This window comes from Lithobates pipiens, unplaced genomic scaffold, assembly GCF_037356315.1.
Source record: "Lithobates pipiens isolate NorthernLeopardFrog02 unplaced genomic scaffold, aLitPip1_a1.2 Scaffold_19, whole genome shotgun sequence".
NCBI classification, from domain to species: domain Eukaryota; kingdom Metazoa; phylum Chordata; class Amphibia; order Anura; family Ranidae; genus Lithobates; species Lithobates pipiens.
In genome coordinates this window covers 170,322,052-170,429,900 of record NW_027507764.1, presented here as the reverse complement: position 1 = coordinate 170,429,900, position 107,849 = coordinate 170,322,052, and the positions used below count along the sequence as shown (strand labels likewise).

Here is a 107,849-nt window from a genome sequence, read left to right as displayed (position 1 = left end):
TTATTTTTTGCGCTATAAATGAAAAAAGACCGAAAATTTTGAAAAAAACACACATTTTTCTTTGTTTCTGTGATAAAATTATGCAAATGATTTATTTTTCTTCATAAATTTTGGCCATAATTTATACTGCTACATATCTTTGGTAAAAATAACCCAAATTAGTGGATATTATTTGGTCTTTGTGAAAGTTAGAGAGTCTACAACCTGTGGTGCGAATCATAAAAAATTGATCACATCTGATGTACTTGTTTCTTGCGACCCGAACAAGCCAGGAAAGTACAAATACCCCCCAAATGACCCCTTTTTGGAAAGTAGACATTCCAAGGTATTTAGTAAGAGGCATGGTGAGGTTTTTGGTGTTGTCATTTTTTCCCACAATTCTTTGCAAAATGAAGATTTTTTTGTTTTTTATTTTTTTTCCCCACAAAATTGTTATTGTAATAGGTTATTTCTCTCACATGGCATGTGTATACCACAAATGACACCCCAAATTAAATTCTGCTACTCCTGAGTATTACGATACCACATGTGTGGGACTTTTTCACAGCCTGGACACTTAGAGAGGCCCAACATGCAATGAGCGCCATCACATGTTCTAAGAGCATAAATTACACATCTAAATTGTTGACTACCTATTACACTTTTGAAGGCCCTGGAGCACCAGGACAATGACACGCGACACTGACGTGGCACTGATACATGGCACTGATGGCACGTGACACTGACGACAGATGGCACTAATACGTGGCACTGATGACACTTGACACCGATGACAGATGGAACTAATCTGTGGCACTGATGACACGTGACACTGATGTGGCACTGATGACAGATGGCACTAATACGTGGCACTGATGACAGATGGCACTAATACGTGGCACTGATGACACCTGACACTGATGACAGATGGCACTGGGGACAAGTGTGTGTGTGTGTACACTCACTGTCACAGTCACAGACGCTGCAGCTGCAGCACGGAAGCTCCCCCTCCTCACACGCTGTCTCTGTGTGAGGAGGGGAGCCAGTGATGAGAGATGCTCTCATATGTTTACATATGAGATCACCTCCCATTGGATAGCCCAATCGAGTGCTAAATGGCCGCTGTGATTGGCCATTTAGCACGATCTGTGATTGGCTGTGTGCTAGGGACACGGCCAACACAGAACTTCCCCGATGCGTGCCCGCGGCAGCTCGCATTAGGGTAGTAAACAGGAGGACGTCCAGGGACGGCCTTCCGGCAGTTAGCGTCCGCTCTGTAGCCATCTTTTGGCTATAGAGTGGGCGCAAAGTGGTTAAACAGCCTGCCATTCTAGGCATTGGGTATTTTAGAGATGTGGTTACAAAGACCTTCCTATTACAGTACATTCTATTAGTATAACCTTCCTTTATGAGGACTGGGGACAGCTTGTGGCCCTCTAGCTATTGCAGAGCTACAGTGCCTTGAAAAATATTCATACCCCTTGAAATTTTCCACATATTCATGTTACCACAAAAACATAAATGTATTTTATTGTGATTTTATGTGATAGACCAACAGAGTGGTAAGTGGCACATACTGTATTTATTGGCGTATAACACTCACTTTTTCACCATGAAAATCGGGCGCAAATAGCATGTGCATGTTATACGCCAATACAAAAATTAAAGTTTTTTTCCTGAAACTTCCCTCTTAAAATGAATGTGCGTGTTATACGCCTGTGCGTGTTATACACCGATAAATACGGTAACTGTGAAGTGGAAGGAAATGATAAACAGTTTTCAAATTTTTTTTACAAATAAATATCTGAAAAGTGTGGCATGCATTTGTATTCAGCCCCCTTTACTCTGATACCCCTAACTAAAATCTAGTGGAACCAATTGCCTTCAGAAGTCACCTAATTAGTAAATAGAGTCCACCTGTGTGTAATTTCATTTTAGTATAAATGCAGCTGTTCTGTGAAGGGTTTGTTAGAAAACTTTAGTGAACAAACAGCATCATGAAAGCAAAGGAACACACCAGACAGTTCAGGGATAAAGTTGTGGAGAAGTTTAAAGCAGGGTTAGGTTATAAAAAAAATATCCTAAGCTTTGAACATCTCACGGAGCACTGTTCAATCCATCATCCGAAAATGGAAAGAGTATGGCACAACTGCAAACCTACCAAGACATGGCCACCCACCTAAACTGACAGGCCGGGCAAGGAGAGCATTAATCAATGAAGAGGCCCATGGCAACTACGGAGAAGCTGCAGAGATCCACAGCTCATGTGGGAGAATCTGTCCACAGGACAACTATTAGTGGAGCACTCCACAAATCTGGCCTTTTTGGAAGAGCGGCAAGAAGAAAGAAATTGTTGAAAGAAAGCCATGGGAAGTCCCATTTGCAGTTGCGAGAAGCCATGTGGGGGACACAGCAAACATGTGGAAGAAGGTGCTCTGGTCCGATGAGACCAAAATTGAACTTTTTGGCTAAAAACAAAACGCTATGTGTGGTGGAAAACTAACATTGCACATCACCCTGAACACACCATACCCACCGTGCAACATGGTGGTGGCAGCATCATGTTGTGGGGATGCTTTTCTTCAGCAGGGACAGGGAAGCTGGTCAGAGTTGATGGGAAGATGGTTGGAGCCAAATACAGGGCAATGTTAGACAAAACCTGTAATGCCCTGTACACATGACCGCTGATACCGTCTTGTGTACACACGATCACACCAAAGTCCAATCATCAAGAACGCGGTGACGTACAGCGTGTACGATGGGACTAGAAAAAGGAAGTTAAATAGCCAGTAGCCAATAGCTTCCGTCTCGTGCTTTCTTCAGAGCATGCGTCATTTTTGGTCCGTCGGAACAGCATTTGCCGATAGTAACGAGGGGTTTCCCTGATAGGAATTGGTTCCGTCGGAAATATTTAGAACATGTTCCATTTCTAGGTCTGTCAGAATTTTCGATGTAAAAAGTCCGATGGGGCATACACACGATCGGAATATATGATGAAAAGCTCCCGTCTGACTTTTTCTGTCGGACATTACGCTCCTGTGTATGCGGCATTAGAGTCTGCAAAAGGCTTGAGACTGGGGCGGAGGTTCACCTTCCAGAAGGACAACAACCCTAAACATACAGCCAGAGCTACAATGGAATGGTTTAGATCAAAGCATATTCATGTGTTAGAATGGCCCAATTAAAGTCCAGACCTCAATCCAATTGTGAATCTGTGGCAAGACTTGAAAATTGCTGTTCACAGACACTCTTCATCCAATCTGACAGAGCTTGAGCTATTTTTCAAAGAAGAATGGGCAAAATTTTCACTCTCTAGATGTGCAGAGCTGGTAGAGACATACCCAAAAAGACTTGCAGCTGTAATTGCAGCGAAAGGTACTTCTACAAAGTATTGACACAGGGGGGCTGAATACAAATGCACGCCACACTTTTCACATATTTATTTGTAAAAAATGTTGAAAAACATTCATTATTTTCCTTCCACTTCACAATTATGTGCGACTTTGTGTTGGTCTATCACATAAAATCAGTTTTTGGTTGTACCATGACAAAATGTGGAAAATTTCAAGGGGTATGAATACTTTTTCAAGACACTGTACAAGTCCAATCATGCCTCTCTGTTTGGGAGTCATGCTTGTAACTGTCAGCAGCTTGCAATGCTGCATGGGACTTGTAGTTCTGCAACAGCTGAAGGGCCTCAGGTTGAGCACCCATGCTTTATAATGACTGGGAACATGTTTCCCTCCTAGCAATGTTTTACTTTTGATGGGAAATTTGTTAAGTTGTCTCTACCCACTATAGATGCTCCAGTGCCCTGCCTTAATGAACAGACCACCAAACAGGTTAATTATATTTTTTGCCTTTAAAGCGGAGGTCCACCCTAAAATGGACCTCCGCTCATCTGATCCCTCCCCCCCTCCGGCGCCACAATCGGCACCTTTCAGGGGGGAGGGGGGTGCAGTTACCTGGATAATCCAGGTAACTGCACCCACTTCCGGGCTAGCTGTCTGCGGAACGAGCGTAGGTTACGCCCCCGTTCCGCAATGCCCCGCCCCCTTCAGCAAGTGCCCCGCTGCCTGCTGGGAAACACACAGCTCCCAGAGGCAGCGGGGACCGTCCGGATTGCGCCGCGCGGCTCGCGCATGCGCAGTAGGGAACCGGGAAATGAAGCCGAAAGGCTCCATTTCCTGATTCCCATACCCAAGATGGCGGCGGGACCCGGCAGCCGAGCGAGCGATCGGCTTCGGGTGCCGACATCGCGGGCGCGCTGGACAGGTAAGTGTCACTATTTAAAAGTCAGCAGCTGCAGTATTTGTAGCTGCTGGCTTTTAAAAAAAAAAAAAAAAAACGCGGAGTCCCGGTGGACTCCCGCTTTAAAGTGGTTATAAACTTTAGACATGTAATATTAACAAATCTTTTCTCTCCACAGTGTGTACTCAATTGAGAGCATGAAGTGTAATTTCTGTCTGCTGGTTCGTTCCTCTGCTATCAACATGAATTACTTCTGACAAGTTTTCCTGACACCAAGCAAAAAACGTGATGGGGAGTCTCCAGCTGATTGACAGCCTCAGCTCTGTTCCTGTGTGAAGGTGGGTGTGTCCCTTTCCTCCAATCAGCTCTCAGAGGTCTCCTCGATGAGCTCAGCAGAGTGTAACTTCAGCTCTCCACCCCCTTTTTTCCAACTGCTCAGACAAGCTTTATAAATTTGGCACTTTGATTGGCTGTAAAGAAGACCGCAGATATACAGGTACAATGTATGTAGGAGGATTTGTTTAATCTCTGTGTATACTGAGGCTAGTCACTTCATTTGGCATATGTAAGAGTTTACAACCACTTTAAGGATTTTGCTGACTTGATATCAGTTAGGTTATATTCTAAGGTCTTAGTTTGAGCTATCTGCTGTAACTGTCCAACCCTTACTGACCCTTACTGACGGTGCCTCAAATTTGTGCATCTATGTTAGAGTGAATTAACTCTAACATTGAAACTCTTCCTCTTATTTATTGTACTTATTTTTCTTAAAGTGTTACTAAACCCACAACAGTAAAATCGGTCTGCATATCCAGTAAAGCATGCTTGTTATACTCACTGTGGAACAGGGCTGGTGCTACCATTAGGCGAACTAGGCAGCCACCTGGGGCACACTGCTGCCTACGGCGCAGCCAGGACTGCTGGTTTCCTTATTCTCCTGCTGAGAGCTTGTCAGTTCCTAGTTCTCTGTAGTCCAGGATGTGAAGGCCTCTTCAGCTTCACTCACACAAACACACAGAGACTGGTGTATTCTGCCTTCACTTCCTGGGCCATTTGTCACAGTTTACCAAAAGGGAGGAGCGAGGGAAGTGTGGGAATCTCTTCCTAATAACAAGGGGGGCCATCCCACCCCAGGGCAGGGAACACTTGACAGGTTACCACACTGCTTATACACACATACTTCGTCCTCCTGCCTCTACTCGACTCTCACTTGAGCCCCGGGCCAGCACAACACACAGGCAGCCACTGGCCCCTGCCCATCACCACACGGGAACGCCGACCCCTGCTATTGATTGGCCATGGGACAACAAGCACACGACTCCATGATTTGCTGCTCTGATGGGCTGCTTATTGCTGATATAGGATTCCATGCAACGTGCCTGCCTCAGCTCTCTCCTTATTTTTTAGGGCAGACCTGAGAAGCTGGCACTAACAGCCAACACAGTTAGTAAAGTTCTGGCACCTGTCCCACTGGCTCCCCCACCTGTCACACTGGCCTCCGACCTATCACACTCTCCCCCACCTGTCACACTGTCCCCCACCTGTCACCCCCCCCCCCCCCCCCCCACTTATCACACTCCTCCCCACACCTGTCACACTGCTGGATTTGGATATTTGCTGGATAGGGATGCCTCCTTGCTGGATTTGGCTGCCTTTGTTATATTGGGTTGTCTCTTTGCTGGATTGGGCTTTCTCTTTGGATTGGGCTGTCTCTTTCCTGGATTTGGCTGACTCTGTTATATGGGAATGTCTCCTTGCTGGATTTGGCTGCCTTTGTTATATGGGGTTGTCTCTTTGCTGGATTTGGCTGACTCTGTTATATGGGAATGTCTCCTTGCTGGATTTGGCTGCCTTTGTTATATGGGATTGTCTCTTTGCTGGATTGGACTGTCTCTTTGTTATATGAGGTTGTCTCTTTGCTGGATTTGGCTGTCTCTTTGGTATATGTGAATGTTTCTTTGCTGGATTGGGCTGTTTTTTTTTTAGCTGGATTGGCCTGTCTTTGGCATCTTATTGCAGGTATTTTTGAAAATTGAAAATAAACTTAGCAGTTTAATATTTAGATGTTTTAATATTTTCTACTGTTTCTAAAATGGTACGTTTTCATTTTATTGTGTGGGGGAGGGGGGAGGGGTCCAAGTAGCTGGTCATGCCTAGGGTGCAAAATAAAAATAGTCTAGCACCAGCCCTGTTGTAGAACATAATGGGTAATCCTCTGCCTTGTGTAAAAAGGCTGTTTTACCCCATATTCTCTGATCCTCCCATTCTTCCACTGCCCCCAAACAGAGTCTGCACATGCTCAGTTTGGTGTGTGTTGCTAGAAGGTTTTTTTTTTTCTTGGGAGGTTGCATGTGATCGGCGCAGGGCCAATCAGCACTGTCCAGAGGGTCGGGGGTCATGCAGCTTCAAAGGACAGTCAGAGGCAAATGACAACTCCTCCTCCTATAACCAGATATAGTAAATGCAGGGCCCTGGGTTTAGTAAAACTAAGTACTTATAGGTGATTTCCTAACCTTAGCTAACCCTAGCTACTCTACAGTGAATCCTGCCCTTTACATGGCCAGGTTTTTTCATTCCTAGGTTATAGTGTGAATATCTCATTACACAACCACTTTTAGCTGTGAACTGGAAGGACTCCTTTTCTTCCTGTTCCTATTGTCTTTGTTCACCAATTGGTGTTACAATCCATCCCATATCCTTTATACAGGTCTTGTTGATCACCTTTCCATTTAAGGCTGGGTTCACACTGGAGAACGCAGCAGCTCACAGCAGGAGTCTGGTGCATCTCCTTTCACCATTTCAGGTCCAATTTTAGCCCCTGAACTCAGACCTGAAATGGACCAAAAGTTGCACAGGACTCCTGTGCAATACGCTGCGGAAATGTGTGAACCGACTCCATAGAGCCGGTTTCACATTGCTTCATTGGTATGATGGTCCCAGGCAGTGGCGTAACTTGAACCTTCAGGGCTCCGATGCAAGAAACCATGGAGCCCCCCCCCCCCCCCCCCACCCGACCTCCGGATAGGGCTCTTTTCTCCGAGCCTGATGGTGGAACACCAGGGCTCGGTCACAAGTGGGTGGCTGCATATAAAGGAACTGATTTCTCCATTTCCCCCTGCTACTCCTCCTCTCCCACCCACAGGCATTCAGCAGCTACAGGAGGAAAATGGAGAGATGGGTTTCTCTATGTCGGTGTTTCACAATCTTTTTCCAGTCAGGACACCCTTGAAGTACACACCTAGGTGAATGGGGCTGCACTGCAACCCCCCTGCAACTGTGTGCATTGCATGTAGTTGCAGCATAGTGATGATGCATTTAAGGGGTTAAAACAGGTGGTCAGTAGGCAACATATTACCTCTCTACCAGCTGTCAAATGCCTCTGAAAAGCGATCTGAGCATGGATCGCTTTTCGGAGAAACAGCATTTTACATAAAATGTGCATACATACATGTAAACACACACATATATAAACTCACTTATACTATACTATCTATATATACAGTATATATACACAGTATATATATATATATATATATATATATATATATATACATACATACACACACACACATATATATAAAAACATACATATACACATATACACACACATATATATATATATATATATATATATATATATATATATATATATATATATATATATATATATGCACATATGCACGCACATATAAACCAGTGGCAGCTGGTGCTCAAAATTTTTAGGGGGGAGCAAGCAAACTGAAAAAAAACAAAAAAACATCAATTACAGCCACTATGCCCATCAATTGCAGCCACTGTACCATCAAACGCCACCACTGTGCCATCAAATGTCACCACTGTGCACATCAAATGCTGCTGGTGTGCACATCAAATGCCGCCACTGTGCCCATCAAATGCCACCACTGTGCACATCAAATGCCGCCACTGTGCACATCAAATGCCGCCACTGTGCACATCAAATGCCGCCACTGTGCACATCAGATGCTGCAAATGTGCACATCAAATGCTGCCACTGTGAATCCCCACTGACGCTCGCCGTCTGCCCGCCACTTACCCTGTCTTGGTGGGACAGCAGGTGACGGCCATGAACGGGGTCCTCCATGCATCTCCTGCCATCCTCTACTCCTGATAGACATCCAATAGCTGCGCCTATCGTTTCAGCCAATCAGGTGATGGGTAACAGACCAGCACACCTGATTGGTGGAGAGGCAGTTCAGCGTTAGGAAAGTGAATATTAATTCACTTTTCTAACACACCTAGGTGGACTGTGAGCGTCAAGCATGGCGCTTGCAGTTCACCTATTTTGAAGCCTATTAGAGCCTATGGCTCTAATCAGGTGATTCAACCCCCCCCCCCACCCGACGCTCTAATTCAGGCGCATGGCACCCCAAAAGAGACCAGACACCTAAATATGGGGGTGGCAGCGGTGGCCATGGATAGATTCATGTTATTCTATGCATAAATCTATCCATTGGTCATAGAGGGTGTGGTTGAAAAAAAAGGGCGGCACCCGTGCGCCCTTTTGGATGCACCACCAATGATAAACACATGCACATTCACATATGCATACATGCACACACACATGCATACATACATATATGAACACACACACACACATACAAGCATGCACACACACATACATGCATGCTCACACACACGCGCACACACACATGCATGCTCACACACACGCGCACACACACATGCATGCACACACACACACGCAAAAAAAAAAAGGGAGACATTTACCTTGGCTCTTCCTGCTGGGTACTGCACTGTAGGGGGAGACAAAGAGCACACACTGTGCTTTCATTTAGCCTAATGTGAGGAGCTCCCCGCACAGTGCCGATTTCAGTTCGGGTGATGATCGGGGAGCTCCTCTTAGCCTCCCCCCTATCGAAGAGTACAGGGGGGCCTCAAGGGCCCCCTGCAGCAAGGGGCCCGGTCACCATGGCGATCTTGGCGACCCCTATAATTCTGCCACTGGTCCCAGGTACCAATCACATAGTAAATAAGTGTCATGAATGGCCATTAATGATTCATTATTTACTAATGTGACAATGTGATTGGTCACAGTGATCACATGGTGTACAAGGCTAATCACAGAAGCCCCTGTACCAAGTGGTAGACATAACAGTTAAAATGATTGATGTTACAGTGATCATCACTATAACAAGTAATCACAGTGTAAAAAAATAAATAAAATAATACTCACCTTCCCACAGTAGTACAGTGATACTATGGTGACATTGCACTACTCTGGTGACAATTAAAAAAATTGTGAATAAAAAAAAAAAAAAGAAGAAAACTGTAGGAAAATATAAATGTGTGCCGCTACATGCAAACAGCAGCAGGCGCTGTCAGCCCGCCATTAATTTAAATGAAATGACTTGCCTCATATACAGTCCCCATGAGCACTGTTACTTGTTTATTCTTACTTTACACCAGTGACAGCTAGGACGGAAAGTCAGAATAAGTGCACTCTCGCAGGAGTTGACGCTGTCCCTTGCTCACATATCTGCACATGACCAGTGTGCGCTCTCTCACCCCTCACAACAGAGCTAAGAGGAGAGGGGAATAGAGAATGTACATGTGTGCAGATTTCTGGATCAGGGTGAACACTTGTTCCTGTGATGATAGGGCACACTCATCAGACCCTTCATTCATTTTGTGCTTGGACTACAGGTGTACAGTTTAACTGCATGCCAACCTTATACTGTACATGATCCTGCATTTCCAGGTCTGGTGTTTGCACGTGTGCCTCCGGCTACCCACTCCTGCTGTAATTGGACACAGCAGGAGCCAATCAGTGGGTCCAGCAGACATGATGTCCGCCAGGACCCGCCAATCATTCTGGACACAGGCAGAACGGTGGTCTGCCTATATAAACAAGGCAGATTGCCATTCTGTTAGAAGGGAAGGTTGTGATCCTGCATTCTTGCAAAGCAGGAACACGGATCTCTGCTTTCCCATACTACAAGCATCCCACACAGTGTACACAAGCACAGGTTAGGCACACAGTTAACCCCTTGATCGCACCGATGTTAACCCCTTCCCTACCAGTGTCATTAGTACAGTGACAGTACATATTTTTAGCACTGATCATTGTATTAGTGTCACTGGTCCACCCAAAAAAAGTGTCACTTAGTGTCCAAATTTGTCCACCGAAATGTCGCAGTCCCGCTATACAGTGAAGGAAAAAACCCACTGACAAAGAAATGATCAGTCTATAACAGCTGTTTTCAACCAGGGTGCCTTGAGGTTTCTTCAGGGGTGCCTTGGAAAAATGCCTAAAAATTGCCCAAAAAATTATACAGGCCAGCAGGTGGATGAAGGCTGCCTTTTAGTTACACAAAGCCACAGGTTTTTATTGTGCATCATTTCAACCTTCAAACCCCCCCCCCCCCCCATTGGCTTTGATTGACAGCAGCAGGAGCCAATGGCTGCACTGCTATCAATCTATCCAATCAGGACACAAGACACCGGCCAGAGCTGGTGTGCTCGTTCCTCTTGCGCAAATTTCAGGGCTCAGGTAAGTATAAGGGGGCTCAGGGGCGCTGCTGCATTAAAAAATGTTTTCCATCTTAATGCATAGAAAGCATTAAAGGTAAAAAATGGTGAGGGTTTACAACCCCTTTAACCACTTACGGATCGCCCGCCGCAGATTTACGTTGGTACTTTGAAGAGGAATATCGTTGTTATGGCAGCAGCTGGCTGCCATAACCCCGGTATCCTCTTCTTCAGGGGGTGGTCTGCTTTCAGATATAAGTGGTCTCTGTGACGGATTGGCACAAGATCACTTTTATTGGTGGTGGGAGGGGGGCCTCCCGCTGCGCTCTGGTGCCCTCCGCTGCTTACCGGAGCCGTACCGTACTGGATCCTTCTCCTGGCTTGACGTGGAGACGAGTGAGGGGAAAATGGCCCCCACCTGTCTCTATATCATTGCAGGGCAGAAGCGATGTCAAAACATCACTTCAACTTATAGCTCTTAAAGAGAAATTTTTTATTTTTTCGTTTTTATTTTTATTGCATTTTAGTGTAAATATGAGACCTGGTTTTTTTTTTCACCCTTGATCTCATATTTAAGAGGTCCTGTCATGCTTTTTTTTTATGACAAGGGATGTTTACATTCCTTGTAATAGGAATAAAAGTGACACAATTATTTTTATTTTTTTAAAGAAAAGTGTAAAATTAAAAAGGTAAAATAAATAGTTTTTTAAACCTGCCCCATCCCGCCAAGCTTACATGCAGAAGCGAACGCATACGTGAGTAGCACCTGCATATTCAAACCACACACGTGAGGTATCGCCACGATCGGTAGAGCAAGAGCAATAATTCTAGCCCTAGACCTCCTCTGTAACTTAAAACATACAACCTGTAGAATTTTTTAAACGTCGCCTATGGAGATTTTTAGGGGAAAAAGTTTGTTGCCATTCCACGAGCAGGCACAATTTTGAAGTGTGACATGTTGGGTATCAATATACTCAGCATAATATTATCTTTCACAATATAAAAAAAAAATTGTGCTAACTTTACTGTTGTCTTATTTGTAAGCTTGCAAGACTGCTGCGCAAATATGGTGTGACAGAAAGTATTGCAACGACCGCCATTTTATGCTCTAGGCTAGGGTGTTAGAATCTAGGACACACATTTAACCTCTTGATCGCCCACCAGTGTTAATCCCTTCCCTGCCAGTGACATATATACAGTAATCAGTGGCTATCTATAGCACTGATCACTGTATAAATGTCAGTGGTCCCAAAAAAAAAAGTGTCCGATTTGTCCGCCACAATTTCGCAGTCCCCATAAAACTAGAAAAAATTGCAGATTACTAGTAAGAAAAAATAAATGAATAATAAAAATGCCATAAATATATCCCCTATTTTGTAGATGCTATAACTTTTGAGAAAACCAATAAATATACTCATATTGGGATTTTTTTTTACCAAAAATATGTAGAATACATGTCGGCCTCAAAAGGTATTTTTTTTTTTGGGGGGGGGATATTTATTATAGCAAAAAGTTAAAAAAAAAAAAAATTTTTATTCAGAATTGTCACTTTTTTTGTTTATAGCGCAAAATATAAAAACCACAGAGGTGATCAAATACCACCAAAAGAAAGCTCTATTTGTATGTATGAAAAAAAGGATGTCAATTTTGTTTGGGTACAGCATTGCACGACCACGCAATTGTCAGTTAAAACGACGCAGTGCTGTATCGGAGAAAATGGCCTGGTCATTAAGGGGGCAGATCCTTCCGGGGCTGAAGTGGTTAATGCATCCTATGCATTAAGATGAAAAACCTTCTGTGCTGCAGCAGCCTCCCAGAGACCCCCTTTTTCTTACCTGAACCTTATCATTCCAGCGTCGAGTATGAGCCCAGCAGCTGCTCTCTCAGGTTCTCATTAGATCTGCTGTCTGATCTGCTGATCTGCTCGTTAGATTAGTCCTGCTGTCTGCGCCAATGGACACAGCAGCAGGATTGGCAGGAGTGCCCCCATGGAAAGCATCTCTCCGTAGGGGCAGTCAATGAAGAGGAGGGGCCAGGAGCGCCGCCGGGGGACCCCATAAAAGGAGGACCGGGGACGCTCTGTGCAAAACCTTTGCACAGAGCAGGTAAGTATAACATGTTTTTTTTAAACAAGATTTTAAATCACTTTAAGGCCACTCCAGGACCTTAACCACTTGACCACTGGGCACTTAAACACCCTTAATAACCAGACCAATTTTCAGCTTTCGGTGCTCTCACATTTTGAATGACAATTACTCAGTCATGCAACACTGGACCTATATGAAATTTTTTTCCTTTTTTTCACACAAATGGAGCTTTCTTTTGGTGGTATTTAATCACCGCTCGGTTTTTTATTTTTTGTGCTATAAAAGAAAAAATACAGAAAATTCTGTAAAAAAATGAATTTTTCTTTGTTTCTGTTATGAAATTTAGCAGATTAGTAATTTTTTCTTCATAAATTTTGGCCAAAATTTATACTACTACATATCTTTGGTAAAAATAAGTACAAATTGGTGGATATTATTTGGTTTTTGTGAAAGTTATAGAGTCCACAAGCTATGGTGCCAATATCTGAAAATTGATCACACCTGAAGTACTGACGGCCTATTTCAATTCTTGAGACCCTAACATGCCAGAAAAGTACAAATACCCCCCAAATGACCCCTTTTTGGAAAGAAGACATTCCAAGGTATTTAGTAAGAGGCATGATGAGTTTTTTAAAGTTTTTTCCCACAATTCTTTGCAAAATTAAGATTTGTTTTACTTTTTTTTTTTCACAAAATTGTCATATTATCAGTTTATTTCTCACACACAGCATATGCATACCACAAATTACACCCCAAAACACATTCTGCTATTACTCCCGAGTACGGCGATACCACATGTGTGAGACTTTTACACAGTGTGGCCACATACAGAGGCCTAACATGCAGGGAGCACCATCAGGCGTTCTGGAGCACCCAGGACAATTCTGACATTTCTCTCCTACATGTAAAAATCATTTATTTGCTAGAAAATTACATAGAATCCCAAAACATTATATATGTTTTTTTAGCAAACACCCTAGAGAATACAACGGTGGTCGTTGCAACTTTTTATCTCGCACTGTATTTGCGCAGCAATTTTTTTTGCGAGCAAAGTTTTGTGCTTAAAAAAAAAAAAAACACAGTAAAGTTAGCCCAATTTTTGCATAATGTGAAAGATGAAGTTACGCTGAGTAAATAGATACCTAACATGTCACTCTTCAAAATTGCACACGCTCGTGGAATGGCGCCAAACGTCGCTACTTAAAAATCCCCATAGACGACGATTTAATTTTTTTTTACTGGTTATATGTTTTGCGTTACAGAGGAGGTCTAGGGCTAGAATTATTGCTCTCACTCTAACGTTCGCAGCGATACCTCACATGTGTGGTTTGAACACCGTTTTCATATGTGGGCGGGATTTACGTATGCGTTCGCTTCTGCATGCGAGCACATGGGGGACAGGGGCGCTTTAAAAACATTTTTTTTTTTATTGTTCATTTTACTTTATTTATTTTAGTTTGACATTTTTTTCCCCAAAAATTAATTTTTTGATCACTTTTATTCCTATTACAAGGAATGTAAACATCCCTTGTAATAGGAATGTGGCATGACAGGTCCTCTTTACAGTGAGATATGGGGTCAATAAGACCCCACATCTCACCTCTAAGCTGGGAAGCCTGAAAAAAAAAAAAAAAAAAAAAAAAGATTCTGGCTTTGATCATATTGGCGAGTCGATAGAAGCACCGGAGGGCGGCGGGGGGGGGGGATGTCTATGGCTGGGTATTGCAGGGTATCACCAACTATGGCTGGGTATGGCTGGGTATCTCCGAGTATGGCTGGGTATCTCAGAGTATGGCGTTGCAGAGTATTGCGTTGCAGAGCATTGCAGGATATTGGCGGGTGTTGCAGAGCATTGCAGAGTGTTGCAGGGTATTGGCGGGTGTTGCAGAGCATTGCAGAGTGTTGCAGGGTATTGGCGGGTGTTGCAGAGCATTGCAGAGTGTTGCAGGGTATTGGCGGGTGTTGCAGGGTATTGTTAAGGCCCATACACACTATCAGACTTTTTGACAACAAACATGCAAATTAGCTGTTTTGGAGCAACATCCGACTGTGTGTACGCTCCATCGGACAAACTTTTTTGGTTTTCATCAGACTTTTGTTGGCTGTGCGAACGGACAAACTTTCTGGCAACAAAAGTCCGATGGAGCAAAGTCTGATCGTGTGTACAGAAAACCATAGGACTTTTGTACAAAGTACAAACAGGCATGCTCAGAACCAATGCAAAAGATCAGACAACAATACAGAAGTTAACCAAAGGTGGTGGTAAAGAGCAGAAAAACCACGTGGTTTGGTGAAAGTTGGCTGAAAAAGTCCTGCTGTGTGTATGCAATACAAGTTCAGGGCCGACGCCCTTTGTACAAAAATCCAAGGGAAAGTTTGTACAAAGTCCTATCGTGTGTATGAGGCTGTAGGTGTTGCAGAGCATTGCAGAGTGTTGCAGGGTATTGGCGGGTGTTGCAGGGTATTGGCGGGTGTTGCAGAGCATTGCAGAGTGTTGTAGGGTATTGGCGGGTGTTGAAGAGCATTGCAGGGTGTTGCAGAGTGTTGCAGGGTATTGGCGGGTGTTGCAGAGCATTGCAGGGTGTTGCAGAGCATTGCAGAGTGTTGCAGGGTATTGGCGGGTGTTGCAGGGTATTGGCGGGTGTTGCAGAGCATTGCAGGGTATTGCAGAGTGTTGCAGAGTAATGCAGAGTATTGCAGAGTAATGCAGGGTATTGCAGAGTAATGCAGAGTATTGGCAGGGAATTAAGGGGTTAAATTTCGGTGAGCAGCGATGTGGGCACTGCAGATGCAGCCCACATCGCTGCTGACACCGATCTCTTCCCCCTCCGCTGTAGCGATCGGTACAGAGAGGGGGAGGGAGGAACCGGCGTCATAACATGACGCCGGTTTGTTTACAAGTGATCACTCCGTCATTTGACGGAGCGATCACGTGGTAAACGACCGCGATGAGCGGTCGTTTATCGTGATGCGCCGGGTCCTGTGGACCCGGCGGTCACGGATGCTCTCGAGTGCGCGCCCCCTGGGGAATTCTGTGAGGACGTCATATGACGGCTTCCCCGAGTTAAACAACCGCCCTGTAGCCGTCATTCGGCTATGGGCCGGTTGTTAAGTGGTTAATGTGCTTCTTCTTGAGCCACTCCTTTGTTGCCTTGGCCGTGTGTTTTGGGTCATTGTCATGCTGGAATACCCATCCATGACCCATTTTCAATGCCCTGGCTGAGGGAAGGAGGTCCTCACCCAAGATTTGATGGTACATGGCCCCATCCATCATCCCTTTGATACGGTGAAGATGTCCTGTCCCCTTTGCAGAAAAACACCCCCAAAGCATAATGTTTCCACTTCCATGTTTGACGATGGGGATGGTGTTCTTGGGGGTCATACAATATGAAAACATTCAGGATGTGGGCCCAATCTACTGACCTATTCTTTCTTCAATTCTTGGGGTCATAGGCACCATTCCTTCTCCTCCAAACACATTGAGTTGATGCCAAAGAGCTTCTCCTCTGAATCATTCAGATGTTCATTAGCAAACTTCAGACAGGCCTTTACATGTGCTTTCTTGAGCAGGGGGACCTTGCAGGAGCTGCAGGATTTCAGTCCTTCACTGCGTAGTGTATTACCAATTGTTTTCTTGGTGACTATGGTCCCAGCTGCCTTCAGATCATTGACAAGATTCTCCTGTGTAGTTGTGGGCTCATTCCTCACTGTTCTTATTATCATTGAAACTCCAGGAGGTGAGATCTTGCATGGAGCCCCAGGTCGAAGGAGATTGACAGTTATTTTGTATTTCTTCCATTTGCAAATAATCGCACCAACTGTTGTCCCCCTCTCACCAAGCTGCTGAAAACTGCCTCAGTGTGAAAGGGGTCTAAGAGCCCGTTCACACAGGGGCAACTCAGGATCTGACTTCAGGTCGCCCCTAGTTGCCTCAAGTCACGCTACATGTAAAAATCAATGTAAGTGAATGAGAGCTGTCTTAATGCACACTACTGAAGTCGCTCCGACTTCAGAAAAGGTTCCTGTACTACTTCTATCCGACTTCTAGGTGACTGGTACCCATTGATTTCAATGGAAGTCGCCTCCAAGTCGGCTCTCCATCTATATTGAGGCGACTCTCACAGAATAATCAGCTCTCGAGAGGGAAAAATCCGGCGTGGGTTCCCACTCCGGGAGCATACCAAGCCCTTATGGATTTTAAGGGTAACCCCCTTTTTTTCCCGAAAAAATGGCGTGGGGGTCCCCCACCCCAAAGCACCTTGTCCCTATGTTGATGAGGACAAGGGCCTCTTCCCGACAACCCTGGCCGTTGGTTGTCAGGGTCTGCGGGTGGGGGCTTATCGGAATCCGGGAGCCCCCTTTAATAAGGGGGCCCCCAGATCCTGGCCCCCCACCCTATGTGAATGAGTAAGGGCCCGGTCTCCTCCACCCTCTGTCCTTCTTCCCTCTTCTTCCGATGTTGACACGGCGCTGTCTTGCGCTGTACTGGCTTGTGCAACGTTGCGCGGCAACTTATATACGTATAGGGCGTGGGCACTGGGTGATGTCACATGGTGACCCCGCCCCCTTATGATGTCACAGTCCCAGCATGCTCCGGGACATGACGTCATAAAGGGGCGGGGTCACTGTGTGACATCACCCGGTGACCACACCCTATACCCATATAAGTCGCTGTGCACGTTGCACAAGCCAGTACAGCGGTAGACAGCGCTGTGTCAATATCGGAAGAAAGAAGAGGGAAGAACAAAGAAGAAAAAAGGACAGAGGGCGGAGGAGACCGGGCCCCTCCGCTAGTAAAAGAGCACCAAGAAGACAGTGGAGGAGCCCGGGAGAAAACGCCGGAGAGCGGGAGAAGAGGCCGGACACCGGGAGAAGAGGCCGAACAGAGGGGAGAAGTCGGAAGAAGACCCCCCGACGTCAGAAGACCACCGGAGCTGATTAATAAATTACTTTTAAAACTTGTGTTGTGTTTTTTATTGACACTTTTTCCCCAGGTGAATGGGTAGGGGTACGATGTACCCCTTACTCATTTACATAGGAGGGGTGGGCCGGGATCTGGGGGCCCCCTTATTAAAGGAGGCTCCTGGATTCCGATAAGCCCCGCGCCCGCAGACCCCGACAACCAACCGTCAGGGTTGTCAGGAAGAGGCCCTTGTCCTCATCAACATGGGGACAAGGTGCTTTGGAGTGGGGGGGCCGCAGGGTGCCCCCCTTCCCCAAAGCATCAACCCCCCATGTTGAGGGCACTTGGCCTGGTATGGTCCGGGGGGGGGGGGGGGCGCTCGCTCGTCTCCACCCCCTTCCTGACCGGCCAGGCTTCGTGCTCGGATAAGGGTCTCGGACCTCCATGCCGTTTTTTCAGCGTAGGGGGGTTCCCCTTAAAATCCATACCAGACCTAAGGGCCTGGTATGCTCCCGGGGGGGGGAACCCATGCCGTTTTTTTTTTTATTTGGCGTGGAGTTCCCCCTTGACAGCTCATTCTCTGATTGGCCACGGCCAAAGTCGCCTGGCCTGGGGCGACTTAAAGTCGTGTTGTAAGTCGCCCCAAGTCGTGTTGACAAGTCGTGTCCAAGTTCCCTACAAAAGTTGTGTTGGAAGTCGTGTTGCACCTGTGTGAACTGGCTCTAAGAGAATGCTCCTATCCTAGTTTCAGCTCATTACCTGTATAGAAGACACCTGGAAGCCAGAAATCTTGCTGATTGATCAAATACTTATTTCACTTGTTCTGACTCACTTTTCTAATAAACCTACCATTGAAATTATAGACTGATCATTTCTATGTCAGTGGGAAAACATACAAAATCAGCAGGGGATCAAATATTTTTTCCTTCCCTGTAAGTCGCAGGCTGCCGCCGTAACTAGTAAAAAAAACATAAATAAATAAATTTCATAAATCTATCCCATAGTTTGTAGACGCAATACATTTTATGTGAACCAATCAATATATGCTTATTGGGATTTTTTTTTAACCAAAAATATGTAACAGAATACATATTGGCCTAAATTGATGAAGAATTATTTTTTTCCCAATGGATATGTTTTATAGCAGAAAGTAAGAAATATTGTTTTTTCTTTTCAAAATTGTTGGTCTTTTTTGTTTATAGCAGAGGTGATCAAATACCACCAAAAGAAAGCTATATTTGTAGGAAAAAAGGACATATGTTTTATTTGGGTACAGCGTCGCAATTGTCAGTTAAATTAATGCAGTTCCGCATCGAAAAAAAACTTCCCTGGTCAATTGAAGCGTATGCCTGGTACACATAGTTACATAGTTATTAAGGTTGAATAAACACACCAGTCCATCCAGTTCAACCTGAGTGTCTACAATTGTCCCTATCCCTGTACATTGTATCTCATTAAGATACTTATCTATTATATTATTTATTTAACCAGTTCCCTACTGCTGTATAGTAAAATGACGGCAGTAGGAACCCTTCCTTCCTCCGGGTGGGACGTCCTCGGCCTCCTGGCATTGTGGAGAGCGTGCCGCATCACTGGGGACCCGATGCCCAGCGGCCGCGATGTCCACCGGGCACCCGCGATTGCTCAGTCACAGAGCAGGGATGTGGATCTGTGTGTGTAAACACACAGATCCATGTTCTGTCAAGGGAGAGAACGGATTGTGTACAGAGGAACACCAATCAGTCTCCTCCCCTCATCAGTCCCTTCCCCCTACAGTTAGAATCACTCCTTAGGACACACATTTATCCCCTGCAGCGCCCCCTAGTGTTAACCCCCTTCCCTGCCAGTCACATTTATACAATAATCAGTGCATTTCAAAAAAGTGTCAAAAGCGTCTCCCGCAATGTCACAGTCACGATAAAAAAAATATCACAGATCGCTGCCATTAGTAGTAAAGAAAAAAAAAGAATTAATAATAAAAATTACAAATCTATCCCCTATTTTGTAGACGCTATAACTTTTGCGCAAACCAATCAATATACACTTATTGGGATTTTTTTTTACCAAAAATATGTAACAATACATATCGGCCTAAACTGAGAAAAAACTTTTTTTTTTTTGCTTAAAAATTGGATATTTATTATAGCAAAACGTCATAAATATTGTGTTTTTTTTTCAAAATTGTCGCTCTTTTTTTGTTCATAGCGCAAAAAATAAAAAATGCAGAGGTGATCAAATACCACCAAAAGAAAGCTCTATTTGTGGGGAAAAAAATCTATCAAAATTAAATTTGGATATGTCGCATGACCGCGCAATTGTCATTCAGAGTGCAACAGCGCTAAAAAGCTGAAAATTGGCGTGGGCAGGAAGGGGGTGAAAACGCGATGCATAGTAGTCCATTATGCTTTGCCTTTGCAGGGAATGAAAGAGGAAGTAAACTCATCATTATACTTCCTCTTTAACGCCAATAAGATAACCATTGTGAGAGCATGGAAAACCCCAGCACTTAGCTTTGAAGCTGTTAAAAATCACATGAATTAAATAATGGTCAATGAAAAACTGACATCATTTACTTCTGATACTCATGATAAATTTCTCAGGATATGGCAACCCTGGATAACATACAATCAGCCCTCTAGGTTTAACAGCCAACTTCTTTCAATTTGATGGTGCGTGGGCGCGGCTACCGAGGACCCCTCCTCTTTCCCCCTCTCCTGCTCTTCACTTTTTTCTGTATTCCCTCCCTGTGGGCACTCTCACCCACAGTCTGCAGTCTATCTATTCTTTTCTTTGCAAATCTTTTCTGGAGACTCCCGTTTCGTGGAGTCGACATACAGACGATGGTTACAACAAAATGAGATATTTGAAATAATGCCGACACACTCGGGGGAGAAAAATTTCATTTATTTTATTTTATGTTTCTTTTATATGTCTATTTGGCAGCAAAGTCTAGAATGCATGTGTCTCCACATTAACATTCCTGATGGAAATCCGAGTTATGTCGCCCTCCACATGGCATTTTTTTAGGGCACAACCAAATCCACGTTGTGATGTTTTGTTTATATTGGGCTTTTTGCCACCCTCATTGTTCTGTGGAGCACTATAATACCTATGTATCATCCCGCTTGCGGGATATCTTCTTCCTTCTTATGTTTGATGTATCCATCGCATGACTGTTCTAATATGTTATGACTGATTCTCAATAAAATATTTGTAAAAGAAAATTAAGAGGTTACTAAAGTTACAAAAATTCGGAAGTGATGTCATGTGTTGTATTTTCGGACAACAGCTGTACTGATTAAATGAAAATCGTAGAATCTGGTATCGTATGAGGAAAAGTTTTGTGCTTGTCCCATCAGATAATTTTGTATCAATTGTCGTAATCGCCACTAGAGAGCTACGTACTAACAATCAGATTATGGGCTGATCACTTCGAAAGCTGTATTTTTCATATGATTTTCTGATTGTGTGTATGGGCCAATCTTTTCTGCACCCGCCTCTGTTTTTTTCCCGGGGGCCTCTATGCCCATAGGCGTGCGCAAGGGGTGTGCCAGGTGTGCTTGGGCACACCCTAATCCTGGAGTTGGCAACCCATCAATTGTGGGCAGGTGACAGGTAAGCCTCGATCCTTACTTGCCGACCCCCAGAACCTGGACAGGCTATTTGGCTGGAGTGGAAATTAAGGGACCGCTCTGTATATTCTTCTGCAGCAGTCGAAAGGTGGCTTCTCCTCCTCTTGCCGATATTCAGCTGCCATGGGAAGAAAATACAGGGGATTGGTACCAATGTATGCCACCCCTCTTGTCCCAGTTCCTTTTCTTTCTGCTACCCAGTTCCCTGTGTGCTCACCTGCTCCCCCCCCCCCCCATTGTTTTAGGATGATGAATGGGGAGGAGGCTGGTTAATATGTCACAAAAGCATATGTGTTGGAGCTTTGAGGTGCATACCCTAATGCAATAGGCTGTGCACACCTATGCCTATAAGACCCCTTTTACACTGCCAGCATTTTTCAGGCGCTACAGCGCTAAGCCCGGGTTCACACTATAACTGGCGGAACGCACAGGGGTGCTGTGCGTCCTTGTTTCCCGTTTCAGGGACGAATCAGGGCCAATTCTATGCCTGAATTCGGCCCTGAAACGGAGCCAAAGACGCACACGTTTTTTTCTGCAGTGCGCTCTGCAGCCGCCCCAGAGATACGTGAACCGGCTCCATAGAGAGCCAGTCATATTCACCTACTATGCGAATTAGATGCAGGGAAACGCACATCTAATTTGCATAGGTGTGAACGGGGGGCTAAAAATATGGCCTGTATAGCACCTGAAAAAAGCTGCTCCATGCACTCCAGTGTGAAAGCCCGCTGGCAGGGTGTCACAAAAAGTCCTGCCAGCAGCTTCTTTGGAGCGGTGAACTCACGGCTCATCCACATTGAAATCAATGGAGCAGCACTGTGATACCCGGTGGCGTTTTGTGGGCGGATTTAACCCCTTTTCAGACGCTTTTTTTTTACCGCCAACGCCCCCCACGGCTGGGTGTGAAAGCCATCTAAATGTTATTATAATGGTGAACTAACCCCATAGAGGGGTCAATGTAACAGACCATAGAGGGCCCAGTGAGAGGTGAATGAAGGGCAGTCGGGGCCATGTCATGCTCAGCATTTCTAGTAGAAGGCGGCTCTGAGGGAATGTTGTACAGGCCCCCCCATCATGACAGCTGGAAACCGCCGCACTTTCACTTTCGCTTTCCAGCGACTCCATTTTAGCAGTGACCGAGCTGAGGAGAAGGAGGAAGTGCTGAGAACACAAAGAAAATTACCCCCATATCGAGGAGCGGCCATAGTAGAGCAAAGACTTATCGTGTGAGGAGCTACTGACAGTCACCATGACCGACCCGGCATACCAGGCGACCACTGAGCCCCTGAACAAGGAGCCTAAGGAGTGGTGCTCCATACAGATCGTCCTCAAAGCGTGTCAGCTGGTGAGTGCAGGGAGACGGGGTGTCGTTTGGCGGGTATCGCCGTCTTCCCGGGCGGGCGCTGTGCTCACAGATAGGGGGGGAGAGGAGGTATGACCCGAGTCCCCTCACACTGAGGAGAACACACCAAGACTGCACGGCGGGCATGGCAACCAATCAGCTTCTACTTTTTATTTTTCAAAGTTTAACTGCACAAGCTGAAGTTAGAAGTTGATTGGTTACTACGTATGTTGTTGCCCCAGTTCTAGTACATTCCCTGCACTGTGCTCAGTGGCGGGAGGAGAGAGCTCTGTATACATTAGTCCTTGTATTAGGTGTTTACAGTATATACTGACCATCCATAACATCATGTCCACTGACAGGTAAAGTTACAATACTACATGGAAGTGGGTGCAATATATTTGGCAGCCAGTAAATACTTTGTCCCCAAAGATGATGTGTAAAAAGCAGAATTGGTCAAGTGTAAAGCCTCCGACATGCTACTAGTTTTTTGTGTTGAACGAAAAAAAGAAAAAAGTTGACAGCTTAGTTTGGAGCAGCTGTGCTAACAATCTGATGTTAGTACAGCAATCTCCCCTGCTGTTCTGACAGGGAGACAGGCCCCCTGCCCTGGCACAACACTCCAGTCAGCACTCTCACCCTTCCAGGAACAGGTCGGCAGACCTTCAGTCATGACCCTTTGGGTCCTTTCACATGGGCGAACCCTGCTTTGCTCAGCGGGGAATCGCACCGCTGATCGCTGCCGAGCACGCTGACAACAGCTTCGTCTCCCCTCACTGTTCAGAGTGGAGGTTGGCAGAGTCCTGCTCTACTCTATGGGGAAATCGGGAGAGAACGGACCACCTGTCCTCACCTGATCTTATCCTCCAGACAGATGGAAAATCGGGTCACCATCCGTCTGACTTTGGCAGACAGGATCGGATTGGAGAGCGGCGGATGTCAGCGAAAATGTCACCACTGACATCCGCCGCTCCATAGGGGTGAATGGAGGGTCCGTCTGAAAAACTGACAGGCGGACCTGATCAGACCACCCATGTGAAAGGACTCTTTGTTAGAAGCTGACCGCTTTGAATGACTTTGACAAGGGGCAAATTGTAATGGCTGTGTTAGAGCAGCTCCAAAACTGCATTCTTATGGGACATTCCCAGTCTGCCATGGCCATTACTAGGAATGGACTCAGGCGTGTTCGGGATCCCACCTGCCCGATCCCACCAGGAAGCCGACACTGCACATGCATAATCCCAGACAGTGAGACATTTCCCGACCCGCAGCTGCACAGATCAGGAAATGTCTCAGTGCTTGTGATTGGCGGTGTGTGGTGTCTGCTTCCTGGTAGGATCCCGAACACGCCCAAGCCCATCACTAGTCATGACCGAACAAAAGTGGTGTAAGGAAGGAAATTTAGCGATAGGTACATGGGCTGCCAAGTGTCATTGATGCACATAGGGAGTGAAGGCTGGCCTGTGTAGTTCGATCCAATAGAAGCTTGTGCTACTGTAGCTAAAATGTTGGAATAGTTCATGCTGGTCATGTTAGAAAGGTGTCAGAGCACACAGATCATCGCAGTTTGTTGTATATAGGGCTGTGTAGCCACAGACCGGTCAGGGAACCCATGCCGACCTGTGGCCACAGCCAAACGTGCCTACAATGGATACCTGACCATCAGAACTAGGCCAAAGAGCAATGGAAGAAGGTGGCATGGGCTGATTAATTCAAGAATGGTTTGAGGAATGCAGCAATGAGTTTGAGGCATTGACTTGGCATTCTAATTCTCAATCTTTCTGACATGCCACAAATCTTCAGAGCTCTACTGGCGTCCACGCCTCAACAGCTCAGGGCTGTTTGAGGCAAAAGGAGGACCTATTTAATATTGGGGGAGCGGTCATAAAGTTATGACTGACTGGTGTATGTATAGCCTAAACTTCTTTTAAAGAAGATCTACCCAAAAGGAGAAGTTCCACTTTAAGGCCTCCTCTTCACCAATTGGCACTTTTTCTTTTGATGGGGCGGGTGGAGTGGGTACCTGGCTTTGACAGGCAGCTGCTTCCACTTCCGCTTGGATTACCTAGGCGATCTGAGTGGAACTTCTTTCTCCCTCCTTCTCCGCAGTCTTGTGGGACACCTCACAGGTCCCAGAAGACTACGGGACCATTCAGAGAGCGCAGCTTGCACCTGGCTGTGAAGCCACAAGCTGTCATAGCCGGGTACCCACAGTTGAGATGACAGAAGAACGAGGGAAAGAATGGCTCAGGTGAGGACATCGCTGGATCCTGGTACAGGTGAGTGCCTGTTTATTAAAAGTTAACAGCTACAGTTTTTGTAACCGCAGACTTTTTGTAAACACAACAATGACTGGAGCTCCTCTTTAGGTTTTGGATAGAATAGTCACATGGTGGGCAATCATTTGTCTGGATCCTGATGCCACCAAAAGGCCCAACATAATATTCAATGAATGTAACATCTACAGAGATTGTAATCATGCAACAGGAGCTGATCACAGACTACAGGCATTTTATAATAGCATTGCATTGGTGGCTGCAGGCATGCTGTGCTTGTCATGTTACATCTAAAGGTTGATTTACTTAAGACAAATAGGCTGTTAACTCCCCCCCCCCCCCCCCCCAATTTTCCTTGCACATGATCGGGTGGTCTTTGAAAAATGGTTTTTAGTGAGCTAAGTGAAGATTCCATTATAAAATCAAATCTACAATGTTCAGTATATGAGATTAGAGATGTGCTACAGGTATGGCTGGACATTGGATATATGCTGCAGAAGACATTGAGAGATTGGGGCAATTTTATAAGAATCTAGTGGTGTAGTAAAGGCTTCTTAAAATAGAAGGGATTTGCTGTGATTTGGATGACTCCACACACTATCCTGAATTGAGGAAAAACTCCTCTTACATGTGATGGAATGAGACATGTGAATAGCTTTTGTGTTAGGAAGGCTTTACTGTGCTATGCACTGATTCGATTAAGGGCTTTTGGATTGCTTTAGTCCCTTCTCGCTAGGGATGAGCGTAGGTGTGTTCAGATCCTAGTCCAAACCCATGTTACCGAGCCTGCCAGTAAGCTGTCCTTGTACTAGGCCAATGCTCTGTGGCTGAGGCATTCCCTGACCAGCAGCCACACGTCTAAATGCCCCTTGTGTATATATGCTGTTCTGGGGTGGTGATTGGCTCAGTACAGTAATCGTTTCCAGACGGGCCCGCTCACGTGGGATCGGACTAGGACCTGAACACACTCAAGCTTATTCCTACTTCCCATAGTAACCTGTACGGGTGGCAGGTGTGGCACAGTAGTTCAATCCCCTAATAATCCCCCTATGGATTGAAACACAGGCATGCGGGAGGCTGTAAAAATATGTTGTGCTACATTTTAAGTACAGACATAAGTAAAGTAGTGTGAAAAAAAATTAAGCCAGTTAACGCCTTGACCATTATTTTAAATTGTCACGAAACACAAGTGGGAAAAAAAACTATGTTCAGTACCCTCATTAACTAGTACAGCACTTTGGACATAGGTAGCATGTCCAAAGAGGTTGAGCACAAGCTGATGGGCACAATAGCAGGCATCAGCTTATGCTTGTGTTCCTCAGCCACTTCTTGGCTGTAAAGTGAAAGTGATCTGGTGTCTAAAGCTCTGAACACTTTTACAGTGCGGTCCCCGCCCCCACAAGTAACAGCTCTTTTAAAAGGGAAGTATGGGTTGTTTCCCCCCCCCCCTCCTTTTTATACTTACCTAAGGGGATGTAGCATGGGACCGATCCTGTATCTGTCTCCCCCGGCATCTCTACACTGAGAACCAAGACATCAAACATGGCCGATGGCTCAGTTCTCACAGATCCCGAGAGGAGAGCTGCTGATTGACAGTCAGCAGCTCTCCTCTCTGCTTCTCCACGTTCACTGGAGTGCTGAGCTGTGGAGGGGTGGGCATCGGCCATCAAGTCTCTCAGCGGCTTGCTGAGAGGCTGAGTCAGGCATCAGTCCAGGCATCTGGTGGATCCAGACTTCATTGTCATGATGACGTGGTGCCTGGACTGATTCCAGTGATGTCAGCAGAGAGCCGACTTCAGATCCACTCTCGCTGAAAACGGGTCACAGGAGTGCAAAACGGTTTGCACTCCTGTGACCCTTAGGAGAAACCTGGTCAAACAAGCTCAGGCTAGACTTCTCTCTTAAGTCCGGGTTCACACTTATGTGCATTGGATGCGGATTTCCTCCACATCCAATTCGCATGACAGAAGAGTATGACCGGCTCTCAATGGAGCCGGTTCACACATCCCCGGGGGCGACTACAGAGCACACTGCAGAAGGGCCCTGTGTGTCCTTTGGCTCAGTTTAAGGGGAGAGCTGGACCAAATTTTTCCCTAAATTCGGACTTGAACCGGAGCAAAAAACGCACAGGACCCTTCTGCAGTGTGCTCCTTGCATCCTGTGCATTTTTGGCTCCATTTCAAGTCTGAATTCAGGCAAAAATTCAACCTAATTCTCCCCTGAAACTGAGAACAGGGATGCACCGGACCCCTGCTCCGAGCCGCTCCGCAAATAGTGTGAACCCAGCCATAAGTGTCGCTAAACGCACGTACCCCCATTAACTAGTTCAGCTCCTTGAACCTACATAGTATGACCAAAGTGCGAAGGGTTAAGTATAAGCTGAATGCTTGTGTTCATCAGCCCATTCCTGACTGTTATATGAATGTGATCCGGCAGCTATATAGCCATTAATCACTTTCACAGCATGGTCCGCGTGGGAGAAACAGGTACTTGAATGTTTTTTACCTTGACTTTAGAACCACTTTAAAGTGCTTATGGAGATTTTTGGGTACCTTTTTTGTTTTTTACGATACCACGGGCGCACCCAATTATAAGACTTGGCATGTCTGGTATCTTTTTACTCACGTCAACCCCATATTTTATATTATACCAAAGAATTGGGTATTATATTATGTTTGTGTGCAATCATTTTATTTATTTTTTCCGGAAAATGCGTTTGATAGACAGTTAAGAAATTGCAACTACTATAGTTTTATTCTGCAAGGCCTCTACTTTCTGAAAATATATAGTATTTGGGGGGAGTAATTTTTGGCCAAAAGCACGTGTGCAAAAAAAGCTCTAGAGCCGAAGTGGTTAATAGACACATGGCCCTGTATAATGGTGTCATCACATAGCACCAACAGGTTCTGTTCACTTTACATGGTCCCACTGTAGCCACCCTCCTCCTAAGATAAATTACAGTAACACGTGCCAATGTGTCAGGCCTTGGTATGTAAAAGAACAGAGAAAACGGCCATTCATAAAAAGGCCAAAAACACATCACTGCCCAGGCTTTGGAGTAACTGTTGAAAGATTTATGACATGTAGAGTCGTGAATTATTGTAATAGATGCTGGTCCTCGATATCCATTGCTTGAAGTAGGTACTCACAGTAAACAAAGAAGGGCGCATGCATGGGTGCAACAATAGGCAGGGTTTGTAGTTTCAGTCGGGTGGTGCAGATAGCAGTAACGTACGAGCACTACTGTCACCCCAACTGGAAAAGAAGGAAAAGGATCCTCCATCAGGTGTGGAGAGATTTATCACACACAAAACGGAATGTGAGATCTGTTTGCACAAAGCATTAGCAGTGCTTTGTATTTTAATCTTGATTGAGACTTTTATTCTGCAAGGAGTGTTTTTAGTGACACTTTACCTGAAATAAAATACTTTTTAAAAAAAATGATATGGACATGAACCTATCACCAGGGCCATGTTCTCCTAGAAGCCTTTCCTCCTGGCAGCATCGTTTTGGGGGAAAAAAAACGCCCGGCGCTTGTAAAAGTGTCCAACACTTTTACAAGCGTTTAGGTGCTTTTACATTCTTCAAGCTCTTGGGCATTAATTGATTTCATTGGCCATAATCAATGACCTTCTGAGCGCTCTGTGGACCCTGTACATAGGACGGGGGCACGCACAGACTTCTGCTCCAGTCTCGGTAGCTCCGGACCTCACACTCAGTGGAGGAGGATAGGAGAACCTATTCCATGAAAGCAGGACACACCAACCTACCTGGTGAACAGAAGCCATCTTGTTATAGAGGCCTTTTTATCTGCTTTATCTGGTGAGTGGGAACCCAGGAGGGGAGCACAGGAAGTCACCGAATTCTGTTCACAACTCCTTTCAGATTTAATGAACTTCATGTGCAGATATTATGCAAATAAATCAGATCAAATAAAGTCACCAGCAACACATGTTTATGTGTTATCATTTTTAAATTTGATGAACTTTGTTTTGCACATACTGTATGCACTTTATTTGTGCTAGATTGAGACTTAGCACTTTAATTGGTTGTATGTAAGACACTATATTGTTGTATATATGTTTATGTACGAACATAAACATAGTAGTAGGTTAGGTGCAGCGCTGAGTTTTAAACCTTTTTTTCACTCTTTTTGGGGGTACTTACCTTTTACTACAGCAGCCGCCTTAAGATATATACATAATTTTTCGTTTATAGTTTTATTTCCACAGAGCGGGTGCATAATTCTAATTTTTATATTATACAGTTTACTTTTTTCTCTTTTTTTTTTTTACCTTTTATTACAGTATCATAAAATGACACTTCATTGAAGTCTATGCAGTGCGATGACATGTGTTACGTAAAAATGCAGCATGTCTGCTCTTTTATGCACCGCAGCCCATCCCAACGTAGCATTATGGGCTAAACAGGATAGACCAGTGGCCTCCGAACTGCGGCCCGGAGGGGCCAGATGTGGGCTTGTCTTTATCTGGCCCTCGCGGCCACTATTCCACCAACTGACACAATGATGGAACACCATTCCCCCTACTGGGGTGTGAGAAGGTGGAAGCGCTTACCCACCTGTATTCATTCCCCCTGGCACTATTCCTAAAATCGGAACCAAAGATGGGAATGCTGGGGCATTTTCTTCTCCCAGTGGCCACAGCCTGACCTCCCTAAAGCCTGAAGGACAGTAAACCGGCCCCTTGTTTAGAAAATTTGAAGACCCCTGGGATAGACGGAAAACAAGCATTTTGTATGTGCCTGTGTTGAGGCTATGTTGTGTGTAGATTATAGGAGCTCGGTGAATGAGTCCCCCATGTGCAGATGGTCATAAACTGAAAGGGTTGATGTGTTTTCACCTTTCTGCACATTGACTTTGACTTTTATTTCAGCCCCTGAAAATTGAATATTCCTGCAGACATATTGCACTCTTTTTTTTATTTTTTTATATATATATTTGTGTTTTTCCTGGTCAGATTAGGAGATGTTTCTGGGAAGATTACCCATGTAGTTAGTGTGCGTTTGTGAAAACAGAGAGCTCCCACGTCTACATCACAGCTCGTGCTTTGGGAAGTCATGTGATATATTACAGCAGCATGTAAACTTGAAATGATCCCGCAGTTTCTGTTTCTGAGAATTATGGCATCTAAAAGTGAGGGAGAGGCTGAACAATCTAGTGCTGTTTCACATTAGTCACTTATGAATAGCTGGGAAAAGAAGTTCCCAACTGCAAGCATATTACTGCAACTGTGGGAGTCTGAAGATCTGAGGGTCATTGGCTAGAGAACCTTTCCAGAGAAGAGAACCTTCTGAGAACTGCACAACACAGATCTGATTGAGTGTGTGTCCAAGCACAGAGCCCAAGTCATCCATAGCAGAAACACAAAGGGTGGTGGTGAACCTGCAGGAGCTGAGCAATCATAGAATTACAGGGCAGAAGAGAATCCTCCCTTACGGAGGGGCTGCTCCTGTACTGCAAGGGTAAAATCGAACTCCAGCTTTTAGGTCACGTTTCATGTTACACCCATATATAGGGTGTAACAAGAAAACATGTCAGAAACATGTACATTGTTTCATTGTGGTTTTTTTTTTTTATTTTTTTTTTTTTTATGGGAAAGTTATTACAATAGGTTTGTGCAGCATGAGCGACTATTCTACATTCATTGTGCAATTGTACAGAAGGTCAAGGTCCAGTTTGAACATCTCCTTTGTTTACAGATACAGCTGAATTTTTCTGTTTGACATCTTGTACCAGCGAGTCAGTGATTAATCAGATATTTTACTATTAAATTCTGGAAACCATATAGAGGGTAGAAATCCAGTTTTTTTTCTTCCCTAAACCACTTAAGCCCCGGACCATTTTCCAGCTAAAGGACCAAGCCCCTTTTTGCGATTCGGTACTGCATTGCTTTAACTGACAATTGCGCGGCCGTGCGACATGGCTCCAAAACAAAATTGACGTCCTTTTTTTTTTTTTTACCACAAATAGCTTTCTTTTGGTGGTATCCAATCACCCCTGTGTTTTTTTTTTTTTTTTTTTTTTTTTGTGCTATAAACAAAAAAAGTGCAACAATTTTGAAAGAAAAAAAGCATTCTTTTTTACATTTTGCTATAATAAGTATCCCCCAAAAATATATATAAAAATTTTTTTTTTCCCTCAGTTTAGGCCGATACATATTCTTCTACACATTTTTGGTAAAAAAAAAAATCACAATAAGCGTTTGATTGGTTTGCGCAAAAGTTATAGCGTCTACAAAATGGGGGATAGTTTTATGGCATTTTTATTAATAATTTTTTTTTTTACTAGTAATGGTGGCGATCAGCGATTTTTATTGTGACTGCGACATTATGGCGCACACGTCGGACAATTTTGACACATTTTTGAGACCATTGGCATTAATACAGCAATCGGTGCAATTAAAAATGCATTGATTACTGTAAAAATGTCACTGGCAGTGAAGGGGTTAACCACTAAGGGGCAGTGTAGGGGTTAAATGTGTGTGTTTTTTTTTAACTGTAGGGGGCGTGGCTTGGCATCTGACGTCACTGATAGTCTTTCCCTATAACAGGGAACAGATGATCAGTGACAGCCTCAGTAGGAAGCACAAGGAGAGGTTTGTTTACACTTACCTCTCCTCGTTCTTCAGCTCTGTGACCTGATCGTGGGACACCGGCGGCGATCGGGTCCGCGGCCACGGTCACGGAGCTCAGGACCGGGTCCCGAGTGCGCCGCTGGCAAAAGGGCAATGTACCTGCACGTGCTTGTGCCCAGCCGTGCCATTCTGCCGACATACATTGGCCGGAGGCGGTCCTTAAGCAGTTAAGTCAAACTTTTGTAGCAGACTTTATGCTGATAATGTTGTTGCTGGAGCAAATTTCAGTTTTGAAGCTGAACTCCAGGAATAACGCAGAAAAACACCCTTGCAGTGGGTAATTAAGGTATGACACTTTACACTCACATGTAATGTTTGTGCTGCATTTACATATGTACAGCATTATAGCGAGCTATTGGCAGCTGCTGCTTATGCAGACCACACATTGACCATTTATTTATTTTCCTTATTTCAACCAGTGGGTTGGAAAAAAAAAAAAAGATCCAATCACCCTATTCACACGTTTGAGGGGAATCACTCCCACTGTGCTTATGTGTTTTAACAAAAGGGAGACTTCCCTGCCGTCAGAATACAGGCAGTTCCCGGGTTATGTACGACACCTACTTGCAAACAGACCTCAATACAGGCTGCTTTTGCTCCAGGCTGGTCCTGGATACCTCCGAGCAGCTATCTTGCAGCGCTGGACACGTCCCACACTGCAGTACTACGAGTACTGCATGGCCAGAACAGCTCCAGACATAACTGCATGCCCAGAAGCGCCCGGATCATCCCACATCCCTGCACAGGCTGAAGTTACACTTAAAAATGCACTGTTTCGACTTGCACACAAATTCCACTTAAAGCGGAGGTCCACCCTAAAGTGGACCTTCCGCTCATTGGAATCCTCCCCCCCTCCGGCGCCACAATTGGCACCTTTCAGGGGGGAGGGGGGTGCAGGTACCTGTACAGTACAGGTATCTGCACCCACTTCCGGCATGGCTATCTGCGGAAAGGGGCGTAGATCTACGCCCCTTTCCGAAAGTCCCCCGCTGCCTGCTGGGAAACGCACAGATCCCAGAGGCAGCAGGACCATCCTTATTGCGCAGCGCGACTCGCGCATGTGCAGTAGGGAACCGGGAAATGAAGCCGAAAGGCTCCACTTCCTGATTCCCATACCCAAGATGGCGGCGGCAGCAGCACCCTAGAGACGATCGAGAGATTGGCTTCGGGTGCCGACATCGCGGGCGCGCTGGGCTGGTAAGTGTCCTTATTTTAAAAGTCAGCAGCTGCAGTATTTGTAGCTGCTGGCTTTAAAAAAAAAAAAAAAACGGCGGAACTCCCGGCGGACTCCCGCTTTAAGAACAAACCTACAGTCCCTAGTGTGTTCATAACCCGGGGACTGCCTGTACATTGATCAGTGCTGCAGCTATAGCCAATGCCACTGATTAATCAGGAAAAATCCAACAGTCTGGTTGTGCAGTAGTTGTTCGGTACCCATACTTGGATGTAAATTTGGCTGGTACCTGCTGAACGGACAGAAATTCAATCCCTGTATGGCTGGCTTTAAGGTCAACATATCAATATTAACAGTTTGCAGCCATTAACGCCTGCACTGCTGACTAAACCATTGTTGACATGACAGTTCTGAATGACTCATTCATGTGGCAGTGGAAGGAAGTGGTCATTCTGCTTCAATATTACTAGTGTGGAAATCGGCGGTGCAGGCACTACTAGCTACGTCTTGTTGATGATGTGTCAGCCTTGAGAAGAGGACGTGGTCAATTGGAGGATGCACAGACATTATGTGCATACAGACAACTTTAAACTCAGGATCCTTATGCTAAGCTTCTGTCAGCCAGATCTTGTGTTTGCTAACCCCCCATCTTACACTCACTGTTCGGGTATGGGTGCTGGTTGTCAGAATACAGTAGCAAGAACTGCAGATATGGCTGTTTAGCATGGATCAGGGAAACTGAGCAATTTCTCTGTGAGCTGAACAAGTGCAATCTTAACATGTATGGCCAGCTTAAGTGCGCTTTCATGCTGCCCTGCTGCGCTTTGGTCACCCACAGTTTTTGTGTGGGTAAGCTGTGCTTTTCCATAGACTTCTATTATGCTCTGCAGTTTTGGTACACTTTTTTAGAAAGACGCCACAACCCCCGGATGTCATAGAAGTCTATGGGAAAGTGCAGCGGACCCGCATGAAAGCTGCAGCCAAAGTGCTGCGGATCAGTGTGAAGCTGCCCAAATAGCCTAGTTGTTGGCAATGGAGCATTTTTACATGAACTTTATTGTATTTGTGGGCGCATCTGAGCTGGAATTTCCTTACATTAGAGAAAATGAAACCAAAATCTTATCTTTGTAAGGATGAGATCGTTTCCGTTAAATGAAATTATTTTTAACGTGAATCTATACCCTAACAATAAACGTATTTTGTCTGTAGTCTACAAAACATCTCACTCTATGTAATGAAGAAGATGAGAGGCGGAGGTGATCTGTAGTCCTAGGCTAGAGTGGCAATGCTAGGTAAAGTACAATGAATAAATGTCACCCAAGAACAGAAAGTGTGGTGGTAGTAGAATAGAAAAGGAAATATAAAAGGAAAACAACCTGATAAAAAAAACAAAAAAAATAAACGAATGCAGCCACCACATCCAAGGCCTGGTAAGCAGCAACATATTACACTTTAACACCCAGTTATCATAAACACATACCAGACAGCTAAGTTACAAGCTCTCAGGCTGCAATCACACCTGATTTTAGCGTCTTTAAGTGTTTTTCGTGTAACTTGCACGTGTTTTTGATCTTTGGTGTTTATTTAATAGCCAATAGAGAAAACTATCATCTGTTGCAAGGTATTTCAAATTTTCAACCTTTGTAGCTTTTCCACTAGCTTTTATTCATTTTATTATTATCGTTTTTTTTTTTTTTTTTTTTTTTGGGGGGGGGGGGGGGGGTAAGGGGTTAGAGCAGTGGTTCTCAACTCCTGTCCTCAGGACCCACTAACAGACCAGATTTGCAAGATGACTGAAACATATCACAGGTGATATCATGTGGTGCTCAGTGATTGCAGTATTCCATAGTTATCCAATTTTTTTTTTTAAATGGGGAAAAAATATATAAGTGATAATCATAAAGTTCATGAATGCCAAAAAATGCGGAACAATAGTGACGTTCAGTGATATCTTGTATGTCGATCAATTCTGTGAGTATGACACCCAATGTGATCCTCCACCAGTCATACTAAACAAACTCACCGGATGGAATGGCTGGTAAAATTATAAACCAGCAGCTGCGCTTTTAAGCAGTATATGCTTTGATCCAAGAAGCTGTTAGAACTGCACACTGTTGTCTCCAGACATGACCCACATATATGTAAAATGGAAGGAGGCGGCTCCAATAGTGTGATAACGTTTTTAAAAGTATTTATTAAAACATTAAAAAAATTCATTTTATGTGCCAGACCCGACACTAGGGATTGAATGCATCTGTGTTCCAAATTGTCTTCAGCCGACAGACAATTTTGAACACACAGATGCATTCAATCCCTAGTGTCGGGTCTAATACTTATAAAATGTGAGTGAATTTGTTATGTAATATGTTTTAACCACTTCAGCCCCGGAAGGATTTGTCCCCTTAATGACCAGGCCATTTTTTGCGATATGGCACTGCTTCACTTTAACTGACAATTGTTCAGTCGTGCGATGGTGTACACAAACAATATTGACATCCTCTCCCCCCCCCCCCACAAATGGAGCTTTATTTTAGTGGCATTTGATCACCTCTGCCGTTTTTAGTTTTTGCACTATAAACAAAGAGCATCGATTTAAAAAAAAAAAAATAATAATATATATATATATATATATATATATATATATATATATATATATATATATATATTTTTTATCTTTTTGCTATAATACATATACAAAAACATTGTATTCATCTACATAGTTTTTGTTAAAAAATAAAAATAAAAATCGCAATAGGTGTATATTGATTGATTGATTGATTGGGTTTGCACAAAAGTTCTCAAGTTTACAAACTGTGGAATAGAATTAGGGACTTTTATTTTTTTTTGTGTGTTTTTTTTACGGTTAGCCATCAAACTGCAATTTTTAGCAGGACTGCGACATTGCGGCAGACAAATCTGACCCCAAATGACATTTTTTGGGACCAGTGACATTATTACATTGATCAGTGCTAAAAAAAAATTGCACCGATCAATGTAAAAATGATGCTGACAGGGAAAGGGTTAACAGTAGGGGGTGATCAAGGGTATTAAAAGTGCTCCCTCAGCATGTTCTAACTGTAGGGGGGATGGGCTGGCACGGACATGACAGAGATCACTGTTCACGATCATTGGGAACAGTAGATCTGTCATGTCTCCTGTCAGAATGGGGATCCGAGTACTAGTAGTAGAATAATGCTTAAAATAATAATAAATAACTAAAACACCCCAACCTTGACACAAAATGTATTAATTAAGGTTAGGGGTTAATTATCATTTATGTATTAACCACTTAACAACCGCCCATTGCCGATTAACGGCATCAGGGCGGTTGTTTAACTCTAAGAGGCCGTTAATTAACGGCCTCCTAGAATTCTGCTCTCGCGCGCCCCCCTGGGGCGCGCACACGAGAGCATCCGTGACCGCTGGGTCCAGTGGACCCGGCGCATCACGAATCACGGTAAACGGCCGCTCATCGCGGCCGTTTACCACGTGATCGCTCCGTCAAATGACGGAGTGATCACTTGTAAACAAGCCGGCGTCATGTTATGACGCCGGTTCCTCCCTCCCCCTCTCTGTACCGATCGGTACAGCGGAGGGGGAAGAGATCGGTGTCAGCAGCGATGTGGGCTGCATCTGCAGTGCCCACATCGCTGCTCACCGAAAATTAACCCCTCAAATCCCTGCAAATACTCTGCATTACTCTGCAATTCCCTACAAATACTCTGCATTACTCTGCAATTCCCTGCAAATACTCTGCATTACTCTGCAATTCCCTGCAAATACTCTGCATTACTCTGCAATTCCCTGCAAATACTCTGCAATGCCCTGCAACACTCTGCATTGCCCTGCAACACTCTGCATTGCCCTGCAACACTCTGCATTGCCCTGCAACACTCTGCATTGCCCTGCAACACTCTGCATTGCCCTGCAACACTCCGCATTGCCCTGCAACACTCCGCAATGCCCTGCAACACTCCGCAATGCCCTGCAACACTCCGCAATGCCCTGCAACACTCCGCAATGCCCTGCAACACTCTGCAATGCCCTGCAACACTCTGCAATGCCCTGCAACACTCTGCAATGCCCTGCAACACTCTGCAATGCCCTGCAACACTCTGCAATGCCCTGCAACACTCTGCAATGCCCTGCAACACTCTGCAATGCCCTGCAACACTCTGCAATGCCCTGCAACACTCCGCAATGCCCTGCAACACTCCGCAACGCTCTGCAATACCCTGCAACACTCTGCAACACCCGCCAATACCCTGCAACACTCTGCAATGCTCTGCAACCCCCGCCGATACCCTGCAACACTCTGCAATGCTCTGCAACCCCCGCCGATACCCTGCAACACTCTGCAATGCTCTGCAACCCCCGCCGATACCCTGCAACACTCTGCAATGCTCTGCAACACCCGCCAATACCCTGCAACACTCTGCAATGCTCTGCAACACCCGCCAATACCCTGCAATGCTCTGTAACGCAGTACTCTGCAACACCATGCTCTGAGATACCCAGCCATAGTCGGTGATACCCTGCAATACCCAGCCATAGACATCTCCCGCCGCCCTCCGCCCTCCGGTGCTTCTACCGAATCGCTAATACGATCAAAGCCAGAATCTTTTTTTTTTTCAGGCTTCCCAGCTTAGAGGTGAGATGTGGGTCTTATTGACCCCACATCTCACTGTAAAGAGGACCTGTCATGCCATATTCCTATTACAAGGGATGTTTACATTCCTTGTAATAGGAATAAAAGTGATCAAAAAAATTATTTTTGGGGAAAAAAATGTCAAACTAAAATAAATAAAGTAAAATGAACAATAAAAAAAAAAATGTTTTTTTTAAAGCGCCCCTGTCCCCATGTGCTCGCATGCAGAAGCGAACGCATGCGTAAGTCCCGCCCACATATGAAAACGGTGTTCAAACCACACATGTGAGGTATCGCTGCGAACGTTAGAGCGAGAGAAATAATTCTAGCCCTAGACCTCCTCTGTAACTCAAAACATATAACCAGTAAAAAAAATGTAAATCGTCGCCTATGGGGATTTTTAAGTAGCGACGTTTGCCGCCATTCCACGAGCGTGTGCAATTTTGAAGAGTGACATATTAGGTATCTATTTACTCAGCGTAACTTCATCTTTCACATTATGCAAAAATTGGGCTAACTTTACTGTGTTTTTTTTTTTTTTAAGCACAAAACAGTTTTTTTTCCAAAAAAAAGCATTCGAAAAATTACTGCGCAAATACCGTGCGAGATAAAAAGTTGCAAAGACCACCATTGTATTCTCCAGGGTGTTTGCTAAAAAAACATATATAATGTTTTGGAGTTCTATGTAATTTTCTAGCAAATAAATGATGATTTTTACATGTAGGAGAGAAATGTCAGAATTGTCCTGGGTGCTCCAGAACGCCTGATGGCGCTCCCTGCATGTTGGGCCTCTGTATGTGGCCACGCTGTGTAAAAGTCTCACACATGTGGTATCACCATACTCGGGAGTAATAGCAGAATGTGTTTTGGGGTGTAATTTGTGGTATGCATATGCTGTGTGTGAGAAATAACCTGATAATATGACAATTTTGTGAAAAAAAAAAAAAAAGTAAAAAGAATCTTGATTTTGCAAAGAATTGTGGGAAAAAATGACAACTTCAAAAAACTCATCATGCCTCTTACTAAATACATTGGAATGTCTTCTTTCCAAAAAGGGGTCATTTGGGGGGTATTTGTACTTTTCTGGCATGTTAGGGTCTCAAGAATTGAAATAGGCCGTCAGTCCTTCAGGTGTGATCAATTTTCAGATATTGGCACCATAGCTTGTGGACTCTATAACTTTCACAAAGACCAAATAATATCCACCAATTTGTACTTATTTTTACCAAAGATATGTAGTAGTATAAATTTTGGCCAAAATTTATGAAGAAAAAATTTCTAATCTGCTAAATTTTCTAACAGAAACAAAGAAAAATTCGTTTTTTTACAGAATTTTCGGTATTTTTTCTTTTATAGCACAAAAAAAAAAAAACCCAGCGGTGATTAAATACCACCAAAAGAAAGCTCTATTTGTGTGAAAAAAAGGACAAAAATTTCATATAGGTCCAGTGTTGCATGACTGAGTAATTGTCATTCAAAATGCGAGAGCACCGAAAGCTGAAAATTGGTCTGGTTATTAAGGGTGTTTAAGTGCCCAGTGGTCAAGTGGTTAAAGCATTAACCCCCCCCCCCCCCTAAAAAAAAAAAAAATTCTGTTCCCTTAAAGCGTGTTATACAGCACAGTGCCTGTGCTGTGTAATTTGACCCACTCTATCACCTAAAAAACGTGGCTCATCCTGTCTGGCTATAACCTCCCCTCACCCCCCACTTTTTTGAGCTTCAGGTGACTTTAAAGCGGTTTTGTACCTAAAATTGCATCTTCTTCTTATCTAAATCGCATGGTAACATAGTTACAGTAATGAACATTGAAATAAAATATTATTCAGTATTTACCTTATATTTGTGATGTTTGTGCTGACTTCCGGGCTGTCCTCCCGTGGGAGTAGGCGTGGTTATCGGCCTCGCAATGGTCCCTGGGAAATTTCTTAGCTATTTCCCAAGAATCCTTGGGGGACATAGTAAAGCCGATGGAGCGGTGGATGCTGGGAGCTCAGCGTCATCGCATACAGGAAGTAAATGCCTGTGGGCTTCAGACGCCCACAGTAAAAATGGAAACCGCCGGACTGCTTTTTTAAAAGTTTTTCTCTGCAATAAAATCGTCACGCCGGGGGTCAAAAACACGTAGATCGTGACTGCTAAGACACGTTGGAATCGCCCACCAGTGACACAGGTAAAAAAAAAACTAAACCGCAGCGGAATCCCGCTTTAAGAGGAGATGTGAACCATCTCCATAAAGAATGATTTATTTTTTTTATTTTTTTTTTCTCTCCTCCAGCGTTTTGGAGCTTTAACCGCTTCCAGACTAGCCGCCCCAGTTTTACTGCGGCAAGTTGGCTCCCCTGTGCGAAACCACCTAACTGTAGGTGGTTCACGGGGTCCGGATAGCAGGTGTGCACGCCCGCTGCACAGTGGGGATGGCGACGCTCGCGACCAACAGTGAGCTGGAGACACCGAACAGGAACAAGTGTGTGTAAACACACACTTCTCTCTTCTGTTCTGACAGGAGTGACAGATCGTGTGTTCCTATTAGCTAGGAACCAAGATCTGTCACTTCCTGTAGTTAATCCCTCCCCCTTCAGTTAGAATCACCACCCAGGAACACGGTTAACCCCTTCACTGCCTCTAGTGTTAACTCTTTCACTGCCAGTGAAATTTTTACAGTAACCAATGCATTTTTAATCGCACTGATCGCTGTATTAATGCCAGTGGTTCCAAAAATGTGTCATAATTGTCCGATGTGTCCCCCATTATGTCTCAGTCACAATAAAAATCACAGATCACTGCCTTTACTAGTAAAAAAAATTAATATATAATGCTATAAATCTATCCTCTATTTTGTAGACGCTATAACTTTTGCACAAAGCAATCAATATACGGTTATTGCGATTTTTTTTTTTTTTTTTTGGGGGGGGGATATTTATTATAGCAAAAAATAAAAACCGCAGAGGCAATCAAATAGCACCAAAAAAAGCTATATTTGTGGGGGAAAAAAGGACCTCAATTTTGTTTGTGTACAACGTCGCACGACTGCACAATTGCCAGTTAAAGCGATGCCGTGCCGAATTGCAAAAAGTGCTCTGGTCAGGAAGGGGGTAAATCCTTCCGGGGCCGAAGTGGTTAAGATACAAAATGCTGAGGTGTGAATGGGGCCTCACAGTTGAAGCCCAACTATGGTGCAAGGGGTGTTGGAATTGTGTATTACACAAACAAGGAGATCTAAATAAGGTGTTGATGTAAATTAGTGGACAGGGAGGGTTTTAACTTTAGGCACAATAGGAACAGTCATACGTATAGGGACTTTTCTAAATCATCTAATTTCATTTTCAATTTTCCCCTATGATAAGTAAAAATACAGTCCTCTCATAAAGTGGAATCTAGAAACTATTCAGTGTAAAAGGGATAGTCCTAGCAGGAAATAGCTGCAGGATCCAAAGGTTATATGCTGACAGGAGCTGGCGGTGGAGATCTGGCCTTGTCAGAGTAACAAGGGGAACTCGCTGAAAGAAACCAAGTAGGTTTTCACCCTGTCGCGCCAACACAATGCCCTTGGGTGTCACATGAATGCACATGATCAAACAAATTCACACAGAACCAACTACATTACATTGTGGCCTAAATAGTAACAAAAGGGTTATGTGCCACTATGACCTCCACTACGCCTTGACAGATAAAATGACAGAAATCCATAATAAAATGCTATTATCAGACCTTGATCTAGACTGCTGTGATTACAGCAGCAAAAAAATATATTAACTGCGAACATTAACTTTATATAACACAAGCCACAAACGGCAGCAGAAAAAATTGGCAATGCCTTTTGTTAGCCAATTGAAATGAAAACTTCAGTGCTGAAACTGGAAATTCAGGATGTATTTGGCCGAAACTGATGGTTTAAAAAATAAAAATAAAAAATAGATTTACTGTATATTATACAGCATCTCACAAAAGTGACTACACCCCTCACATTTTTGTAAATATTTTATTATATCTTTTCATGTGACAACACTGAAGAAATGACACTTTGCTACAATGTAAAGTAGTGAGTGTACAGCTTGTATAACAGTGTAAATTTTCTGTCCCCGTAAAATAACTCAACACACAGCCATTAATGTCTAAAACGCTGGCAACAAAAGTGAGTACACCCCTAAGTGAAAATGTCCAAATTGGGCTCAAAGTGTCAATATTTTGTGTGGCCACAATTATTTTGCAGCACTACCTTAACCCTCTTGGGCATGGAGTTCACCTGGAGTCCTCTTCCACTCCTCCATGATGACATCACAGAGCTGGTGGATGTTAGAGACCTTGCGCTCCTCCACCTTCCGTTTGAGGATGCTCAATAAGGTTTAGGTCTGGAGACATGCTTGCCCAGTCCATCACCTTTATCCTCGGCTTCTTTAGCAAGGCAGTGGCAGTGGTTGTCTTGGAGGTGTGATTGGGATCGTTATCATGTTGGAATACTGCTCTGCGGCCCAGTCTCCAAAGAGGGAGGATCGTGCTCTGCTTCAATATGTCACAGTACATGTTGGCATTCATGGTTCCCTCAATGAACTGTAGCTCCCCAGTGCTGGCAGCACTCATGCAGCCCCAGACCGTGACACCCACACCATCATGCTTGACTGTAGTTAAGACTCGCTTGTCTTTGTACTCCTCACCTGGTTGCCGCCACACACACTTGACACCATCTGAACTAAATACGTTTATCTTGGTCTCATCAGACCACAGGACATGGTTCCAGTAATCCATGTCCTTAGTCTGTTTGTCTTCAGCAAACTGTTTGCGGGCTTTCTTGTGCATCATCTTTAGAAGAGGCTTCCTTCTGGCATGACAGCCATGCAGACCAATTTGATACAGTGTGCGGCATATGGTCTGAGCACTGACCATATGCCGCACATATAGATTTACATTGTAGCAAAGTAATTTCTTCAGTGGTGTCACATGAAAAGATATAATAAAATATTTAAAGAAATGTGAGGGGTGTACTCACTTTTGTGAGATGCTGTATTTTGCTGCTAGTGGAAACAGCCAGGGTAAAAATATATTACTTTGTGTGTATGTGTGTGTATGTATGTGCATATATATATATATATATATATATATATATATATATATATATATATATATATATATATATATATATATATATATATATATATATATATATAATGTATATGTATGTATGTTTTTGTTTTGTTTTTTATCAGCTGTTTTCTTGTTTATTGGCCAAAACCTTGATTCTTTTTTTTTTTTTTTTTTTTTTCTTCTTCTTCTTCTTTTATTTGAAGGAGGGTATTTGTCATCAAGCACATCTTCCTGCTTGCCTGTCTGATCTAATGAATGAATGAAATACTTGTATAGCGCACAATGCGAACTGAATCGCCTCTAGGCGCTGTGGCGAGCTTTGATCATCTGCTAAAAGAGGAAGGTCTTGAGTTTTTTCCTAAAAGCCAGGTGATTTTCTTCCAGGCGGATGTTGATTGGTAGAGCATTCCATAGCCGAGGCCCTTGGACAGCGAATCTCCGATCCCCCTTGGATTTATACCAGGCTTTGGGCACGAGGAGGAGGTTTTTGTTGGCTGATCGAAGACTGCGGTTTGGTGTGTAATGATTTATTTTCTCCATTAGGTATTGCGGAGCTTCTCTATGCACGCATTTGTGGGTGAGGCAAAGGGTCTTGAACGTGATCCGATTTTTTACAGTTAGCCAATGTAAGCTCCTCAGCGAAGGAGAGATGGATTCCCAGGGTTTTTTTCCTGTTATCAGCCTTGCCGCCGTGTTTTGGATCAGTTGTAATCGCGCAAGTTGATATTGTGGTAATCCTATGTAAAGCGAGTTTGCGTAGTCCAGTCGTGAATTAATGATTGTTCCAACTACCACTGCTTTGTCATTCTTTGGGATAAAAGGGATGAGTCTGTGAAGCATGCGCAGCAGATGGTGAGATCCACTGACTACAGATCCTATTTGTGCATCCATTGATATTTGTGCGTCTAAAATAACCCCGAGACTCTTTGCTTTGGTCTTTGGGGAGATAGTCTGCCCAAAGACGGTTGGTGGAGACCAGGAGGTTTTGGTTGCGGGCTTATGATTTGGGTGTAAGATAAGAAGCTCTGTCTTTGATTGGTTCAGCTGGAGGGAGTTAGTGGTCATCCAGTCCTCTATTGATTTGAGGCAGTTTTCAAGTTGTTGTTGGTGATCTTTTTTTCCATTGATCCGGAAATAAAGTTGCGTGTCGTCAGCGTAAGAGTGGAAGCAGAGATCTGAGCATCTGATGATTTGAAGGAGTGGGCGAATGTAAATGTTGAAGAGAACGGGTGATAAAGGAGAGCCTTGAGGGACTCCGCAGGTGACTGCCCGAGTTTCGGAGAGGAATTTTCCTAGTTTCACTGTCTGTGACCGATTTTCCTAGGAAGGACGCGAACCATTGGAGATCTATGTCTTGGACTCCGGCTACTTCTGTGAGTCGGACGAGTAGAGTATTGTGATCTACTGTATCAAACGCTGCACTTAGGTCTAGCAGTACGAGGAGACACGGCTCTCCATCATCTGCTGCTTCGAGGGCATCGTCCCAGATCTTGAGGAGCGCTGTTTCTGTTCCATGACCCGGCCGGAAGCCTGATTGCAGTGGGTCCAGGAGTTTGTGAGTATCCAGGTGAAGTTGTAGCTGATGTACTACAGCTTTCTCCATGATCTTAGAAATGGTGTTGAGGCTTGTAATTGGCCTACAGTTGTTTGGATCCTGAGGGTCCAGGTTTGGTTTCTTGAGTAGAGGTTTGACGATGCCTTGTTTGAGGATGTTGGGAACAATCCCTTCGTGGAATGATCGGTTTATGAGGTGGGTTATGGTTGGTATGGTTGGTAATGGTAGATGTACTACAGGAAGTAAGTGCTGCTACATGATCATTTGCCCTAACTCAAGATGGCCATTACTAGAAATGCTAGGGGGTGTTTCCAAAGTGAGTTCTCAACAAACTAAAAATACAGTTTAGTTTCACTTTAAGCCCCCGTCCAAACTTGAGTGTTTTTTCTGCTTGTTTCTGTACACTAAAAGCCCAAGATTCAGGATCCCACTCTCTTTCTAATTTTCATTGCCATGGGCGCTCTACCTGGGACCCTCCAGCTGTTGCAGAACTACAAGTCCTATCATGCCTCTGCCTTTGGGAGTCATGCTTGTAACTGTCAGTGGCTTGCAATGCATCATGGGACTTGTAGTTCTGCAATAGCGGGAGGGCCACAGGTTGGGCATCCATGCTCTACACCAGGGATCCCCAAACTACGGCCCTCCAGCTGTTGCGGAACTACGGATCCCATGAGGCATTGCAAAACTTTGACATTCACAGACATGACTAGGTATGATGGGAATTGTAGTTTCTGAACAACTGGAGGGCCATAGTTTGAAGACCCCTGCTCTACACCCTACTTGTCAACAAGTGTACATGAGCTTTTTTTTTTTTTTTCCCTTAGCATTTTCAAGCATTTTTGGTCCAATAGACTTCAATGTGTGTGCCTGTAAATATAATCTGTAATGTGCACATTTTACGCCTGAAGAACTCCCCTCCTCCCATAAAACTTCTCTTCTCCCCTTGCCCAGCCCAAGAAACAAACTTCTGAAGTTACATGCGCAAAAAAATGCTTGTAAAACGCCTGTAATACACCTGATGTTAAAAAAATAAATAAAAATAATTAAAAATAAGTGCTTCACCAGGATTCTGATCTGCTCAGGTATGAATGCAGGCTGAAGTTTACAAGTTTTCTGATGCCTGATCTTATAAATGTGCATTTAGTGTTTTTGTTTTGCTTATTTGATTTTTTTTTATTTTTTTGTTTTATTTTTTGTAACTGCATTTTGATTGCATTTGCTCTTAAATGATGTGCCAGGTAAGGCTCGGTTCACATTGATACAATGCGGGAACCACAGCGATTCCTGTGGGTGTTCCCGCACTGTATCAGAATCGCAGGCAGCTAACACTGTGCTCTGCAAACCACTGCGAGTATAAATATAAAGTTAATGATGCCCCCAAATCGAATGGGTCTGAACACCCATGTGATCCGATTCCAGTGCGGACAAAAAAAAAGGGTACTGCACCATTTTTGGTGCGAATGTGATGCGATTTCAGCCATACAAACTGTCTGAATTCGCACCACACAGACATCGCATGTGATGTGCACAGGTATGCCAATCACATGTGATGTTTGCAATCGTATTAGTGTGAACCGAGCCTGAGAACTGCTAACCAAGACTGCACATCTAGCTGTGTTCATAGATCTGCGGCCAAACATCTCCAGAAAACATTTGAACAGCAGCGGTTGACACGCTTTGGGAGATGGAAAATGGTTGCGCTCGCCTTACTAATTCTGAGCAGAAAAAAAGCCACAGTCTTCACTTTGTCGATCTGAGAGGAGTAAAGAAGGGTGTGTGCTGCAGCTGCCATCCTGTTTACACACAGCTAGGGAGAAGAAATAGGTCATGTTTTGTTGGTATGTAAAATGTACACGCTTTCTGCAATTTTTGAACGAAAAAGATTACGTAAGATATTTCCAAGTGTGACATGTAGATTACCACACTTTTTTTTCATTAATTTTTATTTTTTATTTTTTGTTTTTGCAACCAGAACTGTTGTTAATTTTGTTATAACAGTTTATTGGAAGCTCAGCCAGTCTAGACTTTGAAACTTTGGTTAGAGGCAGTCCTGCAACTCGGAAAACCACAAATGAATTCATCCTTTTCCTGTGATATCTTTTGTACCACCTGAGATCGCACAGACACAAGATACCATTTGACGGATCTGGCTACAACACTATTGTGTTGAATTACTAATGGCAAATAGGCTGGTCACTTTGCTAGTGAACTTGGTGAATGAAGTAATGTTTCACTTGCAAGGAATACCCAGTGCAAGAAAATTTTTAAAGGGGTGTTCTAGCCTTAAAAATTTTTTTTTTTTAAAGTCAGCAGCTACAAACACTGTAGCTGCTGACTTTTAATAAGGGCACTTACCTGTCCAGGGCGCCTGTGATGTGCCCCCCCCCCCCCCCCCCCCGAGGCTGATAAGTCCCTCGTATCGTGTCCCGGCGCCGCCATCCTCGCTAAGGGAAACAGGCAGTGGAGCCTTGCAGCTTCACTACCAGTTTCCTACTGCACATGCGCGAGTCGCGAGATGCTTTGTGAATGGCCCCATTGTGTTCTGGGACACACACATGTCCCAGAATGCAACGGGGCCACTCGCCAAAGAGGAGGAAACACTGCGGAATAGGAAGAGGCAGATTAGGAAGACTGCCTAGCAATAGGTGTTTCTGGTAAGTTAACGTATTTTTTGTTTAAGAATATTAATGCTATTTTTATTTTTAAGGTGGCCCTCCACTTTAAAACAACTTTTTTTTTTTTTTTTTTTTTTGCTTGAAACGTTATTGGATAATGGAAGTCAGCAGAGTTTCAACTCCTCCTCATTCAGGTTTGGGTGAATCCAATGATGCAAAGAGGAGAGTTTCTGCGGGATTCAAGAAACCAGGATGGATTTGATTTAAATCAAGTCGCCTTTAAAACGCTAATAAAAAGACTCGATTTAAATCCTAATTTTTAAAGAGCAACTGTCATCTCTGTCCTGCAGCAACTCCTCCTTTTGACCCGTTGTTGACTCACCGACCAGTCCCTTTCACTTTAACGGGACAGCTGGTAATGCGTTAAGTGACACAAGGTGAGGGACGTGGCGGCAGCAGGTGAGGGGATGCCCGCTAACAGGCACTGCCATGATGGATCTGAAATGATGGGTGCTCTTTAAATTTAAGGGCTAAGGCAGGCCATACATGGGTCGAATTTCAAAAGATTTTTTTTTAACGAAAATCTTATCTAAGAATTTTCGTTCGTATTTTGCACCATTAATGGGCTGCAGCAACAGTCGATTTTCGTGTGGGAAATTTGAGTAATCGGACAAGTTGGTAATTTTTTGACAAACAAATGATTTTCTAATCAATGATGGGAGAATCATGTGAGAAATATAATCAAAAAAGAAATGTGCAAGAAAAGAAGATTCCCGGCCACAAAAATTCTTTTTTGTAGCAACATGAGGTGAAATTGAAGGCTTGGTTGGCCGAATTTAGAAATCAATGATTGCATCATCTAATCACAAAATGCACAAATTTTCTGATTTTCAAAAGAAAATTCTTTCGAAATTCGACCATGTATGACCTTCCTTATTGTTGCTGGTAGTTAGAATCTTTGATATTTGCAAACAAAATGAAGGTTTCCTATTTACAATAATAAGCTGTCATCTTAGTAACACAGCGATATCAGAACCGATTCCATCATACAGTTTGTAGTGTACATAGATTTGCAAAACAATGGGATAAAGGAATAACCCTGAACTTTGTTTTATCATGGTTACTGTGACATTGTGTGAATGCATCAATGCCGTGCATGTTATCTCAGCTTGCATTCATTGAATGAGTTTGTCAACGTATTAATATTAAATAAGTAAATATTGCAGAATATACAGCCTCATGCTACATAACTAAGCTCAATTTCATGCTGAATAAGCTAAATTAATAATGTAACTTAAATAGAAAACTATCTTAGATTCTTACACCAAAAGCATATTATGAAAATAAATTTGATAAAAATCCCCAAAAAATCGAATTTTAAATAAAAAAAAAACAAAAAAACAGATTTATTTATTTTTAAATCATTGATTTTTTTTTTATTTTTTTATTCTGTTTATTATGAAATTCAAAAATGTAGTTTTACAATTTATGTCACTGATTTTTATCCACCCAGCAACAAACAAAAATTGAATAAGGATTTTTAAGCTTTGAGACACTGATGTACAATTTTTATTTATTTTTTATTTATTTTTTCACTCATGGGTGGACAGAAGGTCAACATCACTTTAATATATTTGAAACTTAACCACTTCAGCCCCGGAATGATTTACCCCCTTCCTGACCAGAGCACTTTTTGCTATACAGCACTGCGTTGCTTTAACTGACATCGTGCAATGTTGCACTCAAACACATTTTTTTTTCCACAAATAGAGCTTTCTTTTGGTGGTATTCGTCCACCTCTGCAGTTTTTATTTTTCGCGCTACAAACAAAAAAAGCGGCAAGTTTGAAAAAAAAAGCAATATTTTTTTTACTTTTTGGTATAATAAATATCCCCCAAAAAAAAAAAAAAATATATATATATAAATAAATATATATATATATATATATATATATATATATATATATATATATATATATATATATATATATATATATATATATATATATATATATATATATATATATAATTTAAAAAAAACAAATTTCTTTCTCAGTTTAGGCTGATATGTATTCTACATGTTTTTCGTAAAAAAAAAATTGCAAAAAATAGGGGATAGATTTATGCCATTATATATTATTTAATTGCGGGAATCTTCAAATTTTTTTTTTTTTTTTTTATCATAACCACAACATTATTGCAGACACATCGGACACTTTTGACTATTTTGGGACCATTGTCATTTTATACAGCAGTCAGTGCTATAAAAATGCACTGATTACTGTGTAAATGACACTGGCAGGGAAGGGGTTAAACACTAGGGGGCGATCAAGGGGTTAAGTGTGTCCTAGGAAGTGATTCTAACTGTGGGGGGGAGGGGGGGTTCCCACTAGAACATGACAGAGACCACTGCTCCCAATGACAGGGATCAGTAGATCTGTCATGTTGCTAGGCAGGTTTACATAGGTATCTCCCCCGTGCTGCCGCTCTGTGACACGATCGTGGGCCCCCCGGGAGACATTGAGTCAGCGGGACCCACGGGCACAGTCACGGAGTACGTGGCGGGCGCACACCCACAATGACGCAATTTAAAGGGGACGTACCTGTACGCCCATTTGCCCAGCCGTGCCACTGTGCCAACGTACAGCATTGTGCGCTGGTCAGCAAGAGGTTAAAGTATAGTTTTATGTAGCTCTGGCTCCTGACGAGCAGGCGCTATGGTTTTTTAAAAAGTTAATTTGCCTGAAACCACAGTTGGGTTTCGGGAATATTTCTCAAAATTTCTGGTTTCAGTACCAGTCCAGCTGGGTTGCATTGGGTTCTCCTTTACCGCAGGTGCCGAGAGTAGAAAAGCAGTCTAGCTGGGTGCATTGAATGCCATTATTTTCTCGGAACCAGCCCAGTGGGAGTATTTTCTTGCTGTGCATTCTGGCAGGTGGTATTTAAGGTACAGACGGCTCAGGGGTTCCATCTTTTATCTTCTGTCTGTTTGGCTCGGGTGGTCCTCCTGACCCAGCCCCATGGCCATCCTGGCATGGGGTGCAGAACCATGCATCCCGAGTCTCGGGGCCGGCTGGCCCGAGGCGATGCAATTGCAGGGACAGGCCTGACTGGATTTCGGGGCCTACTGATCCAAGGGTGGTCCGGTGCCATCTCATCTGAAGGGAGAGGCCCAGCAACTGCAGAACCCCAGGAGAGGACTCTTCAGGAGAAGGCCGTGCACAAGGCTGGCTTCTCTGAAGGAACCTGGAGGCTCAGTTGAAGGATGCAACCTGGATCAACACTCATACAGTATCGCCGGATAGGCTGGGAAAACCTGGTACCATATGATAGCTCTTTAAATTTATCTACATCCCTCAGGAATGCTCAAGTGTACATCACAAGTCTGTGGCAGAGACCTTGTCGAGCACCCTACCGGCTGCTAGGCCTAGTGAGAGGAGGTCTATCCGGGGGTTGTTAAATCCAGTTGTGAAACGGTTGCTATTCTCTGGATTTTCCTATAAAAGACTTCCATTTTCCGCAGTCTAAGTACCTGAACTCACCCCTAACCCTCTACCCTTTTATTGAAAGACTCTGTTTCTGTTCTAAATAAATAACCCAAAAGAAGATTCAGTGTCAGTTTCCACATTCTTTGGGCCATCTTTCACGAGAGTCCCTAGACGGAGAAGCAAACAAGGAAGTAACGGTAAGCCCAAATAAAACCAGCAGCTCCTTCGGGGGTTAGTGCTATATATAGGCAAAACTTTTTTTTTTTGTTTTGGATAGTGTGATGAGGGATTAGTACACCTGTCAGTTTTTATTGTGATCTGTGCCCCCATTAAGGAGATTCATCCACCTCTATTTGTCCTGTTTACCATTATCATTGAAAGTGAAAGTAAAAGAAAATCCCAAAGGCATACTGTAGCTGCTGACTTACCTGTCCTGGAGTCAAGCAATGTCGGCACCGCAGATGTTTCTGTCGGGTGCTGCCACTACCATTGCCGGTGTTCTGACAAAAATTAGCAACCTGCCAGGATGTGCAACCCACATCACTCCTGTGACATTGGATTAGCTGTATCGCCAAACTGCACTTACCGTGCATGGCAGAAATCGACTAATGCTTACGAAATTTACGTGTCTAAGAATACCAACCAAACAAAGAAACTGCACAGGTTGCTCATTTTGTGAGAACACAACTTTGTAGATTTCAATATACTATATATAAGTAGATAAGCTCACTCGGTTGCTGAAATTAGTTCCCAATTTAAAAACGGCATTTGGTGTAGTAAGATATCCACTGCCCTGCCTTCTTACTGTAAGTGCGATGAGTGTTGAGTGTAAGGTGTACCAAGATGGGCTTAGCTATGTAAATTTTGTAAGTAGTTGATTTCTGCTGTGCGCAGTATACAGTCGAGCATTTTGTCAGGCAAATTCCTCTGTGCACCGATGTCAGCCACTGAAGGCATGTATGATGCGTTGCGCATGCGCAGTGAGCGCTGTTTGGCGATACAGCTGATTCCATGTCACAGGAAGGGACATGGGGTTGCACATTTTGCCAGGTTGCTCATTTTGGCAGGACACCGACAAGGGATCCCGGCCGTGAAGCAGAGAGGCCTACTGCGCAGGCACGCTGCGCTCCCTTACTGGCCCGGTGGCAGAGGGAGGAGGAGGGAGCCAGACCTTTGACGTACCTCGCCAGGGCAAGGCCTGGCGGATGTGGGGGCAGGATACCTGTCAAAAACGGGTACCCGCTCCCCCTGCCTCCCGAAAGGTGCCAAATGTGGCACCAGGGGGGAGGAGAAACTTTTGAGTGGAACTCCGCTTAAGGTTGTTTTTGAAATTTATATCAACAACAGCAAAAAAGTTGGGACAGGGCAACAAAAAGCTGGCAAAGAAAGCTGTACTAACAAGGAAGAGCTAGAAGAACATTTTGCAACTTATTAGGTTAATTGGCAACATGTCAGCAACATGATTATTGAGTATAAAGAGCATCTAATGCGGCGTACACAGGACCGGTTTTCTGGTCGGAATAAACTCTAAAGGTTTTTCCGACGGAGTTCCGCTGAAACTTTTGTGCGTACACACAATCACACCAAAGTCCGATCGTTAAGAACGTTAAGTACAGCATGTACGACGGGACTAGAAAAAGGAAGTTCAATAGCCAGTAGCCAATAGATTCTGTCTTGTACTTGCTTCAGAGCATGCGTCCTTTTTGGTCCGTCAAAACAGCATACAGACGAGCGTGTGAGGCATACACACGATAAATACGATTAAAAGCTTCCGTCTGACTTTTTCTGTCTGCGGCATTAGAGTCAGAGGGGTTGATTTACTAAAGGCAAATCCACTTTGCACTACACAGGCACTGCTAATGGACTTGGAAGTGCAGTCATCATAGATCTGAAATGAGGGGAAGCTCTGCTGATTTTTTTTTCATCCGGTCATGTGCAAGCTAAAATGCTGTTTTTTATTTTCCTTGAATGTGCCCCTCGGATCTACAGCGACTGCACTTCCAATTGCACTTGTAGTGCAAAGTGGATTTGCCTTTAGTAAATAACCCCCAGAGTGTCTCAGAAGTAAAAATGGGCAGAAGTTCACCAATATGTGAAAAGCTGCATCTAAAAATTGTCAAACAATTTCAGAATAATGTTCCGCAATGTAAAATTGCAAATACTCTTAAATGTATCATCATCTACAGTGCATAATATCAAAAGATTCCCAGAATCTGAAAAAAATCTCTGTGCTCTAGGAAGAAGGCCGAAACACAATATTTAATGCCTGTAATCTCTGAGCCCTCAGACAGCAATGGTTCTGTGATGGGTATCACTGCATGGGCTCAGAAATACTTCCAAACATCACTGTAAACAGTTTGCTGTGCAAGTTAAAGCTCTATCATGCTATCATGTATATTTGAAGCCATATTTGATCATGATCCAGAAACTCTGCCGTCTTCTCTGGTCCAAAGCTCATTTAAAATGGTCTGTTGCAAAGTGGAAAACGGTTTTGTGGTCAGATGACTCTAAATTCGACATTCTTTTTGGAAACCATGAGCACCCTGTCTTCTGGACTAAAAAGGAGAGGGACCTTCCAGCTTATCAGCCACGGAATGGTACCATCAATGATGAAAGCTATAGCCAGGTTTTAGAGCAGCATATGCTCCCATCCAGATGATGTCTTTTTTTTTTATTTTTATTTTTTTGGGAAGGCCTTGCATATTTCACTAGGAAAATGCTAAACTGCATACTTTTATCTGACAAAAGCATGGCTTCGGAGTTTGGGTGCTTAACCACTTCTGGACCGCCCACCGTCGTTATAGGTTGGTAGTTTGAAGAGGAGTATCGTTGTTATGGCAGCAGCTAGCTGCCATAAACCCGGTATCCTCTTCTTCAGCGGGCGGTCTGCTTCAAGATAAAAGTGGCCTCTGCAGCGATTCAAACACTTATTATTGGCGGTGGGAGAGGGGACCCCTTCCCGGTGTCCTCTGCCGTGTATTTTTTCCCAAAAAATTGCATTGTAAGACCACTGCGCAATTACGGTGTGACAAAAAGTATTGCAACGCCTACCATTTTATTCTTTAGGGTGTTAGAAAAAAATGTATAATGTTTGGTTGTTCTAAATAATTTTCTAGCAAAAGAAACTTGTTTTTAACTTGTAAACAACAGATCTCAGAAAGAGGCTCGGTCCTTAAGTGGTTAACTGGCTTGTCTGCAGCCAGATCTTTCACCAATCGAAAATATTTGGTGCCTCTTGAAATGAAAAATATGACAAAGAACTGTTAGATTCCTATGTCAGGCAAGAATTGGACAACATTCAGCGGGAGTAGTGCTTCACATTTTAGATTGGTGGATACAATCCTGTTTGTAGTGCATGCAGTCGCTTTGTTTTTGTGATAGTTTGTTGTAAAATGATCAACATTAAACAAAACTAGCGCACAGTAAATAAGCAGAAGGAAATTGCTGCAATTGCATTCTCAGTGACACATTTGCTATAGGGGAAACTCCCTCCCTCCCTTTTCTTGGAAGAGATACTTTGGCTTGAACAGCCATATCTTATTTTATAGTCTCTTATGTCATAAGATTTAACCATTCAACCGTTATACAGCGTTCAATGCTAAAAAAAAATGCACTGATTACTGTATAAATGTCACTGGTAAGGAAGGGGTTCACGGTGTTCTCTGACTGTGTCCCCCAACTGTAGCGGGGAGGGGGGGGGACTGACTAGAGGGGATGACAGATTGTTGTTCCTAGCTATTAGTCTCTCCTCACAGAACCGGGATTTGTGTGTTTACACACACACACACACACACGTCCCTGTTCTGCCTCTCATGCCCACTATCGCGGTTATCGCGACCGTCGGCCACGAGCATCAACACCCCCGTAGTGCAGCAGTCGTGTGCGCGCTCCTGCTATCCCGCTTAAAGGAGCCAACATATAGCTACGACGGCTCGCGGGGACGTGCCAACCTGCCACAGTACAACGGCAGCTGGTCGGTAAGTGGTTAAGGGACGTTATGCAAGTGGTATTAGGAACAAGAAAAGCACGTCAGGTTAAAAAAAAATGCCCTTGCATGGGAGCCTAATATTGTCCTGGTATAAAGCCATCTGATTGCATCTAGAGGTGGCGATAGTAAAAGAGACCACCGCTGCAACCACTCCTCCCCCTTCCCCTGTGCAAGTATATGAAGTAAAAGTTTGAAACTACATTGTTTTTATTTTGGGGTTCTCTGGTTTCAGAGAATTTATAATGTTTGGGGGTTTTAAGTAATTTTCAGGCCCAAAATGCATTTCTTTATCGCCCATTGAGGGACACAGAGATTCAGAAACGTAGAGATCATGCTGCTATCACAGAAGGTTGGGCCACTTGCAAACAAATGTTTTCTTTTGCTGGTGTCCAAGAAGGTTAAACACACTTTGTTCAGCTCTGCTGAGACAAAAGTCTAACATTTATATTGCTAGCCTTTTTACTTTTGAGTTGTGTTTTTTTTTTTTTCTCTCTAACTTCAGTCAAGATATCTACACTGCTGTTTGGGTTGATCTTTTAATGGCAATTGTCTGAATCGCATTTCCTCATCCATAGATTTTGAAGCTGTACCCAGACGGCACTGCACTCTGCATTGTGACGCTTTCCAGTAGGGGTGCACCAAATGGAAATTTTGGTACCAAAACCGAAAATGCAGGCTCCACTTAGCCGAAAACGGAAACCAAAAATGTTTATATTTATGTTTATATTTTTATATATAATTGTATTATACTTGACTTTATAATTAATATAATCCATTTAAATTTATATGAATGTATTTTTGGCCATTATTGGCACCTTTTTTAGTGCAAGAAAAACTCAAGAAAAATGCAGTCTGCAGTCTCTTACCATCTCCTGTATCATGTCCTCAGTCTCTAACTATCTCTTGTATCATGTTTGCAATCTCTTACTTAAACACACTGCTAATAGTATTGGCAAAATTTCCATTCAGTGCACCTCTAGCAGACCTGATACAGGAGATGGTCAGAGACTGCAGACATAAGAGATCAATGCAGCCTCACCGGTGCCTGTCAGATGCAGTCTGCCAGTGCCTATCAGATGCTGCCTCACCGGTGCCCGGATCAATTTGGGGATCACCCGCTCTGTCACAGGGCTGGATTTGAATTTCCTGGCCCCAGTAACAATGTCTAGCCTCTTGTAATACATCTCAGTGATTCAATGTCCCGGCATTGGATCAGTGTGCCGTCTATCACAGGAGGCAAGACATTGGTACTGTGGCTGCCTGAACAATACAGCTCCGTGGCACAGGGAGATCGCCACTTCTGCGTGAGGAAGAGGGAGGGGAGGACCTCAAGACTGAGTCTCCAGGATGACACCTCTGCTATGTGCGGCACCTGGAGCAGACTCCGCCCCCTTTTTGGTGGGCCATGATCAGGACTTTTTCTTCTTTCGGCTGATGCCAAAAACAGTGTTTTATGTTTTGGCGGCTGAAATTTCGGTGCACCACTATTTTCCAGACCTTTGCATTTATATGTTGTCCATAGAGCGCTTTCTGGGTTTAGAGCCTTGGCACATCCCTAGGTGTTACCACTTAACAAACAGGGCCAGTAGGGTTGAAGCACAGAAAGCTACCTCATCCTTTACACTGCTGAGTGTTTTTTTTTATTTTTATTATTTCTAATTTCCTGCCATCACCAGTTGTTGCAATGGGGTTAAGACTGGGGTACTGCTATGTGACGCAACATGTCTTCCCAATGACATACAGCAGACCTGCCACAAGAGACTTCGGCTCATACTCCCATAATGATTCTAGGGCATCTAACCTGTATCCCCCTAAAATAAGTTATTACTGTAATTTTGAATGTGGTGTCATCATATTCTTCCTGCACCTCCTTCGTTTGGATTTGAAGCTTCCACCTTCACCATGTACACAGAGACCTTTATGTTCACTCTGGACTTTGTATACAGTTACTGGGGCACTCGGCCCCCAGAGGTTCCAAGCAGGCTCTGGTGTTATCTCAGGTAATCCTCCCAGGCCCTTAAGCCAAGCCTGTAGTCCATGTTGTCATTTCCAGTCCAGACTACCAGTAGTCTATTCTAGAAGAGGCTGTGCTTGGGTCACCACAGTCTCTCACATATTCAGGGGGTTGTTTCATACTTGATTGATGCAGTGCATATTGCCTTGCACCTGGAGGATCAGCCTGCTTTTCCATGCTTTGCTCTTTTAGGCTGCATTCACACCTGAGCATAGCGTTTTCAAGCAGAAAATCACGCAAATTTACCACAACTTTGCTGCGTTCTTTACCGCTATTCGCAGGGTTTTTTACCGCGATTTTGTGCAGGGCAAAAGGTCACCAATGTTAAAAGAAGAAAAACGCCCAAATCTGCTCAATTCAAGCGACAAAAAAGGGTCTGGAACTTGTTTGAGCTTCAGGCGTTCGGCTTCAGGCGACATGAAGTGGAGATGTGAACCATCTCCATTGAGATTAATAGATTTTTTCCCCTCTAGCGTTTTGTAGCTTTAGGCTTCAAGCTACAAAACGCTCAGGTGTGAATGGGGTCTTAGAGCTCCTGCAGCTGCAAAGAGCTTTCTGCCTCACCTGCTGTTTCAGTCCTTTGGGGAGGAATTTGTAAACCCAAGGTCCTTTTTTTAACAATGATTCTCACCTACTAACACAAAAGGGTTGAGGGTGTACTCATTTTTTGGGACATGACTGGCAGGCAGTAAAATTCATTTTTTAAACGCCATTGTAAATGAACTGGTCTGGACCTCTGTTCTATGTTGGAGATAACTGTGTTTTGTCAGAATGGGCAGAATTCATTCTAGAGGATCCCTCCACCATGGGTGTAGACTCACATTTTATGGAGTGCCTGGAGAAAATATCTGAAGTTTTTGTGCTTTAGCTGTGACTGGGTGTTACAAGCCTCAAAACTTGTTTCACATGAGACTGATGTCTCCACAAATCCACACGACACTCTGGTTATGTGTGTGGGATGCTTAGGAGCTGCCTAAGGAACTTTAGGTTATTATACCCTCAGAGGGACGTCATATTTTTGGACCTGCTTATGGCACTTTCATTAGCAATGTCACAGGTGACTAGAGTGTGCTCCTGCCTCAAGGCAGAAGATCTGCAGAAGGGTAGGAGGAATCTCACTCTCTTCCCGCATCTGCTTTGGCAATATAGAGCCCAAATTCAGAGGTTTGCTAACCTCTCTAACAAGCCTTCTGCATGAAGGTGTGCCCAAAGTTCTACAATTAGTACATCTGAACAGGTCCTCAAATAGTTTGCCTCCCCTGCATTTGATTGCTCTGGACATTATTTTAAGTCCAATGGCTAACCCTTTTTGTGTGGCATATCCTTTAGCTGCCCATCCTCTTTCTCCTTGTGCTTGGAAGCACGTCCTTCCAGTTCTTCCCATGTTCCCTGCACTCTTAGGTCCCCTGTTCCTGAGTAAGCAGGAACTTGGACTTTTGGAGTTATATCCCATCCAGAATTTCCCTCTTTATTCAGGGTACTTGTGCATACTGGGATGATGCCACATCCCTGGGTTAGTTGGTAACTCTCAGCATTTCCCCCTCTGTAAGGGAACCCCCTTAATTTACTAGGTTGGCTGGGACCAGTTCCTAGTGCTCCTTTCCATAACAAGGATCTGACCCCTCAGTGTCTTTTGGAGGCACCTGCTTTTTCTCAGGGTATTTTACCTTATATGGATTGCTTTAAATAGTCAGCTTTCTTGATCCTTGAACTCAGAAGGGCCAGACAATCCTAAGCTTTGGCCGGATAGGGCCTCACAGGTTTTTAGTGTTGTTAACTGTTCGCCAATGGGTGAGGGTGTTCCGTTTTTAAATTTTTTACTAAGTCTATGCCCTGTGGATCCACACAGCCTTCTTTTTACTGTGAGGGATATTCCGTCTCTTTCCCCTATGATGGCTGGCAAGGAGTTGGTGGCACATACTCTTGCCATGGTCTCCCCTTCTCTTGTTTACTATCAGTATTCTTCAGGCTCCCTCTTGTTATCTAGGAGCCTGGACTTAAAGGTTGACATCTGATTGGGCCCTATGGATCAAGATGTGTGATTCATCAGTCTTTTAGGGTGCGTGAGGTGGTATTATTTGTGTGGTGAGGGTCCCGCACGATCACTTCAATTATTGGTATTTTCTAATCATCAAGCACAGATTTAGCTAATCCATGACTAAAAAAATGAAACTAAGAAATGTTGTTGGTGCTGCGCTGTTAGGGTGATGAAATAAACTCAGCAAGCAAGTGAATGTAAATAAAAAAAAGAACGATGTCTAGTGTCTTATACGTCTGTGTGTCCTGATATCAAAACTTCCAGTCAAAACATAAAATGCACACTATTCATTCACATGAGTAAATGATTAAGTAGCACAACAATGTGTTCATATTGCGATAAAAAAAAACGTTTATGTGCCTGTATAAGTACTCACATAAGCAAATGGTGACAGTATAGTGCTAAAGTAATGCATTCAGTAAAAAAATAATATAAAAAAAAGTCAGTTTTGCAAATATTCATATAGGATTAATAGGTATATGCCTTCACCATATACGGTAGTTTATAGTAAGTCATAAAGTTAGTGCTCATTTTGACTAATACAGGCCATAATGTAAACTGTAGGAGTATTTCTTTGCTAGTATTGCAATCACCTCTTGCAAAACTTGCAAGGAAATACTCCTATAGTTTATAGTATGGCCTGTATTGGTCAACATGAGCACTAAATGTATGATTTTATGCTCACATATCTTTTAAAAAATATATGTGTAATTGATTCAACTTTTTACTAATTTTATTTGTTATTGTCTTTCTTTGGTACCAGTTAAGTCTGCAAGGTTCTTATGTTTTTTTTAAAATTATTATTTATATATCTTTTATGTGTTTTTTTTTTTCTGTTAAATGTTGATGATGATGATACCAACACATATACATTTTAAAGTCGCAGTATATAGTTCAGGAAGAAGTCTTTATTGTGCCTTTAAATTAAAATGGTCAACATAACAGCCAGATAAGGAAAGGTTGTTAATTGGTTAGAAATCATCTTTCATGATTTTCTTTTAATAGCCCCGCTTGAAAAACAAAGTTATTAGAGATCAAGCAAAATGTGCTATGGCTAGAGATCCTCAAAACATGGCACCTCATCCCTAATTTGAATTAAGCAAAACTAGGAAGGGATAGAGAACAGAGATTATGACTGTGTGTCCAAAAAAAAGAGAAAGTGTACAGTATAGAAGATGGTAGGAAATATGATTATACAATTTTTTTATTACAAGAATCACAGTATAAAATTCAAACACAGGTGTGTAAACAAACAAAACACATAAGTACATACAGAGATTGCCAAAGAAGTTAAAGGGCCAACAAGTATAACAGGAATGTAGTCCCTACATGTTTCGTCAAAACATTGGCTTCTTCAGGGAAAAAATATATTGAAAACCTGTATATGTATGTAGACTCTAATAAAAAATATAGACAATTAAAAAAGGTTTGTTTGTAACATTCAATTATACGCAAAAAATGTAGTCATATCAAAATAAATTGATTACTGTGATGAGAGCCTAGCATGAAATTATATGATCGTCACAACAGGGGACCGCCACTCGTCTAAAAAAAAACAAATACCTACCCAAAGGTTCCCCGAACGCAGGCACGGAACCAAAGCCACCCGGAGACTATCAGGCAGTGATTGCCGCACTGGGGCTACAGAAGGCTATTGGAGACCTAGCATATAAGAGCGGAAAAAAATCTAACAATTGTGTGTCTATATATATATATATATATATATATATAGAGTACAGGGGAACATTAATAATAAGGTTACACAGAGTGGGCTAACATAGCCTCAATACTCACACTATAGAAATTAAGATAAAAAATAATAAAAAAGCAGGGGCGCCAAAAGCAATTGTGTATCAAAAATAGCCAATATAGGTATAAAATTTATTGCACTGGCATGTTAATTAACTAGGAAAGAAATAAGAATAAATAATAAACCATGTTAGTGTTTAAGCCTAACATTAATACAAAGTGTCGTTTAAGGAATCCCAGTGAAACTGTCTTGAGGAAATAAGCCCCATGTCCCTTACCAATAAGGAAAAATATATGCAGCCAGTTCCTATAAAAGGGTGAAATAATCACCCAGCTGAAACAGGAACCACTAAAGAATATTGGCTAGAGCAGCTAGAAGATATCACCAACAAGAATAAAGGCATCTAGAAAACGGAAGCGAATGAGGCAGCATGACATAGCAATTGAAGGGAAAATTAAGAAAAAGCACTGGGAAAGATTGAAGAAAGTACATACCAAGGAGCTAGCGCAAACAGATAAGGTGCCCCTGGAGTCCAGCAAAAGTGAAGCTGCACATGCTGGCTTTATATAGAAAGGCATCTGCGCATGCGACTGTCATGTCATTTGGGCAAGTACCAATGAAGCTACCTTCCAAAGGGGGCTGATGGAGCAGGCGAGCGATTAGAGAGTGTGGAGTAGGGGAACAATAGCAGAGGCCACCCAGCAGGATGGTACTCACAGAAAGATACAGCCCTTGGGTGTCCATGCAGCCAAGGACAGCAGATCGGCTGATGTCAGCGGGGGGGGGGGGGGGGGGGAGAATGGTACCAGGACTGCACACGGGGAAGAGGACATGGCATTGGGGGACAAGGAGAGGGTCCCCTAGAGGGATAATAGCTGTCCTCTATCCCTTCCTAGTTTTGCTTAAAGTATTAGATCTCACATGAGAAAGGAACATAAGGGGGCGCTGAACTAAGTGCAATATGAAGAACACCTGCATTTATTAAAGTAAAAAAGCAGCTCATGTTTATGAAAGACTATCTATTGTACAGCACAGGGTGGATTTTATTTAAATCAAGTTGATTTTAAATCACTAGTAAAAAGGCTTCATTTAAATTAATTTGATTTTAAATCATAATTTTTAAAGAGCAACTGTACCTCAGCTGCTCCTCCTTTTGACCCGCTGTTGACTCACCAGCAGTCCCATTCACTTTAATGAGACGACTAGTGATGTGGCAGTGACACAACAAGGTAGGGACGTGGCGGCAGCAGGCGAGTGGATGCTCGCTAACAGACGCTGCCATGATTTAAATGTAAGGAATACTTTGCTGGTAGTTTAGAATCTTTAATATTTGAAAACAAAATGGTTTCCTATTTAGAATAATAAACTGTCAGATTAGTAAAACAGCAATCTCAAAGCAGATTCAATCATACAGTTTGTTGTGTACATAGATTTGCAAAAAAAATGGGATAAAGGAATATTCCTGAACTTTGTTTTATCTCATGGTTACTGTGAAATTGTGTGAATGCATCAATGCAGTGCATTCTCAGCTTGCAGAGCTTGGATTCATTGAATGAGTTTACCAAAAATGTAAATATTGCAGAATATATAGCCTCATGCTACATAACGAAGCTCCATTTCATGCTGAATAAACATTATTAATGTATCTTAAATAGAAAACAATCTTTTAGATTTTCACTCCAAAAGCTTTTTATGAAAATAAATTAGATTTAAATCAAAAACATCCAAATTTTTTTTGATTGTTTGATTTTTTTTTTTTTTAAAACAAACATTCAGTCTCCAGTACTCTCCCAGTGTAGCACAGTGTCCCTGCTCTGACAGAGATCATGGCCAAAAGCTGCAGGAACCAGGGGTTATCTCCAGCATTCCACGCTGCTTCCTGTGGCTTTCGACCTGTGATTTCGAGCAGGGACACTGTGCTATACTGGGAGAGTACGGGAGACCGTGTCGACTCCTTGCCTTGCCGCAGTACAATAGATATGCCTGTTCCATACACATGAGTTGCTTATTAACTTTATTGTTTAAAAAAAAAAAAAAAAAAAAGTTTTATTAACTTTTAATAACCCCAGGTAGTCTTCATGTTGCACTTAGTTTGGAAACCCTTGTGTTCCTTTCTTGTATTCCTACAGAGTATTGCTTCGATCTATGGGGGTGCTGCCACTGCTGCTGTGAAGCTGGACTAATATGGACCCTTTTTTTTTTTTTTGTTTTTTTTATCACGGACTCTTTTTATGACTTTTGATATTTTCGTTTTTTTATTATTATTATTATTATTATTATACAGGATTTATATAGCGCCAACAGTTTACGCAGCGCTTTACAATATAAAAAGGAGACAATGTTTTTATAGGTTATTCCTCATTTCTCCAGTGCCATTTTTTTTTCTATTGTCTTATGCCCCATACACGCTATCAGAATTTTGGTCGGAAAAAGAACACCAAGAACGCGGTGACGTACGATGGGACTAGAAAAAGGATGTTCAATAGCCAGTAGCCAATAGCTTCCATCTCGTAGTTGAATCTGAGCACGCGTGAGTTTTTGCGCTTCGGAATTGCAAACACAGAATTGTAATTTCCGATAGAAACTTTTTCCGTCTGAAAAATTGAGAACCTGCTCTCAATCTTTTGCTGGCAGAAATTCGGCCAGCAAAATTCCGATGGAGTATACACACGATCACATTTTCCGATGAAAAGCTCTCGTCTGTCTTTTGCTGGCTGAAATTCAGACCGTGCGCACGCGGCATTAGAGATCTTATATGTATGTAAAAACTTCAGTCTTTTTTTTTAATCTTGTAGATACTAGGATGCTGCAAATTTTTTAAGAACTTTTAAAGATCATTCACTTGAATATAGAGGAATGTATTGAATAAAACAAATCTTTTAAAATTTTGCAATGTGATGTGTGTTGTGCCCCATGCCCCATGCCAACATGAATTTGTGTGCTGTGAAGTAAAATATTGTTGTGTAAAAAAAAAAATATTGTTGTGTAAATGGCATGTATGTTCATTACTGACACAATGTATGTCTCTGTCTTTTACAGCTGTTGTCCTTGGTGGCATTTATATGTGAGGAGGTCATCACTCGGTGCCAAGTATGCTCTGGATTATATATATTTGAGTTTGTCAGCTGTAGTGCATTTTTAATCAGCCTCCTCATGTTGGTGGTTTACCTCTCACCTCTGAAAAATAAAATCAACATTCCAAGCTTCAAGAAAGTTGTAAGTATGGCTACTATTAACACGAATATAACTATATTATTTGGACCACACTTGGAGCTTGGCTATACAAGCACATGTCTTGAGTATTCATAGGTTAGTAGGAGCACTGTGGGTTGCTCATCATCCTACTGTACAGTTTTAGTAAAGTAACACGCACTACAGCCAGTAATTATTTTTCAGTTAGTCCACAAATTGTTTGTGGTTTGCCTCTAAATCTGAACATGGACCTGAACCCTGAAAGTGAAGATTTGCTATCTTAAAGAAAAAATCAAGAATTGTTAAATGTGCCTAAATGGTACCTTAGCGTTTTGTCTTGATTTCATTCAGAAAAATAGCAATATCTGTGCCCTGACCTTCATAGCGATACTGTATATCTGTATTATGTGCTATATCGTACTGTGTCACGTGAGATTTGGGGCGGTCAGCTCTATACAGCTCTTTGTTCTCCTTGCTGAAGAGAAAACTGTATGAAAGGACCTACAGTGGAAGTATTCATTCTGTGAATGACTTTTCTGAACATCTCTTGCTGCTTTTTGAATATTACCTGGTTAGTCATCAGAGGGCAGCTCTGATATGAGGAAGCAAAGTCCTACTCCCCTACCAAGATGGCTGTCTACACATAGAGACACAATGCAGAACAAGGCATGGCAAGTCAGAAATGGGGAGACAGATAAGCTTTGGTCAGCCTATGGCCTTTACTGGTGACTAGACATTTGCCCACTGTTTGTCTTTATTTGGCACAGTTTTTAGTGTTCAGGTCCTCTTTAAAATACATCTGTAATCTAGGATGCCATCTGAAATTATATTTAGCTGGCTGTCTTTTGGGTTTAGTCTTTGAGTCCCTGACATAGAATAAACGTGCAGTGATGTCTGAACACCTGATTTGCACATTTGTTTTAGTCCATTGATGGTCGCTTTATCTTGCTGGTTTGATTTGCATACCTGATCAGTCTTCATGCATATCTCTCAGATGTTTCTGGGTCTTACAGATCTTGTTTGGCTTCAGCAGTTGCCATACATTTCCATTTGTTAAAGCTGAACTTTTGGCTGAAAGAAAATCTATTTCCTTTGGTAACAGTTTTCCAGCAAACATGGAATTTGTTGTGCTAGTACATGAGCATCCTATGAGCTGAGATCTTACATTTCCAGCTGGGTGACTTTATTTTAATATAGACTTGTCAGGTATGCAAAGCTAAATCCCCAAATTAATTCAGAGGACACGCAAGAAGGTTTAGCTGTCTGTCACAGGAGATATTCTTCGGCCCACTTTGCATTGTTGCTTGCACAAATCTGATCTGTACGGAAGAGTCCTCAAAAATATACGATGCCTAATGACATCGCAAAATCAGTGATGGAAATCTGCAACATCTCACTTAGAGTGGAAGAAAAGTCTAATCATTCATAAAAATGTTCCCACCCCCTCCTCCTACCTACCCTGTATAAAAGATCTGTGTACTTGCTTATTTCTAATCCACTTTGGTTCAGTCATGTAATCCGGTTCCCTTGTGTAAGTGAGAGCTCAACAACGGCTGTGAATTCCTGGAGGCATGACGTCGCCCATAGGCTGCTATGACCCAGCCGGTGTCGGGGTCTCTCCTCTTGCTTGCAGTTGCCACAGGTGACACAGGGGAGCTGAAACTGCAGCTCACGTGACCGGAAAATCGCACCCGTTCCTGACACGCAGACAAATGCTCTGCTCTTTAGGGGTGCCATTAATTCCTAATGGAACACAAAGGCAAATGGACAGAGGCTAAAATCACAGGTAATGTGCCTGAAAACCACGTATATATCCGCCATGTGGCCAAACCGCAGCACAGTAGTATGAAACTAACCTTAGAGTGGGGCTTTTCTTCTACTTTTTATATAAGCACTTTTTTTGCAACTATAGTACCGGGTTGGACCACCTTTTGCCTTCAGAACTGCCTTAATTCTTTGTGGCATCGATTCAACGAGGTGTTGGAAACCTTCCTCAGAGATTTTGGTCCATAGTGACATGATGGCATCACACAGTTGCAGCAGATTTGTTGGCTGCACATCCATGATGCGAATCTCCCATTCCACCACATTCCAAAGGTGCTCTTATTGGATTGAGATCTGGTGAGTGTGGAGGTCATTGTCATGTTCAAGAAATCAGTTTGGGATGATTTGAGCTTTGTGACATGGTGCATTTTCCTGCTGGAAGTAGCCATCAGAAGATGAGTACACTGTAGTCATAAAAAGATGGACGTGGTCAGCAACAATACTCAGGTAGGCCGTGGCGTTTAAATGATGCACAATTGGTACATCAGACCAGGCAACGTTTTTCCAATCTTCTATTGCCCAATTTTGGTGATTCTGTGTGAATTGTAGCTTCAGTTTCTTGTTCTTAGCTAACAGGAGTGGCACCCAGTGTCTCACACAACTGCTGCTCACTGGATTATTTCTCTTTTTCAGACTATTCTCTGTAAACCCTAAAGATGGCTGTGTGTGAAAATCCTAGTAGATCAGCAGTTGTCTGACACCAACAACCATGCCACGTTCAAAGTCCCTTTTAAATCCCTTTATTCCCCATTCTGATGGTCGGTTTGATTAGGAAAGTTGTCTTTATTAAGTCTAGATGCCTAAATGCATTGAGTTGCTGTCATGTGATTAGCTGATTAGCAATTTATGTTATGAAGCAATTGAACAGGTGTAACTAATACAGTGGCCAGTGAGTGTATATTTTCCAAATATTATTATACAGGATTTATATAGTGCCAACAGTTTGTGGGGCAGTGCAGTAGGACTCAGAGGACTTATTAGAGCTTTCAGTCTAAAAGGGAGGGTGAAATGATACAAAAGGTAATAACTTTGGGGGATGAGCTTATGGAGATAGTGGAAGTACAGGTGTTGGCTGAAGGCCGGATAGGCTTCTCTGAAGATAAGGGTTTAAAGGGATTGCCTAAAAGTGGACAGAGGAGGAGCTAGCCAGACAGATTGGGGTAGGGAGTTCCATAGGATGGGAAAGGCTCAGGAGAAGTCCTGGAGGCGAGCATAGGAGGAGGTGACAAGGGAGCTAGCAAACAGGAGGTCTTGGGAGGAATGAAGAGAATGATTAGGTTGTATTTTGAGAATAGGTTAGTGATGTAGCTGGGGGCAAGGTTGTGGATGGCTTTGTAAGTTGTTAGTATTTTGAATTTAATTTATTGGAAGAGTGGCAGCCAATGAAGGAACTGACAGAGGAGTAGCAGACACTTTGCGGTTGGTAAGGTGGGTGAGCCTGGCAGCAGCATTAATGATGGACTGAATAGGGGGATAGCCTATGTAAAGGTAAACCAGTGAGGATGGAGTTGTAGTAGTAGAGGTGAGAGATGACCAGGGAGTTGATTTGGGAGCTTTGTGGTGTTGGTGGTTAGAAAGGGATGTATTTTGGAGCTGTTGGGTAGGTTGAGGCGGCAAGCTTTGGACAGTGATTGGATGTGAGGCTTAAAGGAAAATTCAGAATCCACCTATCACCCTGGCATGCGGGGGTGGGATGATGGCTGTGCCATTGATCTTGACAGAGTTGACAGAGGAAGAGGCACGTATTTAAGTAGAATTTGACATTAAAGGTGTGGAGGAATAAGTAGGATGAAAACCAATGAATAGTAAAGTCATGGAGACCAAAGGAGTAAAGTTCTATTGAGGAGGAGCAGGTGGTCAACCATATCAAACTCCAGAAGTAGGAGTACAGAAAATTGTCCATTGGTTTTTGCTGTTAGTAAATCGTTTGTGAGTTTTAGGAGTGCAGTTTCTGTGGAGTGTTAAGGGCAAAATCCAGACTGAAGGGAAGATTATTCTTAATGAGGTGGTCGCTCGTTTGGTTCTAGACCAGATGTTCAAGGAGTTTGGAGGAAAGGGAGCAAGGAGATGGGACGTAGGTTGTTAAGATTGGTGGAGTCCAAGGAAGGTTTTTTAAGTATGGGGGTGACTAGTGCATGCTTAAGAGAGTTGGAGAAGATGCAATTTTAATCGAAACTGAAGGGAACAGCAACAGAAACTTGGTGATGTCATTTTTTCCCCATCTCAACTCAGACAAGGCTTCCTGTAAAGGCACAAGAACAAAATATGACAGTTATAGTGTTTATTGAGCTCCATCTAGAGGATTATATGGTGAATTACAAATATTTCTGTTTTGCAGGATTTCTACATCACATTGGTCACCGGTGTATCGTTTTTCATTGCCTCCATTGTGTTTATTGCCACAATAGATACGTCAGAACTTGCACAGGTATCCACGGTAAGTTGTCATCTTCTGTTATCTAAACTTCACAACTGCTGTGTGTACCAGAAAATGTCTACAAGTGCCTTGTACCAACTACTCGGTTTTCTCAATAGAAGCATCTGAAGTTTATTAGAATGGTTAGAACTTTTCTCAGATTTTTATTGCACCTGGGGATTCACCATTGTTACTGCTACAGAAAGTGATTGAAAATGCAAAACATTCCCAGCACCTCTGGTTCATCAGAATTGGAGGTGAGCAGGAAGCTTGCTGCTCAGGTGATGATGATCAAGGTGGTAATAAACCCAAAACCAAAATGTAATATATTGCAGCTTACCAATCATTCGATGTGCTGGCTGCATTCACTTCCTTTTTTCACACTCTTTTTGTACCTGGTGATCTAGCCAGTAATGCACCTCCTGTAATAGAGTGCCCCCACTCCAGATGAAGGAGCACATGGGGCACCTTTTGGACAGCAGCCTTGTCAGTCTGGGAGGAGGATGCACTGGCAGTTTTAAATACACTAACAAATTAAAGCTATACTCCTGCTCACAGTGCAGTCACACCAACAGTTTTTTTTTTCCTTTTGGGATAAATGTTTTTTACATGAATAAATAAAACGGCACCCTTAATTGGTATCATCACCTCATGGCATATTGATATGCACCACTAGGCTCAATCTAGTAACGCCTGGGGCTCCCCCTCCTCCCAGTGTCCGAGGGTACCAGACGATCGTCCCAACCTTACAATTCAGCCCTCGGAATGGATTACATTGCCCACATGTCTGTTATTATTGTTTTGCCATTTGTATCCATTGATACGACTATTTCCTATATCCTAATGTATGGTTGACATTGTTCACCCCCCCCTTTTTTTTTTTCTTCTGCTCTTCCTGAAAACTTCAATACAAATATTGGACAAGAATACATAAAAGCTTATCTAAGCATCCCTGTTAGTGATAAATGGTTTGTCTCAACACTCTAACTGCTACATATGCAGGATAGCTTGTTATGTTGAAAAGTAACACTTACTGGCAGGATCACAGGTGAAACTAAAAAAAGCCTAAAAAGAAAATGAATGCAGCCTCCACATCTAAGAATTGGTAAGCTGCAATATAATAAATGTTTGCTTTTGGGTTTAATTTTCCTTTTTAAGAGAGAATTTTCCTCCACTTTGGGGGAAGTTTTATCTCTCTACTTTTGTCTCTGGGACAGGAATCTCCCTAATAGGCCATAAACGGCATATAAAAAACTGACAGGGGTTGCAGCCAATTCCTACACCATCAAAACACTTTTTTTTTTTTTCCCGTGCTTTAATAGCTATAGCTCCTGTAACAGAGCTAAATACTTTAGGGGTCCAGGAGTTTGAAAGCTGCAGTCTTCTTCCCCTTCTTTCCTTAGGGATAGCAGGATGGATCAGAGTGATTCTGATTGGTTGGAGCAAAATCAAAATTGCTCTGATCTAGAAGATAAGGATATAGGATAAGACCACAGATTTCAAATCCCCAGACCCTTGCACTAGTTGTGTGGGCAGTGAAAGCTATTCATCCATGGAGGTAAGTGCAGTGGGGGACCAGAGGAGGTGTAGAGGGGGTATGGTGTTCATTTTTTTTTTTTTTTTTTTGTGAAAAGGTGAGCTTACACTTTAATTATTGATTAAAATCCACTTCCCCATGTGTGCATATCGATTGTCTGGGTTATCAACGGTAGATTGATTATTCCTATCGGAAGAGATTGACTGGAAAGGAAATTGTTTGTTTATTGAAGTGTGAATGGCCACCATTGTTACTAATGTCTTGTTTTGATTTCTCTTTCAGGCTTTTGGGTTCCTTGCATCCTTTGCATTTATAGGAGAACTCTATAACATGTGGAAAAATGACTACTTACAAAGGAAAGACAAGCCCAAGACGACACCAAATGCTGAGGGGGAGCCTCTAAACCACCCCGTGCAAGAAAACCCCTAAAACGAAACTATGTGTACATTCTGCTACAGCTATGCAGCCTCTCTATCCTCCACACTTGTATTGTCTGTTTTTGAGTCATGAAATGTGTGACATCACAGCTGATATTCCAGGACCGCCTATATCACAAAATCTATTACAGGAATCCTTTATCTACATCTTTTCAATAAGAACGGTCTGTTCTGTTTTTTCATTGTAGGTTTGCCCAGGGGCAACACAGTCCTAGCTTGTGAGAAATATGGCTCATTATAATTATGTAAATAATTCATGTGTTTTTTTTTTTTTTTTTTTTTTTTAAATAATTTTCGAATGCAGACTAATACACCAAGGAGAGAGATTTTCTTTCAACCTAAATTGCTTGCTCCCATGAGCGGACCTCATCTTCATATTGCCATATACTGGCTTCTACTAGCGTAGGTGAAACAAAATATTTATTCCCCATAGGTTACTATAAAAATAAAAAAATAAATCTTAAAATGATAAAAATCATTTATTCAGGGATGCCATATCGTCCCTCCATGCACAGATATGTCTAGCTCTGTAAAATGTATCACCGGTAACTATTGCAGTAGCTTGGGCCAGAAGCTGAATTTAATCAGCAGAATATATCTGATATATTTTGCTTATCATAGCTAGTGCTGCAAAGAGCCAACCCCATCCACAATGGATATGTAAGATCCGCATGGCTTATATCAGGTTATATAGCATGTTAACAACTTTTGTATCTCTCAGATTTCAGTAGCAAGATATCCCCACCACAATTTTCACTACTACACATATGACATGGCCGGACTTTGTTCTCCCTTTACTTTTGAGGATGATCGTATGGATGAACTAAGACAAGTTGCAGAGAAATTTCACTGTTGGAATCTTCTATAGATTTCTGAAGCCAACCTGGTAGATCCTAAAGCTGAGGTGTGCCCAAAAATCATTTGCAAAGGTAAAATAAGATAGCTGCTGCACCATTTGCTATATATCTTCCGTTTTACTAAAGCTGCAGTCTCCCGCTGGCGGCAAACATCCAATGCGGAAGCTTGTATTTCCGACTGTGGTACACTGATCATTCATAAAAAGCTTTGCATTGTTTTTTGCAAGGTGCTCTGTGATTAGAGGAGGTGTAGATGAATGGCATGTTTTCCAATCCTCCAATCACAGAATGCCTTGAATTCATTGAAAAGAATGCAATGCTTTTTATGAAGGGAGGAGGCGCTGAGCGCATAGACGGGACTATAAGTCTCAGCACTGGATGTTTGGTGCAAAAAGGAGACTGCTGCCTGATTTAAAAGTATGATATGTAACAAACACTGCAGCAGCCAGATATGGGGCACACGTCATTAGACCTAACTTATTTCTACTGAGAAAATTTATTTTTTCCTATATTTCAGCTTCAATTTATATCGATAATTGGGGCTGGACTTTTACAGGTTAACCTCTCTGTATGATCAGCAGATACTGTGTATCCATGGCAGCCCACAGAGTGACATTTAACTGCCGTTCACACCGGTTGCCACTTGACAGATCAAAGTTGCATGATCAGTCACCCCCTATTTGCCGATATGGAACCGTTCAAATCGGTACGACTTGAGTCGCTGAGACTTTCAAAAAAGGTTTGTGCACTATCTTGGTGAGATTTCATGTGTGACTTGCTTTGACATCTGGGCATGAAGTTGCAAAGAGATGTCGTAAAACCGTATAGTAGCGCAACTTCAAAGCCGCACCCGGTGTGAACTGGGGCTTAGATATGAAATTTACTCTTCTAAATGTTTGCCTGCATTGGATAATGATTCTGGCAGTGTGAGGTCAGGCCAAGAGGTAATATACAGCCCAGCCAGCCTCATTTACTTTCATATAATTGGGGGCATAACACAAGGATAAAGCAGGCCATAATTAACCATATCTGGACTTGCCACAAGGTAGATCTTATTTCTCCTATATAATCCTCATATTTTACATTGTTTATGCCTTTTCTTTTTTGATATATATTTTTGTAATCATCCAGCGTGATGCGCGTGTTTTCAAAAAGATGTTTTAACTATGAACCCTAAATCCATATGCACAAAGGTGTGTGTGTGTGTGTGTTTTTTTTTATTTTTTTATTCTTTAATGGCCACCATTGATTTTTAACTAATAATGTTTCTGATTATCAATTGGAACAATGTAAATTATCTGGAATCTTTTAAAAATGTTATGTTATTTTTAATTTGTATCCAGGTGAAGCCGACTTTCACCTGCTATACATTTTAGCAATAGATCTAAAGTTTGTGAATATGTTCTTAATGTAAGCACTTATTTGACATTATAGGCAGGTGCGCGCACTGTGCAGGAGCTGCCTCTATTGCTGCCGTTACCTTGCTAGAATGTAATACACTGCAGTATACTTTGCATAGTGGGATGACATTTGTGAAGTTAAAATTTACAAAGACATTTTTTTTATTTGTATTTTTTTAACAGAATATGAAGGAGTTTAAATACAGGTCTTTTTATTTAAATTTTTTGCAGTCAGTCCTTTTGTGTAGAATTCCCAATGGAACAGGTGGCCTCTATGGGAGACTTTCCCTGACTTCCTGTTTAGTGACAACTCTAAAAATTTGGCTATCCCATTATGTTTTGTCTTGGAAGCAGTGGTTACCAGGATAAAGAGAGGGTGACTCTCCCCAGCTGTGACACAGAAAACTAAAATCTCATACTTAGTGATTGTAAAGTCTTTTTGTTATTTTAATAGAAAAATTTTTTATACTTGCCTGCTAAGTGTAATGGTTTTGCACAGGGCAGCCCAGATCCTTCTCTTCTCAGGTCCCTGGCTGAAGTTCTTGGCCCCTCCCTCCTGTTGAATACCCCCACAGCAAGCAGCTTACTATGGGGGCACCGGAGTTGAGCTGCAGCTCCTTGTATCCATTCAGACACAAAGCTGCTGCCCTGCCCCTCCCTCTCCCGATCGGATAGCCGAGATACTCGTGGATTGAGAGGGGGCTCCGGTAAGTATTTGGGGGGGGGGGGCAGCTGCACAGAAGGCAATTAGACCCCTTTCACACTGAGGCGCTACAGAGCTTAAAATAGCACCTCTCTTGTCTCTCCAGTGTGAAAGTCTGCTTTCAATCTGGAGCGGTGCGCTTGTAGGACACATCTTTTCAGCACTGTAGGAGTGGTGTATACACCGCTCCTAACGCACCCCTGCCCATTGAAAACAATGGGGCAGCGCCACCAAGCCATTTTTCACGGCTTGCAGGGGTTAAAACCACCCGCTAGTGGCCGAATAGCGCCGCTAAAATGACGGTTTACTGCCGATGCCCGCCCTAGTGTGAAAGGGCTCTTACGTTAAGTGGGCATAGAAGTTCAGTCTCTGTACAAATACAGACTAGCACACGCTTTTGTCATATGTACACTACTAGAGCACTGTTAAAATGTGTAGACTACAAATTTAAATCAGATTTGGCATCTTTGATTAAAAAAAAATCTGGTGTTTTATCGTGTAAAAATTTTGTGTAGTGTCACCATAAACATTACAAACTTTGTACAATCAACTTTAGATTTACCAAAGCTCTGTAATATGAAGACCTGACTAATCTATCCAATCAGGCAGGCATTTGCACTAGTTGATAGTTATAAAGGTAATGTAATGTATGTGGTGATCTTTTAGACCTTTCGATTTTCAAGAAACCCTTTGATTGATGGAATCATATGTGCCTTACATGTTTCTAAAGGAAATGCCACAACTGCGGGGTACTTTTTATTTTTTTATCTCCAGCACAGTGTTTTGATATCAACCATGGAAACCAATCATACTGAAGATTGCAATAGAATGGGCAGGTAAATGATTGGTTTCTCTGGGTAACTAAACATCATTGCATGGCAACATGTTATTAAAGCGAACCTGAGAGGCTAGGTATATAGAAGCTGTCATTGCTGATTTGTATTTAAAGGAGTAGGCTGTGGGTTGCAATCCTACAATACATAATGAAGCCTGGATCAGGATGACAGTGCGGAAGCTGGCTTTAACTAGCTATAATATCTTCCATATTTCTACTCTCGTGATTTCACTTCATTATACATTTCTAAATTTACACTATCATGTGTTCAGTCTGTTAAATCTGGTATATTTATCCACTCATATTATATTTCTTTTTTTTATATAATTCCCTGATAATTAAGTGATAATACATTGCACTGAGATCATGGCTTTATCTAATCTCAAATGTGTAAATAAAACCTTCAAATGTAATTGATGAAACTTGTCTTGGTGTTTTTTATTTTGGAGAAAAATGATCAGAATATTTTAAGTATTCACTCAGTTTAGTAAAGATGGAGTTGAGGGCAAACATACTTTCTGTCAGAAGAGGTGTGTGCCTCATTAACAGAGCAGTCAGGCCTGTTACAGGTCTATCTGTGCCACCTGCGCCAGTTTTTCTGAAACAGAAACTAGTGCAGGTCTGCCTCTAACAATATGGCAGTTTTCCATAGAGAAAACTCGCCGATTACTGTCATTTGTTACCTGTCAGCTGTCATTTGTTACCTTGTCATGTGGAATGTGAGCAGTCAGCCAATAGTTCACATCCCTCTCTCTCTTCCCTTGTAGTGATCATACTACATGAGCAGAGACTGCCCTCCCTGTGTTCTGAGTGCAGAGGGAGATGGGGACGAGCAGAGAGATCAAAGCATGTGCCTGTCATAGTCACAGAACAGAGAATGGATCACCCCTTTTGTTAGGAGCAATCTGCATAACTCTTGGTTGGATCCCCCGCCATATTCTCCTAAAAAGGCTATGCTATATATAAGCTGAATTCCTGGAATTGTAAAGGAAAAAAAACCTTGCAGTGGGCCCTCAGTGCACCGCAAGGCTTAAATGCTTGTTGTTTCTAGGAGTATTGGAAGACGCTGTATTACTTACTGTGCTCCTGACTGTCCTCTCCTCCCTGGCGCTCGAGGCTGTGAGCAGTCCCTCACCCTTGCAATAACCCTTAATTGTTTGTGGAGGAGAGGAGCGTGCAACCACGGCTGGGATCACCTTGCAGAGTTGGCAGTGCCAGACCAGTCGTGTGGATGTAGGAATCCCAAACCAGGGATAAGGTATTACTCCTCCTTCCTGTAGGTCTTAGCCTTAATGAGCATTAACTCTTGTAGTGCGAGGCTTTTATTTTCCCAACCCCGAGTACAGCTTTAACCACTTGCCGACCGGCTCATGTCGATATACGGAGGCAAAGTGGTTCGTTATCGCGAATTGGCATATGGGTATATCTGTACCTCTATGGGCGATAGCCGGTGCAGGCACCCACTGCATGACAGGTAACCCGATGGGCGTGCACGAGAGCAGGAACAAGGTTCTGCCAGGAGAGAAGAGACCTATCATTCCTATTAAGTTAGAACAACGATGTCTCTTCCCCCTAGTCAGTCCTATCCCCTCAGTTAGAACCCACCTGGGAAACGCACATTTAACCCCTTGATCTCCCCCTAGTGAATGAATGAATTAATGAAATACTTGTATAGCGCACAATGCAAACTGAATCGCCTCTAGGCACTGTGGTGAGCTTTGATCATCTGCTAAAAGAGGAAGGTCTTGAGTTTTTTCCTAAAAGCCAGGTGATTTTCTTCCAGGCGGATGTTGATTGGTAGATCATTCCATAGCCGAGGCCCTTGGACAGCGAATCTCCGATCCCCCTTGGATTTATACCAGGCTTTGGGCACGAGGAGGAGGTTTTTGTTGGCTGATCGAAGACTGCAGTTTGGTGTGTAATGATTTATTTTCTCCATTAGGTATTGCGGAGCTTCTCTATGCACGCATTTGTGGGTGAGGCAAAGGGTCTTGAACGTGATCCGATTTTTTTACGGTTAGCCAATGTAAGCTCCTCAGCGAAGGAGAGATGGATTCCCAGGTTTTTTTTCCTGTTATCAGCCTTGCCGCCGTGTTTTGTATCAGTTGTAATCGCGCAAGTTGATATTGTGGTAATCCTATGTAAAGCGAGTTTGCGTAGTCCAGTCGTGAATTAATGACTGTTCCAACTACCACTGCTTTGTCATTCTTTGGGATAAAAGGGATGAGTCTGCGAAGCATGCGCAGCAGATGGTGAGATCCACTGACTACAGATCCTATTTGCGCATCCATTGACATTTGTGCATCTAAAATAACCCCGAGACTCTTCACTTTGGTCTTTGGGGAAATAGTCTGCCCAAAGACGGTTGGTGGAGACCAGGAGGTTTTGGTTGCGGGCTTATGATTTGGGTGTAAGATAAGAAGTTCTGTCTTGTTCAGCTGGAGGGAGTTAGTGGTCATCCAGTCCTCTATTGATTTGAGGCAGTTTTCAAGTTGTTGGTGATCTTTTTTTCCATTGATCCGGAAATAAAGTTGCGTGTCGTCAGCGTAAGAGTGGAATCAGAGATCTGAGCATCTGATGATTTTAAGGAGTGGGCGAATGTAAATGTTGAAGAGAACAGGTGACAAAGGAGAGCCTTGAGGGACTCCGCAGGTGACTGCCCGAGTTTCGGAGAGGAGCTGTGCTAGTGTTAACCCCTTCCCTACCAGTGACGTTTACACAGTAATCGGTGCATTTTTATAGCACTGATTGCTGTATAAATGTCAGTGGTCCCAAAAGTGTCTTGTGTGTCCATCGCAATGTTGCAGTACCGCTAAAAATCACAATCACCGCGCGATTGTCGGTTAAAGCGCCGCATCATTCTTTCCCCCTGTCAGGGCTGCCTTAGCCCTTCCTCCTCTGGGCTGGCTGCTCAGCTGTCGGCTAATTGCCAGCTCTCGTCTCTCTCCACAGTTACCAGCTGTTCCCAATGATGCTCGTCTGACCTGCCTATTTAAAGCCTTCCAGATCACTTCTCCTCTGTCTTCGTGTTGGTCACATCACAAGGAACCAGCTCCTGCAGTTTGTTTCAAGACTGGCTTGCTGACATCCCTCCTGGCTCTTTATCCTGCTTGCAGCTGCTCTCCTTGGATCCCTGACTTCAGGCCTGGCTGATTACCCAATGTGGTTAATGAACTTAGGACTGGCTGATTACCCGATCTGGTTAATGAACTTTGGAATGGCTGACTACCCAATCTGGTTACTGGACTCTGGCTATGCTTGACTACGCTTTTTCTATTTACCTTTTTATTTTTTATTAATAAACAAGTGTGATTTGATTGTACTTGTGTCTCAGTCTGATTCATGGTTTCTGACAGTACGCGAAGGCCATGAATTCAGAAGATACAGTCAATCCACTTGTTGGTAATATTTTTTCCAGATTGGATGAGCAAGATCACCGCATGGATCAGTTTGCCTTAGCGTTACAGACTGAATCACACGGCTCACCTTGAATCCCCCACGGTGGCTGCTCCGATACAACCTGAGTCACAGGCCGTCCCTGCTGCTGCGCCAGTCTCTGTGCAGGCACACGCCTTGAGTATTACCTCTATAAGAGGTATGTCTGGTTCTGCTCTGCTTCCCCAGCGATTTGGGGGCAATTCAGTTCAATGCAGAGGGTTTCTCAATCAGGTTGAGATATACTTCGAAAATGCTGCCCCAGGCGTTTCCCATGGACAGAAGCAAAGTAGGTTTCGTGATATGTTTGCTTTCTGAGAGAGCCTTGGCCTGGCCTAACCCTCAATGGGAGACGCAAAAACCTGTTTTGAGTTACCCTCAGTTTGTGGCCTCCTTTAAAAGGGTTTTTGACATTCCCGCACGCTCCACTTCTGTTGCCAAGTGCCTCATGTCCATCAAACAGAGTACGAGAACTGTTGCCGACTACGCCATTGAATTCCGTACTCTGGCAGCAGAGGTTGCTTGGAACGATGAGGCCCTCGTTCGTGGCTGCTTTTTCTCATGGTCTCTCGGATTCCATCAAGGATGAGATAGCAGCCCGAGATATACCCACTGAGCTGGAGAGCTTGATCTCGTTTGCCATCCTCATTGACTCCAGACTCAGACTTTCTCTTAAGGAGCGCTTGCAGAAGCCTCCTGTATGTTTGTCTCTGAGCTTTGTAGTCCCACCCATGCCTCCCTCACCTCCCATGCCTCCTGGTACCGAGTTGGTTAGTGAAGATGAACCCATGCACCTGGGCTTCATGCGTCTCTCTGCGGATGAGAGAGCCTTTAGGAGGAGGGAGAGATTGTGCCTTTATTGTGGCCAGGCAGGTCACTTTTTGAAGTCTTGTCCTACCCGTCCAGGGAACGCCCGAACCTTGAGGTCCTGTCATGGACAGACCTTAGGTGGCGTTGTTTCGTCCCCAGTTATCCAGAAGGATAAGCCCCTGGTTTTGGTCACCCTTTCTTGGGCTGAGTCGTCCATCGAGATACAGGCTCTAATCGACTCGGGCTGCAGGCCTGTTCATTGATGCTGCATTTGTTTCGCAGCACTCGATTCCGCTTCAGCTGCGTGACACTCCACTTGCCATTAAGGATCTTGATGGGAGACCTTTACAGCCTGCCCATGGAACTCATGAGATGGTTCCGTTGTCCATGGCCGTAGGGGCTCTTCACCATGAGATAATCCAATTCCAAGTTATTTCCTCACCCAGATTTCCGCTGGTTATTGGTTATCCTTGGTTACAGAGGCACAACCCCTCTTTTGATTGGCTCCATGCTGAGGTTCTCTCCTGGTCACCACAATGCAGTGAGACATGCTTCCTGAAGGTATCCAAGGTCCTGTGCACCACTTCACTCCCCTCCCTGCCGGAGGAGTACCGTGATTTTGGCGATGTGTTTGATAAAGGTCAAGCCGGTAGTCTGCCTCCACACCGGTCTAATGATTGCGCAATTGACCTTCAACCTGGTGCCATACCTCCTCGTGGCCGGGTTTACCTTTTGTCGGCCATGGAGGAGTATGTTGCTGATGCACAAGGTTTTATCTGCAAATCCTCGTCTCCTGCTGGTGCTGGTTTCTTCTTTGTGAAAAAGACCTTGTATAGATTATAGGGGTCTCAATTGTGTCAAGATTAAGAATGCCTACCCGATTCCATTGATTAGAGTTATTTGACCGCCTCAAGGGAGCAACAGTTTTCACGAAGCTTGACTTGAGAGGGGAATACAATCTCTTGCGCATTAAGAAGGGCAACGAGTGGAAAACTGCGTTTAATATCAGAACAGGCCATTATGAATACCTGGTAATGCCTTTTGGCCTTTGTAACACCCCAGCAGTTTTCCAGGAATTTATTAACGATGTCCTCCGAGATTTGTTGCAATTGTGTGTGTGTGTGTGTGTGGTGGTTTATCTTGATATCCTCATATTTTGTCCTTGGAGAGCCACCACACATGTCATGTGCTTCAGAAACTAAGAGAGAACAATCTCTATTGTAAACTGGAGAAGTGCGAGTTCCATCGTAAACAGGTTACATTCCTGGGCTATGTCATTTCCACTGCTGGTTTTTCGATGGACCCAGAGAAACTTTCGGCAGTCCTACAGTGGCCTTGACCCATGGGTTTACGTCCTCTGCAGCGTTTCCTGGGTTTTGCCAACTACTATCGGAAGTTTATTCGTAACTTCTCGTCTCTGGTCAAGCCTTTGACTGATATGACCAGAAAGGAAGGTAACCCAGAGAGTTGGTCTCCGGAGTCCATTAAGTCCTTTGAGACCCTCAAGGCTGCCTTTGTTTCTGCTCCTGTGTTGGCACATCCTGATCCTACGTTGCCTTTTATCCTAGAAGTTGATGCTTCTGAAACAGGAGTTAGCACCCTTTTTTCTTCCTTGAAGTGTTTTACTATCCAAAGTTAAAACAACAAGGGCAAAAGATTTAATAGATGGAAAGTTGAAAAAAATGACCGAAGGTCCGCTTTAAGGTGCGTTGTTGTGTTGAGTTGGGGCAACCGATTGAAATGAAGGGAGCTGCCAGCACATCAGAAAGTTGAACATAAAAGCAGGCCTGCTCCACTTTTTGCAATGCAGCACAACCCCCAGGCTGTAGTGTGCTACTGTGCATTCCAGGGTGCTGAGACAAAAATACTAAGGGAATGTACTGTCATTGAAAATGAGTGGCACTGCAATGTGTTGACACATGTAATGTGTGTCTTACTACAGCACAACAGTCACTTTCATTATTGCATGTTAGAAATGAAGGCCAGCAAATGAACCCAAACATATAATTATACACGGATTGGGTAGAAAAAAAAGTTGGGGGAGAGAGGGCTGGAGAGGGTATAGCTGAGGGCCAGGCCGTACACAGGTAGCCTAATATATATGTAGATAGTATTCTCCCAGTAAATGAAATTGCCTGAGGTATTGGGTGTTTTTGTAAGATATATATATATATATATATATATATATATATATATATATATATTAGTGTTTGAAAAGGAGAAAAAGGTAAAAAGGAGTAGTGCCGGTCAAGGTGTAAGGATACAATAAAATGGAGAAGCAGAGGGGAGGGGTAGGAAGGGGGAAGGCGTTGGGGTCCTAGCCAGAAGTTCCCACTTCATAAAGTTTAAAGTAGAACCATAAGCTAAATTTTTCTTTTTCATTTTGGATTGGGGTGGGGGGGGGGGGGGGGCTGTCGTAATCGCTGTCGGTTTATTTTTTGCCATTCGTGTCTCATTGGGGAGATTTTCCTTAATTTCATGTCCCATAGCCAAAACATGAAGTGAGAGAAAATACTGCAAATGAAGGTAATCCATTGGGGACCCCCAGGTCATCAGAACTAGTGTCCATATTAGACTTTATTCATTTTCTGGAGACTTCCCAAAAATTTTGGATTTTCTCGTACTTTTAATGATAATGATACAGACCGCAATAAAAACTGACGGGTTCTAATACCTCTTCAATCTATCCAAAAAAATTAAATAAAGTTTTGCCTTTTAGTTGTACATTAATTGTAACAGCAATCGTAACAAGTATTTGAGATTCAAGTTGTGATTATACTCTAGACATGGGAACTAAACTTTTAAGAATTTTGTGTGGTTATCACTAAGTATAGAAGTAACTTCCTTGTGAATCACAATGCCCATAATCTGTTGCTTCACCTCCATGAGGTTTCTAGGAGGGCTGTCGCCAAGCTTTGGCTATAGTTTGGCGTGTAGCTAGGAAAATTAAGTTAGCTTCTTTTCTATAGTAGTGAGGTCAGAAATAGGTCTATGAAGTAAATCTTCCCAGCTGTTACAAACCAAGTTCTTATGAAGGTTGGTCCAAATCAAATTATGTTTTTGAACTTTTGAGTATTGCTAACATCATGGTGTAATGTTCCAGGTGTTCTGCAGCCTCTAAAGTGAAAAAAAGAACCTGTTGGTGTAAATTTAGCCAGTTGCTCAGTGGTCACATACCATCAGAATAGTAGATTGTAGGCATTTTCCTGGGCTAGAGTATTGGTGGAACAGACCAACTTTTTTCCAGTCCAAAACATCTAAAGATTCCCTAATGCCACGTACACACGATCAAAATTTTGGCCAGCAAAAGACCGATGAGAGCTTTTCATCAGAAAATGTGACCGTGTGTATGCTCCATTGGAATTTAGCTGGCCGAATTCCCGCCGGCATTTGAAAGCATGTTCTCAATTTTCCCGATGGAAATTCCGATCGTGTGTATGCAATTCCGTTGTGCAAAAACTCACGCATGCTCAGATTCAACTACGAGATGGAAGCTATTGGCCACTAGGTATTGAACTTCCTTTTTCTAGTCGCGTTCTTGGCAGTTGGAATTTGGTGTGACCGTGTGTATGCAAGACCGCTTGAGCGTAATTCCGTTCGGGAAAACCATCAGACCTTTTTCCGACCATAATTCCGATCGTGCATACGCAGCATTAGATCTTGTTCCCAGTTAAATATATTTCGAGTTTAGAGCTAGGGAAGGGCAGTATATATGGGAGCTATTAGACCAGTTGAGTGTGGGTTGTTTTTGCATCTAGGGCAAAATGTAGGGGAAAAAAAAAACTTTTTATTTACAATAAAGCACTTTTGTTTTTTAAACGAATGCTGGCAAAAAAAAGCAATTTTTTAAAAATGTTTACATGTTTTTTAATACATTAAATAGAAAATATTTGCAAGACTGTATTGCCAAAAAAAGCCTAGTTTGTCTGTAAAAAAGCAACGTATGGATTTGTTTTTTATTTTAAATAATAACACTATAATAATAATAATAGAATAAACAGAGCCATCATGGAAATAAAAATAAAATAAAAATAATGTCCCACAAAATCTTCTAGGTAGAACATGAAGCCGGTCTCGGTGTTATCTTCGTACATTTATACCCCTTATGAACCAGAGCAATTTTTCCAACAGTCTTTAAGGTGATCAATAAGAAATACAAAGAAGTAGGCATACTCTAAACAAATAATATGCTGTACCTCCTCCCGTCATACTTTCCGTTCTCATTTGTGTTGAATGGTTACCAATGTTTCACAAACATTTCAAAAGAAAAAAAGGGCTGCTCTATATGAGATTTTTGTCATTTTTTCCGGTCATAAATAGAATGTGGTAAGAGAAAGTCCACACACTTTGAGACTTTTTCCTGTTAATGGGGATAAAAATAAAATGCCATTAAATGTTTTAACCTACAAAATGCCACACCTCCGCACCACCACAACTTCACTTGAATGGGTCACATTTGGCATACTCATACTGTTCTTCATTTTTGCTGTGGCATGTGTACAACCCTGCCTCTTTTGAAGAGGTCATGGCTGGTTCAAACTAGAGGTGCACTGAATGAAACTTTTTTTGTCCCGAAAATGCAGGATGCTGAAAACTGAAACTGAAAAAATTTTGGTGCATCTATAGTTTAAACCTGATATTTTTTAATAGTTCCATAATAGTAGTGCAATATTTAAAGGAGTTGTAAAGTCTCAAAGTTTTTGAATGCATTAACCACTTTCAGACCGGACCATTTTGCTGGTCAATGACCAGAGGTCTTTTTACAATTTGGCACTGCGCTGCTTTAACTGGTAATTGCACAGTCATGCAATGTTGTACCCAAACAAAATTTGCGTCCTTTTCTTCCCACAAATAGAGCTTTCTTTTAAAAGGTATTTGATTGACTCTGCGATTTTCATTTTTTGCGATATAAACGTAAAAAGACCAAAAATTTTGAAAAAAAAATTATATTTTCTACTTTTTGTTATTAGAAAAATCCAATAAACTCAATTTTAGTCATACATTTAGGCCAAAATGTATTCAGCCACATGTCTTTGGTAAAAAAAAAAGTCAATAAGTGTATATTTATTGGTTTGCGCAAAAGTTGTCACATCTACAAACTAAGGTAAATTTTCTGGAATTTACGCAGCTTTGAGTTTATGACTGCCTATCTCATTTCTTGAGGTGCTAAAATGGCAGGGCAGTACAAACCCCCCCAAATTACCCCATTTTGGAAAGTAGACACCCTAAGTCAGTGATGGCGAACCTTGGCACCCCACATGTTTTGGAACTACATTTCCATGATGCTCAGGCACTCTGCAGTGTAGTTGAGCATCATGGGAAATGTAGTTCCAAAACATCTGGGGTGCCAAGGTTCGCCATCACTGCCCTAAGGTAATTGATAAGAGGCATGTTGAATCCATTGAATATTTTATTTTTTTGCCCCAAGCGATTGAATAATGACAAAAAAAAAAATTTTTTTTTTTCCCTCAATATTTTTATTCAAATTTTCAACAAGAGAAGTTACAATTTCGGTATCTGACAATGTTGATACATAAAAGCACAAGAAAACAATATGAAACAATGCAAGTAGAGAGAAGAAGGAGGAAAAAACTGGTTGTACATGTGTGAAGTTGCGAGGGTACATCAAAGAGTTACAGGCCCACCCCCTCCAGGTAGTCGTCCCGTATCTTGCTTCTTTTAGGGGTCAAGAGACAAACATCTGAGCCCTTATTATCCAACCCTCCCTTTTTGACTTCAGTGCCATAGTAAAACCTAAATAAATGGTAATTAAAAAGGTGCTGGCACATGTGTTTTCAGGTGTACTCAATTAAAGAAGGAAAAGAAGTAAAGTAACTATAGTAAGAAAGGGTAAAGAAATAAGGAATAAAAAGTAAAGAAAGAGAAAAAGAAGGAGAAGAAGAAGAAGAAGAAGAAGAAGGGGGATGCACTCCAGTTCCCGGGGACCGCCCTCCAGTCCCACACCAGAAAAAAAAAAAAACCCTTTACCCAGTTACGAGATCTCTAATCCAAGGTTCCCACACTCTGTTAAACCAAGCCATTCTATCAGCAAGTATTGCCAATAAACGTTCATTCACCATTATCCAGGACAATTTTGTTTTAAGTAAGTAAAACGGGACAATTGGTGATCTCCACGATTTGGCTATGGAGATCCTCGCTGCCACAAAGATGAAAGCTATAAGCTTGCTCATTGGCTTTGAAGCCCCTTCTACGGGGCGTCCCAGCAGCACATGCAGGGGCAATTTGCAGAGGTTCACTCGAGTCAAAGAATATATAAAATTATACATGCGTATCCAAAACCGTCGCACCTTCGGGCACGACCACCATATGTGATACATGGTACCATCCGCATTACAGCCCCTAAAACACCGCGGGGACGCCCCAGGGGCGAAGGTGGCCAGTCGAGCTGGGACCATATACCACCTCATCAGCACCTTATAGTTTGCTTCAATCAAAGAAGTGTTAATAAAAGATTTAGATGCACCTTGTATTATTTTGTTCCACTCCTCCATCTTCAAGGTGGTATGCATATCCCCTTCCCATTTCTCCATGTAAGGCAATTTCTGAAAAGGTGGGAATAAAATATTGTATAGCCGAGATATGTGGCCCGTGAGGCTGTCGTGTGTCCTACAAATAGTTTCCATCGGGGTGCATGCGGTGAGTGCAGAAATGCGACTTAGTGACGCCAAAAAGTGCGCTATTTGAGTATAGCGGTAGAATTCCGACCTCGGGAGCTGATACTTTTCTTGTAGGGACGTTCGCGACAGAGCCCCCCTATGGTCACATAAGTCAGCTATACGAAGTAAACCTTTTTTGGTCCACCACGAAAACTCTTGGGGGCGGAGACCCGGGGCGAACATGGGATTGTTAAGCAAAGGGGCTAGTGGGGCATGTCCGGATCTGAAGTTATGGGTAGTAGCTAGCCTATCCCACAAATTTAGAGAGAAGGACAAAGTCGGGCACATCACCTTAGGCCTGTCTTTTGCCCTCATCCACATTAAGTGGCTAATTTCTTTTCCTGGAAATTGAGAGGATTCCAACAGCATCCAGAGCGGTCTATCTCGATTGGTATGGAACCGAATTAATTGTGAAATTAATGCCGCCTGGTGGTATTTAAACAAATCCGGCATGCCCAGGCCACCCCCCGCCTTCGGTGTATACATCGTCTGTCTATTCACCCTGGGTCTTCCGTGCTCCCATATATAGTCCAGCAGTTTACTCTGGAACCTCTGGAGTTCTCGCCTATCAATAGAGATCGGTAGGGTTCTGAATAGGTAGAGTACTTTAGGTAAAACCGTCATCTTGATTGAACACAACCTGCCAAACCATGACGGAGGGTTATTCGACCATCGTTTAAGATCTGCAGAGATTTTTTTAAACAGTGGGGGAAAATTATGTTTATACAATGACGTAAGAGTAGGGGTCAGTGTGATACCTAAGTATGGTAAGGCCTTGTCTTGCCATTGGAAGGGAAAAGAGCTCCGTAATGCTCGGACTATATGTGGTTGTAGGGATACATTAAGTGCCTGAGATTTGGAGTGGTTTACCTTTAACCCTGTGAATGTTGTAAAATGTTGCAATACCCCGTGCAAATTAGGTAAAGAGGTGACTGGGGAGGAGAGGAGCAGTAAGATATCGTCTGCGAACAAAGCGCATTTATGTTCCTGTCCGCCGCTTGTAACACCCAGTATGTCTGGATGTTCACGGATTTTAATAGCCAGTGGCTCCAAAGCTAATATAAACAATAGGGGGGACAGGGGGCACCCTTGGCGGGTCCCCCTGCGTATGTGAATGTTCGGTGACTGGTAACCTTTGATCATTAGATTCGCCGTGGAGGTGTCATAAATCATTTTAAGCGTGGTCAAGAAACTTGGTCCGAATCCATATTTACCCAAAATAAAGAATAAATAATTCCAGGACAAAGAATCAAATGCTTTATGCAGGTGAAGAGAGACCAGTAGTGCTCCTCTCTGTCCCCCTCCATCCCAACCTGAGTTCAACGCAGAGATAAGATCAATGACGCGTCTGGTCTGATCTGGGGCTTGTCTAGTAGGGACAAACCCAGACTGGTCCGGGTGAATATAGTGTGCTAGGAACCCATTCAAACGTGTAGCCATTATCTTGGTCATTAATTTAAGGTCCACGTTGATTAGAGAAATGGGCCGATAATTTGTGCAATCACCGTGGTCCTTGTTTGGCTTGGGAATTACATGTATGTAAGCCCTATTCTCGTGTGGAGGCAAAGGGCCGCCCCTGCGTAGCTCATTGTAGAAAGAGCAGAGGTGAGGAGTCAGAATCTCGCTATATTTGCGGTAATAGTGGCCCGAGAGACCATCCGGGCCCGGCGATTTTGACGGGTGCAGGGATTTGATGGCCGCTGCTACTTCTCCCTCTGTAAACTCTGACTCCATTATCTCCACATGATCTCTAGATAATGTAGGGAGCGGTAAATCCCGCAAGAATGCTTCCGCCTCTTGTACATTAAGATCATTGGGAGAATCGTACAACTTATAGTAGAATGCGTGGAATTCCTTCAAGATGAGCTGAGGATTTTGGGAGGCGTGGCCATTTTGTAGTCTCAATTTGGGGGGTGCTGGATTAAAAAGTCTTGGATTGAGTTTCCTAGCTAGTAGGGTGTTAGGTTTTTTCGCCGAGAGAATAGTACCGGTGCCTATTCCATCTGACGTATTTGTCCGCTCTTGTTGTGAGGCTCAGATTTAAAGCCAAACGCGCTGCGTCAATCTGGCTCCTAAGATCTGTTTGCGAGTTGGATTTTTGTGCCTGAGTTATGTCTAACAGCTCCTTCTCTTGCTGCTGAATTATCCGTTCCCTTTCCCGTTTGGTTCTGGCAGATAGTTGTATTAGTTTGCCCCGAACAGTGGCCTTATGGGCCGCCCACACTATGGAGGGAGAGGTATCCTCAGCGGGGTTGTCCTGGAAATAGTTTTTTCTATTTCATCAGCAACGAATGGGTCATTCAATAAGGATTTGTTTAATCTCCACGCGGCCGAGGACGGTCTGGCCCATAAGCCTGTTAGGTCTACCTGGACCAGAGAGTGGTCGGACCATGCCACAGGGATAATTTTAGACTCCAAGACATATGGGAACAGAGGGGACAGAGTAAACAAATGATCTATACGGGAGTATGTTTTGTGCACTGGAGAATAAAACGTATAATCTCTAACAGAGGGGTGTGCATTGCGCCAGAGGTCGATGAGGTCATAACTGTGTATTAAACTAGCTATTTCGCAGCTGTGTTTTGGGGCATGTTTCAGAATAGGCTTCCCCAGGTTAGATCTATCCAAGATCCGATCCAGGGAAGCATTGCTGTCGCCCCCGAATACTACGTGACCGGCATTACCACCTTTAACATTGCCCGGAAGAAAGATAATTGACCCGTATTGGGGGCATAGTAGGAGAGAAAGGTGACAACGCTGTCATCTATCTTTCCGACCACCAGAATATATCGACCTTCCCTATCTTTTATAACATTAGTTGGAGTGAAAGGGATGCGTTTCGCAAAGCATATGGCCACCCCCCTTTTCTTATCGGGTCCACTAGACAGGTAAGCTGTGGGGTATCTGGCATTCAAATATTTAGGGGCTGAGTTCCGTGAGAAGTGTGTCTCTTGTAATAGTAAAACGTCCACCCTCATTTTATGGTATTGGTGAAAAGCCTTTGCTCTCTTGGTCGGAGAATTCAGGCCTTGTACATTATGTGTCACTATGGAATAAGTCAGTTGTGGATTATTGGTCATGATGGTTTAGCAGGTTGTACTCACTGTGTTGCTGATGGAGGCGGACCCCACCGAGGCCGTCAGGATTTCTCGGCCGGATCCAGTCCCGGAACCAGAGCGCATCCGTAGAATAAGAGGTTGGAGAAAGGAAAGAAAAGAGGAAAGACATAAGGTTAAAAGCATAACAATAAAAGTAGAACTGCGCGTTCATTGCCACCGCAAGGATGACAAAGGTAACTAAAGTTACAGCTAAAAGTAACCCGCATACTGTCTGGCAGTGCACCTATTGGGGCACCAAGTCCCCCTTGTTTGTCGTGCAGTTGTCCCCACTAAAAGTGTAGTAACAAGTCCACCACGAGTGGCGTGCGCCCTCCTCCGGCTCTGAAAACACGGCCGTTGAAGGGGTCAGGCCAGGCCGCCACCGGAATCAAGGCATCCTTAGAAAAACAAAAGCAATGTAAAATTAGGGAACTTAACATAAGGTTTTGTCATCCTCAAACTATTTGGGAGAGGAAACAAATAAACTCGGGTAAAGTAGCACCCCAAGCAACCGTAAAACAGCATCCCCCCCCCCCCCCAGAAAAATAAGGGATAATATAAAAAGGATTAGAAAAAGCCATCATCACCATGTAGAGGAACAATAGCTTCGCTCAGTCTAGTGGGGGGGGGGGGGACACACAAAAAAATAATAAAACAAAACAAACAAACAAAAAAACCCTGAAGAGTCACAGGACAGCGATTTGGGGTATGAAGGTCCCACGACAGGTCAGGTGACCGACTGAGACTTCTTGGCCCTGGACCTGCCTTGCCGTGACCACAAGGGGGACACTGGTCGACCCTCGTCCATAGGGGTGTTGGGGGCATGAGGCTCCATAGGAAGCAAACCCAGATTCTGGAGCAACGCCTCACCAGACTGGAAGTCGGAGAAGTAGTGGGTTTTACCCTTATAGGCGAATGTCAATCTGAAAGGAAAAGACCATCGATACTTGATGCGGTGATCGATAAGTTGAGTCAGAAGCGGTTTCAGTGTTCTCCTCTTTTGGATCGTCGATGGAGCTAGGTCCGCGAAAATCTGGATCGAGTGACCCGCCATAGAGATGTCTCCCCTCTGTCTTGCTTCCAACATTAGTCTTTCTTTAATCCGGTAAAAGTGAGGTTTGACTATCACATCTCGCGGTAGTCTATCCGCTCTTGGGGCAGTCAGGGCTCTGTGAACTCTGTCCAGCTCTAGCTGATGGGGGGAGATATCTGGTATCAATTCCGTCATCAGGGCGTGGATCGATTCTTCTAAGTTCGCCTCCGTCTCTGGGAGGCCTCGTACTCGAAAATTGTATCTCCGAGATCTGTTCTCCAGATCTTCAATCTTTGCGTTCGCTTGGTCAAGTTGGTCTTGGAGAGATGTAATCATTCTAGAGTTCTGGTTCACACGCTTCACCGTACCATCCATTTTAGACTCAATGGTGTCTAGCCTTTCTCCAATGTTTTGAAAGTCGTTTTTCATGCCTGTTGTAATTATATCACATGCTTTGGACAGTTCTTGTTGCAACAGGGTTGAAAATCTGGCCAACAGGACAGTGTCCCCGGAGTATGCGACTGTAGGGGCGGGATGCTGGGCAGGCCCGTTTCCATTTTGACTCAACACAGCCTCAGCCATTTCAGCCATCTGCATGTCTGTGAAGGAGGCTGGGGAATCTGTGAACAGTATAGCTTGTTCAGGGGAGTCTGACAGGGGAGACAATTGAGGGTGTCCCCTCTGTGAAGAAAAAAGCTCTTCCTGAGACTGGGATGAGAAGGGATCTCTGTGGATTTCAGCTTGGGTGATAAGGCTAGAGCGGGGCAGTGTTGTCAGCAGGACTTGTCCACCTCCTCGCGCTGCGCCCCCCCTCTCCCCCTCCTGCATAACTTGAGGGGAATAGGCATAGGCCGGGTCACAGTCTGCTTCCATGGGGTCCCGTGCTACCTGGGGTCGCTGGATGTTAAGCCTGCTGTTATCTGTGATCTCTTCTCCTCGCTGCCGCTCAGCCTGTGTCAGACGCTGCAGAGGGGGCTGTGGGCTGCCTTTCTGTGTGTCTTTCCTCCCGGGCGCCATCTTGGCCTGTTGTGAGGCCTGTGAGGTGCGGGACTTACGAGGCTGCTGGGGATGTTTGCGCTTGTGTGAGCTGTTCCCCGTCGTTCTCAATTTTTTTTTTTTTTACAAAAAGTTGTCACTAAATGATATATTGCTCACACATGCCATGGTTATATGTGGAATTGTACCCCAAAATACATTCTGCTGCTTCTCCTGAGTATGGGGATACCACATGTGGTCAATTTTTTGGGAGCCTAGCCGCGTACGGGGCCCCAAAAGCCAAGCACCGCCTTCAGGATTCAGGGCATACATTTGTAACTTCACTCCTCACTACCTATCACAGTTTTTAAGGCCATAAAATGCCAAGATGGCACAAACCCCCCACAAATGACCCCATTTTAGAAAGTAGACACCCCAAGCTATTTGCTGAGAGGCATGTTGAGTCCATGGAATATTTTATATTTTGCCACAAGTTGCAGGAAAATTACAAACTTTTTTTTTTTTCACAAAGTTGTCACTAAATGATATATTGCTCACACATGCCATGGGCATATGTGAAATTACACCCCTAAATAAATTCTGCTGCTTCTCCTGAGTACGGAGATACCACATGTGTGGGACTTTTTGGGAGCCTAGCCACGTATGGGGCCCCGAAATCCAAGCACCACCTTCAGGATTTCTAAGGGCGTAAATTTTTGATTTCACGCCTCACTACCTATCACAGTTTTGAAGGCCATAAAATGCCAAGATGGCACAACCCCCCCCCCCCCCCAAATGACCTAATTTTGGAAAGTAGACACCCTAAGCTATTTTCTGAGAGGCAGGTTGAGTCCATGGAATATTTTATATTTTGCCACAAGTTACAGGAATATGACAAACTTTTTTTTTTTTGCCCAAAATTGTCACTAAATGATATATTGCTCACACATTCCATGGGCATATGTGGAATTGCACCCCAAAATAAATTCTGCTGCTTCTCCTGAGTACAGGGATACCACATGTGTGGGACTTTTTGGGAGCCTAGCCACGTATAGGGGCCCCGAAATCCAAGCACCGCCTTAAGGATTTCTAAGGGTGTACATTTTTGATTTCACGCCTCACTACCTATCACAGTTTTGAAGGCCATAAAATGCCAAGATGGCACAAACCCCCCCAAATGACCCTATTTTGAAAAGTAGACACCCCAAGCTATTTGCCGAGAGGCATGGTGAGTATTTTGCAGCTCTCATTTGTTTTTGAAAATGAAGAAAAAAAAGAAAATTTTTTATTTTCTTTCTTTTTTTCAATTTTCAAAACTTTGTGACAAAAATCAAGGTCTGCAAAATACTCACCATACCTCTCGGCAAATAGCTTTGGGTGTCTCCTTTTCAAAATGGGGTCACTTGGGGGGATTTTGTGCTATCTGGGCATTCCATGGCCTCCTAAACTGTGATAGGCAGTGAGGAATGAAATCAAAAATGTACACCCTTAGAAAGCCTGAAGGTGGTGCATGGATTATGGGGTACCGTACGCGGTTAGGCTCCCAAAAGGTCTCACACTTGTGGTATCCCCGTACTCAGGAGAAGCAACAGAATATATTTTGGGGTGTAATTTCACATATAATCATGGCATGTTTGAGCAATATATAATTTAATGACAACTTTGTGCAAAGAAAAAGAAAATAATAATGTATTTTTTCCGCAACTTGTGTCAAAATATAAAATATTCTATGGACTCGACATGCCTCTCAGCAAATAGCTTGGGGTGTCTACTTTCTAAAATGGGGTCATTTGGGGGGGTTTTGAACTGTCCTGGCATTTTATGCACAACATTTGACAACCATTTGAAGACAAAGCCCTTTCTGACACTTTTTGTTTACATGAAAAAATATATTTTTTTGCAAGAAAATTACTTTGAACCCCCAAACATTAAGTATTTTTTTTAACGCAAAGGCCCTACAGATTAAAATGGTGGGTGTTTCATTTTTTTTTTCACACGGTATTTGCGCATCGATTTTTCAAACGCATTTTTGGGGGAAAAAAACACACTTTTTTTAATTTTAATGCACTAAAAATCACTATATTGCCCAAATGTTTGATGAAATAAAAAATATGATCTTAGGCCGAGTACATGGATACCAAACACGACATGCTTTAAAATTGCGCAGAAACGTGCAGCGGCGACAAACTACATACATTTTTAAAAGCCTTTAAACGCCTTTACAGGTGACCACTTTAGATTTACGGAGGAGGTCTACTGCTAAAATTAGTACCCTCGATCTGACCTTCGCGGTGATACCTCACATGCATGGTGCAATTGCTGTTTACATATGACGCCAGACCGACACTTGCGTTCGACGTTGCGCCTTAGCAGAGGGGGACAGGGGTGTTTTTTGTTTTTTTTAAACTATTCCTTTCATTTATATATATTTTTTTTATCATTTTTATTGTTATCTCAGGGAATGTAAATATCCCTTATGATTGCAATAGGTAGTGACAGGTACTCTTTTTTGAAAAAATGAGGGTCTATCAGACCCTAGATCTCTCCTCTGCTCTCAAAGCATCTGACCACATTCGGTTTCTTAGGCCATAGAGATGATTGGAGCCATTCTGGTCTCTGATCAGCTCTATGGTCAGCTGGCGGAACCACCGGCTGCATTCTCAGGTTCCCTGTTGGGACAGGAGAGCCTGAGAAAACCATGGAAGACGGTGGGGGGGGGACATTCTCCTCCCACTGCGTGTAAAAGCAGTCTAGAGGCTAATTAGCCGTTAGGATTGCTTCTACATAAAAGAAGACCGCTGGCTGAAAAGAATGATACCAAGATGAAACCTAAACCTGCAGGCATCATTCTGGTATAAGCACTCAAAGTCCAGCAACATACCAGTACATTGCTGGAACTGGTTGGGCATATATTGTAATCTTTTTTTCATGCAGCCTGTGGGCTGAACGAAAAAAAAATATTGATCGGTGGGTGTGCCCACCATTAGAATACCTCCCTTCATCCACCCACTTCTAATGGTGGGCATACATGCACCATTTATATATGCCGAAGCATGGGGGCATCCTCCCGCAAAAGTTAGGAGCAAATTGCTCCTCCACCCCTTCTGCCCCCATGCTTTGGCATATATGCTCTTTTTTTAACTGTGATGGTGAAATCACCTCCGACAGTGCTGGAGTCACGGCTTTATGTATCGTGGGAGCAAACGCTGTTGCTGTCAAGATAAATAAATCCGCGCTGCAGCTGAATGGCGTACCTGCTAAGCAAATGAGGGTTAACAATAAAACAAAGTAACATTACAGTATAACAGTAGGACTTACTATACCTGCAAAGCAAATACAAAAAAAAATAGCAAAAAATAAAACATTTAACGCAACCTGTGCCTAAAATATATATCTGCCGAAGCATGGGGGCATCCTCCCGCAAAAGGTAGGAACAAATCGCTCCTCCACCCCTGCTGCCCCCATGCTTCGGCATATATGCTCTTTTTTTTAACTGTGGTCGTGAAATCACCTCCAACAGCGCTGGAGTCACGGCTTTATGTATAGTGGGAGCAAACGCTGTTGCTGTCAAGATAAATAAATCCACGCTACAGCTGAATGGCGTACCTGAAAACACAAAATGGTTAACAATAAAACATTGCAGAATAGAATACAGTACAAAGGAGCAGAACAATAGAGAGAGAATAGAGAGAGAGAACAATAAAACGACAACTATTTTTGTTTTTTTTATTTTATATTTTTTTGGGTCTCTCAAAATGCGATGGCATCTTTGGAGACCCTGTGAACGTGTGCCTAGCCTGGGCAATGCTGTACCCTACTCTAAAACTCAACTAGTCCATGGTGGCGTTCAAAACATTCAACAATGCCACCAAAGACCAGGATTGTCAGGACAGAGGGGACAATAATGACATAAGGATAATGCCTCTCATGCAGCCGGCTTACTGCATTTGGTTGGGGAAGGTGAGGTGGAGTCTGGATACAGAAGGGCTCTGACGATATCCTCCTGGAATTCAAGGAAGGATCCAGTCCATCCTGAAGCTTTGTGTAGCACATAAGCATTCAGCATAGCCAATTGGAATAAATAAACAGACACTTATTTGTACCAGAGTCTGGCCTTACGGGCAACTAGGTACGGTGCCAACAACTGGTCATTGAGGTCCACCCCTCCCATATTAAGGTTATATTTGTGGACACAGAGGGGTTTCTCAACAACACCAGTCGCCGTATGAATTTGGACTGTCGTGTCTGCATGAAGGGAGGTAAGAAGGAAAACATTCTTATTATCCCTCCACTTCATAGCGAGCATATTATTACACCGCAAGCAGGCTCTCTCCCCCAGCCTAAGACGAGAATCTACAAGCCGCTGGGGAAAGCCCCGGCGATTAGGTCGCACGGTGCCACATGCTCCAATCTGCTGATCAAACAAGTGACTAAACAGTGGCACGCTTGTGTAATAATTGTCCACATATAAATGGTACGCCTTTCCGAATAAGGGTGACACCATGTCCCACACTATCTTGCCAGTGCTTCCTATGTAGTCAGGGCAGTTCTCCGGCTCTACGTGACTATCTTTACCCTCATAAACCATAAAACTACGTGTATAGCCTGTGGCCCTGTTACAGAGCTTATACACCTTGACCCCGTATCTGGAACGGTTGCTGGGAATGTATTGTTTGAATGACAAGTGACCAGAAAACTTAATCAGGGACTCATCAACGCAGACTTGATGGGGAGTAAACAAGTCTGCAAAACATTGGTTGAAGTGGTTTATGAGGGGCCGAATTTTGTGGAGCTGATCGTATGCAGGGTCTCCACGAGGACGACAGAGTTCATTGTCGTTGAAGTGCATGAACCGCAAAATCTGCTCGTATCGTGCCCTGGACATGGAAGCAGAGAACACGAACACATGCATATGGTGAATTAGGTCAGTGGACCAATATGACCGCAACTCACTCTTTTTGGTTATGACCATGTTGAGGGAGAGGCACAGAAAGATCTTAAATTCGGAAACCGTAATTGGTTTCCAATGTCTGGCAAGGGCGGACCGGGGAATAGTGGCGATGTGTTGACCAGCGTACAAATTGCTTTGGTCCACAATAGATCTATAGAGATCTTTGGTGAAAAACAGTGAGTAAAAATCAAGTGGCATAAAATCAACTGTTTCCATGTAAATGCCGGGTTGGCCAGTGAATGGGGGAAGTACGGGTTCTGCAGAAGTGGTGGGCAGCCAATCAGGATTGGCAAATTCTGCAGGAAGGGCACTATGGGTACGACGGGCCTGTCTTTGTCTTCGTCTTGGTGGCAGCGGGATACTACTTGTGCTTGCCACCTAGCCAGCTTGAACTGCACTTATGGGACTCGCCACGTCACCATGTGCTACTGCAGTGCTGGATGTACGTCCAGGGTGTACTAGGCCGCTGGTGCTTGCCAGTTCACCATAAGGATGAGCGGCTCTAGTACGTCTCTGCTCCATACGAGGGAGCTGCGGTTGCTGCACCTCAACAACAGAAGTTCGGGATCTGGTACGCCTGTCCTTAACAGGGACCTCATCTCCGTCGTCAGAGCTATCTGTCATGGAGCCGCTGTCTTCTACAGGATCGTATTCTGAGCCTGAATCTGACAGATGAGTGACTTCCTCTTGACTATCTGTCATGCTCAGAAACGTGTAGGCCTCTTCACTAGTGTACCTTCGCTTTGCCATTTTGGGCTCTAAATTTAGTGGTACACTAGTGAGACTCACAGGTAAAAAAGCACCTAGGCTGTCAGCGACTGTATCAAAATGCTACAAAAAAAACTGTTAGCGATCGCAGGCATCAGGCCTGACTCTGCGAACGCTGCAGTTATGTGTGTTGTGCTTTGTAAGTGACAGTAATCGATCGATACTGCACTTGGGTGGGCTGGGCTGGGTTTGGCGGAGGGGCTAAACGCAGGTGCTAGCAGGTATCTGGGCTGATTCTGCTAACAATGCGTTTTTGGGAAACCTAAACTGCTGGTGACGCTAATATAGATCTGATCAGATCAGATATTGATCTGTTCAGATACTATATTACTAAGGGAGGTGTATGCTTTGTGCGTGGGTGTTAGCGGAACTGGCACTAACCTGACGCTGCCTGGGACGACGCAGACCCTAAAACCTAACTTATATCACCGCCGGGTGATCAGGGGGTTAAACCTTTATTAGGTAATAAATGGCAGGTGCCCTGAAACTATAAAAAAATAACTAACCAACCAGCGTCACCCGTAACAGTTATATGGTGAACACTGGTGAAAGGGTTAACTAGGGGGCAATCAGGGGGTTAAAACCTTTATGCGGTAGTATATGGGGGTCCCTGACACTATATAAAGCTGCGGCGAACCTAAATACCTACCTGCCTAACTAGCGTCACCTGTGACACTAATACAGCGATCAGAAAAACGATAGCTTATTAGTGACACTGGTGACGGGGGGTGATCACGGGGTTAAACCTTTATTGGGGGGGTTAGCGGGTACCCTAGACCTAAAGGGGGCTAACCCTAACTTCCCTAACAGTTATTGCAGTCACAAATGACACCAATGCAATAATAAAAAAAAAATGCAATTGGTGTCACTGTGACTGGGGGTTCAGGGGGTGATTGGGGGGGGTGATCGGGGGGTGAAAGTGTGCCTGGCGTGTTCTACTGTGTAGTGTAGTGTTAGGTGCAACTCACTGATCCTCTCTCCTCGGTGCCGGAACGAAAAAGAGGAGAGATTACATCACTTCCTCTGCCTGTGTTTACATTACAGGAGAGGAAGTGATGTAGTGCTAGAATTTCATTCGTCAGGAGCGATCGCGAGGGGGTGGCCATGAATGAATGGCCGCCCCCTCATCCCGGATCGCTCCTGCACGGAATCCGACCGCCGCTGGCACGAGGGGGGGGGCCCACCCGCGGGAAGGCATGGACGTACCTGTACGCCAATATGCCTGCCCGTGCCATTCTGCCGACGTACATCAGAGTTTTTTTTTTTTTTTAAATGGTACATTCAAAATGGTCACACATGAAGGACAAAGCAAACTCAGGCAGTAATTGCAAGTGCCAGAGACAAGAAAAGGCATGACAGAGCATTATGCTGCCTAGGTAAGATGGCCAGGGTTGGGATAGGAGAAGAAAATAGTGGACAGGTGAATGTAGAGGAAAAATATAAGGAAGGCACTGCAGAGCGACCTGCAGCACCAGATATGCAGGCCAAGAGATAAGGCCAAAAATAGACCCGGGGGGGGAGAAAAGTTAAAAGTCAGCAGTTACAAAATCACCAAATAAATGTACTGGAAATGAAAAGAGCTGCATGATGCTCTGTTATGTCTTTGTATGGACTACTTGGGTGCCTTTTCTGTGCTTTCAATTTAGACACTTTTTTTTTAGTTTTGATCTTTGCACTTGATGATGTCCTCACATGTGGGTTGTAATGCTGGGAGCAGTTTTTAGGGTGTATATATATATATATATATATACATATATACTATATTACCAAAAGTATTGGGACGTCTGCCTTTACACACACATGAACTTTAATGACATCCCAGTCTTAGTCCATAGGGTTCGATATTGAGTTGGCCTACTCTTTGCAGCTATAACAGCTTCAACTCTTCTGGGAAGGCTGTCCATGAGGTTTAGCAGTGTGTCTATGAGAATGTTTGACCATTCTTCCAGAAGCGCATTTGTGAGGTCAGGCACTGATGTTGGAGAGAAGGACTGACTGGCAGTCTCAGCTGTAATTCATCCCAAAGGTGTTCTATTGGGTTGAGGTCAGGACTCTCTGCAGACCAGTCATGTTCCTCCACCCCAAACTCCCTCATCCATGTCTTTATGGATCTTGCTTTGTGCACTGGTGCGCAGTCATGTTGGAACAGGAAGGGACCATCCCCAAACTGTTCCCACAAATTTGGGAGCATGAAATTGTCCAAAATGTCTTGGTATGCTCATGCCTTAAGAGTTCCATTCACTGGAACTAAGAGGCCAAGCCCAACCCCCAAAAAACAACCCCACACCATAATCACCCCTCCACCAAATGATTTGGACCAGTGCACAAAGCAAGGTCCATAAAGACATGGATGAGGGAGTTTGGGGTGGAGGACTGGCTTGGTAATATAGTGTGTGTGTGTATGTGTGTTTATTATATCTTTTCACGTGACAACACTAAAGAAATGGCACTTTGCTACAATGTAAAATAGTGAGTGTACAGCCTGTATATTAGTGTAAATTTGATGCCCCCCCAAAATAACTCAGCACACAGTCATTAATGTCTAAATCTAAACCGCTGGCAACAAAAGTGAGTACACCACTAAGTGAAAATGTCCAAATTGGGCCCAATTAGCCATTTTCCTTCCCCAGTGTCATGTGATTCATTAGTGTTACAAGGTCTCAGGTGTGAATGGGGAGCAGGTGTGTTAAATATGGTGTTATCTCTCTCATACTGGTCACTGGAATTTCAACATGGCACCTCATGGCAAAGAACTCTCTGAAAAAAAAGATTGTTGCTCTACATAAAGATGGCCTAGACTATAAGAAGATTGCCAAGACCCTGCAACTGAGCTGCAGCACGGTGGCCAAGACCATACAGCGGTTTAGCAGGACAGGTTCCTCTCAGAACAGAGGATGTCTTTGGGGAATAGACGTATGAGCACTGTCAGCATTGCTGCAGAGGTTACAGGGGTGGGGGGTCAGCCTGTCAGTGCTCAGTCCATAAGCTGCACACTGCATCAAATTGGTGTGCATGGCTGTCGTCCCAGAAGGAAGCCTCTTCTAAATATGATACACAAGAAAGCCTGCAGTTTACTGAAGACAAGCAGACTAAGGAAATTGATTACAGGAACCTTATCCTGTGGTCTGATGAGACCAAGATAAAATTATTTGTACTCCTCACCTGGTTGCTGCCACGCACCCTTGACATCATCTGAACCAAAGACAAGTGTGTCTTGCATACAGTCAAGCATGGTGGTGGGAGTGTCATGGTCTGGGGATGTACGATTGCTGCCAACACTGGGGAGCTACAGTTCATTGAGGGAACCATGAATGCCAACATGTACTGTGCCATGCTGAAGCAGAGCATGATCCCCTCCCTTCAGAGACTGGGCCGCAGTACAGTATTCCATGATTACGACCCCAAACACATCTCCAAGATGACCACCGCCTTGCTAAAGAAGCTGAGGGTAAAGGTGATGGACTGGCCAAACATTTCTCCAGACATAAACCCTATTGAGCATCTGTGAGGCATCCCAAAACGGAAGGTGGAGGATCGCAAGATCTCAAACATTCACCAGCTCTGTGAATTCATCATGTTGGAGTGGAAGAGGACTGCAGTGGCAAGTTGTGAAGCTCTGGTGAACTCCATACCCAAGAGGGTTAGGGCAGTGCTAGAAAATAATGGTGGCCACACAAAATATTGACGCTGTGAGCCCAATTTGGACATTTTCACAGGGGTGTACTCACTTTTGTTGCCAGAGGTTTTGAAATTAAATTTACACTGCTATACAAGCTGTACACTCACTACTTTACATTGTAGCAAAGTGTCATTTCTTCAGTGTTGTCACATGAAAAGATATAATAAAATATTTTGAAAAATGTGAGGGGTGTACTCACTTTTGTGAGATACTATATATATATATATATATATATACACACAAATACAGTGCCTTGCAAAAGTATTCGGCCCCCTTGAACTTTTCAACCTTTTGCCACATTTCAGGCTTCAAACATAAAGATATACAATTTTAATTTTTTGTGAAGAATCACCAACAAGTGGGACACAATTGTGAAGTGGAATGAAATCTATTGGATATTTTAAACTTTTTTAGCAAATAAAAAACTGAAAAGTGGTGCGTACAAAATTATTCGGCCCCTTTACTTTCAGTGCAGCAAACTCACTACAGAAGTTCAGCGAGGATCTCTGAATGATCCAATGTTGTCCTAAATGACTGATGGTGATAAATAGAATCCACCTGTGTGTAATCAAGTCTCTGTATAAATGCACCTGCTCTGTGATAGTCTCAGGGTTCTGTTGAAAGCTCAGAGAGCATCATGAAGACCAAGGAACACACCAGGCAGGTCCGTAATACTGTTGTGGAGAAGTTTAAAGCTGGATTTGGATACAAAAAGATTTCCCAAGCTTTAAACATCCCGAGGAGCACTGTGCAAGCGATCATTTTGAAATGGAAGGAGTATCAGACCACTGCAAATCTACCAAGACCTGGCCGTCCCTCTAAACTTTCAGCTCAGACAAGGAGAAGACTGATCAGAGATGCAGCCAAGAGGCCCGTGATCACTCTGGATGAACTGCAGAGAACTACAGCTGAGGTGGGAGAGTCTGTCCATAGGACAACAATCAGTCGTACACTGCACAAATCTGGCCTTTATGGAAGAGTGGCAAGAAGAAAGCCATTTCTCAAAGATATCCATAAAAAGTCTCGTCTAAAGTTTGCCACAAGCCACCTGGGAGACACACCAAACATGTGGAAGAAGGTGCTCTGGTCAGATGAAACCAAAATATAACTTTTTGCCCACAATGCAAAACGATATGTTTGGCGTAAAAGCAACACAGCTCATCACCCTCAACACACCATCCTCACTGTCAAACATGGTGGTGGCAGCATCATGGTTTTGGCCTGCTTTTCTTCAGCAGGGACAGGGAAGATGGTTAAAATTGAGGGGAAGATGGATGCAGCCAAATACAGGACCATTCTGGATTAAAACCTGTTGGAGTCTGCAAAAGACCTGAAACTGGGATGGAGATTTATCTTCCAACAAGACAATGATCCCAAACATACAGCAAAATCTACAAAGGAATGGTTCACAAATAAACGTATCCAGGTGTTAGAATGGCCAAGTCAAAGTCCAGACCTGAATCCAATCGAGAATCTGTGGAAAGAGCTGAAAACTGCTGTTCACAAACGCTCTCCATCCAACCTCACTGAGCTCGAGCTGTTTTGCAAGGAAGAATGGGCAAGAATTTCAGTCTCTCCATGTGCAAAACTGATAGAGACATACCCCAAGCGACTTGCAGCTGTAATCGCGGCAAAAGGTGGCTCTACAAAGTATTAACGCAAGGGGGCCGAATAATTTTGCATGCCCCACTTTTAATTTTTTTAGTAGTTAAAAAAGTTTCAAAAATCCAATAGATTTCGTTCCACTTAACAATTGTGTCCCACTTGTTGGTGATTCTTCACAAAAAATAAAAATTTTATATCTTTATGTTTGAAGCCTGAAATGTGGCAAAAGGTTGAAAAGTTCAAGGGGGCCGAATACTTTTCCAAGGCTCTGTAGGGGTTGATTTACTAAATGCAAATCCACTTTGCACTACAAATACACTTGGAAGTGCAGTCGCTGCAGATCTGAGGGGAAGCTCTGTTGATTTTATCATCCAATCGTGTGCAAGCAAAAATGCTGTTTTTTATTTTCCTTGCATGCCCCCCTCAGATCTACATTGACTCCACTTCCAAGTGCAAAGTGGATTTGCCTTTAGTAAATAGCCCCCACGGTATATATGTGCAGCGATCTACGAAACTTCCTCCCCCCCGCCTTCTGGGAGACACACAGGTCCCAGAAGACCATTCAGAAAGCACAGCGCGACTTATGCATGTGCAGTAGGAAACAGGCTGTGAAGCCGCACCGATGCCTGCGTGGACGGATTGGCTTGGGGTGCCGACATCACGGGCTGCCTGGACAGGTAAGTGTTCTTTTATTAAAAGCCAGCAACTACAGTATTTGTAGCTGCTGACTTAATAATTTTTTTCCCAGGCTGGAAGTCCTCTTTTAAGTTTCAAAGCTAACACACCAGGATAAGAATCCCTATTTTGACACGAATTGAAAGACACGGTAGTATGAGAAGAAACACCATTTTCTCTGCGCAGATTCACACTGATGGGACATGTTGCAATACACATTGGTGTGCTGCAGTGACAGTAATTCTGAATTTTAAATGGCGCCCCAATGCACATTTCTGGCACACCTGCATTGTATGCCACCTCAACACACAGTAGATTACTTTGTATTTTGGTGCAATTTTAATAAGTTGGTAAAAATGAGGAATGCACTTTTTTCTGTGCATTAGGCCGCCCTATGCACTTTTTTATGCCCAACATAACATGCATTACTGGATATGCGTTAAACTCAACACACAAAGTTAAACCAGCCCTCAAGCTTTTACTGTACGGAAACCCAAAACCATGGGACAGTAATATGATTTTATGGACTCACATATGTTTTCTTTGTAAGCTTGTTTGTGAACTGTTGGGTGCTTAAATAAATGCTTTATTATTTTCTATTGCATGAAGAACATTTGCATATCAGTCATTTTTTTATCAACATTTTTAACCGTGTTCGACAAGGGCCCAATGCTTGTGTTAAAATATGTCCCCTTTTCCAGCTTAAAGTAATTTTAGTAATATATTACTAAATGAGCAGCCCACACACCCCCCCAAGTCCCCATTGTGACAGCGAACCGGGGATCTTTTCCCCGCACCTGCTGTCACAATCTAAATTAAAAGAACATGGCCAAATGGGCAGAGAGAGTTCTGTAAATGGAAGAACTACAACTACCGTCATCCATTGCAGCTAACGGCTTGTATTTCTCAATAAACTACAAGAGCACTGATGAGCACACTTGGTAGTTCATTGATCCTTTCTGTCATTTAGTAACTGCCTGCCTGGACAGCTACACTGACAGTCTGCAGAAGCCTGAGATTGCACCACTGATCTGCTGATTGTGGGTGCAATGCTTTACAGGCTTCTAATAAAATAATATTTTTTAAAAAGGTGAAATTATCCTTTAAGAAAGAACCTCCCCCTTATCATAAAAATTACAACAAAGGCTCCTGTAGAAATGTTTAGTAATGTAAAGCTTTAAACAGATGCTTATAGATAGTTCCAGGCCCTTTATTTTTTGCATATCTTGTTTTTCTTTTCTTCCCCATTACTCTGAAGGTGGAATCCATCTCCCTTTACTTCCTGGATCTCTGCCATGGAACTCTAGGTTGGCCTCATGGAGAAACTTCAGGATGCATTTGTGAGGCTCAATTTACATGACTAGAACCAGAAAGTTAGAACAGTAATTGTAAGGTAAAACCAAAAAATGTTTGTTTAACAAATGAATGTTCTGCAAGTTGATTCCATATCAGCATGTAGAGCTGTGTGCTGATGTGATTTTTAGTATGGGGGTGGGGGGGGGGTAGTCTTCTTTAGTATAATTGAAAGGGGTACAGAACCAAAATAAAAGACACGTTCAAACTTTTAAAGAAAATATAAAACAAATTACACAGTTGCCATTTTTTTCTAATAAAACCAAAATGTACAATCAAAATTAAGAGAATTTAATTATACAACACAGCATACACATAGATAAAAACATTTCACATTTTGATTGCACGAACAAAAACAAAAAAAAAATACATATTTTGTCTTTAGATTCACAAAAAAAATTTCATAGGCTAAAGTATAACACAAAATTAGCAAAAATGAAATGTAAATGTATTGCATGCAATTAAAATGTGAATACTTTATTCTCCTGCTTGTGATCTTGTGGTTCTTGTTTATCCACAAAGGGCTCATGCTCAGAGGTAGTGGAAGCAAAGCAGTGCCAGTCTCATAATTCCACCTTTTTCCATATGCCATCATACTGGGAAGACATGGCAAATAGAACAACTACATGAACAGGAGAGTGACATCACATGGCCAGACAAATGAGTCCATGTTCATTATGATGTAGCACAGTGCAACCAAAGGCAATCACTTGACCAATAGCTTGTATGTATTGACCTATTTGATCCAATACATATGTTTGAGGAACGGCTATGATAGGACACCACTCTGTTGCTTTTATGTTCAGGGACTAATACTTTTCTGTTCACAAAATAAATGTTATACAAAGCTGACATCCTTTCCATACATCTTGATGTTCACATTTGTGATAAGCATACCCTTCAATTCTAAGCACAGAAGTAGTTAACAATATATATTATTTTTCTGATGGCCATGTCTACACAGTTGATCCCTGTAGGCTTCCATAAGACCTTCTTTGGAGATAGGAAGATGTTTATGGGAATCTACTATGCATGCATGGCCAGCAGACAGATTATTTTGCCCACAGGATGTGAATGATGTAGCAGACCTTGGCCTTGGCATTCAGGTCAGCATGCCTCTAAGGCAGGGGAGGCTGGATTACGTTCTCTGAGGAAGGCTAGGCAGCAAGATTAAGTGTTCTTTATATGAAAATACAGTTATTCTTTGAAAGGTCCATCAGACCAAACATGAAATGTAAGTAATAGGCATGTCATGGTCTGGCTTCTTTCATTTCAAAGCTTTCCACAGTCTGAAAAAGGTAGTACTTGGCTACAGCCAGGTTACAGAGGCCCAAACATTCTATGTAGCATTTGGGCCACCATCAGATTCCTACCGTTTGTTCAACATCAGTCCTCCAAGAGCAGCATAAAACCTGGTATACACAAGCCAAATATCGGCTAGTTCAACAAAAACCAGCTGATAGTGGGCCTGTGTGCATAGCAGTGTCTAATGAGCATGCTGGAAAAACAGCAGCCAGTAAGCATCCAATCAGCTCTTGCAGACAATGACTGTGAGTGCTGACTGTTGGGGGAAGGAGGGGAGTGATCCCCCTGTCAGAATGCATAGCTCAGCAGGCAGATCACTGTACTAACATGGCATAGTTAGTACAGTAAACACCTCACAAGCTCCTCTGTTTTTTTTCTCCGTTCAGCATGCTGGGTTGAACAAAAAAAAGTGTCAGGCCGCGTACACACGCGCGGACTGTTCGCCCAACCTTGTTCGGCAAACAGTTTGTCAAACAGTCCGCTCAAAATTTGCATGAGCGGACTTGCCCACACACGAGCGGACTGTTTGACGAACAAGGTTGGGCAAACAGTTCGCTCAACTTTTGAAATGAACGGACTCGCCCACGTAAGGAGGAGGCAAATCCGCCCACTTCGAGCGCGTGTACAGGTAGGCGGAGCCCGCGAAGGATACGTCGCGGGCTCCGCCGCCTGGAATGGGCTTAAAGGGGAACCCCAACGCCGAAAAAAATCGGCGTGGGGGTTCCCCCCAAGTCCACACCAGACCCTTGTCCGAGCACGCTACCCGGCCGGCCAGGAAAGGGGGGCGAGCGAACGCGCCCCCCCTCCTGAGCCGTACCAGGCCGCGTGCCCTCAACATGGGGGGGTGCCTTGGGGAAGGGGGGGCCGCGCGGCCCCCCCACCCCAAAGCACCTTGTCCCCATGTTGATGAGGACAAGGGCCTCTTCCCGACAACCCTGGCCGTTGGTTGTCGGGGTCTGCGGGCGGGGGGCTTATCGGAATCCGGGAGCCCCCTTTAAGAAGGGGGCCCCCGGATACCGGCCCCCCACCCTATGTGAATGAGTATGGGGTACAATGTACCCCTACCCATTCACCTGTGAAATAAAGTACAAATAAAAACACAACACAGGGGAAAAAAATATTTTATTGCACAGCCGGGGGTCTTCCGTCTTCGGGGGTCTTCTCGCCGGACTCCTCCGCTATGTGTGTGTAGCTCTTTTGCTAGCGGAGGAGTCCGGCTTTCTTCCTCCCCGCCGCCGGCCTCTTCTCCCGACTTCGGGGGTCTTGTCCCCCTCTTCGGTTCTTCTGCCGGGCCACCGCGCCTGGTCCGGTGGCCCGGTCTTCTGTCGCCGTCTTCCGTTCTTCTGTCGCCGCCTTCGGTTCTTCTGCCGGGCCACCGCGCCTTCTTGTAGCTCTTTTACAGGCGGTGGCCCGGTCTTCTGTCGCCGTCGCCGCCTTCCGTTCGTGTTCTTCTTCTTCTTCTTCTTCTTCTTCTTCCAGGAGATGTTGACACGTCGCTCCCTCCGGCCGGAATGCCAGAGCCGCCCTGCGTTGCCACTTATATAGTGACAATGGGGCGGGGTCACATGGTATATGTCACATGGGTTGGTCACATGGGTTGATGTCACATGGGGACTATGACATCGTAAGGGGGCGGGGTCACCATGTGACCAACCCATGTGACATATACCATGTGACACCGCCCCATTGTCACTATATAAGTGACCGCACAGCGCGGCTCTGGCATTCCGGCCGGAGAGCTCGTCGAGTCAACATCTCCAGGAGAAGAAGAAAAACAAGAAGAAGAACAAGAACGGAAGGCGGCGGCGGCGGCGACGACAGCGGCGACAGAAGACCGGGCCACCGCCTGTAAAAGAGCTACAAGAAGGCGCGGTGGCCCGGCAGAAGAACCGAAGGCGGCGACAGAAGAACGGAAGACGGCGACAGAAGACCGGGCCACCGGACCAGGCGCGGTGGCCCGGCAGAAGAACCGAAGAGGGGGACAAGACCCCCGAAGTCGGGAGAAGAGGCCGGCGGCGGGGAGGAAGAAAGCCGGACTCCTCCGCTAGCAAAAGAGCTACACACACATAGCGGAGGAGTCCGGCGAGAAGACCCCCGAAGACCCCCGGAGCTGTGCAATAAAATATTTTTTCTCTGTGTTGTGTTTTTTATTGTACTTTATTTCACAGGTGAATGGGTAGGGGTACATTGTACCCCATACTCATTCACATAGGGTGGGAGGCCGGTATCCGGGGCCCCCTTCTTAAAGGGGGCTCCCGGATTCCGATAAGCCCCCCGCCCGCAGACCCCGACAACCAACGGCCAGGGTTGTCGGGAAGAGGCCCTTGTCCTCATCAACATGGGGACAAGGTGCTTTGGGGTGGGGGGGCCGCGCGGCCCCCCCTTCCCCAAGGCACCCCCCATGTTGAGGGCACGCGGCCTGGTACGGCTCAGGAGGGGGGGCGCGCTCGCTCGCCCCCCTTTCCTGGCCGGCCGGGTAGCGTGCTCGGACAAGGGTCTGGTGTGGACTTGGGGGGAACCCCCACGCCGATTTTTTTTCGGCGTTGGGGTTCCCCTTTAAGCCCATTCCAGGCGGCGGAGCCCGCGACGTCTCCTTCGCGGGCCCCGCCTACCTGTACACGCGCTCGAAATGGGCGGACTTTCCGAGCGGGAACAGTCCGCTCATTTCGAAAGTACAGCGGACAAGCCCACACACGGGCGGACTGTTCGCTCAAACACAGTTTCAGCGGACAGTTTTTCGGAATTTCCGAAAGACTTTGTCCGTCCAACTGTCCGCTGAAACTGTCCGCTGAAAGCCCACACACGAGCGGACTGTCCGCCCAAACACTGTTCAGCGGACAAGGTTGGGCGAACAGTCCGCCCGTGTGTACGCGGCCTCAGTGTTTATACAGGCTCAATGGACTCCAGCAACAAGATCTCCCTACTGAAATTCTTAGCTTCCCCATACAGAATCTGCAGCAGGAGGTGTGGCACCCTCAGCTGCATTTCAAACAGATAATTCCTATAAGGAGACCTTGTAATAGTTGCAGCTGGTAATTCAGATGTAAAGATTCCCCCCCCCCCCCCCCCTGGGTTTTCTTTGATCTAACTGCAGAAGTGAAATGTTGAAGCAGTATGCAGTTATAACATTTCATAATTTCCCCAACTGTAGTATTTGGACTAGAGTCTAGACCAGTGTTTCTCAACTCCAGTCCTCAAGGCGCCCCAACAGATCATGTTTTCAGGCTTTCCATTATTTTTCACAGGTGATTTGATCAGTCTCATTGCCATAGTAACTACCACAACTGTTTCATCTGATGAAAATCCTAAAAACATGACCTGTTGGGGCACCTTGAGGGCTGGAGTTGAAAAACACTGCTCTAGACATGCACTTCTCCCTTTCTACCACTGGGTACTGCTTGTAGATGCAGGTGAATTGGAATGTGATTTTAGAGTATCCCCAGTTTGCTCTACCCGAGACTAACTGTTCTTCATATCCTACACCCCAAGTGTACCTGTAAAGGGTATAACACCTGGGAAGACGCTGAGACCTTGGCTGCATACCTGAAAGGCCCGGGCTGGGTATTAAGCCAGAAGCGCATGTGATCTCCTGTAATAAGAGATCAACAGGAGTCGGTAAGCGGCACTGTATGTGGAGGTGGAAGCCAGATCATTTTCTTATCACTGTTCCCAGGTGTATTGTGTGCTGATTTCACAATGGAGATCTACTATCAATAGAATAGACAGGTCACAGTGTGCACCTTGATCAATTTTATTTATGATTTTCACTCTAGAAAGGTTAAATTATATTTAACTCATTGCATGGATTCACTTTATGGAAATATAACGCGACTCGATATTGGAAATTGTTGACTGATGTGTGTATCTCACAGGAAGTGGCAGCTGCTTTTCTATATTCATTTCAATTTTCATTATAAATCACAAATTTATATCAAACATTATTTAGGGCAGCACAGTCACTTTTTAATTATTTTGATATTCATTAAACTAATACCTGGTGATTCTGCCTGGAAGGTCCTTGTTCAGGTACGTACGGTTATAGGGTGACAACCCTCCTTCCCTGTTTCACAATTCTACTCTTGCATTGTCACCCTGTCACAAACTTTCTCAGCTGAGGCTACAAGCGGCTGTGACAACATACATGATCTATTGTAACCCGTATTTCACTCACAAAGGTAGCAGGGAATAAGCACGTTCAGTACAGCCTTAAGGCAAAAACTAAAGGAACCATTTGCTGATGTAACTAAGTGGCATCCTTCATTACTGAGAAGCACCTTGGGCAGGACAATGTATACTTCTGGGTCCT

At 43.6% G+C, this 107,849-nt stretch overlaps 1 protein-coding gene across 1 annotated transcript; it reads left to right on the top strand.

Moving 5' to 3' along the window:
- The first annotated feature begins 22,466 nt into the window (after positions 1 to 22,466).
- On the top strand, positions 22,467 to 73,601 carry CMTM6 (CKLF like MARVEL transmembrane domain containing 6). Its single transcript, XM_077491465.1, has 4 exons — positions 22,467 to 22,701; positions 63,018 to 63,194; positions 67,333 to 67,431; positions 69,230 to 73,601. The coding sequence occupies exons 1-4, from the start codon at positions 22,606 to 22,608 to the stop codon at positions 69,374 to 69,376; spliced, it is 519 nt and encodes a 172-aa protein (XP_077347591.1). The 5' UTR covers positions 22,467 to 22,605; the 3' UTR covers positions 69,377 to 73,601.
- The last annotated feature ends 34,248 nt before the right edge of the window (positions 73,602 to 107,849 follow it).

Bases quoted from the DNA above. Each gene is read 5' to 3' on its own strand.
- CMTM6 (XM_077491465.1), top strand. From the start codon at position 22,606: ATGACCGACCCGGCATACCAGGCGACCACTGAGCCCCTGAACAAGGAG. The intron at 22,702-63,017 runs GTGAGTGCAGGG...TGTCTTTTACAG, and splicing joins TCCTCAAAGCGTGTCAGCTG to CTGTTGTCCTTGGTGGCATT. The intron at 63,195-67,332 runs GTAAGTATGGCT...TCTGTTTTGCAG, and splicing joins TTCCAAGCTTCAAGAAAGTT to GATTTCTACATCACATTGGT.